The sequence below is a fragment of the Solanum dulcamara genome, chromosome 8 (genome assembly GCF_947179165.1).
Source record: "Solanum dulcamara chromosome 8, daSolDulc1.2, whole genome shotgun sequence".
NCBI classification, from domain to species: Eukaryota; Viridiplantae; Streptophyta; class Magnoliopsida; order Solanales; family Solanaceae; genus Solanum; species Solanum dulcamara.
The window spans coordinates 65,213,984-65,346,643 of NC_077244.1; the positions used below are offsets into that span (position 1 = coordinate 65,213,984).

Sequence of the window (132,660 nt, forward strand, 5' to 3'; positions counted from 1 at the left end):
ACTAGCTTATATACAGTCCTACATAATTAATGTATGTATAAGTTATGACATAATCTATGTATATGTTATGAGTAAATTTATGTATTATTTTATACATGATAGAAAATGAAATAATATAATAAATAAATAAATAAATCCAGTATAACTAAACACACACACACACATATATATATATATATATATATATATATATATATATATATATATATATATATACTATAATACCCACAAAATTAATCTCTTTCGTATTAATACCCGCATAACTCTAACCATCAATCAAACATTGATTGACAAATGCACGTGATAATAAACTACTTCCTTTGTTTCAATTTATTTTTCTGGTTTTGACTTAATACGGAGTTTAACAAAGTAAGGAAGATTTTTGAATCTTCTCATGTACGTAGAATGTATAAAAATATCTTTTAATTTTTTATAGTCTCAAAAATGTGTAGATTTCTGAGAATTAGAAGAAGATGAAGCAAGAAATCATAGAAGAGAAGAAGAGAAGAGTTTAGAGAAGAAGTAGTTGAATCTTGTTATTCACTTCATATCTTATTTACAATGTGTGGGTCCTATATACATAGTTCAGATAACTAACATACAGGACTTACTATTAGTTCTGACTACTAACTTAAAACTGGAAAGACAATTACATAACTATTGCATAACTATAACTGTCATTAGGAACACGTAGTTAGACCTATTTCATGACTCTAACTCTGTATTGCTCTTATCATTCTCAACACTTCCCCTCAAGCTCTCAACACTCCCCCCTCAAGCTAGGAAGTGAAAAGATATTGAGAACTCCTAGCTTGGAACTGAGATGCTGAAGCTGATCTTGTGTAGGAAGGTACTTTGTAGTCACTAGGCTTTGTGTGATCTTTTATCTTATAAAGTTGCAATCAATCTCAATATGCTTGGTTCTCTCATGATAAATTGGATTGGTTGCAAGCTGTATTGTAACTTTGCTATCAGTATGAATGTTGATAGGTAGTGAAATTTCAACGCTAAGCTCCTTCATCAGACCTTGTAGCCATATAATTTATGTTAAAGTGGTTGCAAAACTTCTGTACTTAGCTTCAGCTAAGCTTCTAGAAACAGTTTTCTGTTTCTATGAGTTTCATGAAACCAATGACCCTCCATATTGCAAAAAGTAGCCAGTTATTGATCTTCTTGTTAGGGGACAAGAGGCTCAATCTGCATCACAATATGCAGTGATGGTATTCTTTGAGCAGTTAGATAGTAGAACACCTTGTTCTAGTTGATTCTTCACATATCTCACTATTCTTAAGGTTGCTGTCATGTGAGATTTCTTAGGCTTTTGTGGGAACTGACTGAATGTTTGAACTCCATAGGAAATGTCAAGTCTTTTCATGGTTAAGTAGAGTAGCTTGCCTACTATTCTTTGATAGGCTCCCTGATCTATTAATGGATCATCTTCTGTCATTTGCGCCCCTATTGACTTGTAGATCTCCTCATCATATTGCTTGGTAGTTAATTTGATATTAGTATCAATAGGAGTTTCAACTGGTTTGGCTGCACTTAAACCAGTTTCAGAAATTAACTCTAGTGCCATTAGAATACCTTGTTTTGATCTAGCAAATTCTATTCCTAAGAAAACCTTAGCTCTCCCAAGTCTTTCATCTTGAAGGTTTGTTTCAACTGAACTTTTGTTTCTTCAATCAACTACAGGCTGCTTCCCGTAATTAACATATCATCCACATAATTGAGAACAAGTACAGTACCTGTTGTTGTCTTTTTGATGAACAAAGAGTGATCATATTCACTTTGTTTAAACTCAAACTTCAGTAATGCCTGAGACAACTTTGCGTTCCATTGTCTTGGTGCTTGTTTTAGACCATAGAGGGATATAATGAGTCTACACACTTTATTCTCCCCTTGACTTTTATATCCCTGAGAAAGATCCATGCATAACTCATCAGGTAAGTCCCCTAGTAGAAAAGCTTTAAACACATCCATTTGATGGATATGTCATTTCCTTTGTGCAGCAATGGTCAAGACAATTCTTACAGTTTTCATCATTACTACTGCACTGAATGTCTCCTAATAATCAATGCCCTCTTTTTGTCTATAACCTTTAGCTACTAACCTTGCCTTATACCTTTCTATTCCACCTGCGTTTTTATACTTGATCATATATATCCATTTGCAGCCTATAGGCACTTTACCCTTTGAAAGAGTGCCTACCTCCCATATCTGATTAGTTTGTAGTGCATCAACCTCAGATTGCATTGCCTCAACCCATTTGAGATCAGTAACAGCTTGCTTGTAGCTTTTTGGTTCTGTACAAGCAGGTGCCTTAGACAAGTATGCTTGATAGGAATGAGTCACCTTGTCATATGATAGATATTTATCCAAGGAGTATGGTGTCTGCTAAGCATAGAGGGATACAAAGTCTTTCATCCATAGTGGTGGTCTTTTACCCCTTGTAGATCTTCTATTTTCTTCTTGTAATACTACTGGAGCATTTGCTGGAACCTGTTCCATTCCTTGTGTAGAATTAACAGGTTCTTCGGATATCACTTCAGCTAAATCTGTTTCCTGATCTTGATCAGGCATGTGAATACGCTGTCGTAAGTCAGCAGCGTGAGGTTGTCCATCATTAAAACCAGTGAATCTGAATATAAGTGTGTGTTGTTGTTCTTGTGTCTTAAAAGGAAATATGTATTCTTTGAATATTACATTTCTGTGTACACAAAAAATATTGGATGTTAGATCATATAACAAGTAACCTTTTTGAGTAGCAGCATAGCCCAAATGAACATCTATTCTTGATCTACTCTTCAGTTTATCAGTTTCTTGTATAACTTTGGCAAAACACAAACAACTTATTACTCTTAGGTGTGACAAGTAAAGGGCTTTCCGAATAATTGTGCAAAAGGAGTGTTGTTGTTAATTACAGGACTAGGAAGTCTGTTTATAATATATACAACAGCTTTAACACATAGACCCTAAAATTTAATAGAAATGTGAGCTTGAAATCTAATCGCTCTTGTGAGCTCAATGATATGCCTATGCTTCCTCTCAGCAATGCCATTTTGTTAAGGAGTGTAAGCACAAGTAGTTTGATGTATAATGCATCAGGAGGTAAACAAGTTTGAGCAAACACTATTCAAGAATTCTGTACCATTGTCTGATCTTATACATGTAACAGTTTTATCAAACTGAGTTTTAATATGAAAGAATTGTTGAATAATAATGCAAACATCAGATTTAAGTTTAACCAAAAATATTCAAGTGTATCTAGACATATAAACCACCACAGTAAGAAAGTATTTATATCCATCATAAATAGATGTTTTATAAGGTCCCCATAAATCCATGTGAAGCAAGTCAAAACAAGTAGAACTTTTAGAAGTGCTAACTGGAAAAACGTATCCTAGTTTGCTTAGTACAAGAACAGATAGTGCATTTATCAACTGTTTCAGTTATGCTATTTGAGTCTTAGGACAGTAATTTCTTTAACACACAACTAGATACATGGCCACATCTCTTATGCCACAATTTTATTTTGAGTGTTGAATTTATTTTTAGTAATGGAACAGAACAACTGGCTGCAATATTGATATCGCTTGAATTTGTATTTCTGGACAGTATGTAGAGACATCATCTTCTTTACCAATCATCTTCACCCTCTCATGTGAGAGATCCTGAAATATACAAAAATCGGGAGAAAGTAGCAGAACATTGTAGTTCCCTAGTGAGTTTTGATACTGACAGCAAGTTAAACTTGAACTAAGTATATGAAAGACTCCAGAAATAACATTTTTGTTAGGTAAGACACTTGAACCAATGAACTCCACCAAGGAAACATCTCCATTTGGCAGATACACATTCTTTGGTTTATCTGGTTTGTGGACAGTAGATTTGTCCAACAAATTTAAATCTGCTACCATGTGGTTGGTAGCACCTGTGTCAACTATCCACACAGGAGTGGTATTTGTATTAGTAGTGGATTTTAGACATGTATTCATACCTTACCCATTACCTACTACATTAGCCGAATGAATTGGTTCTAAAGCTCCGTTCAGAAACTGAAACAACTCTTGTATTGCTCCTTTGATAGATGACAAGCTTCCAGTTGATTTGTTTGTTCCTATGATGATGGTTGTCTTGAAGACGCCCATGTTCACATGTATTAACTTGCATAGGAAGATCTAAACCCAAGTTTTTGTGAGGGAACTCCTCTTGAGATCCTGTGTTTTCCAGTACTGCATTATATGCAGTGTTAAGACCCTTTTTTCTTGAACCTGGATTCTTGAGGATACCCCACTAGCTTGTAACAATTTTCTCTAGTATGATTCTTGAGTTTGCAGTAGTCACAATACAGATTCCACCTTTCTTGAACTTCTGATTGCCACCATTTCTTGAATACATAGCTATCTCATAACTAGCACTAGGATTAGGTCCTAAGATCTCTGTTGTTGCCACTATAGATTTTGACTTTCATGATCATAGAGTATGCCTGATTGACAGATGGTAGTGGACTCATCAACAGAATCTGAGACCTTGCTTTTAAGTAAGAATCATTTAGTCCCATCAGAAACTGAAATAACTCGAGTTTTTGTAGATGTACCACATGTTCTCTGGACCTAGCACATTCACAAGCTGGGGAAGACACCATAGCCTCAAATTCTTCCCACAAACCATTCAGTTTTGAGAAGTACACAGACACAGAACCAGTTCCTTGAGTTATAGTAGCAGCTAGGTCCTTATGCAAGTTGAAATTTCTTGCACCATCTTATTATATCTTTCAGGCAGATCTTCCCAAACATGTTGGGCACAAGATGCATATATAATGCCACCAAGAAGTCCTTTTTTCTATAAAATTCATGATCCCATGTTAAATTACGTCTTAGGCCTAATTCATACCCCAAAAGCTAGCTCAAAGGGAGGAGGATTGTCCAAGCCTTATAATGAGTCCACCCATCTCATGAACCACCAATGTGGGACTTTTGTGATTCTTCAACACCCCACCTCACGCCTAATGCATACCATCTGGTGCGTGGGCAATTTTAATTTCGGGGGTCCAATATTGAGTGACACCGGTCCTACTCTGATACCATGTAGATTTCTAAGAATTAGAAGAAGATGAAGCAAGAAATCATAGAAGAGAAGAAGAAGAATAAGAAGAGGAGGAGGAGTTTAGAGAAGTAGTAGAATCTTGTTATTCACTTCATATCTTATTTACAATGTGTGAGTCTTATATATATAGTTGAGATAACTAACATACAGGATTGATCCTAACCGACCTACTATTAGTTCTAACTGATAACTGAAAACTGGAAAGACAGTTATTACATAACTATAACTGTCATTAGGAACACTGTAATTAGGAATACATAGTTAGAATTGTTTCATGACTCTAACTATGTACTGCTCTTATCATTCTCAACAAAATGTCAGATGGAAAGTTGAAAAGAGCTTCAATTTAAAAAAAAAGAGGCATTCTATTAAAACAGACTTAAAAAAAGGTAAGACAATCAAATTGAAATGAAGAAACTGCAACGTGACTAGTCAATTTCTTAAAATTAAGAGGACATTTAAATTGACTTAATTTAATAATAAAGACCATTTGCTTACACGATTCTTTCAACGGAAAAAAAAAGCAACGTGACTAGTTCGATTTCTTAATTATGTCATAAATATGGCATATAACAGTAAATGTATTTAATTTTTTAATGTAAAGTCAATCAACTTTAATTGGCAAATATATTTTTAATTATTTTAACTTCAAATCCTAGTTTGTTTTAAATCTCAATCAACTTATGTTCAAACTCAACATGCATTGGAAAGCTGTGATTATTGATTCATTGCTTGTGAATTGTGATCACTCATCAGTTAAGATAAGTATGTTTTTTTTTCTTTTTTATTTTAAAGAATCCCAAATGCGTGGCGATGCTTATATTTGAAGAAATTTGGTGTAACTTAATTTTTACTTCATCCGTTTTTAGATAAGTGGTATTTTAGCTTTTTTACTGTGTTACTAAATAAGTGATGTTTTAGATAATAAAAAAAATATTAATGATATTCTTCCAATTAAACCTTTTTTTAAAAATAATTAAAGAGAGATAAAGAAATTATTAAAAGAATTAAATTTTATAGTTTGGGGGTAATTAAGAGTGAGAGAGTGATGGAGATGAGGTCTATGGTGGGGTTAGAAATTGGATGTGTTGGAAGGTAACGAGGATAAAGGAGACAATGGACCTTACTTTTGTACACGTATGAAATTTCTACGATATCAAATAATTTTAATTATATTTAACCAAAATAACTTACTTTAATAAAACAATTATAATTATAAAAAAAGAATATCAACCATTTACTAAAAACAGAAGAAGAATATCAACGAGTTGAGTCCTACTTGGATTCTAACTAAATTATTTTCATAACTAAATTATTTTTTTCCAAAGTTAATTACAATTATGAGGTCTAGCGTAGGTTTTCCTCCAAGATCATCGCTCAAGCTAAGTCTTCAAAGCATCAATCCTTGTGACTAGGGCTGAACACGAAAAATCAAAAAATCGAACCAAACCGATAACCAAATCAAACCGGAAAAAAAAACCGACATTTATTTGGTTTGATTTGGTTTGGTTTTTAAATTTAAAAACCGACTATATTTGGTTTGGTTTTGGTTTCAAGTCTAAAAAAAACCGAAAAAACCGAACCAAACCGACTTTATATATACATATTTTAAAAATTAAATTTGTATATATATGTGTGTGTTTAAATTTTTTTATGAAAAAAATACAATTTATATTGAGTTTTTATATTTTTGATCTTGGGCCATTCTTTTGAATTATACTAAATAAAGTAAAAATAAATAAAATATAGACTTCATACGCAGAAAAGCTACTCACAATTACAAATAGTAAAACTTTAGGTGAGTCATTCTCTATTATTAAACATGTATGCGTCAATCTTGGCTAGTAGCTACTAGCTACAATGAAATTTATAATAAGAAAATACTTTTGAAATTTATTTTTTGTTTATTCAAATAGTGACTACAAGGTATTTTAAAAACCGACAAAAACCGATAAAAACCGACAAAAACCGAATAGTAAAAACCGATATAGTTTGGTTTGGTTTGATTTGACAATTTAAAAAACCGACTCAATTGATTTGATTATTTTTTAAATAAAAACCGATCCAAATCGAACCGTGAACACCCCTACTTGTGACCCTGGTAAGAAATAACTTTGAAAGCTTCAAACATTCTGTACTTCTTTTCTTGGCGTATTCTTTTCTTGTTTACAAGCATAAAAAAGCTCCTTTTGGACACATCTTCATTAGGAAAAAATAATAATTTAATGTATTAAAATAGGCGAATATAATGTTCGAGAGAGGTGAATATTATACTTTAAAGGAGTAATTTCCCCAAACAGTCACTTCACTCATCTTTTCATATTTTCCCCAAATATACTTGACACAATAATAATAATTTTCTCACTCCTAATGGATGCCATAAACTTTATTCATTTTTTATTAATAATAATTTCTTTTACTTTTTAAAACAACCCACCAGTAAAGCAAAATTTTGTATCCTAGTTCTGGGTGATTTGTAGGCAATATGAACTCCTCCGATTCTTCAAGAAAATATATGGGCTCCTCTAGTTCTTCAAGGAATAAATTGACAAATTCGCAGAAGGAATTGTCTTCCGAGCAGATGTATACCTTTGATGTCGACCAAAGAAATAGCCACAAGGTAAAATTCAAGTTTTCTTCTGGTTCTTTTATCTTTCAAGTGTAAACTATGAAATAATTTGAAAACTTAACATGGTATTGGAGTAATTTTGAGTTCTTAAATTTTAGGGGTTTTCTGCTTGCTTGTTTTTGAATTGAATGTTTCTGTTGTTTGATTTGAACATAGGTTTATAGTTTGTGTAAAAATCAAATTTTTATAATAAACAAGAAATCCTTGAATAGAATATAGGTAAATAAAAATTAGAGTACTAATTGAAAAACTAACAATAAAGCAAGCTAGCACGATACATATTACATAACTTCATCATCTATTAACTTCCTTTCCAAGTTGTAGTTCATGTCTGACTTAGTGTTGTTCTAAATGAGAACACTTAGTGTTGTTTCTAAATGAACACTGTACTTTCAATCATCTGGACACAAGGAAATATTTTTCTTCTCATCATCATTTGCTTATTGTAGGAGTATCCAGATGCAACAACATTGCAATTTGAATCTTTTTTGAGCCTTATTAATAGTAAAGATGTAAATGTGAATATTGGAGAAGAGATTGATAATGTTGAGGATACTATAGATGAGGAAGATTTTCATGATTCAGAATATAACCTTTCTGACAAAGATGATGACTTTCAGGAGGTTATAGTTGTAAACAAAAAGGTGAAAGGGAGGGGACAACCAAAAATTGCAACAGGCTCTATCGATGTACCATCTAGTTCTGCGATTATAGTACTACCACTGGTTGTTGATGTTGAATCTGATTACGTAGATTCGGATGAATTGTTGGAGGTTGGTTCTGAAAAAGAAGAAGATAAGCTTCAGGAAAAAGTTGCCTATGTAGAGTATAATGAAGAGAAACACAAAGACCAGCCAATATTAGAACTAGGGATGACGTTTGGAAGTTTTGAAGAATTTAAACAAGCTTGTATGGAGTGGGGTATTAAAAATAGACGACATTAAAGTTTTATCCCAATGATATGGAGAGAATGGTATATATTTGCAAGCGAGATGACTGTTCATTTACGATTTATGCTAGTAAGTTAAGTCAAGATGATCCTACTGTGCAGATTAAATCTATCAATTTGACTCATAAGGGCGGCATGGTGTTTGACAATCCCCACATGACACCAAAATATATTGCTAGAAGGTATTTTGAAATTTTTAATGCTGATCCAAATTGGAGTATAAATGGAATCATAGATACTGTTAGAAAGGAATTAAATTATACAATATCATATATGAAGGCATGGAGAGCCAAAGATCAAGCACTAAAATGGGTGGTTGGAGATGAGAGCCTTCAGTATGGTAAGCTATTATCATATAGAGTAGACTTCTAATCCTGGATCTACTGTTGTGGTATGGAGAGTTGAAGAAAAGTTTTAGGAATTTTATGTGTGTCAGGTGTCACGATCCCAATCCGCTGTGAATGACACCCACAATACTTATTCCATTGGGAGAACCATTTCTATGGCTAGCTTATCAAACTCTAGGAGATAATAGTTAAAAAACTTGCGGAAGCAGGAATAAACCAGAAATAATGCTGAGTTCCCATAAACTCAGCCAACCTGGTTAATATCAATGAAGTACGGAAGTAAACACATCCTAGAAACTGAAAGTCATCGTATCAAAACTCTAACTAACAAGTCTAAAACAGGAGTACAACTCCAAATAGAAATAAATAAATAAACAGAAACATTGTCCGAACATTTGAGTCCTGAAAGAAGGACTGAGATTGATAGAAAGTCCACGACAGCATGACAAAATAGCTCACCGTTGGACTTTGAACAACTTGCTAATCTTCCAACCTAGGCCTCTTTGCAACCGGCTGAATATGCCTTGTACTCAACAAAAAGGCAGAGCAAGAGTAGTATCAGTACACAAAACAATGATGTACTGGTAGGATCACGTGGTTAGCCAGTAAACGGATCATAGACAAGTAAATTTGAACACAATAGGCATATACATATACAGAACAAGTCAACCACATCTCAATATCACAGCTCATGTCTTTCACATGCTATAATTTCACACAAGGGTCCTCTAAAGGGACCTATAAACAATCAACTTTGTGTCGGAACGTAACACCCGATCCAAATACATGTCGGAACGTGACACCTGATTCAAATTATGTATGGAACGTGACACCCAATCCCAAGATATCACAATCACAATAACATTCAATGTTTACAACATTTATACCACCAAGAACATGTTCATCACAATAACATGCCAGCAAGCGATCATTTCACACATAATCTAGCATGTTTCCCTATTCATATACACACATGCATATCACGAAGCAATTTAACCAGTATATGAAATACATACAGGAAACTAGACCGTCACCTATCTCAAATTCAAGCTTTTAGAACCTTACAACGCAATAGCCTTCCCTTTTCGGGTTCGTTCTTCTCGTTTTTGGTCTAGAACATTAAATACATATCAAGGATCAATATAATGACATAACTATCAAGAAATATAACACAATTTCATTCCCTCGGCAAAAACCCATGATCCTAACCTTACTCTAGGGCTATTTTCTACCTTAGATTTTTAGTCCAAACCCTTCCCAATGATTATCACCCATATTTCTAGTTACTAAGAATCAAAGTATGAATCTAGGGAATAAAAACCTTACCTTAAGCATGAAAATCCGTGGAAAATCAATTGAAATCGCCCTAGGTCGCCTCTTGGAGTTTTAGAAACTGAATGTTGCAGAAAAGACCGTTTCTGGTCTTTTTCACGACTTAATCGCGACTGTCCCGCTTTGGCGGGAATAATCCCGTTTTGGCGGGATATGCGGGAACAGTGAGTTCGGAGTTTGTGCTCCAAGCTCCCCTTTCACAACACACCCCCTTTCAAAGACGTATTAAAATATATCCCCACGCAAACTTCGACTCCGAGAGTTTTATTCGCCCGAATGCGATTCCGCGAAGCCGTAAATGCTCCGTATCGCCTTGGCTATCAGCCTGTCCAATAAAATTATAAATTTTATCTCCCATCATTCACGTGATCACCCTAGAGTTCACCTGACTCAGAATTCGTCAAAGTTTGACCTAGGCTCAAATTTGCCGAAGCTACTACCCGAAGTTTTCTGACCCGAAATCCTTCCCCATTGGCCTATCCCTAACGCCGAAAGTAGGTCGTTACATTAGGTGCGCTGAAAGAAGCATTTAAATCAGGGTATAGGTCCTTCATTAGCCTAGATGGATGCTGGCTAAAAGGAAACTTTGGAGGAAATTTATTGTCGGCAGTATCTATAGACCCCAATGATTGTATTTTTCCTGTTGCATATGCTATCATAGCTCAAAATGAAAGTAAAGAAACTTGGAGTTGGTTCTTGGAGATACTTGGAGAGGATCTAGAAATAAGAAACAGTCATCACATAACATTTTTGTCAGATGGACAAAAGGTAAATCATTTTACAGTTAATATTTTATTTAATCTTCTTTATCATTGTCAATTATTTAACTCTTTTAAATAATTATGCGCAGGGCTTAATTGGAGCAGTTAAGGACTTGTTTCCCTTTGCTGAACACAGAAGTTGTGTTAGACATATGTACCAAAACTTGAGAGAAAAACACAAAGGCAAAGCTTGGAAAGATTTGGTATAGAATGCAGCAATTGCCAGTAATGAAATAATATTCAAAAACTGTATGGAAAAAATTGAGCAAGAAGATAGAGAGGCAAGAAAATGGTTCGATCATCCAGATAGACCATTTCAAAGTTGACTAGAGCCTTGTTCAAAACAAATACTAGATGTGATATGTTGCTCAACAATTTGTGTGAAAGCTTCAACAAGTAAGTTAAAAGAGTATTATTTTTCTATCAATAGTTATTTATATAATACTAATGTATATATTTTTTAGGTATATACTTGATTCCAGGAATAAACCAATCATTACAATGCTAAAAATGACAAAGAATAAGTTAATGAAGAGGTCGCACGACAAGAAAATCTGGATTGACAAATATCAAGACATGATTTGTCCTAAAATTGTCAAAAAAACTTAACAAAATTAGTAATGAGGCTATTATGTTTAAACCTGACTATTCAGGGGGACCAAAGGTGTTGGTTAATGGGCCTGGTGGGCCATATATATGGTGGATATGATGGCTAAGAGTTGTACTTGTAGGAGATTTGAGCTAATTGGGTTACCATGTCCTCATGCCTACATTAGTATTATTGATAACAGTGAAAAAATGGAAGATTGTGTGAATCCATTCTATGATATTGACACCTTTAAGAATGTGTATTCGCATTACGTCAACCCAACAAATCATGAAGATCATTGGCCAAAAGTTGTAAATGGTGGACAAGTTCTTCCTCCTAATGTTGTGAAGTAGAAGAGGGGGAGGAAGCCCAAAAATAGGAGGAAAGAACCTGAAGAATTAGAGAAGCAAAAAGTTGCTGAAGATGCTAAAAAAAGAGCTCGAAAGAAGCCTGAGAATATGAAACCTCAGAAGCTTTCTAAAAAAGGCTTGGTAAAAGGAAGGTGTTCAATTTTCAAGGAGGAGGATCATAATGCAAGAGGTCATTATAATGTGCTCAAAAAGATTGTTGACACATCTTTCAATCAATCTCTAGATTAGTCCTTAGAGCAAGCTGAAAATGAGAACTTCTGGGATTATTCTAAATTTTATCATCCAGAAATGTGGGTAAATTCTCAAATGAATTTGAACTTAACAAAGCAGTCAACTACAACTCAGGTAATGAGTTCTTGGTTTTTTTTTTTCCATTAGTTTCATTGCTTAGTTGTAGTTTGTTTCCCATTAATTTATTGCTTAGTTGTAGGTTTTTTACCCATAAGTTTATTGCTTAGTTGTAATTTGTTTTTCTATGTTGGCTCAGGTACATCTTGAATCAGTTGATTGACTTTCTATTGCAAAGAGAAGAAGCCATTTTAAAAGTGAAGAAATGAATAATTATGTAGTTGTTTTGCAGAAGAAGAGGAACTCTAGCAAATAATAGGGATTATGTTTAGTGTCTTATATTAGTTAGAGAAACTCCACTTCTTTAGACACATTATGTGTCTTCTTTTGCTAAAACCTTTTGTCACAACCCAACCCACCGGACCGTGCGGGCACCTACTCTAACACCTAGATAGGAGAATCCTTACAGATTTAACATGCGAAAATTTAACAAAATACCAATAATAGCCTTAAGAGTCAGAAATACATCATAATTGAATTATCAAAATTCTAGAGTTTATTACAAAAAACTTTAACACCCCCAAGAATACTAGTTGAAACAGTTATAAGAACTTCTAAAGATACAGAGTATAAATAAAAATAAGACACAGTTTCCACCATAAGGGATGAAGACTAGAAGTAGTTGGAGACTCATCTTCGTCTTCACCTATGAAATATCACTGACCCTACAATCAAATTATGCCAAGTGGCATAGCAAGAGTAGTATCCGAATAAATAAAACGTACTGGTAGGCATCATCGGTCAAGACGATACCCACTGCATAATATAAAGAAATCGACAAGAAGAAAACATGTTCTTAAGGAAATACACTGCCAAATATTTATGCCCAAACTCTTATCATTCCCATTAACCTCATTAAAGTCGTTCAAGCATAACTTTCATCCCTTCTAGTTGGTCCGTTGCCAACTCTAATCCAGATCAAGGCCTAGACAGTTAACACATAGATGAGTTTCTGAACTACTGGGCTCATTAACTTTGTCTAACTAGTCTACTATCTTTAGCTTTCACACCAACACCTGGCCCTAGAATAATTAACATCTCACTCGAAAGAGGGAAACATTTAAGTGGGCTAAGGCTCATATTCTAACCATACTGTCCCGGTGTGGCGGGACCTATTCCACTCTGGCGGTCTCTTCACATCGGGATTCCTCCCGCCAGAGCGCCTATTCGGAGGTAGAAGCTCCGAATTCTCTTCATATCCCTCATTTAACACATATGCCCACTGTACATCAGCGATAATTTCACTTAACAATGCATCAATTACTCTCCACTTGTTTACCCACGACCTCATGACTACGATGCGGACAAGTCTAGCAACTATAACATAATCCAAACGGGCATATACATGAACACATTATCAATTTACCATTTTAGAGCAATATACTATTTCACATTGTAAATCTCAGATATAATAGTCAACGTGGTACACTTGGACCTTTGGTTCTTTCAAATCAATTATTACACAAGATGGTTATGCTGAATTATAATCGAGTCAGTTTCTCTATTATCACAGATATAGTCAAGATCAATTCATAAGTGATAGCCACACAATGGTTCTCTCATGAAACCCATACCTAAACTATATATGTATCAGAACGTGACACCCAATCCAATATATGTGTCGGAACGTGACACTCGATCCTATATATATGTCAAAATGTGACACCCGATTCAATATATATGTAAAAATGTGACACCCGATCTAATTTCACAATCACAACTACAATCACAGTCCATAACGAATAGTTCACGTACTTGCACAATCAAGTAATAGGTTCATTGCATGCAATTGTTCACAAATAGTCATTTCATTGGTTTCATTCTATCTTTCCCTTCATTAATAATATTTCATTAAGCCTTCTTTATTCAAGGTATCACTTTTAGTAGAGTAAGTTCAAGATTATGGATTTCACGGTCGTAGAATTGTAGACCAATCACTACAACACATCAATCACCCAACCACAATAGTAAACGCATAGAAAACTTCACAACATTACTACATCATTATAAAAGTCCCTCTATGATATAGACTAAACCATAATCTACAACAGTAGGTAATTATATAGGTTCGTGGCATGAGATTTATCAACCCTAAGGTGTTCATATTCACCTTTTATTTTATTACTCAAGTAATTCACAGAGAATAACCAGAATGAACACACACAATTATTTGTATAATTACATTCCTCTCTATATATCAAATTTCCATAACCCGCAGGTCTCAAGATCTTTTAACGATCCAACAATAATCTACATTTAATCCCACAAGGATCATTGGCCTTTTAAACAGCTTTCACCAAGGTTAACATTCAAATATTGGATCTTTACCACTAGTCACATAATAAACATGATCCACAGCATACATTCCCACTCTAAATATCAAATGAAAATCATTTAACCATCCAAACTCCGTGTTCGAAGGCCTATGCATAAAATCTTTCGTCAATCTACATTATATTAAGCAATGAGAATGAATTTATAACTACCCAATTGAGAAAATCTAGCCTACCTGGGCGCCAAGCAATTGTAAGGATTATAGCACGATCCTTGACTTTTGAAAGGAGAATCTATGCAGACGGGCCTGAAATCTATGGGTTGTAGCCTTCCTCGCATGAGAATTCCCTTTTTTCTTTCTCTCTAAGCCTAGAGAAGCCTTTTGGAGGGTTTATAGGGTAACCCTCATCTATTTTTGCACTTAAGGGAAGAAGGAGATAATAAAAATACGCCACTTTTAAGTTCAGGCCCGTCGGAACCCGCTACAGTGGCCTCAATCCCACTCTGGCAGCCTAGTATGGATAGTGTCCAGTAAAATGGGCATAACATTTTACTCCTAACTCTGAATGAAAAAAATTCAGTAGCGTTGGAAAGAAGACCCATAGACCTTTAATTTGATAGGTCATGGACTAAATTCATTATAAACTGAGAGATACGGTTATTTGAAGTTGATTTAGTTTGAAATCAAGTCCAAAACTAACTTGGAAAGACACTTTCAACTCAACTTTGAGAAGTACGACCTTAATTCATAGCTAATGCACTCGCCTATCAAGGAGTTGATGCTAGTCTTATGTCGAAAGAGATTCTATACCTTTACCATAGATATTTTTAGTAATGACGGGTTAGATCATTAAAATAGATACCAATTTACCTCTCGTTTGTTTTCGAACGACAAGATGTTGGAGAGGGCATGAGCCTATCTAAGAGTTTTTCAAAAGAAATTATAAATCACTATTACAACTTAGGGAAAAATCACATTTCGAACTAAACCCTTTAAGTCAATTGCTATATGAAAAGTTCTACTAACCCGAAATCCATTCCAAAAGTTTCTATGGGATACTATGTCCCTCACATTTCATGATACCACCTTAAATTTTTCTCAAATATTACACCTCTAGACTGTCAAGTAGCTCTAAACCACCCAATTCATAAGGTTCATTGGATTCTATGCTAACTGAAACCTTGTCAACTTTCATATTAAGGAAAATTTTACCCGGGTACTTACACCCTAACCAATGCTATAAGTAGCACATCATCCCAACTCAAAGAGCAGTAACCACAAGGTATCTCACGAATCAAACACAAGAATCAACAAATCACGATTAAGTTTATATGGATGTTCATTCACAATCAATAATCGAGCATCAATCACATTCGTCGGCAATGATCTCGACATCACACTCTCTATCCCATCACATGATTCAAGAACCAATGCAATTCGGCATGTTCACACATTAATGAAGAACGATAAATTCAAACAATTCCCTATTATAATAGGACTATCAAGGCGTATCATGAGATTCACATCCTTGCCAATATCAGGCATTTTCAATAGAGGGTCATCTCATGGGACCTACAAATACCTATTTGTGTCAGAATGTGACTTCCGGTCCAAGGTTTGTGTCGGAATGTGACTTTCGGTCCAAATATATGTCGGAACGTGACACCCGATCCCAACATACAGACAACCACAATTACATTCAATATTTCAGCATTATATCACCAGGAACATGTTCATCACAAAATAGACCAGCAAGTGATAATTTCACATATATTCTAGTATGTTTCTCTATTCGTATACACATATGTATATCATGAAGCACTTTAACAAGTGCATGAAACACTTACGGAAAACAAAATCATCACCTACGTTGCCAACCCCTAAGGTTTACCACCAATATCTACATATTTTATATCTATGTACATACTACTATGTCCATTACAACTTCACCCATCTGTATGCAACAATACCACAATCAATATCTCCCCAATCATTACTCTACCCTCTTATCCAAGTCACTTCGAATTAAACAACCAAGACAACTGAATCTTTGCCCGTGACCCATGACTCATAGCTTAGTTATACAAATTCTCATTAAATTCTTTTCTATACTATATAATGGGTAAAGATTTAACTACTGAAATAACATAATTAACTATTACTCGTTCTGGAGTAGAAGGGTGGGACTAGGCAAAATATGAGACCTCTTTCTAAGGTTTTTGTCTCGTAAAATCCTGCTCTAGCAGGATAACTCCTGCTCTGGCGGTCCCACTCTAGCGATCCCGCCTGGCGGTATATTCCCGCTGGTGTGGAAATCGCCGAGACAGTAGCCTTAGTAACTTTCCCTGGTACACTTTCCTCCATCATATCCCCTTTAGGACTTCTAAAGTTAAACTTAACCCATTTAACTCTTTTTTACGAGAATTTTAACATGAACTATCCTAGAGTCGAATCTAACACTGCACATAAATGATTACCGCTCCCAATTACCTTAGCATAACAACTATGCACACTACAAGGAGTCATTCATTACCCCCCATTAGACCAATAACCTCATGATAATTAGGAGCACAATTTAGAAACAACTAAAGCATTGAGTTCTTATAAACTCAATCCAATAGTTCAAAATTATCACAGATAAAAATACAATCTAGTAACAACTAAAGTACTGAGTCCCCATAAACTCAATCCACTAGCTAAAACAACCATGATCACAAGTATGACATAACCCGAACTTCCAGACTCAAGTCTTAACTTTAGTAAACACATGAATCGTATCAAGGCTTTTAACATAATTCCAAGATCAACTCAAGCAATGCGTAAAACAAAATTCAGCATCATATTATTTCACAACAATAAATTCCGCTATTATACAACAATAGCCCTTTTCTCACATGGTTCCCAACTAATCCTGACTGTCCAGAAATCAGAGTTTCTCTACAGTCATAATTCATTCTTTTCCCTTACCATATTTATCAATGGTAAGTCCACGCACAATTCAAAATTGTATTTTTCTCATATAAGTATATTATTTAACACGTCAGCAACTTGTTCATCAATCACGTTACAATTTATCACTAGATCATTGCACATAACTAAGTTATAGCTCTTTTTCTAACAACAAGTTAACAAAAACCTAAGCAATTGGGTCTCACATAATTTTAGCCATTCAAGCAAGTATACTTCACACATTGTAGGTACTTTAGGCAACACTATACACATAATCACATCATATCAGGGAAGTACACTTCACACCTTGGCAGTTATTCAGGCAATACTTTGCACATAATCACAATTCAAGTCTACATCACACAAGCAAGTCAATTTATTTAATTAGTTCACTTCGTGGATGACATTTAACTTATCATCCATGCACTTACACAACCTGTAAGGCGAGATGCCAATTGGAACCTTCTCGGTTCCAATTCCTCTTGCTTGTATCCCTTCAGCCACTACAACGACATCAAGTTTACTTCGTTGAGATACCAATTAAAATCCAGAGATATCAATTTGATTTAACCCATACCATAAGAGACAAATCGCACGAAAGGAGAGAAGAAAATGGAACTACTTCCTAAAATGCTTTAACACCTCTAAACGGATATAAGAGCTTCTAAAGATACATAGTATAAATAAAAATAAGACACAACTTCCACCATAAGGAATGAAGAGTAGAAGTTGTCAGAGACTCATCTTCGTCTTCACCTATAAACCATCACTGACCCTGCAACCAAACTATTCCAAGTGGCATAGAAAAAGTAGTATAAGTACAAATAACACGTACTGGTAGGCATCATCGGCCAATCTGATACCCACTGCATAATATAAATAAATCTACAAGAAGAAAATATGCTCATGAGGAAATACACTGCCAAACCTTTATGAACAAACCCTTATCATTTGCATTAACATTATTAAAGTCATTCAAGCCTAACTCGAATCCCTTTTAGTTGGTCAACTACCGACTCTAATCTAGATCAAGGCCTAGCTATTTAACACATAGATGAGTTTCTGAACTACGGGGCTCATTACCTTTGTCTAACTAGTCTACTACCTTTAGTTTTCACACCAACACCTCGCCCTATAATAATTAACATATCACTTGAAAGAGGGAAACATTTAAGTGGGCTAAGGCTCATATTCTAACCGCATTGGCCCGCTGTGGCGGAACCTATTCCGCTCTAACGGCCTCGCCATAACAGGATTCCTCCTGCAAGAGCGACCTATTCGGAGGCAGATGCTCTAAATTCTCTTCATATCCCCCATTTAACACATATACCCACATGACATCAGTAATATTTGACTTTAAGTCACTAATTTCACTCAATAATGCATCGATTACTATCCACTTATTTACCCAAGACCTCATGCCTACGATGCGGACAAGTCTGACAACCATAGCATAATCCGAACGGGCATATACATGAACACATTATCAATTTACCATTTTAGAGCAATATACTATTTCACATTGTAAATCTCATATATAATAGTCAACATGGTAACACTTGGACCTTTGGTCCTTTCATATCAATTATTACACAAGATGGTGATACTCAATTATAATCGAACCAGTTTCTCTATCAGACACATATAGTTAAGATCAATTCAAAAATAATAGCCACACAATGGTTCTCTCATGAAATTCATACCCAAACTATATATGTATCAGAACGTGACACCCGATCCAATATGTGTCGAAACGTGACACTCGATCCTATATATATGTTAAAACGTGACACCTGATCCAATATATGTGTTAGAACGTGACACCCGATCTAATATATGTGTCAAAATATGATACCCGATCTAATATCACAATCACAACCACAATCACAGTCCATAACGAATAGTTCACGTACTTGCACAATCAAGTAACAAGTTCATTGCATAACAATATTTCATCAAGCCTTCTTTATCCAATGCATCACTTTTAGTAGAGTAAATTCAAGATTATGGATTTCACGGTCTTGAAATTGTAGACCAATCATTACAACAATCAATCACCCAACCATAATAGTAAATGCATAGAAAACTTCACAACATTACTACATCACTATAAAAGTCCCTCTATGATATAGACTAAACCATAATCTACAGCTATAGGTAATTACATAGGTTCATGGCATGGGATTTATCAACTCTAAGTTATTCATATTCACCTTTTATTTTATGATCACATCACTCAAGTAATTCACAAGGAATAACTAGCACGAACACGCACAATTGTCTATATAATTCCATTCCTCTATATACACCAAATTTCCATAACCCACAGGTCTCACGATCTCGTAACAATCCAACAATAGTCTACATTTAATCCCACAAGGATCATTGGCCTTCTAAATAGTTTTCACCAAGGTTAACATTCAAAGATTGGACCTTTATCACTAGTCACATAATAAACATGATCCACAATGTACATTCCCACTTTAAATATCAAATGACAATCATTTAACCAACCAGACTCCGTGCCCGAAGGTCTAGGCATGAAATCTCTCATCAATCTACATTATATTAAGTAATGGAAATGAATTTATAACTACCCAATTGAGAAAATTTAGCCTACCTGGGTGTCAAGCAATTGTAGAGGATTATAGCATGATCCTTACTTTTTGGAAGGAGAATCTATGGAGACAGGCCTAAAATCCTTGGATTGTAGCCTTCCTCGCGTTAGAATTTCCTTTCTCCTTTCTCTCCAAGCCTAGAGCAGTATTTTAGGGGTTTATAGGGTAACCTTCATCTATTTTATCACTTAAGGGAAGAATGAGATAATAAAAGTACGCCATTTTTAAGTTCTGGAACGTCGGATCCCACTACAGCGGCCTCAATCCCACTTTGACGGCCTAGTCCGGATAGTGTCCAGTATAATGGGCATAATGTTTTACTCCGAACTCCGAATGAGTCAAATTAGGTGGCATTGGAAAGAAGACTCATAGACCTTTAATTTTATAGGTCAAGGGACACTAATTCATTATAGGTGGAGAGATATGATTTTTTAAAGTTGACCCTAGTTTGAAATCAAGTCCAAAACTAAATTGGAAAGACACTTTCAACTCAATTTTGAGATAGGAGCATAGTACGACCTTAATTCACAACTAATGCACTCGCATATCAAGGAATTGATTCTAGTCTTATGAGAAAGAGATTCATATACCTTTACCATAAATATTTTTAGTAACGATGGGCTAGATCGTTACACCTTTGTGGTTATATTATGCTACAGTGTGATGTTGCCACTTGCCTGTAAAATATTATTTAGTTGTAAACTATAGCAAATTATGACACGCTTTTTTTAAGTATTGAAGCTAAATATTGTTATTTTGAAGAGCAATATGTTTGTGCATATATCTTGGTAAGGCAACTTTTATTTAAAAAAGTAAAAGAAATTAATATTAATAAAAAATAAATAAAGTGACATGGCATCCATTAGGAGAGAGAATATTACTATTATTGTGTCAAGTATATTTGGCGAAAAATATGAAAATATGGGTAATATTATGGTCCTAAAACAAAGAAAAGTGATATTACTAGGTAATTTTCCGGATGAATGTTTGGGGAAATTAACTCTACTTTAAAGTGTTGTCATATCGTCCCCAATTCTTTCGCTCTGCTCTTCAAGTTGTTGGGAAGGAATTTTATTGATTGAACATTCACTACTATTGAATATATTTTACAATGAAAGTATTGAATAAATATGGACAGATTCATAATTGTAAGCTATCTAACATTCGTAATTGTATTTTGCAGGATTATGGAAAACTCCAACTTACATGAGCAAAATATATGACTTCATGTTCCATTAGAAGAAATTCATACGGAAGGAACTGAACAAATTGTTTCTGATATAGGTGTTGGAAATTCGAGAGACCCTTACATCGGTAAGGAGTTTTAAAAATAATGAGCATCTTCGGATGACTTGGTTCACAAACAATGGGAAAGAAAAGATTATCTTAGCGTGCATACAGATTTAGGAAGGCTATAACTTTATTGATCTTCCTATTCCTGTTAGTTTTGTCCAAGAAGAAGACATGAATGATCTAGCTCGTTTGGCTGATGAGTATGGTTCAGGAGAGCTCCGGCTGATTGTGGGACAGAATAATATTATTCCCAATATTGAGAACTGAAGAGGTTCAGATGTAAGTATCTCTGCAAGGCTATTCGAGAAGCTTATTAGTGTGCTGAAACAATTGGGGATGATGGAAAAATATGCTCCACGAGCTTCTGTAAAACATGTTCCATAAGATGCCAAACAATCAAAAAGTAAAACTCAAAAGACTGATTCTGTGACAATCTACAAAGAAGTAGAATCAGTAACTCATTCATAACAATAAAAATAATTCAGAATATGATCAATCTGCCCAAAAAGAATTTAGGTGAATTATGTCTCTTATAATTGGAAGTACAACAGATAAATAGGGAGTCCGGAGCCAAAACTGTCATTTTTTCCCTCCAAAATGTATAAAGGGCCACTCGATTTTTAGTTTAACAAAAAAGGGCCACTTCGCTACACCGTCAGCGAAATGTAATTTTCATTGTTTTTTCCTGCAAAAATGCTTCTCTGTCAGTGATTTTGTAAAAAAATAAACACTTCTCTTAGTGATTTTTAAGCATTGATAAGCTAATGCAACTACCTTCTTGGCTCCTTGTGCCAATTACTGACCTTCAAGTTTGGGTCCATTATTCTGTCAAGCTTGTATGGACCCCTTAGCATTGATCTTGCCCAATCTACCAGGATTCGCTCTTGACGGGACGTTTCTTGTCCATGGCTAGTCGTCCTGTTATTAGTTCTAACAAAACTACTCCGAAGCTGTACACATCTCTTTTACTTGTCAAACAATCTATTTAAAAAAAAATGAAAGTTAAGTATTTGTAAAAAGTGGGACTAATAAGAAGTAACGCAATAAATGAGACACATAACATGTTAAAGTACACTAATAATGTAAAAATTTACCAATTATGTACTCCGGAGCAACGTGGCCATGAGTGCCCACGACACGAGTTGAGACATGTGTATCATCACCTTCTGGTCCATCCTTTGCAAGCCCAAAATCAAATAACATGGCCCTGTAATCCGGATAATTCATATTATCAGTTTCTAGCTTTTACTTTGTTGTGAAAAAAGAGTTGAACTTATCAATATCAAAACAATACTTCATAGATAACTTACTAAGAGGATGTTAGAAGCCTTGAAATCACGGTAGGTTACTGATTTTTCTTCTTTGTGAAGAAAAGACAGTCTCTTTACAGCACCTACCATAATTTTTATTCTGGTCAATCATGACAAACAACTCGAATATGCTGTTTTGGTACCTCACATGAAAAAACATAAAGAGAAGGGCGGGTTGGCAAAAGTTTTGTTCATTTTAGAATTGACAAAGGTGATCATATGAAGAAATATCTGTAAACTAAGCATTTCGAGTGAAAAAAATATTATTCGTCGGGATTGTTCACACATAAGAATATCAATGCTTACTCGAAAATTGTTGATCCCTCTAGGTTGCCCCTTGCCATATACGAGGACACAAGAAGTCTCTACTCCTCCTCCCGACAATATCCAATCAATTTCACTAAATGGAGATGTCACAATTGTCTCAAAAACACCACTTCAGTCTGAAAATTCAACAATTCTAAAACTATTACTACTATTAAAAGCAGTTGCTAAGATAGAAGCAATTTTCAGCATTAAAAAAATTATAAAACCACTGTAAATGCAATTATTTCTTTCTCGGTTCACAAGGCGTGATGCTTTGAAGAGTTATGGCTTGAGCAATGATCTTGGGAGAAAATCTATGCTAGACCTCATTGTGGGATCCAATACCTATTTTTCAAAAGTCATAAAAGGTTGGTGTCCATTTCTTTCTTAGTCAAAAATTATTGCCTGCTTTTTAGCAATTTGCAATTGTAAATTGCAAATGTTGATCAAAGAAAGTGGGCAAGTTTGGTGGTAAATCACGGAAGAAGAGTTCTTTCACCCCTATAAATAAGAGCTCTCGACTCATTTGTTATACATCAATTCACAGAGAGAAAAATTATTTACGGAGCTATGAGGATTCCATAGATTATAAAAAAAATAGTCCGTGTAGAAAAAATAGAGTGTGAGCGATATTTTAGTAAGGTGTTAAATCAAAAGAGTGTTATTTTTTTTGAGTGTGTGGTGGTCACTTTTGAGTATTGTACTCAGTACTACTCAGTGTAAAATTTCTTATTATAGTGATATCAGTTATTCTTCTTGGACCGTGTTTTTTCCCTTATTTAAAAGGGTTTTCACGTAAAATTAATGGTGTCATTATTTTTATTTTTTATTTTGCTATTTGGATAATATATATTTTTATGTTAATTTGCGTTTTCCCAACAAACTGTATCAGAGTAAGGTTTTATCTGAGTATGTTTTGTGGTTGCAACACAGTCTACTTTCACATCAGAAAAGATTTATTTTGATTTGTAATAGTTATAATTTTGGGGAAAAAGCGATGGAAGCCAACACTAGTAGAATTGTTACTTTGAATGGTGTTAATTATGCCATTTGAAAGGAGAAAATAGAAGATTTATTTTATGTCAAGAATTTTTATCAACTAATCTTTACCACTATAAAGCCTGATAATAAAACAGATAAAGAGTGGAATCTGTTGCACAGGCAGGTGTGTAGATTTATTAGGCAATGGGTTAGCGATAATATGTTAAACCATATTTCTAGGAGACACATGCTCGTACCCTATAGAAGCATCTTGAAAGTTTGTATGTTCAGAAGACTGTAACAACAAAATATCTTTAATAAAACAAATGTTAAGTTTAAAATATTATGATGATTCTCGGATGACATATCACCTGAATAATTTCCAAGGAATCATGAACTAGTTATCTGCTATGGGCATTAAATTTGACGAACAAAATTCAAGGCTCTTTTCTGTTTGGTTCCCTACTAGATTCTTGGAAAAAATTTAGAACTTCATTGCCAAATTCTACTTCGAATGGTGTGATCTCTATGGATTCGGCCAAGAGTAGTGTCTTGAACAAAGAAATGAGAAGAAAATCTCAAGGTTCTTCTTCGTCGAATATCCTGATAACTGACTCTTGGGGGGAGAAATAAAAATCGCGGTTCTCAAAATAGAGAACATAGCAGGAGCAAATTCAGAGGCACACTTAAGAATATCGAGTGCTATCATTGTGGCATGAAAGGGCAAAAATAATTTCTTTCGAAAATTGAAGAAGGAAAATAAAGACAGGGAGGATAATAAAGAAGATGACAATAAAAATTGATTAGCCACCGTCTCCATCGAAGATCTTGTTACAGTCCTTGATGCAAATCTGATAAAGATTGCTTATGATGAGTAAAGATGGGTTGTGGACATTGATGCCACGTCTCATATGACATTAAGAAAGGTTTTTTTTTCTTCCTATACTCCTAGTGACTTTAGAACCTTGAGTATGGGTAATGAGACTGTATCTAAGATGGTTGTTGTTGGTATAATTTGTTTAGAAACTAGTATTACCTAAACTAGTTTTGAACAATGTAAAACATGTACCAGATGTTCGTCTGCACCTAATTTTTACTGGTGTTCTAGATGATGAAGGATATGTTAGTACCAATGGCGGTTGAAAGTGGAAACTCATTACAGGTTCCTTGGTTGTGGCTCGCGGTAACAAACATTGTGGTCTATAATGAACTATGGCTTCTACTTGTACCAATATAGTGAATGCAGTTGAGAGCGATAACTCTTCAACGTTATGGCACAAGAGGCTTAGCTATATCAGTAAAAAAAGGACTTAATGTTTTGTCCAAGAAAAAATTGTTGTCTGATTTTAAAAGTGCTAAATTAGAAAAGTGTAAGCACTGCTTGACTGGAAAACAAAATAGAGTCTCTTTTAAGTCTAACCCTCCTTCAAGAAAAATAGAGTTACTTGAGTTGGTGCATTTTGATTTATGTAGTCCAATAAAGACAAGGACTCTGGGTGGTGCACTCTATTTTGTCACTTTTATTGGCAACTGCTTAAGAAAAACCTTTGGGTCTATGTCTTGAAGACTAAAGACTAAGTGTTATGTGTCTTTAAGCAGTTTCAAGCTTCAGTTGAAAGAGAAACTAGAAGAAAACTGAAATATATTCATACTGATAATAATGTAGAATATTATGAACCATTTGACGAATACTTCAAGCATCAAGGTATTAGACACCAGAAAACTCCTCCTAAGACTCCTCAACTTAATGGGTTAGCTGAGAGGATAAGCAGAACCTTGATGAAAAGAGCTAGATGTTTGCTTTCTGAAGCAAAGTTGTCGGACTCCTTTTGGGGTGAAGCCTTGTTGACCGCTGCATATGTTATTAACTTATCTCCTGTTATTGCTTTGTAAAGTGATGTTCCAAATAGAGTTTGGTATGGCAAAGATGTTTCTTATGACCATTTGAGAGTATTTGATTGCAGAGATTTTGTACATGTGCCGAAAGATGAGAGGTCAAAGTTAGATGCTAAGACAAGGCAGTGCATTTTTGTTGGATATGGCCTTGATGAATTTGGTTACAGGCTATATGATCCGATCGAAAAGAAGCTTGTAAGAAGCCATGCTATCATCTTCACAGAGAATCAAACCATTGAAGATATTAGAAAAACGGAAAATCTAGAACCTTCAAGTTCAGATGGCGTAGTCCATCTTGATCAAGTTTATCATACAAGTGTGCAGATGTTGATGAGCCTGATGATCATAGTGATACTCAGAATCAAGTCTCAGATCAACATGTTGATATTGATAATAACAATGATGTGGTTATTGATGATGATCCTACTTATGAAATTGTGGATGAATCAAACATTCCTCTTAGTAGGTCCACAAGACAACGTAATTCTTCCTCTCGTTATTCACCTAATGAGTATGTGCTACTCACTGGCGGGGGTGAACTTGAGTGTTATGACTAGGCCATGGAAGATTAGCATAAAATTCAATGAATTGAAGCCATGCAAGATGCGATGAAATCTTTGCATGAGAAATACACTTATTAGTTGGTGAAATTGCCTAAGGGTATGAGAGCTTTGAAGAAAAAGTGAGCGTTCAAAGTTGAAGTTGAAGAACACAGCTTGAAGCCCAAATATAAAGCTAGATTAATTCTTAAGAGATTTAGTCAAAGAAAGGATATTGACTTTGATAAAATATTTTTTTCTGTCGTGAAAATGTCATCCATTTGTACAATTCTTGGTTTGGCTGCTAGCCTAAACTTAGAGATTGAGCAAATGGATGTAAAGACAGCTTTTCTTCACGGTAACCTAGAAAAGGAGATTTATATGAAATAACCTGAGGGTTTCAAAGTAAATGATAACGTGTGCAAACTTAAAAAGAGTCTCTACGGGCTAAAGCAAGCTCCTAGATAGTGGTTCAAGAAGTTTGAATCTGTTATGGAGGAGCAAGTCTATAAGAAGACTTCCTCAGATCACTGTATATTTGTACAAAAATTTTCTGACAATGATTTTATCATTTTTTTACTATATATGGATGATATGTTAATTGTGAGCAAAAATATTTCCAAGATTGATGAGTTAAAGAAAGAGTTGTGTAAGTCTTTTGCCATGAAAGACTTGGATCATGTCAATCAAATTTTGGGCACGAGGATTACTCCTCTCAGAGATGAAAGAAAGATTTACTTGTCACAAGAGAAGTACACTGAACGCGTACTGGAGCGCTTCAATATAAAGAATATTAAGTTTGTTAGCACACCTCTTGCTGGTCATATGAAGTTGAGCAAGAAAATATGTCCTACAACTAGGGAGGAAAAAGTGAGCATGACCAAAATTCCATATTTCTACATCATCGTTAGTTTAATGTGTGCAATGGTATACACTAGACTTGATATTGCTCACGCAGTTGGTGTTGTCAGTAAATTTATCGACAATCCAAGAAAACAACATTGGAAAGCTGTAAAGTGGATACTCAAGTATCTGAGAGGAAGCTCAGATAAATGTTTGTGTTTTGGAGGATCAAATCCAATCTTCAAGGGCTTTACAGATGCTGATATGGCAGGTGACCTTGATAACAGAAAATCCACTGCTGGATATTTATTTACTTTTTCAGAGAGAGCTAGATCATGGCAGTCGAAGTTATAAAAGTGTTTTGCATTGTCTACAATTGAAGCTGAGTATATTGCGGCTACTGAAGCTGGCAAAGAGATGATGTCGTCTTCAAGAGCTTGGCTTGCATCAGAAAAAGTATGTCGTCTATTGTGACAGTCAAAGTGAAATAGACTTGAGCAAGAACTCCATGTGCCATTCAAGGATGAAACACATAGACGTGAGATATCACTGGATTCAAAAAAAAATAAAAGATGAATCTATGCAGGTTGAAAAGATCTCTACAAATGAGAATCCTGCAGATATGCTGACCAAAGTGGTAACAAGGGACAAATTCGAATTGTGCAAAAACTTGTTGGCATGAACTCTCTCTGAGAAGATGAAGATACCTCCTTCTAGTGAATGGGACTGGAGGGTGAGATTTATGGGGTCCAGTCCTTATCTTTCAAAAGTCATAAGAGGTTGATGCCCATTTCTTTCTTAGTCGAAAATTGTTGCCTACTTTTCAGCAATTTGCAATTGCAAATTGCAAATGTTTGTCAAAGAAATTAGGCAAGATTGGTGGTAAATCACAGAAGAAGAGTTCTTTCACCCCTATAAATAAGAGCTCTCAGCTCATTTGTTACACACCAATTCTGAGAATTTCATAGATTATAAGAAAATAGTCTGTTAAAAAAAATAGAGTGTGAACGATATTTTAATAAGATGATAAATTAAAAAAGTGTTATTTCTTTTGAGTGTGTAATAATCATTTTTGAATATTTACTCGATACTACCAAGTGTAAAATTTCTTACTATAGTTGTTATGCCCTATTTTTAACCGAGGTTAGATAAAGCACAACATATAGACTCTAAAAGAATTAATTATTGTATAGAGTCGCCACCTAATTTATTAAGGAAAATAAGGAAACCCTATTTGATGCATGACATGTACGATTCACGTTTCTATCTACGAAAAACCAGTTTAGATTCTAATTAAGAATTTACATTATTCCAAAGGAAAGGTGTTAGGTATCCTTCGAAATCCACAAAATGTGGTACCCGGCTAGACTTAATTTATCAAAAAGAGAGGAGATAAAATTATTATTTGCAAGTATAACTCACATATATATAAAAAAAAATATGCACTAAAATTGTATAAGAATATAGGTATAAAAGAGTATGTACTAAGTAAAGTATATTATCGTCAACTATGTGAATAAAAATATGAGAAAAATATAAAAATGCATATAAAAAGGTAGATTTTATGATATATTAAAAAGAATAACACTTTATTAATATGAACAAATAACTCTTTTATCATATGAAAGAAAAAAAAATTGAATATCATTTGTAGAAAATATCTCTGAATATCTGTACAAACACTGGGTAAAATATTAAAAATGAATAAATTATTATCAAAATAATTTTAAAATATATGTGTCTGTATATATACTACAAAAATAAAATTCTATTATATAGTGAGCTCAAAGGCATAACTGTAATAAGTGTTATATACCTATTAGAACGTCGTGGTGATTCATAAAAAATCAATTCAACTGTTCAAAAGAGATTTTAAAAGAAAATAGTTTAATTTAAGAAGTCACCATAATTTTGGAATAATTAGAAACCAATTAATTATTTAAAAATATCTACGAAGCCAATGGATCCTAAGTAAAGGGTTCAAGTTATTCCGAAAGAAAGATATTAACATCCTTTAGAATCCACAACTGCGGGTCCCAGCTAAACTCATTTTTTAAATTGAGGAGATGATAATATTGCACAAATATATAATGAAATATAATAAAGAGTAAATTAAAGCAATAATATAAGAAACGGCCTAAGGTTTGCCTAACGTCAATAATATACACAATAATAAATTAAATATATTATTCAAACTTAATTCGAATAGGTTCCTCGGAAAGCAATTCTGAGTACCTGTAAAAGACTTAATAGAAGTGTTAGTAAGGAATAAGTATGATGATAATAATAATAATAATAACTAAAAATAAAATTCGTCTTATAAACATGAAAAGCCTTGAAAATCGACGGTAATTTCTTCATCGACCATTTTAACTTACAACTCATCCAACAAGTAGTATGAAACCAAAATTCCAAAACAAAGAAAAATAACTTGGAATGAATAGTGATAATCCAGAACCAAATAAAATAATGTAAAATCAATAACATAATAATTGTTGGGATTAACTATCTAAAAAAAAAACCTCTAACATAATAATAATATAAAACAAGGCATTCTAGAGAAAACATGAAAGTGGAATAGTATTCAAATAGCAAGTAATCAATTTTGTCAATAATGAAAAGCGTAAACATAAAGTAAAAAGTTAAAGGTGTAAAAAGAAGAATCAGAAAAATGTTAGAACAGAATATAAAATTCAACACACATAGTGAACACAATTAAATAAAATTAATCAACTTCTTAATAAAACCCGTCTTTTGAAATGAAAAGGTCTCGATTTTTTTTGGTCATTTTTTAATTTGTATTTCTCAAACACAGAACCATATGAAATCAGTCAAAATAATATAAAATGAAATGAAGCAACTAACAATAGGTAGTCAAATGCATGAAATTAATCTAGATAAATTAAGAGTAGCAAGATGTTGCAGCGAACAAAATAGAGTAGTGATCAAAACTAATATAACATTTAAACAGATTCAAAGACAACAATTCCATAAAATTAAAATTAAAAGGTAACAAGAATTACTTCTTGGTCAAACTCACAATAAATAAATAAAATAATAAACAATAAAAAGTAACAATAAAATAAAGAGGAATAGACTAGCATTTAATGATCATAAGAAAGACAAGCGGTGTCATAAAACTGTAACAATGAATAAAGAAATGCCTAAGAAAATAATATAAAATTATGCTAATGGAGCAACATGTGTAGTAGTAATAACCAAATAGCAATACCCAAATTCAACAAAAATATACAAGTCCCGCGTGAGCATAACAGTAACAACGAAGTTCCCACACACACACAAAAATAGAGCAACCAAATGAATAAATAAAACCAATCAAAAAATAAAATTTTAAATTTTTAATGTATATAAATTTAAAGTAAATTTCCGTCTTTTAAAATGAAGAAGCCTCAAAAATTGATGGAGAGATTTTTTTTTCATGGCCATTTTTTATAATAATTCACTCAAATTATTTAAATTATCTCAAAAAGTAAAGCAACAAAATATGGCTGCTTAAAATAGTCCAAATCCACAACTACTAAATAGTGAGGAACGAAATTTTAAGAACAAACAAAGCAAAATGTAAATCAACTAAAGCTGTCAATCATTAAAGTAAGAGCATCTTTTTTTAAAATATAAAACAAATGCAAAAGATAGAATATTTTATTTAAAGAGAAGAAAAAAATGAATAAAGTAAATAAAGTTATCAACTTTTCCATATTCACAAAAGACTTTTCCATATTCACAAAAGAAGACAATTTAAAAGCAAATTTTCCTTCTTTTGGTTTCATCTTTTCCGTTTTTTCATGCTTTGCTCGTCCCTTGTGCATAGTTCAAATAAATAATATAATAATAATTTAACAGAGAGGGTACTATGACAAAACATATAGCATAGCAAAGATCAATTATTTTAACACAAAAAATTAGTCAACAATCACAAAAATAGTAGCACAAAAATGGAGCAAATACATGTTGTTGGAGTTTGACCACAAACAAATTCCAACAATATCAATGACTAGGTAAAACATAAAAAGCAAAAAAGGGAGTTTTGAGAAGACTGTACAGTGGTGTCATTGATTTTCTACCAGATCTGGTTGGTTGGTGGTCCGGGAGTGGGAGCTTCGAACTCGCCGGCTCGCTAATGGAACCGTGGTGTGGCTCGTCGTGGTTGTTGGTTGGAACAGAAGCTTCAAACGGAGTTCATGGCTGCAGCTTATTGTTGTTACTCCGGTGGGTTCGTGGTGTTGTAGAGGTGTCGTTGGAGAGATGTGTTTTGGTGTGGAGGAGATGGAGGAGAGGATGATCATGAGATGGAACTAGAATTAGTTAACTTGTGCTACTTCCCTTCTTCAAAAAAAAAGTTAAGAAAGAGGGCCATGCCTTTTGATATTGATAGCAGTGATATAGTATGATAGTTTATTTATATATTGTCTTAAAGTCCATTAAGGACAACATTATGATATTAAGAGTTGTAATACATTAAATAAAGTCCTAGTGGAAGAATAAATTTAAGAAAAAATGCTATTCACTACTGGCGGCTAACTGATTGGCCAAGGTATATTTCAAAGGTTATTGTAATTTCTGTACTTTCCGCTCTATCCTAAAAATGATTATTGCATTATTATATTATAAAGTGTAGCCGCCATGAGAGAGAAATATGCACCAGATTTTTTATTTTTTATTTTTAAAAAATTAATTAATAATTTGTTGGTTTAAATGTATTATGTGCTACGAAATAAAACCATGATTTGTTGGTTTAAATGTATTATGTGCTACGAAATAAAACCAAAACAGGAACTATACTATTAAATGATATATTAGTAAGTGGGAATGAACTTGACAACTTCATCACCACACACTAGGCCAAATAATAATGGAGCAATTATAATAATAAAATAATAATACCTATTAAAATATCTTTTAAGACAAAATATCTTATGAGTGTTAGTTGACACTTTTTCATTAGAAAATTATATTATTTATTTTTTTAGATTTTGATACACCTCAATAAATTAAGCTTTTGACTTCATCACTAATCACCTGCCATAAAGATTCTCAAAAAATTGATTGAGAAAGCACCGAGAAATTACAAATATGCTAAGTAAGTGTACAGTTTGAATAAAACAATTCTCTATCATTAATTAAAATCTTTAATAATATTAATATAAAATATTGATTATAAATATTCATATTTATTATTATCGTTAAATACTTACCACAAAATCCTTTATTTATTAATATCATTACATAACATGCAACTAGTAACTAAATCTCTCACTACAACCCTTCTAAAAAATAAAGAAATATCTTAAGGTACTGCACAGTTAAAATTGTGGAAAACTCAGTCCACATACCAATAAACTTACTTATCAAATAAATGAATCATCTAATCATAAAATCACCCAAAATATATTTACACAATCAAAATATTTGACAAAGATAAATAGAAAAGAAGAAGGAAAAAACAAAAGAAAGAAATAAAAAAGACAAAACCCAACAGAAAGTCAATATACTATATAGTATTATTAATTAAAAAAGAAGACAAAACCCCAAAAGGGTCATAATACTATATATTGTTCTACTAAATTCCTAAAGGGAAATAACTAAAACTCTTTTATTTTCTTTTTCCTTATTGTTTTCTTTTTTGGGTAAACTGCTTTAGGTGAACTTGGGAGTATAGAGTGATAGTGAAAGCAAAAAGGAGAAAGTGCCTAACTATGGGTTGAAAGAACTTAGTATTGTGTAAGCCACTTGTAATACTCTCCAGCTATTTTTTAATTTTCGAGATTCAAACAATATAAATTTTGATTAATATTTTAAAATATATTTTTTTATCACACTAGCATAACAAAAGTTGCAAGTATTCATACTTTTTGTATAGTTTTTTAAAAATCAAATTTAATTTTAATATATTAAATCAATCTAATTTAGACATTTAATTTTTAAAAATAATCAAATTACTCTCAAGAATGAAATGCGTAAATTAAAACGAAAGAAAATACTATTTTAATTATTGTCTAGGTCCAAAATCTGTGATGCCCATGGTATTTAACATGATATTATAATTGATAGAAACTGGAGGCAAGCTCTATTGTAAAGGTGATCATCATTTGAACTTATCTCCCCCCTCCCCCCCCCCCCCCCTTTTTTTTTTGAATAAATCAGTTAAACTTGGTACGTGACATAACTTAGTTAAAGACAAGTTGTAAAATAGTTAAGGAAGACATATGGGAGAGAAACACCTATAAATTCATTGTCTATCATGAACAAAATTATTGTACTGCAATAACACATAATTCTCTTATATTATCTTTTTTCATATAATTAGTAGTATAATATCACTAAAGTATTATTACAAATGGCTCGCAGTTATGCTTTCCATTTCATTGTTGCGCTAATGGTGATAGCTGGTAAATAACCTTTTTCAATAGTTCATTATTTTTTTTAGTTTCATATCTAGATGTAGGTTTGTAAAATAAATTACAAAATATCTCTTATTTTTGGGACAGGTTTATAATAGGTCCTTAAATAAACTTTTAAGCACTTTTGCTCGTTTAAAGTTTAAAATGAACACTATCCGACTTTTTGTCTGTTAGATTAGACAAGAGCTGTGGGGGGAAAAAAGAGAGAAGAATTTAACAGAATTCATATTTTGAGGTGTTTTTTCTGCAATTTCTGCTATTTTTAGTCTATTTTTAGAGTTTGATGTAGCCATTTTACATGTAACTTGTGTTATTTTTGGTGTTTATTATAATTTTTTGTATTATGATTAGTAATGCTTTCTTAATATTTCTGGTTAAAAATAAAATCATATTCCTCTCAAATCAACAAGCAAAGATGTGTTACTGTTTGATATTTAAGGGACTACCTTTGAACCTATCCCAAACATAAGAAAGCCCTCACAATCACATGGTCTTTTTGTCTAGGCTTACATAGATTAGAGAAGAAGTCTCTGACTTCCCTCTGTCTAAACTTTTAAGCACATATTGATTTTAATACTTGATTGTTTGATAATGGATCTTAGTGTATATGGCTCAATCTCCAAAAGTGAAAATAGCCGCTGCGAGAGACGTGTCGATGATCAATGAAATATTAACTGGTCATAACTTGATGGGTGGTTGCGGTGGATATTGCCGACGAAGCACTGACTGCTATTCTAGGGCGTGCCCCTATTGTTACTACGATGTTATTAAACATACCTACGGCTGCCATGCTTGAAAGATCCATCATTCATGGCCAACACAATCTCAACTCTCTTGCTTATGTAATATATATGTTTTTGTGGTTTAGTTTGATTGTCTTTGATTTTGTGTTTTCCTTTTCCAATTTTACTATTTAATTATGTGGAAAAAATAAAACGACCAAGTGATCTACTTCTACCTAGATCATGATAATGTCCCATGTAACATAAAGATGGGTGCGTGTTGGCCTATATTTGTACTTTTAATTCTGAATGAATAAAACTGTGTGATCCGTTTGCTTATCAAAATCTTGGTTTCCTTTTTACTACTCACTTTAAATTCTCAAAACATATGTGTGAAAACTTTACTGGAACGGCTGTTATCACACATATATTGGTATACATGAGAATATAACTATATAGGCAGTGGCGGAATCAGGAATTTTACGAAGGGGGTTCAAAATAAATTAAATACGCAAATCGCCTAATCATATTCATAAATAAACGGGTCGGGTCAAATATACCTGTTTTGCAAGAAGCGGGGTTTTTCTCCATTTTTTTCAGTTTCTTTTGAATTATCTTTAGCTCCTGAAAGTGCAAATGGAGAGCTAACATAAACTTTTACATTTAAAAAGACTTAAAATAAATACCATCTCAAAATAAAAGCACTCTTCCTCCACAAAAAAATGACATAAAATGGCTTCAAAATAATACAAAAACACCCTGAACAATATAAATTATTATATCTTGATATGTATTACAAAACATAGTGATAATTACACCACCTTGAGGGGGATTAAGAAACTGTCACGACCCAAAAATTGAGGTCATGATGGCACACATCTCAAAACCCAATCTGATGTGTAACCCTAAAAATAAAATTCATACAAGTCTCCCAAAGGGGAAAGTGATTCCACGATTTAAATAATAATAAAAAAAAACAATGAAGAAATTATCCCAAAACCTGGTGTCATAAGTATAAAGAGCATCTAATACAAGGTTCGAATCTGAAGATACAACATAAGTCTCTGAATGATACAAAAGACTGAAAAATAAAGATAGACTAGTGACGATCCGAATTCTGGGACCTCACCACTAATCTGAGAATTACACAATCCGCTAGAATATTAACTGCCACGTGGGGTTCCCCGACTAGTATCTGCATCAAAAAGGGACACAGAAGTAGGGGTGAGTACAATTCACATGTACTCAGTAGATTTTAGCTGACTGAGTATAAGGAATTAATCAAACCTATGAAATAAACTAAGGAACGCTTCCACCTGCATATAGAAAAGTCTCACTTCGGCATCGGTGCCGCCAGTTTATATATATAGTGGTACGAATAAAGTATAATAACAACTCATAATCACAATTAATCAAATAATTCAAGCAGCACAAATGTCAATGCAATGCAATGCAATATGATGATGCAATGATGTGGTGGTACGGTGGAATCAAGACTGTCGCACAGCCTGTCGTATACACCTGCCGAGTTGTGCTACCAAGCAGGACCCATGGGGGTCTCGCAGACCATATACCTCAATCTCATTATCCTTGCCACCTCCTCGTGGTCAAGGGATCACAATGCATCCACTACCCTGCCGGAAAACTGCCTCGGTCAGGGACTCAAGATACAAAGGTTAGGATCACAATGCATCCACTATCCTGCCGGAAAACTGCCTCGGTCAGGGACTCAAGATACAAAGGTTGGGATCACAATGCATCCACTACCCTGCCGGAAAACTGCCTCGGTCAGGGACTCAAGATACAAAGGTTTAAAGGTGTTTCATTTTCTTTCTCAAAAAGAATTTCCATATTTCTCAACTTCCCATGTTTCATGATATGATGAATGAGGATGAATGCATCAAAACACATATGCATGGAAGTAATAATCAACTCACATGTGGTATAAGGTTCAAAGTTCTCAAAACTTAACCTACACATGATATTCACCCTCAATAAATAGTAACGGGAAGAACACACTTTCATTTAAATATTCACCACTTTCTCAACAATATTTCAATACCCAAGTATGCTCAAAAACCCCAACTCAATCTCTCAGGCGGCATCACAAGTCAAATAATATACTCAAGCCTCTCTCTTAGGCAAATCATAATTCACATGCTCTCAAAGCAAATAAGATAACAAATAAGGCCCCCACACGGGCTATGTAATACAAATAAACCCCGTCACGGCAACACATTAATAAATAAGCCTCCACACGGACATCACAATATATATAACATTCTCAACTCATACTACAACCCCATCCCAAAGTCTATAACATATGAATGACTAATTACCCCATCTCAATCTCAAAGAAAGATAGCCAAACCTACCTCAATTGCCGAAACCGCACTCAAATACCTCCACCGGACAAGCAAATCTCGAATTCAGCGCCCGGAATGACAATCCACTATCAACAATGAAACATACACGTCACAAGGAGTCCAATGACACCCATATTGATAGGTTTCGGAACCGGGGGTAAAATGGTCCAAAAATTAACTATTTTCGAAAAGGGTCAAATCTGTAAATTTATTGAACAATCCCATTCTATTGGTAATAAGGAACTCATGGTTGAAAAACCCATAAAAATAGAGCTCAAAACGAGTTGGAAATCACAATTTTCCTTAAATTCGGATTAGGGAAGAAACAAGGATTTTTGGGGTTTGAAACTAAAATTTAAGAGTTAAAATCGTCAAAAACTTAATGAAAAAGGAAGGTTTTAGGTCAAAAATCACTTACCCAACACTTTGCCTCGAAAATCTCTTCTCAAATCACCTCTAGGAGTTCAAGAACTCAAACAAATGTTGAAAAAATATTGAAATGGGAAGAAAGGGGCATTTTCTGCCCAAAAAGTTACTGTTCACGCGTGTTACTGTTCACGCGTGTTACTGTTCACGCGTGTTACTGTTCACGCGTGTTTTGTACAAATTTACGAAAATCACCCTCAAGGTCATTACAGAAACCAAACATACGAATAAGCCTATCAAAATATTGTTTTGCAATTAAAATTCAACCACATACACTATTACAATTGTATTCTACGAGGTTTCATATCTTGAAATGTCTTAATAATAGCATCATTAGAAATACTATCAAATACATCTTTTTCTAAATAAGGCACCAAACAACCACTAAAAAAATCATCACTCATTTGGCTCCGCAAGTCATTCTTAATAAACTTCATTGCCGAAAAAGCTCTTTCAACGGAGGCAGTGGCAACTGGTAGAAGTAGAGCAAGTTTCACTAAACGGAATACCAAAGGATAAGTAAAATGTTTCTTTGTCTGAACTAATCTTTTGGAAAGATCACAAAGCCCATTTATATCGGAGAACCTTTCATCAACATCACGAACATCAACAATATAACTTGCAAGTTGATTCCTAAGAGCATTCATATTAGATTCATCAAAGTCATCTGGATATAATTCCGCCATTCTCATTACTTTTTTGATGTCAAAACTTGAAAATGAGTTAATTGGATTCAAGCAAGCAATTCCATGGAGCAAATCGGTAATCACCTCATCAAAACGATTATTAAGTTCTTGAAGTTGCCAATCAATAATATTGCAAAACACTTCAACACGATAATGATGTGAGATTGTATAGTTAGCAAGCTTTCGTCGTGATCTTAAAGAGATAATATATGGCTCATCAAAGTTAGGTATCAAAACATCATGTTGGATACAAAATGTAGATACCTTAGCAATAAGAGAGTCCCATTCATCATCCCTTAAAACTTGCAACCTTCTCTTTGCTACTTCAACAAGTAGCATGGCACTTGCAATATCTTGCTCCTTTTTTTGTAAGCATTTATTAAGCTCATTTGTAATTCCTAAAACATCTCTCATCAAATGCAACATGAAAGCAACCTCATATGTTCGACAAGCTTCGAGATGTTCCATTGCCTTAGCTCTTTCATCCAAATTTCGTGCATCAAGAGCAAGTGATTCAAGAACATCAAGAATAGAGCCAAACATAATAATAAAATTATTAAAGGATTTATAATGAGATCCCCAACGAGTGTCATAAGCTCTTGAAAGACCAAGTTGTTGAGAATCACGTAATTCATCCATACATTTAAAAGATGATCCCAATACATTTAAAATATTTGAGACCAATACTACAAGTTTTCCCACTTCAACACACTTTTTAGAGACCCCAACAAGAGTTAGTTGAAGTTGATGAGCAAAACAATGGATGGAATGAGCCGATCTACTTTCTTGCCTAATCAACATTTTAAGGCCATTGATCTCACCTTGCATATTGCTTGCCCCATCATAACATTGTCCACGCACACTTGATGGACTCAAAGAATGTTGAGCAAGTAAATTAACAATTGCCTCCTTTAGAGATGGAGCACTAGTATCTTGAACATGAACAATGTCAATAAGTCGCTCCATCACAAATCCCTTTCTATCAATATATCGAAATATAATAGCTATTTGCTCCTTGCGTGACACATCAAAGGATTCATCAATGAGCAAGGCAAAGTAATCACCATTTAATTCATCAAGAATAACTTTAACGGTCTCTATTTTACATGCACTCACAATTTCTTTTTGAATCTTTAGAGAAGTCATTTGATCATTTTGAGGAGCATGTTTGTGACACCCCGAAAAATTTTTCGCAAAGAATCAAACACTTCTTCACGTGTGGGTAGACTCGGGCCAGAGGACTTGTAATTCTACATGTGAGTTAGGATTAATTCCTAAGTATTTGAAGTGTGTTAGATGTGTTTAGGGGTCATAAGAGATCTCTAACACCAAGTCGAGTCCAAAGAACTCCAATCGATTAAGTTTTCAGACGAGTTAGTATAAGGGTCAACTTCAAACGACCATATCTCATAGTATATAAAGAACTGGGTGGACCACGACCTACCAAATTAAAGGTCTTTGAGTCTTGTTTCCAACGCCACCAAGATTGTAATTTTTGGAGTTCGGAGTCAAATGTTATGGCCATTTTACTACGAACTAGCACTGCAGGAATATTCAGGCCTGGGCGAAATATAGGCTTGGCGCCCCAGTGGCGCGACGCGCCACTATAGCGCCATAAAACAGCCTCAGTAGTTTGGGGCTTGGCGCGACGCGCCACTATTAGATGTGCAGGTTTTTAAGCCTATTTTGGCTTGGCGCTGCAGTGGCGCGACGCGCCACTATAGCGCCAACAAGATTTTTGCCCATTTTTCAGATTTTTGAAGAGGGACAAATTGGATTTTTTCCCTAATTACATATACCCTATCCTTGAACGTTTTGGGACCATTTTTCAGCCCTCAATCTCTCTCTAAAAGCCCTAGGAGCTTCTCTGTCTCTCTCTTCTTCTTCTTCCCCAAATCCATCTCCAACAAAGGGTGCCTTCAAGAGTTTCAAGGATTCAAGTCTTCCATTGAAGACCTAACATCAAGTTCCTTCAAAGTCTTCAAACAAGGTATGTAAGGCTAACCTAAAATATGGATTTCGTTCTTCCATATGCCCATATATGTGTGGATAGAAGTTGGAAGGAGTTGAACCTTCTAAGAAGGTTTTCTTAAAAGTTTTCCTAAACTAGAGAATGTTTTAAGTACTATTAGTTGATTGATGTTTTTAATGACTTGAGTTACTAAATAGTATTTTCCATAATATTAACTACAAATGTATCCTTGTAAATAGATTTATAGGTATTGACGATATTCTTGAGTTGAAGTTTTGTTGAGAGTATGGGTTCATGTTTCATTCACATGTACCCAAGATGAGATTTCTTTGGTCATAATTTGTCTTGAGTTGAGGTGGATAGTTGTGTGTATATATATGTATTGATTGGAATGAAAAGAATGAATTGATTTGTTAAGAATGTCCTTTTGCTTCTATAAAATGAACATAGGACAAAAATAAGGATTTTGGAGTAAATGTTTGATGATAATATATGATGATGATGTTTTGGTGACGATGTGAGTGATGATGTGAATGGTGCTTATTTAATATATGTAGAATGGTTGACGAAGAGGTATATTGATGAGGATGTTATGTGATGAAGTGGATTGGAGTCTAATGTGAGTTTGTGGTATGTGATGTGCATAATTTGAGTTGATTGGAGTCTTAGGAATGTTTTGAAAATAAATAATCTTTTGAGGAGGAGTTTTAAATAAATTATTTGTGAACCTTTTTGCATGAACTATTTATACACTATTTTGAGTCTAAAGAATTAGTAGTTTTATCTTTGATTTAGAAAAGAGTTTAAGTATGAGTTGAGTATGAGGAGCCTTTAAACGAGTTGAGTATTTTTACATTAAAGTATCTATTTTGAGTTTGAGTTGAGGAGTTGAAATTATATTTTAATGTACATGATATTTTCTACATTCATTGAGTCGAGATTGTATAAATTTTTAAAGAGAAGAATTTGATGATTTGAGATGAGTCGATTTGAAAGAAGGTCCAATGAGACTTGTCATTATGAGTTAATTGAGTTGAAATGAGAACAGAGTTGATGAGGTGGCAATGTTCCACATAAAACTAGCCGTGAGGGCTTGTTTGAGATGATTGAAGGAGTTTTATGAGCATGGAGTCATGGGAGGAGTATCGAGCACCGAATTGAGCAAGAGTACAGTCCATACTCGAACCCAATACCTGTGTTGCCAAACGTAGGGGGGATTGAACCGTTAAGTCGGATGCTTCCCCGAGAGCTTTTGTCCTGACATTATAGGACCTGGTTGGATTGGATCCATGAGGTTCGTCGTTCATGCCCTGGCAAGGTATGAACGGGCGTGGCAACGACGTCGTTTCGTTGTACCTTCACTGGCTCATAAGTGTTGGTTGTCGGTTAAGAGAAACTCCCATTTAGGTCTTGATAGCACTCTGAGTCAGTTGAGTTGAGTGAGTTGCTATATGCTTATGAGTTAGTCCGGTCTACACTATTTCTTATTAGACTTAGGACACTTGAGTGAGTTGTTACATATTTATTAAGTTGAGTCTTTTGAGTTGAATTATAAAGTGTTGCATAATTTAATTTGCATATTTACTGAGTTGAGTCCTTTGAGCTGATTGTTGAGTTGAATGCTGAGTAGATTGTATATGGTCGAATTGCACATGATTGAAAGGGATCGAATTGTAAATGAGTTGGTTAAATGGTATTATGTATGATTGGATTGGACTGTATGGTATATGATTGATCTTTGTCTAAAAATGTATTATTACTTTAGACTTATGACGCCTTGTTGAGTCTCTCTTATCTTTTCAATTTGAGATATTTGGACCGCTGCTATTCTTCCTTGAGGTATGTTTCATTCTACCATTTTACATACCAGTACATTCGACGTACTGACGCCATTTGGCCTGCATCGTTTCATGATGCAGAGACAGGTTTGAGAGATCGTCAATAGGAGCATTATTGGGGATCTATTCGCACTCAGCGTGTTGGTGAGTCCTCCCCTACATTCGGAGGACACCGTCTGTGTATTCTTGCATCGAGTTAGCCCTTTTCATTTTGATTTGAGGTAGCCATGAACATGTCATTGGCACCAATTAGATAGTAGTGATAGAGGCTTCATAGACTAGATAGTGATGAGCCGATTGAGTTATTCTTGTCAAACTATTTATAATGACAAATATTAGAGTTGAATTTGTTGGCCCATGGCCTTTATTCTTTGAGTTAGACTGAGGTTTGAGTTGCCCACTGAATATTCTATTTATTCTTTTATCTTTCGCTGATCGAATGAATGAACGGATGTGTGATCAGGCTATGTGGTTCGCTTGCGAGCCAGAAATGGTTTCTGAGTGCCGGTTACGTCTAGGGTACCCTCCCGGGGCGTGACAAACATGGTATCAGAGCACAGAGTTCAAGTGTCCTAGGGAGTCTATGAAGCCGTGTCTAGTAGAGTCTTGCTTATGGGTGTGTTGTGCACCACACTTATAATCAGGAGGCTATAAGACATTAAGAATTGTTTCCCTTCTTTCATATTCTAGATTCGTGCGATAGAGTTTAACTCCATGAATGTTCCCTTCCAATCTGTGCGTTGCTCAAATCCATTCGACTACCCCTCATACTAAAGGTAGTCGAAACAGTAAGTATGAGATTCTTGTTGATGAGTTAAGATAAAGTCTTGAGGAAGTGAAGAGACTGCATAAGGCTTGAGGGGAGCCGATTGTTGTGCTTAACTCTATTGATCCGAAAAGATGTATTCTCATTCATAATTGATCGTGCGTTGAGCCAGAGCGAGATGTATCCTAGAATCTTATCTCTACATCTTGATTTGAATGTCACCTTCGAGGGGGAAGTTATGTATCTAAGTGATAAGTGTCACCATCCGATGGAGTGTAATCCGAGGCATGGAGAGCTATGGTTGATAGGATTATTGTAGAGTTAGAAAGAGGGAGTTAGAGGAGTAGAACTGAAATAGTGAGAATGATGGTTGATTGAGGCCTACAACTAGAGTGGAGTATCTATGGGGTGAGTAATGAGGTGTAATAAATGATTGTGATAGTTCTAGTTTTAAGATTTTATTTAGTAGGCTTGACATAACGTATGCGAGAGATTAAGCTATTAACTTGCGAGGAGAGTGTGTTATGAATGGAGGGGTTATGTGACCCTCAGATGTAAATAGTGAATTGAGTCTAAGTCATATGGTAAGAAAAGGCTTTAGAGGTATATATGCAATAGTATAGAGTTATATGAGGTTCTAAATTGTGAGTTGCTCTAAGTGACTAGTTAGTATTCTTTAGTTGATGCCTTTAAGCTAAGAGGGAGATGATAGGGTAATGAGCCAAAGTAAGTCTTGAGCTTTCGATAGTGATGAGTTAGCCAAGATGATAGTAGATGGAGTTGAGTAAGAGTAGATGAGGGAGAGTGAGTGCTTCCCAATTGTGATAGTTGTATTGTACTTGTCTAGTTGAGGATAGATGTGTGGAGGAGGAGTGAGATGAGACCTTGTGATGAGTAATAGATAGGTAAGAGTATGTTAGTGTGTCTCCGGGAAAGAGCTCATACAATGATGAGGGTATAAGTGTTAAAGCGAGCTCGAGAACTCTTAGATATGAGTGAGGTAGTTAGAGTGATAAGCTTGAGTGTATGGTTGTCACTGTGAGAGTGATGGTAGTCGACTAACGATTGCATTTGGGCAAAAGATTGGAGGTTCATGAAGGGTGTTATGAGACTTGTAAAGGAGGGGAAGTTGGACACCGATATATTGACCTTATGAAATGGTGAAAAGGATTGGAAATGTCACTCGTGAATTGGAATTCGACGGTTGAGGATGTAAATATTTGAATGATTCGGTTGATGGATGTTTCAATGTTCTATTCGTGCCAAATGATGAGAATGATGGAGGTGATGTCCCTATTCTTGAGTTGAAATGATTTGTCTATTCTTGAGTTTGAATAGCCAATTATCTAAATTGCTCGATTGGTTGATTCGATTGAGTATCGATTTTTATTCGTGCCTCGAGTCCACTATTAGTTTACTCATCATTCGAGGACGAATGATCCCAAGGGGGAGATAATGTGACACCCCGGAAAATTTTTCGCAAAGAATCAAACACTTCTTCACGTGTGGGTAGACTCGGGCCAGAGGACTTGTAATTCTACATGTGAGTTAGGATTAATTCCTAAGTATTTGAAGTGTGTTAGATGTGTTTAGGGGTCATAAGGGATCTCTAACACCAAGTCGAGTCCAAAGAACTCCAATCGATTAAGTTTTCGGACGAGTTAGTATAAGGGTCAACTTCAAACGACCATATCTCATAGTATATAAAGAACTGGGTGGACCACGACCTACCAAATTAAAGGTCTTTGAGTCTTGTTTCCAACGCCACCAAGATTGTAATTTTGGAGTTCGGAGTCAAATGTTATGGCCATTTTACTACGAACTAGCACTGCAGGAATATTCAGGTCTGGGCGAAATATAGGCTTGGCGCCCCAGTGGCGCGACGCGCCACTATAGCGCCATAAAACAGCCTCAGTAGTTTGGGGCTTGGCGCGACGCGCCACTATTAGATGTGCAGGTTTTTAAGCCTATTTTGGCTTGGCGCTGCAGTGGCGCGACGCGCCACTATAGCGCCAACAAGATTTTTGCCCATTTTTCAGATTTTTGAAGAGGGACAAATTGGATTTTTTCCCTAATTACATATACCCTATCCTTGAACGTTTTGGGACCATTTTTCAGCCCTCACTCTCTCTCTAAAAGCCCTAGGAGCTTCTCTGTCTCTCTCTTCTTCTTCTTCCCCAAATCCATCTCCAACAAAGGGTGCCTTCAAGAGTTTCAAGGATTCAAGTCTTCCATTGAAGACCTAACATCAAGTTCCTTCAAAGTCTTCAAACAAGGTATGTAAGGCTAACCTAAAATATGGATTTCGTTCTTCCATATGCCCATATATGTGTGGATAGAAGTTGGAAGGAGTTGAACCTTCTAAGAAGGTTTTCTTAAAAGTTTTCCTAAACTAGAGAATGTTTTAAGTACTATTAGTTGATTGATGTTTTTAATGACTTGAGTTACTAAATAGTATTTTCCATAATATTAACTACAAATGTATCCTTGTAAATAGATTTATAGGTATTGACGATATTCTTGAGTTGAAGTTTTGCTGAGAGTATGGGTTCATATTTCATTCACATGTACCCAAGATGAGATTTCTTTGGTCATAATTTGTCTTGAGTTGAGGTGGATAGTTGTGTGTATATATATGTATTGATTGGAATGAAAAGAATGAATTGATTTGTTAAGAATGTCCTTTTGCTTCTATAAAATGAACATAGGACAAAAATAAGGATTTTGGAGTAAATGTTTGATGATAATATATGATGATGATGTTTTGGTGACGATGTGAGTGATGATGTGAATGGTGCTTATTTAATATATGTAGAATGGTTGACGAAGAGGTATATTGATGAGGATGTTATGTGATGAAGTGGATTGGAGTCTAATGTGAGTTTGTGGTATGTGATGTGCATAATTTGAGTTGATTGGAGTCTTAGGAATGTTTTGAAAATAAATAATCTTTTGAGGAGGAGTTTTAAATAAATTATTTGTGAACCTTTTTGCATGAACTATTTATACACTATTTTGAGTCTAAAGAATTAGTAGTTTTATCTTTGATTTAGAAAAGAGTTTAAGTATGAGTTGAGTATGAGGAGCCTTTAAACGAGTTGAGTATTTTTACATTAAAGTATCTATTTTGAGTTTGAGTTGAGGAGTTGAAATTATATTTTAATGTACATGATATTTTCTACATTCATTGAGTCGAGATTGTATAAATTTTTAAAGAGAAGAATTTGATGATTTGAGATGAGTCGATTTGAAAGAAGGTCCAATGAGACTTGTCATTATGAGTTAATTGAGTTGAAATGAGAACAGAGTTGATGAGGTGGCAATGTTCCACATGAAACTAGCCGTGAGGGCTTGTTTGAGATGATTGAAGGAGTTTTATGAGCATGGAGTCATGGGAGGAGTATCGAGCACCGAATTGAGCAAGAGTACAGTCCATACTCGAACCCAATACCTGTGTTGCCAAACGTAGGGGGGATTGAACCGTTAAGTCGGATGCTTCCCCGAGAGCTTTTGTCCTGACATTATAGGACCTGGTTGGATTGGATCCATGAGGTTCATCGTTCATGCCCTGGCAAGGTATGAACGGGCGTGACAACGACGTCGTTTCGTTGTACCTTCACTGGCTCATAAGTGTTGGTTGTCGGTTAAGAGAAACTCCCATTTAGGTCTTGATAGCACTCTGAGTCAGTTGAGTTGAGTGAGTTGCTATATGCTTATGAGTTAGTCCGGTCTACACTATTTCTTATTAGACTTAGGACACTTGAGTGAGTTGTTACATATTTATTAAGTTGAGTCCTTTGAGTTGAATTATAAAGTGTTGCATAATTTAATTTGCATATTTACTGAGTTGAGTCCTTTGAGCTGATTGTTGAGTTGAATGCTGAGTAGATTGTATATGGTCGAATTGCACATGATTGAAAGGAATCGAATTGTAAATGAGTTGGTTAAACGGTATTGTGTATGATTGGATTGGACTGTATGGTATATGATTGATCTTTGTTTAAAAATGTATTATTACTTTAGACTTATGACGCCTTGTTGAGTCTCTCTTATCTTTTCAATTTGAGATATTTGGACCGCTGCTATTCTTCCTTGAGGTATGTTTCATTCTACCGGTTACGTCTAGGGTACCCTCCCGGGCGTGACAATGTTCTAGTACATAATCACAAATTTTATCACATTTGTTTGCATACCATGAGAGAATTTCAAGAAAGTTACCCCTACTAAGTGATGATTTAGATTCATCATGACCTCGAAATGCAAATCCCTGAGTTATGAGAAGTCTTACTACATCAACCTAAGCACTTAAGCGAATCCAATATCCATACTTGAGTTGATTAGATTGCCTCTCAAATGAAAATTGAATAGATTGCCGTTGTCGTAATAAATCTTGACATTTCTTTTTTGATTGATTATGTATGCTATTTGGTTGACCAATATGTTTGTCAAGACTACTCTTTTTATTCCAACTCTTAAACCCAACACTTGAAAATACTTCACCTCCTCCTTGATGAATGTTATGGTCTTTAAATAGATAATAATACAAACAATAGACTGCATCTTTACTAACACTATACTCCAACCAATCATGATATACATCATCAAACCATTCATGATTAAAACGACGTATTGATCCAGAAATATTTGTTTGAGGATACTTATGCACCACTAAACGAGGTTGGCAAGGACCATTTAAAAGGTATGCTCTTCTAATAATATCACGATGATTTGGATGATGGTTCAATATTGAGATTCTTTCACCGGGATCAAACTTTAAAGAACCCAAATCAAATTCTTGAGAAGAATGTAATGATACTTCCGAATGATTAGCATTTTCTTCTTGGTTAGATTGACTATGACTTTGAGAGGCTAAACTTGATTTTGAAATTTTGGTGAAATACTTCTTCATTGAATCTTGAAACTGAATCGTAAAGACTAAGAGCACATAAATAAGACAATAAATATCATTATACCAAAGCCAAAGCCATATAGATTTCTGGAAAAAAATTCTAAAAATTTTAAGAACAAATAAAATGAAGAAGAATTAAGAACTTACTCTTACAGGCAGTGGACGGCGGACTGGCGGAGAATGGACAGCAGGGCAGCCGGCAGCACACAGCACACAGCAGCAGCACACAGCAGTAGTAGGCACTCAATTTGAAAGAGAAGAGAAGAGTTGGGAGAGAAAGTGAAAAAATGAAATCCCTAGAAAATAAAAAAGAGGGGTTTTTAATGTCTTGACTTTTCAATTAAAGAGTGAATTTTTTTAAAAAAATAATATGTTAAGAAGTCATTTTTTAATTTAAAAAAGGATAAAAACTAAGCCTAAAACGTAACTAAAATCGGAAAAAAAATGTGTTTGTCTGGATTCGAACACGCGATCTGTGACATCTAAGGAGAAATATTGAACCTCCTTTGCCACTGAGCTAGTCCTTTGGCTTATGCTCAGGGGGTTCAATGTTAAATATATACACATAAATTAAAAAATTTATCTTATATACACAGTGTAATTTTTTAACGAAGGAGGTTCGGATGAACCCCCTGAACACCACGTGGGTCCGCCCCTGTATATAGGTATTCAATTTTTATTTTATTATTATATATCTCAAAGTCAATACAAAAAAAATCTTGCTATTCATGTATAAAGTTAAATTATAGTATAGACGCAAGATCACGACGTTTAAGGTTGACTTTAAGGTCGTTCTTCATGGATAAAGTGAAGAAGAGTTTTGGCACAACTTGATGACCAAGAACTGGAGATAATTTGTAACGAAGTAATATAGCTGAGGCTGCAGATTTCATTTCAAAAAAAGATAAGTATTTGCCTATGCATGTTCTTGTTCCCCCGTTAAATGCTGCAAACATATATCCATCTTCAGGCCTTTCAATTCTTGTTTCATCAGTAGAGAGCCATCTTTCTGGTTTGAATTCTAAGCAATCTTCTCCCTACACGGACTTCATCCTTCCCACAGAATATAGAGATAAGATGATGTCTGAGCCAGCTGATACGTCAGTTCCATCTAGAAGGATATCATCAGATATCGCGTACCTTATGATTCTCGGGAAAGAAGGATATAAACGTTACCAGGAATGGATAGATGTTATGCAAGCTGAAGTTGATGCATTGGAACAAAATCACACATGGACAATATTTGATTTACTTCCTGGTAAACATCCCATTGGTTTCAAATGGGTTTTTAAGGTAAAACACAAGGCTAGTGGTGAAGTAGAGAAATATAAAGCTAGGTTGGTAGCCAAAGGTTATAACCAACAAGAGGGACTTGTCTACCATGAAACTTTCTCACCAGTAGCAAAGATAGTTATTGTGAGAACTGTCATTGGAGTAGCAGCATCTCATAATTGGCTTTTTTTCCAAATGGATGTCCACAATGCTTTTCTTCAAAGAGATCTTCTTAAGGAAGTCTACATGGAATTGCCTCAGAGATTTCAGAGGCAGGGGGTGCATAAGGTTTGCAAACTTCTCAAGTCATTATATGGGTTGAAACAGGCCTCTAGATAGTGGAATCTCAAGCTAACTGAGGCACTGAATACAACTGGATATCACCAAATTCCATATGATCACTCACTTTTTACAAAGAAACTGGACGATGATATTACTGTTATGTTAATCTATGTAGATGACCTACTTATAACAGGGAACAGTAACACCTAATTCAAGATTTGAAAGCCACACTGTATGACAACTTTAAAATGAAAGACCTTGGTGAACTGAAGTATTTTCTTGGAATTGAAGTGTTGAGATCCAAAAATGGCATTGCACTTAAACAGAGAAAGTATGCATTGGAGTTGATTTCTGACTGTGGTCTTGGAGGTTCTAAACTAGTAAGTACACCACTTGAGGCAAATGTAAAACTAACCACTATTGACTATGATGAGGTTACAGGGAAAACAGATGATCCTATACTCACAGATATCACTATATATCAGAGACTCATTGGTAGGTTATTATATTTGACAACTACTAGACCAGATATAAGCTCTACAATACAAGTGTTATCTCAGTTTATTCAAAGACCCAAGGTATCTCATTGGAAAGCTGCATTGAGATTGGTAAAATGTATCAAAGGATGCCCTGGACAAGGATTATTGCTGAGCAGTGATAATAGCAATCAGGCGATGTTACTTACCAAATAAAAGGCCTGCTAGGTGATCGAAATCGCTCAGGTCAGTGAGGACACCGGCCTGAAACATATATAAATCATGAATTCTTCAGAGAGGCTTACTGTGATTCAGATTGGGCTTCATGTCCAAATACTAGAAGGTCTGTGACTAGGTATGTGGTCAAGTTAGAAAGCTCATTTTTATCTTAGAAGTCCAAAAAGCAGCATACAATTAGTAAAAGCTCAGGTGAAGTTGAGTATAGAAGCATGGCAGCAGCTGTCTCAGAGGTCATATGGTTGCTTGGTGTGCTGAAAGAGTTGAATGTGAATGTGACAACTCCTGTGAGATTGCATTGCGATAGCGAAGCTGCTATCCAGATTAGTGCTAATCCTATCTTCCATGAGAGGACCAAGCACATCAAAATTGATTGCCACTTTGTGAGGGAAAGGATCAGTAGTGGATTGATAAAGACAGAATATGTGAACACAAAAGAGCAACTGACAGATCTTCTAACCAAAGGTTTGGGAACATCTCAACATCAAATATTGTTGAACAAGCTTGGAGTTTTCAATGTCTACACAAACTCCAGCTTGAGAGGGAGTATTGAAATGTAGTCAAGAATGTAATTGCAATTATAAAGAGTGGCAGTTAAAAGAGTTTGTTAAGAATTTGTTAGAAAAGGTGCAGGTTAGTTAGTTAGTTACAGCTGTCAAGTTAGTTGGTTAGCATGTGAAGATCACAAATGTGAAGTGTGTGGTCTCTATAAATAGGGACTATGTAAAGATGATGATCAATATAGAAAACTACTTCTCTTCTTCCTCATTTCCTTCTGTTGCTCCCTTCTTCAGTGAGCTTCTCATAAAAATGGAGGTTTACTCCATTAGCTTATAAACTTGATAAATAACTATTAGTTGAATTACCCAACTCGATTATGAATGTATGAAGAAGTTAATTAATGTGTCAATTACCTTGATTCCCCGTAAGGTGGTCGCCAAAGCTGTTTTTTCAAGTTGGGCCTTTAGGATAATTATGAAACCTTATTCGAAGAATATGTTCGAAAGCTTTTGGATGACATGTAACTGTGGAAAAAGTTCGTCTCCAATTCTGCAAAAAAGGGATGTAAATACCACATGTCTGATATGTGCCTAAAGTTTCACTTGCAAAGAGTTGATCTGTGGTCCATTCATGAATTCTTCCTTTGTTAAATAAAACTTCTGGAATACTACCCACTAATGGCTGTCTTTGGACCTTTCAATTTCCCTACTAATAACCAAAATCAAACAAAATAAAATATAGCTACCATAGTGAATAACACGATCAAAAAAACTTCCATTATGATTTCTCTTCTCTACTAATATTAATTTTTTTTCTCTAAAGAAAGAATACGGGACATTGGGTTTTATACACAATGTACGGTATTTTGTCAACTTGAGTCACCTCACTTTGGGATAAAATAACTTCACAAGTGTCAAAGAAACTTAGTGATTATATTATATTTATGGTTTTTTTTTATATAAAGAGCAGTAAGAAATTAATGACTCAATTTATTACTCCATAGAACTAGTGGAGAGAGCTGCTTTAATTTAATGTGCTGATTATTTTTTTCCTGCAATGACTTCCGACTCTTCTTGATCCACCAGTTGATAATTTTTTGTTTGATAGAGGCAGTGTTATTAATTAGTGATAAATTTGGGATGAAATTATTAATTAGTGATATAAAATGTAATTATTTTACACTATTGTGAGAATAAAATGGAAGCAAGCGAGATTGTTTTATGTATCCCCGATACATGTGAATAACATTAGATACACACGAGATACATGTATTTGGGATACCAGATACGCGAGCGAGATTTGTCTATGTATCTCAGATATATATGTGAATTCACTTAGATATAGTGTATCTAGCTAGAACAAATTACACTTAAATTTGACTTCATGTATCCAAGATACATGTATTTGGACATATCTGGATGCACCAAAATCTGGTAAGATTCATAATATTACAAAATAGCGTGTATCTAAGTAATTAGCTCCTAAACTAGTAGAATTTTTGTAAGCTACCTATTAAAATATTTAAATGTAAAAATAGTAGATGATGATCTTATGTAACTAATTCAAAGGAAGTGTAAGAAGTATTCCCCTTGTCTTATTCTTTAAACATAATTAGCTTATATACAAGATTACAAGCCTAAAGTTAGACTAAGGATCCAAACTGATTAGCTCTAATTAAAGGCTAATTATATCGCTAAATATATACCTACCAAATATAATAACTATACAAAATAGAATATATTATCATATATTCTAACACACCCCCACAGTCGTAGCAGGAGGCTCCCGAACACTAAGACTGTCCCGAAAATCTTCAAATAGAATCAAAGGAAGACCCTTGGTAAAGATATCAGCAATCTGATAACGAGATGGTACATGTAAAATACGAACTTGGCCTCGAGCAACCTTTTCACGAACAAAGTGAATATCCATCTCGATATGTTTAATGCGTTGATGTTGAACAGGATTACCAGCAAGATATATAGCACTAACATTATCACAATACACCAATGTAGCCTTCTTAATGGGACAATGAAGTTCCAAAAGAAGATTACGTAACCAACACGACTCAGAAACTACATTAGCAACCCTTCGATATTCCGCCTCGGCACTAGATCGGGACAAAGTAGGTTGTCGTTTAGCGGATCACGAGATCAAGTTATCACCTAGAAACACCCAATATCCTGATGTCGATCTGCGGGTATCCGGACATCCACCCCAATCCGCATCTGTATAGAAAATGAGAGTGGATGTAGAGGATGGATATAAATGAAGACCATAATCCAGGGTACCCTAAATATAGCGCACAATGCGTTTGAGAGCAAGCATGTGTTCTTCTTTCGGGTCATGCATGAATAAATATACTTGTTGCACCGCATATGTGATGTCGGGCCGTGTGAAGGTGAGATATTGAAGAGCCCCTGCAAGGCTCCGATAGAGAGTAGGATCTGCATAAGATGTGCGAGAAGTAGCACTCAGCTTCGGTTTAGTATCAACCGGAGAAGGAGATGGCCTACAAGAAGACATGCCAGCTCTGTCAATGATTTCTGATGCATACTTCTTTTGTGATAAGAATAGGCCACCTGCATGAGGAGTGACTGCAATACCCAAGAAATAACTCACGGCTTGAGCAGCCAAAATATTGATACTGGGAGATTGGGGATCGGCTGAAACACTCGAAGATGCACATTTGGGGATTCGACAGGGCCCAAGTCCTTCATAGCAAATTCCGAGCTAAGAAGGGCAATTATGGACTTTCAAAGATCATCAGAAGAAGCAGCTAAAATAATGTCATCCATATATAATAATATATAAGCCATGTGAGTACCTTGTCGATAAATGAAGAGAGAGTGATCAGAAATACTACGAGAAAACCCAAGAGTGGAGACATAGTCAGCAAACCTCTTATACCACGCTCGCAGAGCTTGTTTGAGGCCATATAGAGATTTCTTTAGTAAGCACATGTAACACCCCTCAAAATTTCTTCCTAAGATTCGGGCTTTCTTTGTACACGTGTGGGGCCCATCGTATTTATTTCGAAGTATGTGCTCGAGTTAATATGAGTCCCTGAGGAATTTAAGAGCGTTGGAGGTGATGTGGGGTCATTGAGGACCCCTAGGACCGAGCTAAGTCCAAAAGATCCGTCGTGGCTAAGTTTAGGATGAGTTCATGTAAGGGTCGACTTTTAACGACCCTATCTTTTGAAGGACGTCAATCTGGGTGGCCCACGACCTATCAAATTAAAGGTCGTCGAGTCTTCTTTCCAACGCCACCAAGAACGTAAATTTTGGAGTTCGGAGTCAAAAGATATGACGATCCGAAGACGAACTAGCACGACAGGAATTTCATTTTTGGCCTGGGTTGCAACTGCTGGGGATATGGCTTTGGCGCTGTAAGGGCGCGACGCGCCACTATCGCGCCAGAAACATGCCTCAGTAGTTTGGTCCTTGGCGCGACGCGCCACTAAAAGTTGTGCAGGGTTTTTCAGGCCAAAGTCCCAGAATTTAGAATAATAGGCTTGGCGCTGTAAGGGCGCGACGCGCCACTATCGCGCCAGAAACATGCCTCAGTAGTTTGGTCCCTGGCGCGACGCGCCACTAAAAGTTGTGCAGGTTTTGGGCGTAATTGGCCTTGGCGCTGTAAGGGCGCGACGCGCCACTATCGCGCCAAGGGCGTTTTTGCCTGATTTTTCAGAAATTGGAGGAAGGGCAATTTGGGAAATTTTCCAAATTATATATACACAAGCCTTGTGTATTTTGGGGGCATTTATTCAGCCCCCACTCTCTCTCTAAAGAAAAGCCCTAGCTCCTCTCCCTTCTCTCTTCTCTTCTTCTCCATTTCCAACCAAAAAGGAGTCCAAGAACTTCAAGATTTGAGTCCTCCATTGAAGACCCAACTACAAGGTTTTCTTCAAGTCTTCACTAAGGTATGTAAGGCTATCCAAAACATGGGTCGAGTCCATCCATGTGCCCTATTCTTGTTTTGAGGTTAGATATTCATGAAAATGGAGTTTCTTGGTATGGTACATATTTGAATGAGCTTTGTCTCCATTTTATTTAATTATTTATGTGCCAATGTTGTTGAGCTAAGAGGTTCCTAAAATGAGCCCTTATGTGAGCATGAGATGATGAAGGAATGAGTTGCTAAATATGTTTTATTGATCTTCTTAATTATGTAGATTTGATAAAGTATATTATTTTCTTAAAAAATGTTGCCTATTATAAAAATGTCGATTTGAAGTCTTGAAGATGTGGTGAGTCATGAGGATTTTCTCAAATGGATGGAGGTAATGATTGATTATATCTAGATGATGTTATACATGTGCATTTAAATTTTCTTTGAAGATATGATTGAGATTGAGCAATTAGTATGCTTGGAAGAGATTTGATTGTGATAGAGTTGATGAGTTGACAAGGTTGTAATGAGACTTGTTGATATGAGTTGATTGAGTTGATTGGATGGAGTTTTATGAGCATTGAGTCTTGGGAGGAGTATCGAGCACCGAATTGGGCAAAAGTATAGTCCATACTCGAACCCAATACCTGTGTTGCCAAACGTAGGGGGGATTGAACCGTTAAAGTCGGATGCTTCCCCGAGAGCTTTTGTCCTGACATTATAGGACCTGGTTGGATTGGATCCATGAGTGTTCGTCATTCATGCCCTGGCAAGGTATGAACGGGCGTGGCAACGACGTCGTTTCGTTGTACCTTCACTGGCTCGTAAGTGTTGGTTATCGGTTAAGAGAAACTCCCAAATAGGTGTTGATAGTACTCTGAGTCAGATTGAGTTGAATTGTATATGATTGGTCGAGTCTAAATCATATCCTTGTTTAGACTTAGGACATTTGATTGAGTTTTCATCCCTTTTGAGTTGAGCTCCCGAGTTGATTTATTCTTCCTTGATGTTCGTTGTATTCGGCCATTTTACATACTCGTACATTCCATGTACTGACGCCGTTTGGCCTGCATCGTTTCATGATGCAGAGACAGGTACTAGAGATCATCAACCGGCGCTCCGTTGAAGATCCACATACACTTCCAGCCAGTCGGTGAGTCCTCCTAGTTCCCGGAGGATATTGGGCCTTCTTGTACAGTTTTGTTGTTCTTCCTTTTATTTAGATTGTTGGTAGCCATGGGCTTGTCATTGGCACCTTTTTGACATGAGTAGAGGCTTCATAGACTGGAGTGTGGGAGGTCGAGCGGTCATCTTGAGGAGTCCTATTTTTATTGTCTTCTTTTGATTGTAAATGTTTGGCCTTCGGCCCTTATATTATGAAAAGTATTTCTTTAAATTGAGTTCCTGCTAAGAGAATGTGCTTGAATGAAGGAGTGACTGGACCAGGTGGTTCGCTCGGAGGTCAGAAATGGCCTTCGGGTGCCGGTCACGTCTAGGGTACCCGCCCGGGGCGTGACAGCACACATGAGTAGGATGATCAGGATCCCGGAACCCCATAGGTTGATGCATGTAAACGGTCTCTTTAAGTGCACCATGTAGGAATGCATTTTTGACATCAAGTTGGTGAATAGGCCATGATTTGAAGAGAGCCAAGCTGAGGATTGTACGAATAGTAGCCGGTTTGACTACTGGGCTAAATGTCTCACCACAATCAATGTCCACCTGTTGCATTTTGCCATCACCTACAAGACGGGCTTTATGCCTCTCAAAAGAACCATCAGGATTTTCTTTATGAGCAAAAATCCACATAGACCGAATAATATTAACATCGGGTGGATGGGGTACCAATACCCACGTCTTATTTTTAATAAGAGCATCAAATTCATCAGTCATAGCCATTTTCCAATTGGGGTCACAAAGAGCAGACACGGAGTTACGGGGCAGCGGGAATTTTGACACTGAAGTATGGAGATTGTGATGTTTCTTTGGTTTAAAAATACCATGCATGCTATGAGTAACAGGTCTACGACGTGGGCTTGGAAGAAGGCTATGATGATTAGGAAATGATGGTGGAGAAGGCGTTGCACCTGAAGCACAAGGCCCAGTGGCTTGTGGCGAGTTGGTTCCGTCTATGTGGCTATCTGAGCTAGCAAGGTTGGGCTGTGTAGGGCCAGTAGTAGTGGGTGTAGTATCATGAGCAAGAGGAGTACTGTTTGGGCTAGAAGAGGAAAGGAAATGATGGACCAAGTAAGGTGTAAGGCCATCATCTAAGAAGCTGTAGGAGTCTCTCTATGGAGTGAGTAATTTTGTAAATGAAAACTGTGTCTCATCAAAGATAACATGACGACTAATGATGACTTTTGAGAAAAGATCAAAACACTTGTACCCACGGTGATTAGACGGGTAACCCAAAAAAATACATGGTGTAGAACGGGGTTGAAGTTTGTGTATGGTAGTAGAAGGGAATAGAGGAAAACATAAACACCCAAAAACGTGAAGATGAGAATAAGACGGGTCCTTTTGATACAGAAGCTGAAGGAAAGATTGATAATTCAATTGCTTATGAGGAAGAATATTGAGAAGGTAAGTTGTCATTTGTAATACATGGTGCCAAAAAGAGGAAGGTAAAGAAGTATGGGCAAGTAAAGTACGAACAACATTGTTAATCATACGAATTTTCCTTTCGGCCTTTCCATTTTGAGGAGAAGTATGAGGACAAGACAACCGGAAAGAAATACCATGCTTTTTACAAAAATCCCAAAAAGGTCCATTATCAAATTTTCGACCAATATCACATTGTATGGTCTTAATTTCTCGTTCAAATTGAGTTCGGATGAATGTTCTAAAATTTAATATGGTGGAATAAGTATCGGATTTTTTAGATAATGGAAAGGTCCATAAAAATTTAGAAAAATCATCCAACAATAATATATAATACCGATGACTAGTAGAACTCAAAACAGGTGATGTCCAAAGATCAGTATGAACAATATCAAATGGCATAATAGTAGTAGAATTTGAAGTAACAAACGGCAATTTAATATGTTTCCCAAGAGGACCTGAATGACAAACACTAGAATTTCCAGATTTATTACATTCAATAAAATTATTTTTCCTAAGAGAACTCAAAATATGCGCTCCCGGGTGGCCCAAACGGTCATGCCATAAGGAGGGAGCTAAAGCAGCAACGGTAGAATGGGAAGAGACATGTGGCTTGGTGATGGGATAAAGCTCGCCCCAACTCTCACATCTCATTAGACGCATCCCCGTCTGTAAATCCTTCACAGAAAACCCAAATGGATCAAAGTCAATTGAAACAGAATTATCAGTTGTGAATTTCCTAATTGACACGAGATTTTTGATAAGATGGGGGGCATGAAGGACATTTTTAAGAGACAAGGGAGGATGGGGAGACTCTAATTTAGTATGACCATACCCACGAATTGGAATAGATTGACCATTACCAACAGTTATACCACGATTATTGCTCAAATTAAAATAAGACGTGAGATTACCTTGTTCGGATGTCATATAAGAAGTGGCGCCGGTGTCCATGTACCAGTTTGCATCCGGAGGAGTAATACCGAGGGTGTGCATTGCAACCTCAATATCAGTTGGAGGAGGAGTTGTAGCCGAGTAAGCCTGCTGAGGACGGGGCCCAAGAATACCGGGATGTGGCTGTTGGTGCTGCTGTCGGAAATTCATGTTGGGCCTGGCCCATTGTCCAGTAGGAAGTGGACATGGGGGTACAGCCCACTGCATCCATGGCCACTGCATCCACTGCTGCCCAGAGGTCCACTGATTAGGGGGGGTTGCTACTGGCCACCATTGCGGTTGTTGTTGCCACCGCCCTTTCCCCCACTATCTGAGCTACCGCCAAAATTGCCTTTCCCTCTGCCCCCACTGGAATTTCTATTCTTACCAGAATGTCCACGACTTTGAGGCCGTTTACCACTTGATTATGGCATCGTGAGGGTAATTGATCAACAGAGTCATGAGAATTGTCTGAATCATGAGCAACCATAGCAGAAGATGTGTTTTGAGACGTCTTCTTGAGACCAGCCTCTTCAAGAACAAGCATCGAGCGAGCTTGATAAAATTGGGGCAAAGGATCGCTTTGATGGATGAGTGTTGCCACACTATTATATGGCTCGGTAAGGCCGGACACCAATTGGAGAACCAGTCGGTCATTTACCATCGAAGAGCCGACATTCTTGAGTTGATCCGACAAGGACTTGAGATGTTGACAGTACGCGGACACATTGGGAAATTGCTCCATTTCAGTGTGAGTGAAATCGTACTCAAGTGTGACGGCACGAGAGTGTTTGTTATCTTGAAATATATCACGCAGCCTATTCCAAGCCTCCATCGTCGTGGTGTCGGGTTCAAGAATTGTATGTAGCAAATCTTGAGAGATAGTGGCATAGATCCATTGGAGTACCGTGGCATCAAGGGTAACCCACAGTTCCATCTCCTCCTCTGTCTTAGGAGGCTTCTCCTTGCCTTTTGCCGGAGGAATAATATGGTCTATGACTTTGCGAGATCATGCGTGAATTTTGAAGAGTTCCGCCCACGTTGCATATTGAACATTCTCCATCTCAAGGGTGATGGGAACAAGATTCTTGATGTTAGAAACAGCAAGAGCAGGGTGAAAGGATAATTTGGACTCAGCCATGGAGAAGAGAAAAGAGAAGAAAAAAAATGCAACCGGAAGAAGGCGAAGGGAGGTTGCGGAAGAGTGAGGATTAAAACTTAGAGCTTTGATACCATGTAAGAAGTATTCCCCTTGTCTTATTCTTTAAACATAATTAGCTTATATACAAGATTACAAGCCTAAAGTTAGACTAAGGATCCAAACTGATTAGCTCTAATTAAGGGCTAATTATATCGCTAAATATACACCTACCAAATATAACAACTATACAAAATCAGAATATATTATCATATATTCTAACAGGAAGAAATATTTCGCTATATTAGTTTTAAATTTTTCTTAAAAGGAGATATTGAGTAGGATAAAATGGATTCATTCATTCATTGGACAAATTATTTATCTTTTAGCAATCTTTTAAAAATAGCACTGCAATCAAATAGAAATTGATTCTGATCTGCAAAAATATGCTATAAATTAACAAGAAATCGAAAATAAGAAAATGAAATACTTCGACTTCAAGAGTCATATCAGAAGGCCAATAAAGTTTATCAACTTGCTTAATCTGAATGTAAGGGTCATTGCTACTCAACTACTTCCAATCAACATATATTAGCACAAATTAATTTTGACAAGAAATTATTTTCCGCGTTATCTCGATGGCCCTAAAAATTATCGAGGCAAAATTTGTTGCAGTACTCACTATATCTCACCTCATAATCCCCTGTAAGTGCACTTGTCACTAATAAAACGTCAATTCCTAGCAATAAGGCAAAAATCTCATGATAACACCATCCTTTTGTCTCCAAGGTTTTTTACAAGCCTAAAGTTAGACTAAGGATCCAAATTGATTAGCTCTAATTAAGGACTAATTATATCGCTAAATATACACCTACCAAATATAACAATTATACAAAATCAGAATATATTATCATATATTCTAACAGCGTTGTCTAACAATGATAATAGATAGCACTCTCTATTAGAAAAGAGGCATTTTTGATCCAAAAGTAATAATATCCCTTTTCCTAATAAGCACATTTTTCTAATCGTATTGGTTCAGGTAAAAAAAATCTATTTAGAGTACAATATCAAAAACACATCTAAACTATCTTTTTTTTAGTTTCATACCTGAACTATTGAGAATGTAAATTTCATACCTAAACTATCAGTCATTAATTTGAGAAACACGCTTATTCGCAGATGCGGATATTTCGGGTGGTTGAAATATATGTGTCTTTTTAAAATTAGCAAGGCTGAACCGCTATAAAAAGTTAAAATAATAACATAGAAAAGCAAAAGAAAGAAAATAAATAAGAAAAAATCAAAATATGAGAAATTATATGGAATAGCGCATGAAGTAAAAATGGAAAATGAGAAAGAAATAAAAGACAAATAATGTAAAAAGACACATATATTTGAAAAATAAGGAGAAAAATACAATAGGTAAAGCTAAAAATAATTTAATAGAAAAGAAATTAAAAAAATAAACAGAGTAGAAACTAAAAGTAAAATAAAGAGGAAAGAAATTCAAAAACAAATGACTTGTAACTACCGATAATTGTCAACCCTTTACGAATATAATTACTCCCATCAATTACACTCAATATTAATTGATGAAACAAATCTATCGAAATTGTGTAATAATACACATTTACACCCCAAGGTAAATAAAAAAGGCTTAAATAGGTCATGAATGACTTAAAAATTGAAGGAAATCTCTCTTAAATAGCTAAAAGGAACAAGTAAGATGAAAACTTCATTTTTAATATACTAGACTAGTAAAATCAAATGAAGGGAATATTACCTAATGTTACAAATCATATATGTTCTTAACTTATTATAATCCGTCCAAATTTAATTAATACAACTCATCCTCAGTTGAACTATAGTCAGAGGTGTCCCAAACCATAGATAAGGTGTGCCAAACCCTAACATAACTCTTTAATAATGTAATTATATTTATTCCCCTTTCACTTACCTAACATCATTATTACTGTATTAATAGGTAAGACATGTAAATAAGGGTTCTTTCCCATTTCTCAAGTTTCTGCTTGAATGTTAGACACACGCCCTTAATAGTAAGTGTTATCATATCTTAAATATCGTACGGAAAAAAATAATATAAAATAGTTATTAAACAATATGTCGATATCCTAACATGTGTGCAAAAAAAATAAAAAAAAGGATCTCAACAAAGTAGGAAAAAGGAAAACATAATAATATATAGTTATGCATGCAAATAATGTTTTAGCTAGAGTAGTGGAATATATCTTTTCCTTTTTCTTACATAAAATTGAGGTACAAATATAGCTTAGTTAGAGACTAAATTAGATAGGGAGAAATATGGGGGAGAAAGGCCTATAAATTGCTAAAGGACTAAGGTAAGGTGACCCTATGTCCCCTTTCTTGTTTGTAATTGCTATGGAGTAGCTGAGTAGATTGTTGCACAATCTCAAAGAAAATAGGAAGTTTAAGTATCACCCCAGGTGTGGTAAGTTGGGAATAACCCACTTATGCTTTGCAGATGATCGTCTCTTATTTTCAAGAGGGGACTTAGCATCTGTCGCTCTGATGCAGCACTACTTCAGTGATTTTTCTAAGGCATCTAAGCTGAAGGCTAATTAAGGCAAGAGTTCTGTTTAATTTGGAGGTGTCCCACAAGCTGATCAAGTAGAAGTATTATATAGATTGGGATTCACCATTGGTGAGTTCCCATTCAAATACCTTGGTATCCCTCTCAGTTCTCAGAAAATCTCACTAATTCAATGACAACCTCTCATCACAAAGATTACTAATAGAATATCTTCATGGACTGCTAAAAAGCTTTCTTATGTTGGAAGAACTCAACTCATCCAGTCAGTTCTCTTTGGCATACAAGCTTATTGGGCACAACTGTTTATGATACCAGCAAAGATGATAAAAATGATTGAATTATATTGTAGAAGCTATCTTTGGTCAAGTAGTAACACTATCACTAAGAGGGCTTTAGTTGATTGGGAAACACTATGCTCTCCTAAGTGTTGAGACTTTGGAACAGTAGATCTGGACAAAAGGTATCCCTTTTAAAGTGACATTCACAATGTGAAGATTATGAAAATTCAAATACTTGTAGATGACGGAGTGAGAAGATGGGGACTGAAAGGTTCATCTAGGTGTTGGTGTTGTGAAAGACCTACTTAGGAGACACTTGATCATGTGTTCCTGAGATCTTTTTTAGCTAATAGGACTTGGTCTTATTTTTCTTCCTTTGCAGGTTTTAACATTGAAGGACTGCACCTGAGGAAAGTGAAAATGCTATGGTGGGAGAGAGATGTTAAAAAAGCAATGAGACCATACTATCGAGCTATCCCTAGTTTTATAATATGGGAACTTTGGAGAAGGAGGAATAGAATGAAGCATGATGGAAAGAAGACATCAATTCAGAGAGACATTCATAATATTACTAGAAATATTTTCATGATGCTACAAATGAGGAAGCCTAATATGAAATGTCCTAATAATTAGGCAGATATGATTAAAGAATTGGAAGTTTACAGTCCCAAGATGAAGGCAACAAGAGTATTGTGGGATTTTCCACCAGTAGGTTGGCTAAAATACAATACAGATGGGGCTTCGAGAGGAAATCCAGGTATAAGCTCCTATGCCTTTTGTTTGAGGAATGAAAGAGGGGATTTACTGTATGCAGAGGGAGCTACTATTGAAAACACCATTAACTTTGTAGCAGAGGCGAAAGCGATTCTAGAAGCATGTAAACATAGCAGGCAGGAGCAGCACAATAATATAATCATTCAAACAGATTCTATGCTATTGTACAAGATTTTAGAAGAAAAATGGTCATGCCCCTGAATAATCACAGAGATGGTGACAGAAATCAAAACATGCTTACAGGACAAACAACATACATTCCAGCACATTCTCAGGGAAGAAAATCAACTAGCAGACTATTTGGCAAATATTGCAATTGATAGAGGAGGGGGCAACTACCAAGATTTCAGCAATTTGGAAGTAGCAGGAAGAAAGATCATTAACAGTGATAAACTAAAATGTCCCTATTTATGAGTAACTCCAGTAAAGGGATAAAGTGGACAAGGAGGTTCAAAGTGTTAGGTATTTTGTTTTTGGTTAGTTTATTTCTTTCCTAGTCGTTTGGGCCATGTAAGGAATGGGCTTTGCCCGAGGTGGTGTAAGGTGATGTTTTATACTCATTACTTCATTAATAAAATACCAAAAATTAACTAGAAAAAAAATATTATAGCAAAGAACTACTGGGATGTGGAGCATAAAGTAGACAACCATGGATTAGACAGATTCACACATACTGCATAAAAGAGGAGCAAAATGATAGCAGCAATATACCACAGCAGACCAGTTGGATGATCAGGAAAATATTGGAAGCCAGAATGCTGATTTCTCAAATCCCCTTCACCAATCATTCTAAGAGTCTGATCAGACAAATATATAACCATATGATACATGACAAGCCTAGAAGGCCTTGGAAAAGCCTCATGTTTGGGAATGCTACTCGACCAAAATCTAAATTCACTATTTGGTTGCAACTGCATGGAAAAATGATGACGACTGATAGACTGAGCAAATGGGGGATTGAAGCAGAGAAAACATGTAGTTCATGCCACCAACAGGAAGAATCAAGAGAGCAACTTTCTGTACAATGTGTATATGTGAGAAATCTGTGGGACAGATTATTGCTTTGGATGCACAATCCAATCTATACTGCCAATACATGGGATCAGCATATATAGTGGGCAGTCACCTATGCAAAAGGAAAATCACAAAAAGCTCAGGTATTCAAGATGTTGGATGCAGAGATCACTAACGAGATATGTAAAAAAAGAAATCAGAGGATATTTGAGAAACAAAATCAGTCTTGGGAAGCTATTGCTAGAAAAATTACATATGTTAGTTGTGTCCAAACCCCTCCTAGAATTAGTTCGTTAGTTCAAAGTTTTAGATTCTACGATAGCTCCTATGAAAGTGTTTCCTTTGTTTTTTTATTTGAGATAGCAATGTTGAGTTATAGCTTGCTATGGAATATAAAGATCATTTTTGGTGATTATTGAAAAGCTAGTTTCCAAAAAAAAAAAAAGACCTATAAATTCACGGCCTTTCATGAAGCAAACAATTAAACTGCATTAACAACATATAATTCTCTTATCTTTAATCCTTCGTCTTAATAATTCTATTGTCGGGGCTCACAATTATGCATTCTATTTTACTATTGCGGTTATGGTGATGTCTGGTAAATAACATTTTCCTCTCTTTTTATTACATATGTCATATTTTACACGTTCGAACCATGATATAACATATTCATGATTTTGACACTGACTCTTTTTTTTTGTTAAATGGATTATATAGTTTATTTGGCTGAGTCTCCAAGAGTGGAAATAGGTGCTATGAGAGACGTATCGTGGACTACAACAGAACTTGCTTTTGTTGTTTTCCTTCTCTCATTTCAGTTTTTTTGGTGTGTGTTTGAAAAATAAAACAAAACGACTAAGTTCTATTTCTACCAATAATAATAAATCAGGACAATGTCGGATGTATTATATATCAACATGGTTGTGTTGGCCTACCTACTCTTGCAGTATTTGTACTTTTAATATATATCAAGATGAGTTGTGTTGGACTTTATTAGGGGTCATATGATTTAGAAGTAAGTTATACGTGAATTAATTAAGCAAGGATTAACAAAGCAAAGATCAATAATGTAGGAATCTCTATTAAAGTATGAACTCTAATGCATTAATTATAATAGTAGGATTTTAATATATGGATTATTTATTACCGAACGTTTAATTTATTATAATAAAAATTATTGACCCTTAACTCTTCATGTATTATGCCTAAAAAAAGAGTGGGAATGAGATGGAGAGAAATGGATTTGTGTATATTTTAGAAGAAGAGAAAGGGATCCAAGTATATTTTAATAGACGTAAAATCATGTTCCAAACTCTTCAAAATAATAAAAAGAATTTTGACCCTACCTTTTTTCACCTTTCTTACTTTAATATAAGTTTTGAATTTCCACATTATTGTCGTATTTCATTATTTGAATACTAATATAAATTGAGTTTCTATTCGTTGGTTCGCTTACCTAAAAGTTAAGTATAAGTGTCATTCATGGCCCATTTTGAATTGTGACATTTATAAAATATTTTTATTAATTCATGAGTCATTTTGTTAGTTATAGGACACAATTAAAATGTGATTTATAATTGTACGTATTTGATTTTGACATTAGACTTTTTGTATTAAAAATATGAGTTGAACTTTAAGTTTGAAATACTAGTGGTTTTGACAAATTTTTCAATTAAATCTCTCCTCTAGTTACAAAATTTCTAACTTTTTTTCAATTTAAATACATGTCCAAACATTACTTTAACATTTAAATATCCTTTTCAGATACTTTTTTTTAATATTGTATTTTTATGTTCAAACACCTACATAATTTTAATATTTTTTTAAAAGTGAAATGCATGTTTAAATATAACTTAACTTCTTAATACCTTTTTTAAAACTTAACTTTAAATGCTGATTTTAAAAATAAATAAATAAATATAACTCAGTTCATATCCAAACGGAACAAGCCCCAACCTTGTTCTTTAAATGTTGATTCGTATTTAGGCTTATTCCTTTTTCTCATATTGTTTGTATTTTTTCTGCTCAATCGGCCTATGATGTCTACTGAATACATGTTGTCTTGGTACTCATACTACACTCTGCATCTACTTTCGTGATGTAGGACCGAGCATCAGCTATCGCTGTGGATAGATCGAGCCTGTTGCAGTCAGCTTCGGAGACTAGGGTGAGCACTTGATTTTTGGATCATTTCTGTCTCCTTCAGTATGGATGGCCCATTTTTTACCTTTTGAGACTAGCCAGTTGTTGTATATATTTTCAATTCACTTTCGGGACTTGTACTCGTCTTTTATTTCGTAGCAGCTCTGTACTTGTGATTTTCAGGTTCTGGGAGAGATCTTTAGTTGTTTATATCATGTTTTGATTTGTTTCCGCTTATTCTTTCCGCGTATCTTTATAATTCACCACTCTTGTTTAGTTTCTGCCCTCAAACCTATTACTTGAAGTTCCAAATTAACGGGTTGGCTTACCTACTGATGGATGGGTTATAATAGATGCTATCATGACCAGAGGAATCAGATCGTGACATGCCTAGCCAGCCTACTCTTTCGTCAACCAAAGAAATACACATGCATAATTAACTCTTATCTTTGAAATATTTTCGAGAAGGATATGTGTATCACATAATAAGAGATTGTTAATTAGAGGATAAACGGACACGCGCAAAACATTCAAGGTCCATTGGGAAGAAATGAAGTTCAACGTGGGACTTTTCGAGTAAAATTCAAACCTAATTGAACTTCAAATATAGATATCGGACACCGATAAAAAAATTCAAAAAATTTTAAAAAATAAGACATTGCTAGGTCCAATAGAGAAGAAAGAAGAGATTGCTAATTAGAGGATAAAGGGGACACGTGTAAAGCATTCAAGGTCCAACAAGAAAATATCTTGAAGAGATTGTTTACTAAAGGATAAGAGAAGACGTGTAAAGAAGAGATTGGTAACCGGAGATTTGCCTGCTCCAATTAAGAGAGGCAACAACTTAAAACATGGAAAAATATTTATAACGAGTGAGGCCTGTCATGGCATAATTGTGTGAGAGATTTTTTAATTGATAAAAATATATCTTATGGTCCCATGCCTTATAACTTCTCTTTTTCTTTTCTTACTCTTCCGTACTTCCGCTCCCACTTTCCATTTACTCCTTCCTCTATATGTATTTTTTTAATTTATTTAAATATATTTCATCACATAAATTTAAATAACACAATAACAAGATCAAGGCACAATGAAGAATAATAATATGTATTTAAAAAGAATTAAATTAAGACGCTGCTCTTAAACTCATAACAAAAATCAATTGTATGTTTTTAGGATAAACATGAATAGTGATTTAAAATTATTTTTATTTTACTCTAATAATTAATTCAAGTATTTGTAAAGTTGCAAAAAAACTTCTTAAGGAGTAAATTAGTAAATTATCATTTTTATTTATAATTTTTTAAAAGATGTGTAAAAAGAAAAGTGGACAACACCTACATATATACATATACTCTTTGTTTATTTATACAATAAAGTTTTGTTCGCGAAATTGAAGCTATAAAATATATTTTTTTAATTATGTTATATGAGAAGTTGCCATTTATAGTATTTTTGGTTGAATTGTAACTTAGTGAGAAAGTTTATGTATGAAAAAAATATGATAAGCTGCAATTCTTCTTGATGTAATAAAAAAATACGTTTTAAAATATTGATTAAATTTCACATAGCTTAGCTTGATTTTCAAGAATAATATTTTTTTCGTATAAATTAATGGAGAGAGAGAGAGTGAGTGTATATATATATATATATATAGGTGTTTATGAATGTTTTTCGATTTTGGATTTCATGAAAACAATTTCAAAACTTTATGTAATTATTTGTCAAGATTACTGATGCTCTTTCTGTTATATTTTCTTGTTGGACAACTTTTTGATGGATTTAAGTGTTTATGAAATTGTTGAGAGAGGAACAAAAGAAAAAATTAATTTTATATTCTTTTTATTTTTTATATTAGTTGTCCTTTCTTTTATACGTACTTAAGAAATTATAAATAAAAATGATATAATTTTATTGATTTACTCCTTTAAAAAAAATTGTAACTCTACAAATCTTGTTTACACTTTCAAAAAGAAATAATTGTTAGGATAAAATAGAAAAAAATTAATTAATTATATTTTGATTTTGTTAATTAACAAAAATAATGTTAAATAACTATTTTAGTAATTTAAATAACTAATATGGAATAGAAAAAATAATATCAAAATGTTAAAAATAAGATGAATTAGGCAAGAAATATTAAATTTCATACTTTTCATGAATAAAAATATTAAGGTAAAAAAAGTAGCAAACTTTGAAAGGGAAAAAACATAAATTATCCACTGAAGTTGTACCGAAAAAACAGTTACACACTTCAACTACTGGAGCTACCTATTACAAACTTATATTATTCAAAAGTGTATTTATTCATCCCTTTCTACACCCAACCTCAAGCGTTTTTAAGTCATCATTTCTTAGAGCATCAATTCGTTTAATAAACTCGATTTTTTATATTTTTCTAATTAAAATGGTCCTCCCATAGTAATTTCTTGGAAATCAATGTTATAACCCATCCACCCGATTCTAATTTTCATCCAAAAAAATTGAAAAACCTCAAATATGTTCTTCAAAGCATAAATTTGAAGGCCCAAATTGAAGTTTAAGCTCATCAGTTTGAAATGCTTATTCACTACATAATATCTAAGGTTTAGTGTAGAAAAGGGTAAATAAATACACTTTAAAATAATATAAATGTATAATAAATTGTCCTATTAATTAAAGTGTGTAACCGACTTTTCGATATAATTGAGGAAAAAATTTATGCTTTTTCCCAACTTTGAAATGTGCACAAAGAAAACAAAATTGAACAAAAGGAAAATAAAAAGTCAAAAAAGAAAAAGAGAGGAGGAACTTTGGGCCTTTTCTGAAAATGGGACCAAATAATCCACTCGGCAAAGTATGAGAGGAGCCTCATACAAATTTTATCTACCACATCATCATAATATAAAAAAATCGTGTATTCCACATTGAAATGGCTGCCAAAAGAAATCAAAATAAGGTGGGGTCCACTTGAAATAACCAGACAATAAAATGGTAATTTCATTTATTATACAATTGAAGTGGTTTCTTTTTATGTATGTGTAGTTACAACTAACAACTACATTCTTAAAAAAGAGGCATGCAAAACACGCAAGACCTCTGGCTTTGTGGTCACTAAAATAGACAGTCGTCTTCCCCTTTTCTGGTTGTAAATTATATAGGGAGAAATATGGGGGGCAGAGGGTGTTGGAGAGGCCTATAAATTCATTTTATTTCATTGAGCAAAAACATCGCACTACAGTAACACACAATTTCTTATCTTTCTCTGCAGTCTTAGAAATATTATATTGTCATGGCTCGCAATTATGCTTTTTATTTCATTGTTGCGCTTTTGGTGATGTCAGGTAAATGAACATTTTTCTGCATGCACCTCCCTCTTATTTTATTTGATATGTGATCTCTATGTTGGTTTTATCACATCAATGGTATAACATATAATTGATTTTAACACTTGATGTTTTTTCTCTAATGGATTATATAGTTTATTTAGCTGAGTCTCCAAGAGTGAAGATAGCTGCTGCGAGAGACGTGCCGCTGATTATCAAGGAACTCGAATCAATACTAACTGATAATAGCCAGCTTATAATTAGGTGCGGTCATATATGTGGCCGTAACCCCGATGCTTGTGAAGCGAGGTGTCCCCGTTGTGTCTTCAATGTTATGCATGGTTTAAGCTATTGCAGAGCGCCCAGAGCCAATATGAAAGATTCTGTTGATTTCTAACTTCTAAATATGAGATGATGTTTGTGTGGTTTGTCTTTGCTTTTCTGTTTTCCTTCATGGAAAATAAATAGAACGACTAAGTTCTACTTCTACCTATAAATCAGGATAATGTTGGATGTAATATCAAATATGGCTTATGTTGGTCTATGTATTGTTCCTGCAGTATTTGTATTTTGAATTTTAAATCAAACTCTATGTTACTTCGTGATCTAGCTTTACTTACTTAAAGTTACTTTTACAAAACAATTTAATTAGTGACTTGGTTCTAACTGTTTGGTGACTACTAATTATAAATTTAACAAAACATTCCATGCTATTAAGATTAGTAACTAATATAGTATGAAAAATTGAATTAAGAACAAATGAAGGCTAATTCACTGGCAAGGCGTGAGCCTTTAAGGACTGAAATCGGACAAAAATATACTCTATGGGGCATTCCCCCAAATTCCAAAATGACAAAATGTCTGCTAAAATAATGTATGATGAAAAAAGAAATACTATTTACTGTCCTAAAGAATCAACAAAGCTTATACGTGACTGACTCTAGCCACAATCCTCATAACACATGAACACGACTTACCATATTCAAACGGCCTAAGTGCCTTTCTGAGGGTGTGAATGAACCTGTTAAGTGGGCCGGACCGGGTCAGACCGGTCCACTTTTTTTTGCCCCACCGGATACTGGGCTGGGCAGGGACAGACTATACCCTTGTTGGACTGGACCGGGCCGGGCCCAACACTGAATTTTTTTTAACAGTCCAGCCCATGACACATTAAGGGTATAGTATCCGGGCCTAATGGGTCGGGCCGGGTTGGTCCCATTGTCTTGAATTTTTTTGCGACGTTTATGTATTCAAAAATTTGAGTTAATGATCGATATAGTGTATCGTTATCTATTTAATTTAGAAGTAATTATAACAATTTATATACTCCCAATATACTATTTATTATAGTGATATATACTTAATTATATATTATATATATACTTACAATCTATATCTAATATACTCACAATATACTATCTATTAGTATGTATATACTTATATTATAATATATATACTTACAATGTATATCTAATATATTCACAATATACTATATTATAATATATATACTTACAATGTATATCTAATATATTCACAATATACTATTTATTAGAATGTATATATATATATATATATATATATATATATACTTACAATGTATATCTAATATACTCACAATATACTATATATTATAGTGATATACACACAATATACCATCTATTATATAATATACTTATATCATATTATATATACTTACAATGTATATCTAATATACTCACAATATATTATCTATTATAATAATATACTTACATTATATTATATTCAAACATACTCATAATATACTATCTATTATAATAATATTTTTTCAAGTATTGAAATCTTATAGTGACTATAAATTTAATTTTCCTTAGATGATTATGTAAAGTAAAAATAATTATTTAATTGAATCATACAAAATTACTGTCATGTGATCAGGAGGTCATGTGTTCAAGCCTTGGAAACAGTCTCTGGCAGAAATGCAAGGTAAGGCTGCGTACAATAGACCCTTGAAGTCGGACCCTTCCCTGGATCTTGTGCATAGCGGAAGCTTTAATGCACCGGGCTGCCCTTTTTTTAATCATACAAAATTTATAGGGAAAAAAAATTAAGAAATGCAAAGACTCAATGAGTCTTTGACATTATTAATATATTGATAAAATTCAAAACATACAAGTTACAAACTTACACTTAGTTGTATATAATAAATTGTAACTTCTACATATTTCGAATTATTTTCTCCAATTCATCTGTATTAAAATTAACAGGAATTACCTCATAATTTTCAAAATCAACTAATCCATAATTTGGACTAGCTTGTGACGAAGGATCTCCAATTGACATTATTTCTTCAAGTTGTTCGTCTTCTTCCGTATCTTCTACTCTTCCTTCATTCCTATGCTCTGATCTAATCCAATCTCTGAGGCAAACTAAAACATTCATGGCATTACTTCTCAAAGAGTGTCGATTGTCTCCGATTTGCTGCCTTCCCAGACTAAATGCGCTCTCTGATGCAATAGTTGACATTGGAACATTTAACACATCCCTAGTCTTGGTTGATAATACTGAATATTGTTTTCTGATTGTTCTTCCACCATTCTAGTGTAGTAACACTATTTTCATCATAGGTCTTGTTGACACCCAATTTTGACCCTCCACAACGCAAATTAGCTATCGAGTTTCTTTAAATTTCGAACAATTTTGAAACAATTAGTTTTTATTAAAATAAAGATATTTTCATGTTATTCTTAACTATTTTTATCTTTTTATAAATTTTAGTATAATATACATATTTCTTTGATTACTATTTATGTGGTCATTCGAAAATCATCTCAAAAAGATTTTATTTTTAACTAAATACAGTGTTAGTTAGATTAGTTTAATTATAGTTTGTATTTTTAAAATTTTTAGTTTTTTTCTAAAAAAATATCTCATTCTCCCACATCAAAAATTCATGAGAATTTGAGATTTTTGGAGCCTATATAAAGGCTCATATTCTCATTAAGAAGAGGGAAGAAGTGAAGGTTTTTAAGCTACCCCAAAATTAGAAATTTTCTTAACTTGGCTAGGATTTTGGACTCTTGTCCCCAACCTAAAAGTTGTAAAAAATTTTAGCTTTCAAACTATATTTTTCTTCGAGAAAAATAGGAGCTTGAAGTCGAAATTTAGGCTAAGAAAGGAGTTCTTATAACGTCGAAGCCCACGAAGGTTCAAGTCTAAATTTTCAGTTTTTCTTTTCGTGGATTGGAGCTCCGTTAAGCTCCTGGGTGGTGGTGAAGTCGTCTTCAGTCTCGCTGCCAGAAAAGAGGTAAAATATTTTCTCAACTTTATTTTATTTAATTATTTTATATTTTATATTTAGTTGATTTGTAGATTTTTTTTAGCATATATTAAGAATAGTTAGATTAATGATATAAATTTCTTGTAGTTAGCATGTGTTAGGATTATTTCATGAAAGCACTTAGTTTTGTTCATTATTTTTTCAAGTAATTTTCTTTCACAATATAGATTTTCATGTTTTCAATTTCTTCTTTTAACATGATTTAGATAATAAAAATATGTTTAAAATTGTTATTTAATTAGAACTTTCATGGCCTAATTGATTTAATTCTTTCTTTAAAATTGAACTAGTTAGCATGTTGTTAGTCACTTCTAGGATGACCATCAATTTGATAACTTAAAATATCATGATATATTCCTTGATTTAGCTTAAAATGAGTAAATGCTTATGTAATTTTATTTATTAGACAACGAGAATATATGTGAATCACTATTATAACGACCTATATATAAATTTTAAATTATAAAGTTGAAGAATATATTTGATTCTTTTCCCTTTGTTTATATTGTTGTCCTTCTAAATGCATGTGATACATATCATGTTTTCAGTATCATTGCAAGCTAGGTTTGGCTATCAAACATTATTGTGTTATATATCATTGAAGTCTTAGTATGATATTGTATTACTCTCTTAGTTCGCTCTTATTTATTCATAATAATACTCTTTATATTTTCTTAACACAATAAATAAAGGGCATAAGATTTTCTTAACATAATGAGACTAAATTAACAATTTAATACTGAAAGAGAGAGTAAATAGGAGAACTGAAGAAGAAGCAAAGCACAGAATATTTTGTTTTTTTTCTTTACGACTATCAATTACCAATTCATGGTAATGTATATATAGGTGTTAATTTAGTGGGATGCCCACTTTTAGTGGGCCCCACTTTAATATAAAAATGTGGTGGGCATTCCACTTATATGTGGACACTCCACTTAACACTCCCCCTTGGATGTCCACGTGTAATGTGTTTACATAAAAACACTTTACAAGAAATAATATACTAAGTTATTCTGATGTTGTGTCTACATATCTGATAATACGCCTTGATTGCTGCCTCATTAAAAACCTTACCAGGAAAACCCAATGGGACAAAACCTTGGTGAAGGAAAAAAGAGTGCAGCGCGTATTTACTCCCCCTGATGAAAGCTTCATTTGATATTTTGGAGACGGCGCATTCCAACCTTATGCCTTAGCTTCTCAAAAGTTGATATTGGTAATGCCTTTGTGAATAAATCTGCAAGATTATCACTTGAACGAACTTGTTGTACATCAATTTCACCATTCTTCTGAAGATCATGTGTGAAGAATAATTTTGGTGAAATGTGTTTCGTTCTGTCTCCTTTTATGAAGCCATCTTTCAATTGAGCTATACACGCGGCATTGTCTTCGAATATAATTGTGGGTACTTTAACATTATTTTCCAGACCACATCTTTCTTTGATGAACTGTATCATCGACCTCAACCACACACATTCTCTACTTGCTTCATAAATTGCTATTATTTCAGCATGATTTGAAGAAGTAGCAACAATGGACTGTTTTGTAGATCGCCATGATATAGCAGTCCCTCCGTGTGTAAACAGATAACCTGTCTGAGATCGAGCTTTATGTGGGTCTGATAAATAACCTGCATCTGCATAACCAATAAGGTCTGCGTAACCTTTGTTAGTATAAAACAAACCCATATCAATCGTACCCTTCAGGTATCGCAAAATGTGTTTGATACCGTTCCAATGCCTTCGCGTTGGGGAAGAACTATACCTTGCTAGCAAATTAACAGAAAATGTTATATCAGGCCTAGTTGCGTTAGCAAGATACATAAGTGCACCAATAGCACTGAGATATGGTACTTCAGGACCAAGAATTTCTTCATCCTCTTCTGGAGGTCGAAATTGATCTTTTTCTACTTCAAGTGATCGAACAACCATTGGAGTACTTAATGGATGTGCTTTGTCCATGTAAAATCTTTTTAAGATTTTCTCAGTGTAGGCAGATTGATGGACAAAAACTCCGTCTGCTAAATGTTCAATTTGTAGACCTAGACAAAGTTTTGTCTTTCCAAGGTCTTTCATTTCAAATTCTTTCTTTAGATATTCAATTGCCTTTTGGACCTCTTCAGGGGTTCCAATGAGATTTATGTCATCAACATAAACGGCGAGTATAACAAACTCTGATTCCGTTTTCTTAATAAAAACACATGGACAAATAACATCATTAATATAACCTTCATTTATTAAGTACTCACTTAGGCGATTATACCACATACGCCCTGATTGTTTCAGACCATATAATGATCTTTCGAGTTTTATTGAGTATACTTCCCGAGACTTTTTACATGCTTCAGGCAATTTTAATCCTTCTGGGATTTTCATGTAAATTTCATTATCAAGTGAACCATAAAGGTAAGCTGTAACCACATCCATTAGGTGTATTTCAAGATTTTTATGTACAGCTAAACTGATGAGATATCGAAATGTTATCTCATCCATAACCGGTGAATATGTTTCTTCATAGTTGACTCCGGGTCTTTGAGAGAATCCTTGTGCAACAAGGCGTGCCTTATATCTTACAATTTCATTTCTCTCATTTCGTTTTCTAACAAAAACCCATTTATAACCAACTGGTTTTACACCTTCAGGGGTTTGGACTACAGGTCCAAAAACCTCACGTTTAGCAAGTGAGTCTAATTCTGATTGAATTGCCTTTTGCCATTCTGGCCAATCACATCTACGTCGACAATCTTCGACGGATTTAGGTTCAAGACTTTCACTATCTTGCATGAGGTTAATTGCAACATTATACGCAAAAACATTATCCACCGTAATTTTTGATCGATCTAAATTTATCTCATCACCGGTAGAACTTATTGAAAGTTCTTCATTCACTTGAGTATCGGGTTCACTGATTTCTTCAGGAATATCAGGATTACTCAAACCTTGACCTTCTTCAGGAAGTTCCTGTGTAGTATCATCTTTATTATTTCTTACGCTTCTTTTTCTAGGATTTTTATCCTTTGAGCCCAACGGTCTACCACGCTTCTGGCGTGTTTGAGATTCAGAAGCTATGATACTTGTAGATGATCCTTTTGGGACATCAATTCGGATAGGTACATTCACTGCAGGGATATGTGACTTAGTTATCCGTTTCAAATCAGTAAATGCATCTGGCATTTGATTTGCTATTTTCTGTAAGTGGATGATCTTCTGGACCTCCTGCTCACATGTGCGGGTGCGTGGATCAAAATGTGATAGTGATGAAACTTTCCACGCAATTTCTTTTTCTTTTTCGGGTTCCTTTTTCTCTCCCCCTAATGGCGGGAAAATTGTTTCATCAAACCGACAATCTGCAAATCGAGCAGTGAATAAATCTCCAGTCAACGGTTCAAGGTATCGAATTATGGAGGGTGAGTCAAACCCAACATATATGCCCAACCTTCGTTGAGGGCCCATTTTTGTACGTTGTGGTGGTGCTACAGGCACGTATACCGCACAACCAAAAATTCTTAAATGAGCTATATTTGGTTCATTACCAAATACTAATTGTGACGGGGAGTATTTATTATAATGAGTCGGTCTGAGACGTACAAGTGCTGCTGCATGTAAGATAGCATGACCCCAAACAGTAATTGGCAATTTTGTTTTCATTAGTAGAGGTCTTGCTATTAATTGTAGGCGCTTAATAAATGACTCTGCAAGGCCATTTTGAGTATGAACATGAGCAACAGGATGTTCAATTTTTATCCCAATTGATAAACAATAATCATTAAATGCTTGGGATGTAAATTCTCCAGCATTATCAAGGCGAATGGCCTTAATTGAATAATCTGGGAATTGCGCTCTCAATCTTATTATTTGTGCTAACAATTTCGCAAACGCCAGGTTGCGAGATGATAATAAGCACACATGAGACCATCTAGATGATGCATCTATTAGGACCATAAAATATCTAAACAATCCACTAGGTGGATGAATAGGTCCACATATATCTCCATGTATACGCTCTAAAAAGCCAGGAGATTCGATGCCAACCTTCAGGGTCGATGGTCTGGCAATTAATTTGCCTTGATAACAAGCAGCACATGAAAATTCATCATTTGTAAGAATCTTCTGGTTCTTTAACGGATGTCCAGTTGAATTTTCAAGAATTCGTCTCATCATTATTGATCCAGGATGACCTATTCGATCATGCCATAGCACAAATATATTTGGATCAGTAAACTTCTGGTTTACGATCATATTTGCTTCAATTGCACTAATTTTTGCATAATATAGGCCAGATGACAGAGTTGGTAATTTTTCCAAAATATATTTCTGGCCTGAGACACTCTTGGTTATACCAAGATATTCAATATTCATTTCATTTAGTGTCTCAACATGATATCCATTTCTGCGGATATCTTTAAAACTTAACAAGTTTCGTGAGGATTTAGAAGAAAATAGTGCATCTTCTATAACAATTTTTGTTCCCTTAGGCAGAATTATAGTAGCTCTTCCGGAGCCTTCTATCATTTTTGAATTACCAGAAATTGTAGTAACATTAGCTTTTCTTCTAAGTAAATTGGAAAAATATTTCTCGTCTTTAAATATAGCATGGGTTGTTCCACTATCAATTACACAAATATCCTCGTGATTTATCATTGATCCAAACAAGATTTGACGCATTTCCATATTTTCTTCACAAAGAAAGAAAGTAAATATTATAATTAATACATAATTTATTATACAAAATTTTATTTTATTACATGGATCTAGAAAAATACAAACATAATATTTAATAAATACAACAACAAAGATAATTGTTTAAATATTATCTGGCTTATCAACATTCATATTTACTTCTGGAAAATTAAAGAAATCAGCTACATCCAGATGCATGGGCTCAATATTGTCCTCAGAGATAAAATTTGTCTCTGGATTATTTTCTGCCCTCTTTAACGATGCCTGATATAGCTGAACCAAGCGTTTTGATGACCGGCAAATCCGCGACCAGTGCCCCACACCTCCACATCTATGACATATTGTTTCTGAATTATTCTTCGGTAAAGCTTCTGGCTTTTTACCCTGCCTTTTATATTGCTGGTTATTTCTCGGTGCCAGCCGAGCATCATGATTAAAATTTCTTCTTTGATTACGACCACGACCACGACCACGACTGGGGCCATGGCCTCTTTCTCGTTGGTTAGAATTTGCCTGATTCACTTCAGGGAGTGGCAAAGAACCAACTGGCCGACTATCATGATTTTTCATTAATAGTTCATTATGTCTTTCAGCAATAAGAAGGTGAGAAAGTAATTCAGAATATTTTTTAAAGCCTTTTTCGCGATATTGCTGCTGCAGGAGCATATTCGCGGGTGGAAATGTGGAGTACGTTTTTTCAAGTTTATCTTGTTCCGTGATTTCATCTCCGCATAAAGTTAACTGAGCTATAATTCTAAATAAAGCAGAATTATATTCAGTTATATTTTTAAAGTCCATCAGTCTCAGATTTAACCAGTCATAACGTGCTTGTGGAAGCATGACCAACTTCAGGTGGTCATACCTTTCTTTTAAATTTTTCCACAATTTCAAGGGATCTTTTAATGTAAGATATTGTAATTTAAGACCCTCGTCAAGATGGTGGCGGAGGAAAATCATAGCTTTTGCACGGTCTTGACTAGATGCCGTGTTATCATCTTTGATGGTGTCTGCCAGACCCATCGATTCAAGATGAATTTCGGCATCTAGTGCCCATGAAGAGTAATCTTTTCCAGAGATATCCAAAGCAACAAATTCAATTTTTGAAATATTTGCCATTTTATGAAAATAAATTTAAATAAACTTCTTACCATTTTTTGTTACCTTGAAAAATTAGTCGGAGCCTCGTGCTGATAACGTGTTGTAAAATGAGACTAAATTAACAATTTAATACTGAAAGAGAGAGTAAATAGGAGAACTGAAGAAGAAGCAAAGCACAGAATATTTTGTTTTTTTTCTTTACGACTATCAATTACCAATTCATGGTAATGTATATATAGGTGTTAATTTAGTGGGATGCCCACTTTTAGTGGGCCCCACTTTAATATAAAAATGTGGTGGGCATTCCACTTATATGTGGACACTCCACTTAACAGAAGAATATATTTGATTCTTTTCCCTTTGTTTATATTGTTGTCCTTCTAAATGCATGTGATACATATCATGTTTTCAGTATCATTGCAAGCTAGGTTTGGCTATCAAACATTATTGTGTTATATATCATTGAAGTCTTAGTATGATATTGTATTACTCTCTTAGTTCGCTCTTATTTATTCATAATAATACTCTTTATATTTTCTTAACACAATAAATAAAGGGCATAAGATTTTGTATGCTCTTGTAAGGACTTTGGTTTACGCGCTGGCAACATTTTTATCAATGTCACGCCACCAAAATGGGTGGGACGTGATTAGTACAGACTCACTCCATTCTATATTAGTTGTCAACTTGTCATGTATATTAATTATTTTTTTTTAATTTTAATCTTAATATTAATTATTTTAGAATTACGAGACACATAAATACATAAAGATTAAAGAATTAATAAATAATATATTAGTCAAATAACACTCTTAATTAATATTTTTATAAAAATTGTACTAAACTTTATCATGACAACTAAAAAGGGACCACGGGTGTAACATTCAATGTTGTTAAGATTTGTAATTAATATAGTATGAAAAATTTGAAAAACATTTCACTGGCAAGTCATGAGCTTGTAAGGACTCAAATTGAAAATATACTCAAATTAAACTGAGCTAAGTGTCTCTAGAGGCTACCCATAAATTTCGTCGATAATTTCCTAAGTGGAGGAATAGAACTTTTCTAGCTGATGAAATTGCGTTAAAGAAATATTAGAAAGTAAATATTAAAAATTAATATTAAAAAGGGAAACTTACATAAATATGTTATATTAAGAAAATATTTACCATTTACAACAATAATATTTTCTTTCGCTGAACACTTATAATAAATTTATCATACAGTTTTAATACATATTATAGAGAAAAAATTATAAAACACATATAATACAAGTTTTATTAATGGATAATACATTTATCACACACTTATAATACATTGTGTCTATTTCTATCCATACAAACATGATATATTTTAAATCACTTATAATACATTTATTTTGCATGCATAATTCACTTTTAATACATAACAAATTTATCATAGTATTGATATATATTGCTATAGATGGTACTCCCTCTGTTCCTATTTACTTGTCAAATATTTCCTAATTTGATTTCTCTTTTTACTTGTCAATTTTGACAAATCAAGAAAGGACAATTTTTTTCTTCCTATTATACCCTCAATTTATTAACATAGAGTTAATGTCTTTGAAAAATATAGTGACTAAATATATTTAAAACTCTATCAATTAGTAAGGGTAAAATGATAAACTCACTATACCAATCATTGTTTTCTTAATAGGTGTGCCAAGTCAAAATTTGACAAGTAAAAAGGAACGGAGGGAGTGATTATAAATATAAAGCATCACTAAAACCACCAATCTATATATATAATAAAGGAGAGTAGTTTGCAATGTGGATAAGCCAAGTGGATGTAACGATCCGAACCGTCGTTAATTGCGATTAAAAAGAAATCACAAGAATTTGGTTTGACTGGATCCCACCACTCTGCCAGAGAGGGATGACCCCGCCGGGGCGGCGCCGCAAGAGCGGGAATAAGGCTGCCAGAGCAGAAAGTCGTGGGATAGAACTTAAGTCGCGAATTTTCTTATTTCCCCGATTCTCCCAAGTGGAGGTCAGAGTCGAGGGTTTCTGTAAAACCCTCCAAAAAGGCTTCTCTTGAATGAAGAAGATGAGGGGAGGGAATCTGAGTTTTTGGAAGGCTTCAACCCGCTGAATTCAATCTGTTTTTTCCCGTAGAACATTTGGAACCAATGATTTCAGCAGTGTTATCTCTTCACGTATGCTTGGGGCCCAAGTAGGCTAGACTCCTCTTTTCTGAGTAGTAAACCTATACCTACTGTGTAATATAGAAGGAAAATTAATGAGAATTCATATACTAAGCTGTGGGTCATGGGTTACGGGCAGAGATTCGATTGTGATAGGGTCAAATTCGAATGTGACCTGAGTAGAAAGGTGCTGCAGTGAATTGAGAAGATATTGATTATGATGTTTGTTTGCAGCTGGTTAATTTATATCGGGCATAGAATCTCATACAGAAAAGTAAAACTAGTAGATTTTGAGGTTAGGCCGTAAGGTTTGGTAGTGTGGATGCTGATTGTTCCCAGAATTTTCTTAAATGTGTAATTGAGTTATTTATGATATGCCTAAACGTGTACAGATAAAGGTGACAGGTTAGTCCTTATATAATTGAGCTCTCTTGGCCTAATTTTGTGATGAACCTGTTTTGGTGATATAAATGATATAAATACTGAATGTAATTGTGAATGTGGTATGACTGGATTGAGTGTCACGTTCTGACACATATATGGATTAGATGTAACGTTTTGACATGTATTTGGATCGGGTGTCACATTCCGACATATTATTGGATCGGATATCACATTCCGACACCAATATGACTGAATTGGATCCCCTGAGAAGGCCAAGTATGTATGTGTGGATGGTCCCATGAGAGGATTGTTGACACTCAATTTTGATCCTCTACAACGCAAATTAGCTATCGAGTTTCTTTAAATTTCGAATATTTTTGAAATAATTAGCTTTTATAAAAACAAAGATATTTTTATCTTATTCTTAACTATTTTTATCTTTTTATAAATTTTAATATAATATACATATTTCTATATAACTATATCTTTGATTACTATTTATGTGATTATTCGAAAATCATCTCAAAAGATTTTATTTTTTACTAAATACAATGTTAGTTAGGTTAGTTTAATTATAATTTGTATTTTTGAAAATTTCAGTTTTTTCTAAAAAAATAAAATTATTCTCTCACATTGAAAATTGATGAAGAATTTGGGGTTTTTTAAGCCTATATAAAGACAAATGTTCTCATTATGAAGAAAGAAGAAGTGGAAGGTTTTTTTAGCCACCCAAAGTTAGAAATTTTCTTAACTTGGCTAGGATTTTGGACTCTTATCCCAACCTAAAAGTTGTGAAAATTTCTAGCTTTCAATCTATGTTAAAAATAGGAGATTGAAGTGGAAATTTAGGCTACGAACAGTGTTCTTATAACATCGAACCCACAAAGGTTCGACTTTAAATTTTCATTTTTTCTTTTTGTAGATTGGAGTTCCATCAAGCTCTTGGGTGGTGGTGAAGTTGTCTTCCGCTCGTCGTCTTCAGTCTCACTGTCCAAAAAGAGGTAAAATCTTTTCCCAGCTTTATTTTATTTAATTATTTCATGTTTTATATTTAGTTGATTCATACTCTTGTTTTTTTTAGTTAGCATGTATTAAGAATAATTAGATTAATGATAGAAATTTCTTATAGTTAACATGTGTTAGGATAATTAGCTATCATGTGTTAGGATTATTTCATGAAAGCTCTTAGTTTTGTTCATTATTTTTTTCAAGTAATTTTCTTTGACAATATAGATTTTTTATGTTTTCAATTTCTTTTTTAACATGATTTAGATAACAAAAATATGTTTAAAATTGTTATTTAATTAGAACTTTCATGGCCTAATTGATTTAATTCTTTCTTTAAAATTGAACTAGTTAGCATGTTGTTAGTCACTTCTAGGATGACCATCAATTTGATAACTTAAAATATCATGATATATTCCTTGATTTAGCTTAAAATGAGTAAATGCTTATGTAATTTTATTTTGGTGCATGTGATATCAATTCGAGTCCATCTTTGAATTCCATCCTTGCATATCATTTAGTTTTGAGTTTTCCATCATCTTGCTCGAATTGCTGGAAAGTTGATACATGAAAATGAAGTTAATATACATGATTTGAATATTGATATTGGGTTGTATACACGGAAATGAAGTTAATATACATTGATATACAATAGATACATGTAACACCATAAGCCCTCCGATCGAGTAGTAAAGACAAAGGGAAAGGTTGAAAGAAATAATATTGTATACATGTATACAGTGTATATATAATTTGATATACAACGTATATACATCTGCGATATACAGTGAAATTGGGCTTAAGACCCAAAACACAGATGACCCAACAGCTTAGTCCAGGGGTACAGAAACTAAGTGTCGGGTCATATTTTCATGTGTTATTTATTATTTATTTATATTGATTCGGATTGTAATAATTTATTTACTTATGTTATTTATGCTTGCTTAAATATTAATTTTAATTTGCTTTAACTTAATTAAATTCCCCTAAAGATAAACCAATTCATGTTAATTTACTCTTTAAATGATTTTCTACCTTTACTTAGTCATTTGATAAACTTTTACTTTTTTTATATATGCATGTATATTATTTTCAATGTTTAAGTTTCATTATTTTTTTCTAATTTTTTTTAAAGTCTTCGTTTTTTTTAAATTAATATTTTCAAAAGTTAGTCAAATAATTTTTCAAATCGTCGGATAACTGCGCGTTAGCGGCTACTTTGAATGCTTAACACCTTCTCAAAGTGAAAATAAGAACCTCGTACCTTTTTCTCTGAATTTTTAAGAATTAAATCTATTGGGGTCTTTTAAATTAAATTTTCTTAATTTCTTTAAAAAATTAAGTGGCGACTCTTCTTTTCTAAAATTGATTTTTTCTCTCAAAAAAATGAAATTAATTTTAAACCATCTTTTTTCAACATAACAAAACTTGATGAATTATGTATTTCCATTAATATTAAGGTTAGTGGTAGATGGGCCATGGACTGAGAACTATAAATGAATTCTTGAGTTGAGGTGTGCTATATATAGTGGATTATGATAATCAATACACTTATTGGCAGGTAAAAGGATGGGCGCTGTTAGTTCTAGATGTGATCTATATGGTATAATCATATTTTGTATTTATACACTTAGAAGTTGAGGTTTCTAGCTACCAGAGAGTGTTACCACTGTGATCTCCATGAATAACTGAGGTGGGAGAGTGTGGTAGTGAGACAGATATGCTTTATGTTGTGAGATAATTAGACCAACTAGTGAGGGTTGGGCGAAATCATTCAAATGTTAAGGCTGTTAAGTGGGGACTATGGGGGTGATAGAATAATAGTAAGGTGGGTCCTTAACCCACAAGTTTAAGTTGTGACTTGGATGGTAGTGGAACCATGTTGTTTAGGGTGGCGAATACCCTAAGGGTGAGAATAAAAAGTGCACTTATTGGGATGGGGTGACTAAGTTGAGGAAGCTTTAAGTATTATGATATTTCTTACTTTTCTGTTCATATGTTATGCGGTGGGTATCATATTGAACGATGATGTCTACCAGTACATGTAGTTTGTACTGATACTACTCTTGCTATGCCACTTGACATAGTCTGATTGCAGGGTCAGTTATGTCTCATAGGTGAAGACGAAGGCGATCCTCAAACAGCTTCTATTTTTCCCTTATCTTTGTGGAAGCTGGGTCATTGGTCTTTTATTTTTATTTCTACTCTTAGTAGCTCTTGTACCTGTTTAGACAAGTATTCTTGGGGGATTTTGTATAATTGTATAAGCTGGTCTTAATATAGTTTTCTTTTGAATTTTGGTTTAATTATTCGAGTTTGTTTTAAATTCCAAAAGTGTTTTTATATATAAGGGTTCTCCTACTTAGGGTGTATAGTGGGTGTCCGCACGGCCCGGTGGGTTGGATTGTGACAGTGACAAGTTAATGATGAGCCACTTGGCAATTTAAAGACAAAGTTAATAAATATTGTAATAAAAAAAATTAATTGAAAGATTGAAAGTATTCGAATTTGAAAATACACTAGATTTTTTTAAAAAACAAGATTTTTTGTCATTAGCTTAGAAATAGAAATCCATAGATAGAAGAGTTCTAAATGAACTTTTACTATTTCATAAACTTATCATTTTTAAATATTGTAAATAAATTTAAATACATTTAATTTAAATATTAAATTAAAATATAAAAATATAGAACTAAAAATAATAAAAACAATTAGTAATAGTAATAGTAGCACGAGTAATATCAATAATAATAATTTATATATAAATTGTAGTAGTAATAGCTATAATAAAATAAAAAATAACAAACAAAAGAAGGAAAAACAAGATAGAAGATAAATAAGAAAAAAAAGAAACGTAGTGTGTGTGTGTAGAGGGGGGTATCTTATTTTCACTAGCTTAAAAATTATAACGATCCGAATCGTCGTTAGTTAAGATTAGAAGAAAACGCAAGAAAAATTTGCTCAGCTGGGTCCCAACATCTCGCCAAAGCGGGGTGGTCCCGCCTTAGCGGCGCCGCCAGAGCAGGAATGTGTCTGCCAGTGTGGGAGAACGTGGGACAGAACTTAAGTTGCAATTTTCTTATTTCCCTCACTTCTTCCAAGGATAGATTAGAGGTGAGGGTTACTGTAAAAACCATCCAAAAGGCTGCTCTTGACTTGAGAAGAAGAGGGAAAGGAATCTCAACACTGGAAGGCTTTTAATCGGTAGAATTTAGTCCTGTCTTGTCCGTAGGATATCTGGAACCAATGGTTTCAGCAGCATTATCTCTCCACAGTTGATTGGCGCCCAGGTAGGCTAAGCTTCTCTTATCTGAGTAGTTAAATCTATATCCATTGTGTAGTATAGAAGAGAATTTAGTGAGAACTCATACAATTAAGTTATGGGTCATGGGTCAGGGGCAGAAATTCAGTTGTCGTAGTTGTTTAATTTGACGTGACCCCGATAAGAAGGTGTTGTAATGATTTGGGGAGTTATTGATTATGATATTATTGCATACAAACGGGTGAAGTTGTAATGGACATAGTAGTATGTAAAGAGATATAAAATACGTAGATATTACGAATAAATCTTAGGATTTGGTAGTGTAGGTGATGGTTTTTTTCAAGGTGTGTTCCATGTACTTGTTGAATTATTTCATGATATGTATATGTGTACATGAATATGGCAATATTCTAGACCTTACGCAATATGATCATTTTCTGTCTTGTTTTGTAATGAACCCATTCTTGTGATATAATGTGGTCTATTGTTAATAGCTTGTGATTGATTTACATAATTGGATCAGGTGTCACGTTCCGACACATAATTGGATCGGGTATCACATTCTGACACGTTCTTGAATCAAGTGTCACATTTTGACATATATATGGTTGGTTTGAATCCCCTGAGAGGGCCAAGTATGTGTGTGTGGATGGTCCCATGAGAGGACTCGATGATATCTGTATTTTTGTGTAATAGTAAGGTTAATTGTAAATGAGCCATGAAAAAAGGACTTATAAAGGAACCCGTGAGTTGAGGCATGTTAGTTATAAAGAACTGTGAGCCTGTATGGTGGACTGTGTTAGACCTTGATGTGACATATGTGATATATGAGTTATTCTATGTTTATAGGTTTAGAGGTGGAGGTTGCTTGTTGACAGAGAGTTATTCTCATTGAAGTTTCCACGAGTAACTATGGTAGTAGTAGTTGTTACCTAAAAATCGAGGTTAGTTATGAGGTATGGTTATGAGATAGTTAGGTCCCTATGTTGTGAGACAACTGGATCAAGATTAGTGATAGTTGGATGGAATCATTGAGTGGCTAAGGTTGTTGGGTGGTAATTGTTAGAGTGAAGTGAGCAGTAGTATGGTGGGCCTATAACCCATATGTTTCAGGTTTGTAATTAGAGTGGGTAGTGAAACTCTGGTCAGTAAAGTGGTGAAGACTATCAGAGTGAGAGTAATGAGTTTACTTATTTGTTTGGGTGAACAGGCTTGTAAAGTTTAATTATTATGATCTCTCTTATTTTTCTATTCATGTACTATTCGGTGGGTATCAGATTGATCGATGATGCCTATCAGTACGTGTTGTTTGTACTAATACTACTCTTGCTATGCCACTTGGCATAGTCTGGTTGCAGGGTCAATTTGTTTCTTAGGTGAAGACGAAGGCGATCCTCCAGCAGCTTCTATTTTTCCTTCCTTATGGTGGGGGTTGTGTCATTATTCATTTACTATGTTACCACTCTTATAAGCTCTTGTACCCATTTTAGACTAGTATCCTTGGAAATTTTTGTATAAATTGTATAAACTGGATTACTACAGATTACTAGAAACTTCTTGCTTATATACTCAAGTTTTGATATAAATTCCGTAATATTTTTCATGTAGGGGTTAAGGGTTCTCCTACTTAGGCTATAGAGTTTTTTCCGCACGACCTGATGGGTTGGATCGTGACAAAAATAAAAATTCATAGGCAGAAGAGTTCTGAATGAACTCTTATTATTTCCTAAACTTATCATTTTAGGAAGTAGTAGTAGTAGTAGTAATAGGTAGTAGTAGTAGTAATTTTATTAATTTCAAAATTTTCTTTTAATTTAAATATATATCATATAAAAAATTATTGTATTTATAAAATCAAGGATAAGGAAGAGTAACAAAATAATCATCAATTAAGAAAATTGATGAATTCAAATTTAAATGTAATTTGAATTCTAATAGAGTTCTACTTCTTAGATTCTCTTATATATACTCATGATAAATTGATTTATAATGTCAAAATAATCATCATTTAAGAAAATTGATGAATTCAAATTTAAATGTAATTTGAATTCTAATAGAGTTCTACTTCTTAGATTCTCTTATATATACTCATGATAAATTGATTTATAATGTCAAAATAATCATCATTTAAGAAAATTGATGAATTCAAATTTAAATGTAATTTGAATTCTAATAGAGTTCTACTTCTTAGACTATCTTATATATACTCATGATAAATTGATTTATAATGTTAAGTTTACTTCTCTTTTTTTTTTATTAATCATTAACTTTATTGGTGAATTTATTTACCGCGTTCTTCATTTTCTATAAACCTTTTTTATTCAATATTTTTATTTGTTTATATGCAGGTGAGTAATGGTCGTAATGCATGCTAATGTTTTTGATACTATATGCAAGCTTCAATTAGAGTAAGTACTATTTTTCATTATAATTTTGTTCATTTACTTTTTGATAAAAATAAATACATTCGAGAGTAGATTTGTGAATGTGAATATATTTATAAATGTGTATATAGATAAATATTATTATTACATCACATTCATATTTTAATTCTTTTTTAGAAGGATTATAAAATAGATTTTCAAGTATTTAAATACTCAGTTGTTTTATTCTTTTCTTCATTTTACTTGAAAATCTACATTTATTTATAAGATTTTTTTTTGTATTGATTATGCGCAATTGCGCATCCTCAATCTTATACCAACAAGTGGTATTTTTGCAATCCTTCTTGAGTAGTTCCATGGAAAGAAATAAAATAAAAAAATTAAAAGACTACGTAAAATAGCTTTAAGAGTATATATGTGAGTAAGCCACAATGATAAATGTTACATCACAACCTAAAAGATAAATTTATAATATTGTAACTTAGAGTACAATTAAACATGATGTACACAAGTTACATAATTGTTTTTATCAACAAACGAATTTATTATTTTACGTTTTTCTTTAAAATTTATAGTCAAGAATTTTTTGTGCATTATGATTTTTTAAAAAAATCTTCCTACAATTTTTTTTAAATTTGAGGAATTTGAATAAAAAATAAAATTTTAAAAGTGAATATGAGATAAAATTATATTCGATAGAGGTGAAAGTGTTTAATTTAAATTTCCTATAATCACGTCTAGCAGATTAGATTATATTGGAGTCTTCTTCTAATATGTATATTTCATTTTATCATTTCTGTTATACATGATAAAACTTATCAATTTTAAAGTGTATGTAGATAAATAGCCAATCAATATATCTATTATATTTTGCTTAATGTAATATTATAATTTTAAATCAATTATCAATCAATAACTCTATTTTTATTTTGTAATAATGCAAATTTATAATTTAAAATAAAATATGATGGATAAATATAACTAATGGAAAAATGGAGTAATAGAATAAAAGTTCAAAAATAAATTTAATTTCAGGAAAATATATTTTAATTTAAATAAATAATAAGTAAGGATATAAGTAAAGTGACAAGAATTTAAAAAAATGCATAGTAATGTAAGGATACTAATTAATTAATAATTCAATAACTATTAAGTCAGAAAAAAAATCAAGAAACAGGTTATAACTTATACTGTAAAAAAATTGAAGGGAACGACTTATGAAGTGTAATATAAAAAAAAGATTATTTAAAATTAGACTAGCAAAGAGTAATCAAAATGCACTAGAAAAAAAGAAAAAAGAAGGGAAAAGGGGAAAGTAGGTGGGGGAGAATATTTTGATATATATATATATATATACACACACGTGTGTGTATTATTTTCCATAAAATTTAAATTGAAGAGATGTAAATAATAAAATAAAAACTCTAAAATTAATAACTTATGAGTAAACAAAATAAATATATCTATTTAATATTAAGGAGAAGAGCTTTTGACAATTATATTAAGCTAAGTGATAAACAAATAAAAATCAATATTAACAATCTAATAATTTTAAATAGTGGACAATATAATAAAAAAATGAATCATAAAAATTATTTGATAATCACATGATTCATTGTCTCTATTCATTATTCACATATAGAATTGATTATGGGGAGGTGAGGGAGAGGAGAAGAGGGAGGGGAATACATTTCATTGAGGAATAATATGATAGTTGAACTTTTATAAAATAATATGATTTAACATGTTTGGGTAAGATATCACAATCTAAAACTATTAGAAATAATAGTTAATATTATACGTATAAGCCAAGTATTTTTTTTAATATAAAAATAGAGGCAAAAGTGTTTTTTTTTTTGGCCTTTTTAGTTTTTATTAGCTGGTGCTCCGTGTATTAGTAACACTACAAGGCCTTTATAAAAAAATATTACTCGTACTATTCTTTGTTATGGTCCTTGGCTTTTAAAGCTTTCCATACCCCATAGGATAAGTGGTAGATCTAAGTTTATATATGTATTTACAAGTTCAAAAATTATTTTTCGTCCACAAAATGATATTTCCAACTTATTAGTACGAGATGGTTGAGTTCGAAAAAAAATGTACTACTAACAAATTTGTGTCAATATATGCTATATTAAACTAAGAGTGTGTTATATTGGGGTTAAATCGAAAAACTAGTATGGGATGTATTAATCTAGGAGTGTCCAGTATTAGGATTGATTTTTTTTAAAAAAAAACAAAAATATAACAGAAAATTTCAACTTTTGATCTTTTGAATTGATTCAGGGTGAAGAATTTAATATCTTGTTTTTCATTCGGTTTATCATTGATAGAATTATTGCTAGGATCGAAATATTTAGGTGTCACAAACCTCAAAAGATTATGAGTAAGAAGATAAACGAGAAATATACTCAAAGAGATACAAATATTTAACGTGGTTCAGTCAATCGACCTACATCCACAAAAATGGATGAGCAATGCATTATATAAAAGGGAGTAGACAATATCGAGAAAAATAACCTTATCAAATTCACTCAGAATAAAAAGAGGTTCATATAAGTATTAACGTAATATATTGTTTCTCCTCCTACACAAAACTATCAAATCCCGTAAAACTACATTATGAATGCTACGAAGTTAGAAAGAATGAACTTCTATTTATAAAGTCATAAACCCATTTCTTTATCTATGAACTTCTATTTATAAAACCATAAATCCGTTTCGTACAATATAAAAGGACTAGTCAAATATAAAGATTTTGTATTTTCCTTTTAGTATATTAGGAAAATCAGGAATACCCAACAAATACTCCATTCTCACTAACACTGACTCTAAGTTCATGAATGAGGAAGAAGCAAGTCACATTCAGCTAAGAAGAAAAAGAGTAAGGTACAGAAAGAGACAGCCAACAGAGTTACAGAAAAGAAAATGGAGCCTTCTTTCATTTTTGGTCTGTCGGCAAAATTTAATTAATTTCAGGCGCTAATTTAAATATACATAATCTATTTATTAGCTGGATATTGTGTAAATTAAATCAGGCAAAGTAGAGTTGTTCAAAATCGAATCGAAATTGTAAATCGAATCGAAAAAAAGTTATTAATTTATCGATAATAGATTATTAATTTAGCAATCTCGGTAATAATTTTAATTTTCTATATTATTGGATTATCGGTTCTTAAAGGTTTAAGATTTTTTTAATGGATTAATCGATAACCCGATAGTAACTTATTAATTTATATTTATTAATAACTTAGGTTTTAGTTTTCATACTTTTATTTCTTGTTATTTCAAATTCTTGGTTATTCTACAATGTTTTCCATTTGATTTTGAGCAAGACACAATTTATCAACTCATGCATATGGTAAGTATTTGGTTTGTCACCTTATTTTTAAGTGATTTTTAATAATTTTTTATTGTGTCAAATTTTAACGTCTAAATTGATAACTGAATCGATAGTGATTAATAACTGATAAATCGATAAGCCAATATTTTAATTGTGCTATAACAATTTTGTATATCTATAAATCAATAACCAATAAATCAATTTGATAAATTTTAAAGTCGAACTTAATCGACCAATCCGAAACCGTAAGACAAACGAATTGGACTGCAATCATCCTGATACATTGTACTACATCAGCTTCATTCTCTATTTACAAAAGTGACCCCTCAGTTATGTAATATAACGACTCTTTAATATCATTTATTAACAAATATGTTCGTATAACAAGTTGTAAATTAGATAAAGGCAGAATGTAAGGGAAACTAAGCCCATGCCTCATAAAAGTAAAATAATTATAAAAAAATATTTTTTTACAATTCATATCCTTAAGGCATGAGATTCGCAAGCAAGATACCGTCACAGTATCAATATACTGACATGGTATCATTGAGGCTACTTTAGTCCTTAATGATACCACCACAATATATCTATATACTGTCATGATATCGTTGAAGTCTACTTCAATCCTTCAACTACATCTCCATGAAAACCATCATATACATACTGGCATGATATCATTAAGGATCATTTCATATAATCATTAAGGATCGTTTCATACAAATGTTGAATGATACCATCATAATATATATACTGTGATGGTATCATAAAGATTTTCCTAAGTTATTTGATATTATATGAATAATACTACCACAGTATATTCGTATATTATAATGATATTGAAAATCTTTAATGAGACACTTTTAAATTCCTCAATGATACCATAACAATATTGTAACACCTCAAAAATTTCTACGCTAAGATTCGGACCATTCTTCGTATGCGTATAGTCTTGAACTCGAAGACTTCAAATTGTATATATGAGTTAGGATCAATTCCTAAGTATTTAAAGTGTATTAAATGTGATTTAGGGTCATAAGGGGATCCCTAAAATCAAGCCAAGTCCAAAGAATTCCTTTCGGCTAAGTTTCTGGATGAGTCCGTATAAGACTCAACTTCAAACGATCATATCTACTAGAATATAATGAATTGGGTGGCCCATGATCTATCAAATTAAAGGTCTTTGAGTTTTCTTTCCAACTCCACCAATATTGTATTTTTTGGAGTTCGGAGTCAAAAGTTATGACCATTTTACTATAGACTATCACTGCTAGGGGTGTTCATGGTTCGGTTTGGGTCGGTTATTGATTAAAATCATAACCAAACCAATTTAATCGGTTATTAAATGTCTAAAATCATAACCAAACCAAGTAAAATAATAACCACGGGTTTGGTTATTGTCGGTTTGGTTCGGTTTGATTCGGTTATTCGGTTTATGACTAGCCGAGATAATTCAAATATTCTCTCTCTACATTCTTCAAATTCTTATGAACCTCTTTTTTGCTCACGACCCACAGAGGTTCAAAACAGAAAAGGAAACAACTTAAACATTCGGAAAAAAAAGAAAACAACTTAAAATCAATTTAAAATTTGAAAAACTTCCTACAAACCTTCTCAAAATTTGACAATCTTATACTTGGGGTTGAGGAGTTGAGGTTGCTCTTGAGCCTTCTCTGTTAGTCTATGACTGTGAGTCTGTGACTTTGTGAGAAACCAACGTGAGAGGAACAAAAATGTAAAAGGAAAACAGATACTAGGGTTTTAAAGTTTTAACTTTTACTTTATGTTGCTGCCTGCTGCTCAAGTGCTTAGTGCTTATTAGAAATTTAGGATTTAGAATTGGGCTTGAGAGTTGGGCTAATGGGCTTGGATTGTTGGACTTGGACCGCTGTTTAGTGTTTATTAGAATTTATAATTGGGCTTGAGAGTTGGGTTTGGACTGTTGGGCCTTAAAAATAAGTATATTAATATTAAATTAATAATTAAAAGGTATAAAATATTTTTAATTATTTATGAAGAACTAATATTATACATATAAATAATTATAAATTTTAAGTATATAATTATCGGTTTGGTTCGGTTATTTATTCGGTTATTTTTTTCTATAACCATAACCAAACCAAATATTATCGGTTATTCAAATTTAAAACCAAACCAAACCAAACTGAATGTCGGTTTTTTTATTCGATTTGGTTAAATTTTCGATTTGGTTTTGGTTTTAACCAAAACTGTGAACAGCCCTAATCACTGCAGGAATTTCAGGCCTGGAACTGCAGTGGCGCTACGCGCCACTATAGCATCCGAAACTAGTCTTTGAAGTTTTCCCATTGGCGCGACGTGCCACTATCACGCCTACATGGTTTTTAGCCCATTTTTTTAGATTTTTTTGATGAAGGGCAACTTGGACATTTTTCCCAAATATTTATACACGAACTTGGAACATTTTTTGGGTCAAATTCTGCACATTTTCACCTCTAAAGAACCCTAACCTTCACCCTCTTCTCTCTCAATTTATCTCCAACAAGATTTGCCCTAAAAAATTCAAGGATTCAAGCTTCCCATTGAAGACCTAACATCAAGGTTTCTTTCAAAACTACACTAAGATATGTAAGGCTACTCAAAACATGGGTTGAATCCACCCATGTGCCCTACATCTTCTTTGAGATTGAATGTTCATAAGAAAGGTGTTTCTTGATAGATTTATGTCCTAATGAGTTTATTTTTCATCTATTAACTCAATTTTTGTTATGTTGATATTGATAAATCGAGAAATTGATAAATGCTTCATGTTGATATGAGTTGATTGACATGAGTTGTTATACATATTTTGTTATGTCTAAGAGGTGGTTGATATGAGTTGTTAAATATATTTTTGTTAAAAACTTAAATATTTAGAGTATCTTAAATTGTTGATTTAGAGTCTTGGAGTCTTGATGAGTCCCCAAAGGATTGGTGAAATGAACGAAGGAATGATTGGATAGGATTAAATATTGTCATAAATGCATATCTAAACTACTCTTGAAAGATGTGATTGGGATTGATTGGATAGTATGATTGATTGAGATGTTGATTGTGATAGAATTGATGAATTGACAAGGATCCAAATGAGACTTGTCGATATGATTAGATTGAGTTGACTGGATAGAGTTTTATGAGCATTGAGTCTTGGAAGGAGTATCGAGCACCGAATTGGGTAAGAGTAAGTAATAACTCGAATCCAATAACTACGTTGCCAAACATAGGAGGGGATTAGACCATTAAAGTCGGATATTTTCCAAATTATTGTCCCGACATGATAGGACTTGATTGGTTATGAATCCATGATTGGTTCATTCGTTCATACCCTAAAAAGGTATGAATGGACGTGGCAACAACGTTGGCTTGTTGTACTATCATTGGCTCATAAGTAATAGTTGTTGGATAAGAGAAACTCCCATATAGGTCTTGATAGTACTCTAAGTCAGATTGAGATGGATTGGGATTGAATTGTATGTGATTGGTCTTGTCTAAATCATATATTCTTGTTTAGACCCAGGACATCTTGATTGAGTTTTTCTTTCTTCTGAGTTGAGATTCCGAGTTGATTTGATTCTACCTTGATGTTTGTTTCATTCGGCCATTTTACATACTCGTACATTTCACATACTGACGCCATTTGGCCTGCATCATTTCATGATACAGAGAAATGTACTAGAGATCATCAACCGGCGCACCATTGAAGATATATTCACTTTCAGCTAGTTTGTGAGTCCTCCCTGTTTTTTTAGGATACCGCAGTTATCTTTTCAACTTTGAGTTTGTTTTTCTTTATTTTGATTTGTGGTAGCCATGAACCTGTCATTGACACCTCTTGAATTGTTGATAGAGGCTTCATAGACTAGAGTGTGGATGATGTTGAATTGTTCATTTTGACTAGTTTTATTCTTACTAGTTGTTGATTGGATATGTGGTTGGACTTTGACCTTCATTATGAATAATATTCTTGTGAGTTGAGTCTTTGCTAATAGAATGTGACTGAATGGAAGTGTAATTGGACCAAGTGGTTTGCTTGAAGGCCAGCAATGGTTTTCGAGTGCCGGCCATGTCTAGGGTACCCTCTCGGGGCGTGAAAAATATATTGATACTTTATCAGTATTATATAGGATTGAACTCTTTTTTAAAAAAATAAAAATAAAATAATTAAGAGAAAATTATTAAAATCACAATCTTATTTATTAAACTAATTAGTAAATATATTCTTTGTGATACTCCGTCGGTATGTTGATACCATATCGGTATCATATAAAACTGATCTTAATTCTTTGTGAAACTCTATTGGTATATGATACCCTATCGGTATCTTGTAGGGTAGTCAACGTTCGAATTTAAAAATAATAAAAGGGGAGACAAGAATAATTAATTTGGCTGAAGGGGTATATAAAGAAATTATTTAAAATAGGGTATAAAACGATAAATAATTTGTTTAAAGAGTCATTTTGTGTAGTTTTTCCAAAAATATGGGAAAGAGGGGTTGGCCTATAAAATCGTGGCCCTTCATGAAGCAAAATATTGCACTCCATAATACATAATTCTCATATGCGTATTTCTTTTTGTTTTCTTATTAACAGCAATACTGTTGTCATGTTTCGCAATTGCGTTTTTCATTCGACTGTTGCACTTTTGATGATGTCTGGTAAATGATATTTTTCTGTTCCTCATTATCTTTTTATTATTGCTTGTTCTCATTCCAATAATAACTTGGGTAACTGTCACGGCCTTGATCCGCCATGATTGACATCCATTCAAATTCTCCGGTGGGAGAATCATTATTATAATCCAACTAAATAATATTGGTAAGAGACAAAATTTAAAGATGTGGAAACAAGTTTAAATAGTAGTTTTAAAAAGTTGAGTTCTCAAAAACTCAGTAAGTTAACAAAACCAAACATAAATAATACGAAAATTCAACACTTAGGACTTGAAAGTCATTGTACCAAAACTTCTACTAACAAGTCTAAGAATGGGGATGCAACCCCGAAATCAACATAAAAGATAATCAGAGTCTAAAGGTCTAAGTCCTAAAGGAAGGACCAAGACTTAGGAGAATTCACGGTAGCCTGAAAAAGCTGACTCACTATTGAATTCAGTAATCCGCGGTCTCCTAACTGAGGCCTCTCAACAGTCGCTTGAAGATACTCTGTACTTAACAAATAAAGAACAAATGCAGTATCAGTACACAAAATAACAGTGTACTGATAGGATCACACGGCTATTCTAGTAAGTGAGATATGAACAAGTAACTACAACACCAGTAAACATACATATATAGAATACCTTACCACTTATAATCTCATAAACAGTACATATACATATACACAGGTTGACAGTCTCAATTTCAATACACAGTCAAGAATGGTTCTCTCATGGAACCTACACTTCACCTATTAATGTGTAGGAATGTGACATCCGATCCAAATACGTATTAGAACGGGACACCCGATCCAATTATGTGTCGGAATGTGATACCCACTCAATCAAACATAGCACAATCACAACACAACGAATAGTTTCAAATAGTTACAAATACCCAGAATAGGCTCATTGTAAACAATTAACATTAAAAAGTCATTTCATATGGTTCATTTCATCATTCCCTATTCACATACATATATGCATACCAATGAAGCAGTTAACAAGCACATATGACACATATGATAAGACAAAACTATCACCCACCTCAAAACCAAGCTTTGAAAACTCTAAAGAGCTGAAGTTTTCCCTTTTCGAAGCCTCTCGGCTTGTTCTTGATCTAAAAACTACTACAACTACAAGGAATCAACAAATAATGGCCTACAACACCTGAATTATATCAAAATCCTAAATTTAGCCACTTCCATGATCCTATCACCCATCTAGGGTTAATTTCCACTATTAAATTCAAGTCAAGAACTCTTCCCTAAGTTATCACTCATGGATTCTAGGTTCTAACAATCAAAATACAAGTTAGGGGAGCGATTAATCCTTAAGCACAAAATTTAGTGAAAAACTGCAAGAAATCCCCCTAGGTTGCTTATGGTCTCTTAAAAATGAAGTAAGATGATTAAAAATAATTTTGAGACTTTTCTCAATTTTAATTCGAGACTATCCCACCACAGCGGGGACATCCCGCTACAACAGCCCCGCACTGGCAGGAATAATCCCACTCTGGCGGGATGCATAGAGACAGAAAGTCAGTTTTTGAGTCTCAAGCTCCCATTTTATAATACACACTCAACTCATGATGTTCTTGTCACGATCCAATATAAGACCGTGACCAGCGCTAAAGAGGAGAGTCCCAAAGAAAGCTTTACCAGAATTCTACAGAAAATTGGTAGAGTTCCCTCTGTTTTTGGGGCTATCCAAAAAATTTCCTGTCTCAAAATCAATAATACAACTAACAGAAAGTCTAAAACAAGACACCATAGCCATCAATAAACCAATCGTCATGCAATAATACCAATTCATCCCCAACTATGAAAATAAGTCTAAACTGACCACAAGTCTAGGATAATGAAAGAAACTCATGACTAATATAAATGAATGACTATGGAGAAACTCTAAGAATTCAAAGAAAGGTCAAACAAATAAATAACTTGATGCCACGCGAACAAGTGCATGCTCACCATGGATTGCCAACTCGTTAGCTCTAGCTAATGAAATCCTCGCCAATGTTACTTGTGTTCTCTGTAAAATACATTTAGCAGGTAGTGAGATGTTAGCTCAGTGAGTAATAACACTTCACCGTAAACGTTTTAATGAGGGACAAGTCAGAAAATATGACAATATGATAATCAAAATCATAAAATAAATGTCCTTTCAGAGAAAATGATAACAATACACAATCTTATTTAAAATTGTAAGCAAAATTAATGTAAACATATAATAATAAACTCAGCAAAACACTTCCATATTAAATCTTATATTTGAGAGGTTTCCAAGAATGAATCATGTAATCGATGTGCCCCCTCATAAAGGAGTTTAATATTCATATCAGAAGATCCCTTTTTCGAGGGATATCGATAACAGTATGCTAGTTCTACCTTCCTAATAGCGAGGGCTATATGGGTAGTCTGTAAATACAAGGTGCATGAGGTCTAACGAACCAGCCTTTGACTACGGGATCCATCAAGGAGTAGTATACTTTTATTTATAACAATAATAAATGCTTATAGGAAGGCATTTTTAAAATCAAATAGAGCATTTAAGTCTTATCACATCATATTTTGTCAAACTTTAACGAAAACACATGTCAAAATGTTATTTCATAAGTAAGTGTCAAAAACCCTTTCAATAGTGGCAAACATATTTCAATTATTAATAAACTTGTCATATAAAGGTGAGATCATCTCAAATAGCCATTTCGGTATTATATCAAGTAAAAGACCTGTCCTACATGCAAATTCAAAATATTTTATAATACATTCACTTTATAAACCATGTATAAATCATGAAGGTTATAAAACATAAATTTTGGTAAGATTACTACTCATAGTACTCGTGTCGAAGTGTCAAACTTGTCACAACAAGCAATTTCGTATGGCTCCCTTCAACAACAACAACAACAACAACAACCCAGTGAAATCCCACAACATGGGGTCTGGGGAGGGTAGAATGTACGCAGACCTTACTCCTACCAAGATAGGATGACTGTTTCCTACCAAGCACTAGATGATCAATCTATAATCATATCATATTGATCTCGTGTTAATTTTCTTCATTTATTGCTAATTCATACTAATGTTAGAATATCCAACTAGTGCTTAAGACTAAGAACACCATCACTGCCTACTATTTTTCTTAGGGCATCAAATTAGCTTGCACCTAATAGAAGACATAAGCATGACCATTTAACATATTTCCTCTATATCTTTAACCCTTATTTTCTTAAACTCACAAACCCAATTCTATAACCAAATCTACAAATTTGAATCTTTAAACTAAGTTCAGAAAAATTTACCTCCTTTTCCACTTTTTCTCTAAAATATTGGCAAAGCTTTGATATTATTTTTTTCTTCGCTTCTACACTAAAAGAGTTTTTTTTTGTTGATACACAGAGTCCCAATCCCTAAATCCTCACTGTTTTTTTTCTTAGAGAGCGGCGTTGCTGCCTATTCTGTTTAGGCTTAAGCCCACTTTTTTTTAGAATCTAAATGACATATGTGCCCTTAATATTATTATGAGTATTACATTCTCCCCATCTTAAAAAAATTGATCCCCGAATTTAAATAACTGTGTACTTGAGGGATGAAGGAAGTGAGGACACTTGAGTCGCATGTCATCCTCTGTCTCCCAAGTAGCTTCTTTAACGATGTGATTTCTCCATAAGACTTTTACAGACATAATTTCTTTTGATCGTAACTTTCTCACTTGTTTGTCAATAATAGCCACTGATTTCTCTTCATACGTTAAATTTTCATCAATCTTTATAGTCGGTGCTTCAAGAACAGAGAGGATTCTGATAAATATTTTCTTAACATAAAGACATAGAACACTGGATGAATGAAAGACATATTAGGAAGAAGTGCCAAAGGATATGCTACTCCTATTATCCGATCAAGTATTTCATATGGTCCAATATACCGCAGGCTCAATTTACCTTTTTTGGTGAAATGCATCACCCCTTTCATAGGACAGACTCGTAGAAAAACCTTGTCCCCAACTGGGAACACTAGATCTCTTCTCCTCTTATCCGCATAAGACTTTTGTCTGCTTTGAGTTGTGAGCAATCTCTGTCTTATCAACTGGACTTTGTCCATAGCTTCTTGTACCAAGTCTGGTCCCAACACATTAGCCTTTTTAACTTCAAACCACCCTATAGGAGAATGATATTGCCTACCATACAAGGCTTCATATGATGTCATTTGAATGCTAGATTGAAAGCTATTGTTATAGGCAAATTCAGCTAAAGGAAAGTAAGTATCCTAACTTCCTCTAAAATCAAGAATGCAACTTGCAACATATCCTCTAAGATTTGTATGGTGCGTTCAGACTGTCCATCTGTCTGTGGATAAAAAGCGATGCTAAGCTCAACTCGCACACCTAATACCTCTTTGAAGGATCTCCAAAAGTGTGAAGTGAACTGTGACCCTCTATCAGAGATGATGGATATTGAAACTCTGTGAAGTCGAATAATTTCATTCATAAAGATCAGGGCATATCTCACTTCACTAAAAGTAGTCTTTACGGGTAAAAAGTGTGCTGATTTTGTTAGTCAGTCTACAATCACCCCTACAGATTCATAACCTTTAAGGGTTCATGGTAGACCAACCACAAAATCCATAGTAACTCTTTCCTATTTTCACTCTGGAATTTGGATCTCCTATAGTAATTCTGTGGGTCGTTGATGCTCTACTTCAACCTGTTGATAAGTCAAACAGTTAGAAACAAAGTTAGCAACATCTTTCTTTATACCTTTCTACCAATACAATTATTTCAGGTCATGATACATTTTAGTGGAACTAGGGTGTATAGTATATCTAGAGTTGTGAGCTTCCTCGAGAATAATTTGTCTTAACCCACCTATGTCTGGTACACATAATCGACTACCTAGGTAAAGCATATCATCAAAGTCAATAGTTATTTTCTTACTTTTACCATTTATGACCTTATCTCGATATCTGCAAAGCTGTCCATCCTCATATTGAGTAGCCTTATTGCGCTCTACTATTGAAGAATTTGCTTGTAAATAAGCTAGTAATGTCTCTGAATTTGCCAAACTAAATCTAACACTTGAGCCTTTGAGTTTTTACATATCCATCGCCAATTATCTCTTTTCAGGAGCTATATTCGTCAAAATGCCCATAGATTTTCTTCTTAATGCATCAACCACAACATTAGCTTTTTCAGAATAATATAAAATAACACAATCATAATCTTTAAGTAGCTCCAACCATCGACACTGTCAAAGTTTTAGATCTCTCTGCTAAAGATGTACTTTAAGCTTTTATGGTCGGTATATATAAGTATAGGCAATAACACGACTATTTTGCATAAGAACACATCCTAATCCTACTCTCAAAGCATTACAATATATAGTGAATCCTCTAGAATTCGATAGTAAGGCTAATATCGGTGTTGTTGTCAAGCATATTTTTGAGTTTTTTGAAGCTCTGATCACATTCTTCTATCCACTAAAACTTTACCTTTTTTTGTATTAGCCTGGTCAATGGGGCTGTTATTTTGAAAAAATCCTTCCCAAAATGCCTACAGTAGCTTGTCAAGCCCAAAAAGTTGCGAATCTCTATAGGTGAAGTAGGTATGGGCCATTTTGCACAACTTCTGTCTTTTTAGAATCAACCATGATTCCCTCTTTGGATACAACATGCCCCAGATGCCCTAGAAATGCTACTGAGTCTAGCTAAAATTCACACTTTGAGAATTTAGCATAAAGCTTATGTTCTCGCAAGGTCTGTAACATAGTCTTCAGATAATTCTCGTGTTCTTTCTAACTACGGGATTATATCAGGATAATATCAATAAAGACTATCCCAAACCTGTCTAGAAACAATCCAAGTACCCTATTCATTAGGTCCATGAATGCATTAGGAGCATTGGTTAATCGTGAACAGCATCACAACGAACTCATAGTACCCATATCGAGTTCTGAATGTCTTCGTGTAAATATCTTCCTCTTTAATTCTAAAGCTGATGATAGTCAGATCGAAGATCAATCTTTGAAAAGTGGACAACTCTCTGCAATTGATCAAACAAGTCCTCTATACGAGGTAATGGCTACTTATTACGTATTGTTACCTTGTTTAGTTGCGTGTAGTTGATACATATTCTTAGATACCCATCTTTCTTTTTTACGAATAATATTAGTGCGCAACTGCTGTAAGTCCTGCAACTGCTATTCAAGTTCCTTCAGCTCTGCTAGTGCCATATGATATGGAGGTATGTATATTGGCAATGTGTCAAGAGCTAAATCGATACCAAAGTCTATCTCCCGTACCAGAGGTAACCCTGGCAAATCCTCAATAAATACATCAAAAAATTCATTCACCAGTAGTATCTTCTCCAAGCTAAGTGTTTCCTCTTTGGTGTCCCTTACCATAGCTAAGAGAACCATGCAACCTTTATTTAGTAATCTATGAGCCTTCATAAGAGATATAATTTTACTAACCTCTGGGACTTGACCCATTTTAAATACAAAAATAGGCTTATTGGGTATCTCAAACCTTACTATCTTTACATGACAATTGACTGTAACATAGCAAGGAGATAACCAATCCATGCCCATCAATACATCAAAGTCAATCATATCAAGCATAATTAGGTTAGCTACAGTATCCCTACCCTCAACTCTAATTTGATAATAACGATACACATATTCAACTAATAGAGAATCCCCTACAGTAGTAGAAGTAAGAAAAGGATAATTCAACATCTCCGACTGTCTAGCAAACTTCAAAGCAAATTATGAGGACACATAGGAGTGGGTAGATCCTGGATCAATCAAAGCATGTGCATTAAATGAACAAACTAAAAGAATACCTGTAACCACTACGTTTGAAGACTGAACATCCTGTCTAGTGAGTGCAAAAACTCTTGCTTGACCTCTACCACTATTTTCCTGTCCTGGAATTATAGTAGCATGATCTCTAACACCTCGACCCCTATTTCCTGTGCTAGAAGAGCCTGAAACATTACGAGTAGTATGAGTAGGTGCAGCTATCTGAGCAGGAGTCTAGATGGAATCTTCGAAGGTAGAGGACAATTCCTAAGGTGATGCCCCAACTGACCACATCAAAACCACCATTCGGTCAAAACACGGAATTGGCATGCATGTAATCTGCTGCAGTCTGACAAAATGGAGCAGTAGCATACATTTTCCCAGAATTATGATGTCCATGCGATGATGGCGGTTCCTGAGTATCCTGTTTATGATTTTGCCAGTATGTAGACTGTGAGGCTGTATCCATTTTTGCCTAGGACCCTGTTGTTGTCTTCCTTGATTTCTTGTTTTGTGACTTGTACTACGATCACCGCTGAAAGTACCCCCTATCTTGGCCTTCTTACGCGCATCAAAGGCTTCTCTCTCTTCACGACCCTTTTTTCAATCTTTCTAACAAGGTCAACAATACAACTAAAAACAACTCTAAAACAAGACACCATATCCATCAATAAATCAATCATCACGCAATAATGCCAATTCATCTTCAACTACGAAAATAAGTCTAAACTGACCACAAGTCTATGATAATGAAAGAAAATCATGACTCATATAAATGAATGACTACAGAGCAACTCTAAGAATTTAAAAAAAGGTCAAACAAATAAATAACTTGATGCCACGTGAACAAGTGCATGCTCACTATGGATTGACAACTTGTTAGCTCTAGCTAATGAAATCCTCGCCAACGTCACCTGTGTTCTCTATAAAAAAATATAGAGGGGAGTGAGACGCTAGCTTAGTGAGTAATAACACTTCACCACAACCATTTTAATGAGGGAGAAGTCAAAAAATATTCTAGTATGATAATTAAAATCATGAAATAAATGCCCTTTCAGAGAAAATGATAACAATACACAATCTTATTTATCTCTTGTAAGCAAAATCAATGTAAACATATAGTAATAAACTCATCAAAACACTTCCATAATAAATCTTATATTTGGGAGGTTTCCAAAAATAAATTATGTAATCGGCGTGGCCCCTCATAAAAGAGTTCAATATTCATATTAGAAGATTCATTTTCGAGGGATATCGATAATGGTATGCTAGTTTTATAGCGAAGACTATATTGGTAATCTATAAATACAAGGTAATCCCACTTATACTCTTCTTTATATCAATAAAGACTTGTAGGAAAGCATTTTGAAAATCAAATAGACCATTTAAGTCTTATCACATTGTATTATGTCAAACTTTAATGAAAACACATGTCAAAATGTTATTTCACAAGTAAGTGTCAAACCCTTTCAATAGTGGAAATCATATTTCAATTATCAATAAACTTGTTATATAAAGGTGAGATCATCTCAAATAACTATTTCGGTATCATATCAAATAAAAGACTTGGCCCACGTGCAAATTCAAAACATTTGGTAAACATTCACTTTATAAACCATGTGTAAATCATGAAGGTTATAAAATACAAATTGTGGTAAGATTACTACTCACAATACTTCTGTCGAAATACCAAACTTGTACCTCAAGCAATTCTGTATAACTCCCTTCAATCTATAATCACATCATTTGATCTCGAATTAGAGCATTAGTAGCTGGAATATGAGATTTAGTAGCTCTTGATAGGTCAGTGAATGCATCTGGCTATTGATTTGCAATATTTTGCAAATGAATTATCTTTTGAACTTCCAGTTCATATTTATTTGTACGAGGATCTAAATGAGGTAGTGATAATGCATTACAGTCTATTTTTCTTTTCAACTGCTTATTTTCTCCCCCTAATACTGGGTATACTGATTCATCAAAATGACAATCAACAAATCTTGCAGTGAATAAATCTCTAGTCATAGCTTCCAAATATTTTATGATAGAAGGAGATTCATACCCAACATATATCTCCAATCTTCTTTGGGGTCCCATTTTTGTGAATTATGGTGGAGCAATTGGAACATATATTCTAAGATGGGAAATGTTCGGCTCCTGACCAAAAACCAATTGTAATGGGGAGACTTTATGATAGCTTGTGGGTCTGATCCGCACAAGACTTGTTGCATGCAAAATAGCATAATCCCATAATGAAATGAAAGTTTTGTTCTCATAAGCATTGGTCTAGCAATTAATTGGAGATATTTAATCAATGATTCTGCTAGACCATTTTGAGTATAAACATGAGCAACCGGATGCTCAATTGTTATTTCAGTGGACAAACACTAATCATTAAATGCCCAAAATGTGAACTCACTAACATTATCAAGACGAATTGTCTTTATTGCATAATCTGGAAATTATGCTCTTAACTTGATTATTTGAGCAAGTAATCTCGCAAATGTCATATTACGAGTTGATAATAAGCACACATGTGACCATCTTGTAGATGCATCTATTAAAATCATATAATATTTGAATGGTCCACATGATGGGTGAATGAGCCCACATATATCACCCTATATATATTTGAGAAATGCTGGGGATTTAATGCCCACTTTGATTATTGATGATCTAGTAATCAATTTGCCTTGAGAACATACAGCACAAGAGAATTCTTTAAATTAAAGAATCTTTTGGTTCTTCAAAGAGTGTCCATGTGAACTCTCAATTATTTTGCACATCATATTAGAACCATGAGGCCCAACCGGTCATGCCAAATAATAAAATCATTTGAGTTAGTATGACATGTGTTTCAACCATGCTAATACTTGTGAAGTATAAGCCAGATGAAAGAGCGGATAACTTTTCAAGTATAAACTTTTCGCCCGACATCATTGTAGTAATGTAAAGTTATTCATTCTTTTCATCATTTGTAGTCTCAATATAATAACCATTATGACGAATGTCTTTGAAACTTAATAAGTTTCTTTGAGACTTACTACAATATAATGCTTCATTAATTTTTAAATTTGTTCCTCCGACAAGTACAACTTTAGCTTTTCTGAATCCTTCAATTAATCTTGTACTATCAGATATTGTATTAACATTAGCTTCTTTCATAATCAAATAAGAAAAATATCTCTTATCTCTTAAAATAGTGTGTATTGTGACACTATCAATAAGACACATATTATCATAATTGATGTTGGATCCAACTGATGACTGAGGAATTTCCATATTCTTCATAAACAAAAAGATACATTATAAGAACGTAAAAAACTAACAACATAAGAAACTTTTAAGAAATTGCACTGCCTTAAGAAACATTTTACGAAGGACAACATAATATCAAACATAATTAAAAAAAACAATAACTATTTTTATCCCAGTTAGATGATCAATTCTTTAGTCAATATTCATAAAATCTTCAGTTTCCAAATGAGTAATATTTGGTAGATCTTCGAAAGCATCATCTGTATAAGCAAAATTCGCCTCAATATCTTCATATTTATTTGAAGGAGTTGTTTCATTATTATCATTACGAAAATTCAAGTGTGCCTCTACATTATGATCTCTTCTTTTGAGAAAGGCTTGATAAAATTTTACAAAATGATCGGGCGTACGACATTCACTTGTCCAATGACCCTTCATACCACACCGGTGGCAAACATTGAATTTACCTCTAGAAAGATTATTTTGAGGAACTTTTTTGTTCTCATGTTTATTTTCAACATGATGACGATAATTATTTCATCCTCTACCACGTCCTTGCCCACGTCCACTACCATGGCCATGACCGCAATAATTATTTTGTCTCGGTTTAGACTGATTATGTGCTGCTACAACATTCGCTTCAGGGAATAGAGCAGACCCAGTGGAACGGGCTTCATGATTTTTCATCAGTAAAGTATTATTCTGCTCGGCCACAAGTAGACATGTAATTAATTCAAAATACTTCTTAAATCCTTTTTCACGATATTGTTGTTGTAGCAACACATTTGAAACGTGAAAAGTGAAAAGAGTTTTCTTAAGTAAGTCATCATCAGTGATAGAATGTCCACATAATTTTAACATCGAACTTACCTTGTGGATAGCAGAATTATACTCTGTCATAGTTTTAAAATCTTAAAATCGAAGGTGTATCCAGTCATATCGGGCTTTTGATAACACCATAAGTTTTAGGTGGTGATATCGATCCTTCAAATTAGTCCATAATTCAAGAGGGTCTTTCACAGTTAAATATTCAGTTTTTAATCCTTCATGAATATGATGACGGAGAAAAATCATGGCATTTGTTTTATCTTGGCTTGATGCTTTATTATCTTGTTTAATAGTATCACCAAGACCTTTAGCGTCAAGGTGAATTTCAACATCAAGGATCCATGATAAATAATTTTTTTTCAGAAATGTCAAGTGCCACAAACTCAAGTTTTGATAAATTTGACATGATAAAACTGAGATAGAAATTAATTTAGAAAGAATAAAGACAACTAAAAATAAAAAATTTCAGTAGATATACCTGATATATGAGTTAATATATCTGGAGAAAATTAGAACTTCGTGCTGATAACGTGTTATAAAATAAATTAACTTGAAAATTTAAGAAGGAAAGAAAGTAACAGAAAATAGAGAGAGTAAAAGAGGATTTCCGCGCAAGTATTTTCTTCTCAATGTATCTTTTTCTTTGCACCAATCTTACATATATATAAGCACAAGAAGAAGAGCAAATACCAAATTGGCAAGTTACCCACTTAAAAGTGGGGCCCACTTAAAAAATTACATTCAATACACAACATGATGTGGAAAATTACATCCAATACACAACAAACACTTCATTTTCTTTTTCCTTATTTTGTTTCTTTTTTGGGTAAACTGTTTTAGGTGAAATGAACTTGTGAGTTTAGGGTGATAGTGAAAGCATAAAGGACAAAGTGCCTAACTATGGGCTGCAAGAACTTTGTATTGTGTAAACCACTTGTAATACTATCCATGTCTCTATTTAGGTGGCTATTTTTTAATTTTCGAGATTCAAACGATATAAACTTTAACATAAAACAAAAGGTGCAAGTATTAGTACTTACTGTATAGGTTTTTTAAAAAATAATTTAATTTTAATATTAAATCAATCTGATTTATATATTGAACTTTAAAAATTAATCAAATTAATCTTAACAATGAAATGTGTCATGGAAGAACAATACTATTTTAATTATTGTCTAGGTCCAAATCTGTGATGCCCATGATATTTGACATGATATTATAATTGATCGAAACTGGAAGCAAGCTCTATTGTGAAGGTGATCATCTTTTGAACTTATCCCCTCCCCCCTCCTTTTTTTTTTTTGAATAAATCAGTTAAACTTGGTGCGTGACATAACTTATTTAAAGACAAGTTGTAAAATAGTTAAGGCAGGCATGGGAGGGAGAGGCCTATAAATTCATTGTCTATCATGAACAAAAGTGTTGCACTGCAATAACACATAATTCTCTTATATTATCTTTTTTCATATTAGTAGTATACTATCGCTGAATATTATTATAAATGGCTCGCAGTTATGCCTTCTATTTTATTGTTGCGCTCATGGTGATGTCTGGTAAATAACCTTTTTCTATACTTCATTATTTTTTTTAATTTCATATATCGATGTAGATTTGCAGAATAAATTACAAAATATCCCTTATTTTTGGGACAGGTTCATAATAGGTACTTAAATAAACTTTTAAGCATTTTTGCTCGTTTAAAGTTTAACATAAGATTGGTATAACATATTGATTTTAATACTTGATTATTTCATAATGGATCATAGTGTATATGGCTCAATCTCCAAAAGTAAAAAATAGCCGCTGCGAGAGACATGTCGATTATGAATGGAATATTAACTGGTGATTCCTTGACTGCTTGTGGTGGATATTGCCGAGTAAACAGAGACTGCTCTAGGTCGTGCCCCTATTGTTACTACGATGTTATTCAACATACCTACGGCTGCCATATTTGAAGGATCGATCATTCATGGCCAACACAATCTCTTTGTGGTTTAATTTGATGGTCTTTGATTTTGTGTTTTCCTTTTCCAATTTCAGTATTTATGTGAAAAAAATAAAACGACCAAGTGATCTACTTCTACCTAGATCATGATAATGTCCCATGTAACATAAAGATGGGTTGTGTTTGCTTATATATGTACTTTTAATTTTGAATGAATAAAACTGTGTGATCCGTTTGCTTATCAAAATCTTGGTTTCCTTTTTACTATCAGGATTTTATAAAGTAGATCAGTTTTCAAATCCATTCAGCCAACACATAAGTTATATAACTAGCTAGCACGTCACTTTAAATTCTCAAACATATCTAAAGAAAACTTTGGTGGACCGGCTATTATTACAAATTGGCATGCATGAGACAATATAACTATGCAAAAGGTCAAAAATCATTTAACTTTTCGAAATAGAGCATATATATCCACTACTAAAAGAATATAAAAAAACAACGCAAAAAAGCGATGGACTTTTTTGGTCAAACTCGACGGAAAAGCGACGTAGTCACTTCCGTTGCTTTTTTGCTCGACGCTTTTAAAAGAGCGACGGACTGAGTCGCTCCTAAATTTTTTAATTAAAAAATATATATATAAAAAACAACGGACTCCTTCTTTTTATTCTTTTTTAAAAAGTAATTATTTAATAAAAAGTGACGGACTATTAGTCTCCATCCGTCGCTTTGTTTATATTGGCTTCTTAAAAATTTGCAGAAAAGCGACGGACTTTGAGTCTCTGTCCGTCGCTTTTCTAGAAAATATAAAAAAAAATTCAAAAAAACGACGGACTAAAGGACCCTGTCCGTCGCTTGTCTGCAATATTTTTGACAACAGAAACCTGCAGTTTCTGCTGCCCACCTGCAATCAAAATTCAATTCAATTGTATGCAATTCAACCCATTCAAACACAAATAACAACAAACAAAATACGCATAATTAAAGTTCAAGTTCAAGTTATGATTAATTTATAATTAATTAATTCATATAATTAAAGTTCAAGTTCAAGTTATGATTAATTCAATTTATAATTAATTAATTCATATAATAATTAAGTTCAACTTATAATTTAAGTTCATGACTTTGAATATCGTCTAACTCTAATTAGCTTAATTAGTTCATAAGTACTACAATTCAATAAGATTTCTAAAGTCAACAAAATTTCAAGTTCAAAGTTCTAAGTTTAAGTTCAAAGGTCAAGTTCTATATTATATTCAAGTATCTAAGTTCTAATTAGTTCCAAAGTCTAAAGTTCACAATTTATACAAACCAAAAACAATATTCTAAGTTCAAAAATCCTAAAATCCAAGTTCATAACTTGAATATCTTCCAAACATCAAAAATCATTCAACCCATGTTTTTCTAACTTGAATATCTTCCAAACATAAAAAATCCTAAATTCTAATTTTCAATTACTTCATGTTCTAACCGTAATTTTATCTTCAAAAACACTTCAAGTTAAACTAACACAATACCCAATTCACAATCTAATTAAAAAAAACAACAATTCAAACTAAAGCCCTAAAATTTTCATTCACATTCTAACTTCAAGAACTAACCAACTTAACATAACATTTGAACATCAACAACACTTTAATTCCAACTCCAAAAAATATTCAATTCACAATTTAATTCAAAAAAAAAAACCAACTCAAAGAAAAGACCTAAAATCTAATTTCTAACATTCACCAATTCAAAATCACATATACAAATTAATTATGTTAATAACATACATTAAACAAATTAAATGAAATAATTAACTAAAAAATCAATAAAAAAAAATTCAAAATTAAAACCCTAAAACTAACTAACCTTATTAACAATACAGAGAGAGAGGATGACAGTGGAGAGTGGCGGCGGCAACAACGGCTAAGGGGGAGGGCGTGGCGGCAGCGAATAACGGCGAAAGGCGGCGAAGGGGGAGGGCGTGGCAATGGGGTAGGGCGTGGCGGCAGCGAACAACGGCGAAAGGCGGCGAAGGGGGTGGGGGTTGAAATTTTTAGAGAGAAGGGGGAGGGTTTAGAGAGAGAGAGAACGCAGAAAATAAGAAAAAGTCGGGATTGGTTTCAAATATTTCAGAAAGAGCGACGGACAGCGTCTCCCTGTTTGTCGCTTTTTTTAAGTAGTTGACCGCTATTTTGACCAAAAAAGCGACAGACTAGGAGACGCTGTCCGTCGCTTTTTTAAAAAAAATGATAAATAAAATATAATAAAAAACGACGGATGGAGACGCAATTTTTAAATAATATTTAATTATTTTCAATTAAAAGCGACGGACTTTGTCATTATTTTTATTTTATAATTAATTTTTAAATATATTTATATATGGCGCAAAAATCTGCCAAAAAAAGCGACGGACATATAGTCCTTATCCGTCGCTTTTTATTAAAAAAATTAAAAAAAATTAAAAACGTCATTGTTTTTTCCTTCATTTTTTGAACTGTTTTTAGTAGTGACCCTTAAACTATATTCTGGCTCAAAAATACCTTTCAGGTCATACTATTGGCTCAAAAATACCATTCACGTCATACTATTGGTTCACTTCTACCCCTCTGTTTGACAGAATGAAATGTGACATCTCATGTGTATTAATTTCATCTAGTAGACATAACTAACAAAGGGTGGGGTGCTTATGTGGAGATCTAACGTGGCGTAAATTAATACACATGGGATGTCACATTTCATTTCGTCAAATGGAGGGGTAAAAGTGAGTTAATAGTATGACGTGAAGGGTATTTTTTAGCCAATAGTATGAAGAAAAGGATATTTTTGAGCCAGAATATAATTTAAGGATATATGTGCTCTATTTCAAATAATTGAAGAGTAATTTTGGTCCTTTTCCGTATATTATATCAAAGTCACTAATTTTTTTCTCGCCATTATGCATAAAGAAGTAAAATTTGTTGTGAACCTATATAACTAAAATCCTAGGAACAGAAACCTTGGGAAATTTTGTAAGAAACAATAAGGTTTAAAGAGTATTTTCAAAATCAAAAAACTCAAAACCAGTAAATAGAAAACAATATGAAAATATTTTTTCTGAAAGAAGAAATTCGAGTCTACTGAATACACAGTGTTTCCTTAAGAAAATTATTCTCCTCAAATATCCGAGGTTAATAAATATATCCTTCCAAGATAGAATAATCTTACTTACCGGTGGATCGGTATCTAAAACCATGATATCAGCGAACCATGCAATAGCAGTAAAGTACACTAGAATTTGTTTGTGTAGATGAAGAAGTCTAGAGAATTTATTGTATAAAAAGGAGAAGAAACCCACTATTTATAAATAACAAAGGATAATGTGAACAAGTGCTTATTGTGCCTTATCAGAAAGGTCACAACCTTTTCAAAAAGTTACCACCTTTCGAAAAAGTCACAAGTCTTTATTTTCAATTCACATCTTTTAAACCCCAATACAATACACAATTATAGTATAGCAGCAAGATCACGACGTTTGAGGCTGACTTTAAGGCCGTTCTTCATGGATATAGTGAAGAAGAGTTTTGGCACAACTTGATGACCAAGAACTGGAGATAATTTGTAACGAAGTAATATAGCTGAAGCTACAGATTTCATTTCAAGAAAAGATAAGTATTTGCCTATGCATGTTCTTGATCCCCCATTAAATGCTGCAAACATATATCCATCTTCAGGCCTTTCAATTCTTGTTTCATCAGCAGAGAGCCATCTTTCTGGTTGAATTCTAAGAAATCTTCTCCCCACACGGACTTCATCCTTCCCACAGAGTAGTGGTCCCAGTAGCTGGAAGGAGCAATGGTAGAGGACGTCCATAGGTTGGGCGAGGAGGCAATTCGAGGGGCCATGAGGGCAAAGTTAATGGTAGTGCAGGTCGAGGAGTAGTCCATCCAGGCAGGGAGGTAGCTCATCAGGATGATCGGGCTCAGTTTTATATATTTTCGGGTAAGACCGGGGCAGAGAAGTCTGACTCAGTTATCACTGGTACTATTCTTGTCTGTGATCGAATGACTACTATTTTATTTGATCCGGGTTCCACTTATTCTTATGTGTCTATGAAATATGTCTTGGGTTTTGATGCACACTGTAATATATTGGATGCCCCTGTTCATGTTTCTACCCTTGTTGGAGAGTCAGTCATAGTCACACATGTGTATCGTGCTTGTTCTATTGTGTTTATGAGATACCAGACTTGGGTTGACTTAGTGATCCTAGACATGACGGATTTTGATGTGACCTTAGGCATAAATTGGTTGTCCCTCTACTTTGCTGTACTTAATTGTAATGCAAAAATTATGGCTCTAGAGATCTCGAGAAGGGAAAGGTTAGAGCGGGAAGGGGTGAACAAGCCTAAGCCAGCAAAGGTCATATCCTTTCTCTGTATCTTGTGAAATGGGTGATCGTGTGAATGATGGAAGATCAAATCTCTAATTTGATTGTATAATCTGTAGCTAAGATGATATGAAGTAGTTACGACTTCACGGAATTGCATTCGGGCGAGTAAAACTTCCGGAATTGAATTTGGCGTGCATGGTATATTTTAATACTTTTTTAGAAGGGGGTGTGTTCTGAAATAGGAGTTTGGAGTACAAACTCCGAGCTCACTATTTTTGCATATCCTACCAGAGTGGGATTATTCCCGCCAGAGAAGGATGGATCCCGCCAAAGTGCGACAATCGTGACTTAAGTCGTGGAAAAACCCCAAAAACTGTAGTTTCTGCAAAATTAGTTTCTAAAACTTCAAGAGGCGACCTAGGGAGAATTTCATCAATTTTCCATGAATTTAAAGGCTTAAGGTAAGGATTCTACTCCCTAAATTCATACTTTGATTTCTAGAACCTAGAAAGTATGGTGGGTAATCATTGGGGGAGGGTTTAAGCTGAAAATCTGTGGTGGAAAATAGCCCTAGGATGGGGTTAGGATCATGGGTTTGGCCTAGGGTGTAAATTGTGTTATATTTCATGATAGTTAGGCCATTGTGTTGATCCTTTATATTTATTTATTATTTTCTAGACCAAGAACGAGAAGAACGAACCCGAAAAGGGAAGGCTCTTGCATTGTAAGGTTGTTGAAGCTTGAAATTGAGGTAGGTGATGGTCTAGTTTCCCTCATGTGTTTCATATACTTGTTAAATTGCTTCATGATATGCATATGTGTATATGAATAGGGAAACATGCTAGATTATATTTGAAATGATCACTTGTTGGTCTGTTTTGTGATGAACTTGTTCTTAGTGCTATAAATACTGTAAATACTGAATGTATTTATGATTGTGGTTTGCTTTGATCGGATGTCATGTTCCGACATATATTTGCATCGGGTGTCATGTTTTGATACATATTTGGATCGGATGTCACGTTCTGACATATATTTGAATCGAGTGTCACATTCCGACATAGAGTTGATTACTTGCAGGTCCCTTGAGAGGACCCTTATATGAAGTTATAGCATTTGAAAGATATTGAGTTGTGATATTGATGAATATGGCTGAACTTGAGATTAGTTGACTTATTCGATATATGTATTTGCCTAATATATTGAATTTCTTGTCTATGATCTGCTTACTGCTAACTGCGTGATCCTACCAGTACACCATTATTTTTGTGTACTGATACTACTTTTGCTCTGCCATTTTTTGAGTACAGGGCATATTCAGCCGGCTGCAGAGAGACCATGGTTAGAAGATTGAGCTTGTTCAAGTTCAAGGATGAGTTGTTTGTTTCAAGCTGTCATGGACTCTTCTATGTTCTAGTCCCTTTTCTAGGACTAAAATTTCAGACACAATTTTAAAATTATGACTTCTTTTGGAAGTGTTTTCCTTTTCTTATTCAGATATTTGTTAGAGTTTTGGTATGGACGACTTTCAGTTCGTAGGATGTTTCCGGACTTCTTGATATTTAAAAATGCGTGCTGAGTTTATGGAAACTCAGTCTTATTCTAATTTTATTCCTTCTTCCGAATCTTAAAGACTGTGCATATTTATGATTGCTGTTGTTGGGCTAATTAGAATGGTTCTCCCACCGAAGAGTTAGAGTAGGTGTCAATCACGGCGGGTCAGGGTCATGACATCTTGCTTGAACGTTAGACACACACCCTTAATAGTAAGTGTTATCATATCTTAAATATCCTCTAGGAAAAAAATATAAAATAGTTATTCAATAATATGCAGATATCCGAACATGTGTGAAAATAAAAAAAGAATCTCAACAAAGTAGGAAAACGGAAAATAATAATAATATATAGTTATGCATGCAAATAATGTTTTAGATAGAGTTGTGGAATATATCTTTCCCTTTTTCTAACACAAAATTGAGGTACAAATATAGCTTAGTTAGAGACAATTATATAGGGAGAAATATGGGGGAGAGAGGCCTATAAATTCACGGCCTTTCATGAAGCAAACAATTAAACTGCATTAATAACACATAATTCTCTTATCTTTAATCCTCCGTCTTAATAATTCTATTGTCATGGCTCACAATTATGCTTTCTATTTCATTATTGCGCTTATGGTGATGTCTGATAAATAACATTTTCCTCTCTTTTTATTACATATGTCATATTTTACACGTTCAAACTATGATATAACATATTCATGATTTTGACACGACTTTTTTTTGTTTAATGGATTATATAGTTTATATGGCTGAGTCTCCAAGAGTGAAAATAGGTGCTATGAGAGACGTATCGCGGACTATAACAGAACTCAAATCAAAACTAAATGGTTTATAAGTTGATGAGTGGTTGCGGTGGATACTGTCACTGATAGGAGGTGTTCCCGTTGTCTCTACGATACTCTTAAATATACCTACGGATGCTGCCAGTATGTTCTAAGTGTAATATGATGTTTGTGTGGATTATTGTCTTTGCTTTTGTTGTTTTCCTTCTCTCATTTCAGTTTTTTTTTTGTGTGTAAAAAAATAAAATAAAACGACTAAGTTCTACTTCTACCAATAATAATAAATCAGGACAATGTCGGATATAATGTATATCAAGATGGGTTGTGTTGGACTTAATTAGGGGTCATATGGTTTAGAAGTAAGTCATACGGGAATTAATTAAGCAAGGATTAACAAAGCAAAGATCAATAATTTAGGAATCGCTATTAAAGTATGAACTCTAATGCATTAATTATAATATTAGGATTTTAATGTATGAATTATTTATTAGTGAACGTTTAATTTATTATAATAAAAATTATTGACCTTTAACTCTTTATGTATTATGCCTAAAAAAAAAGAGTGGGAGTGAGGTGGAGAGAAATGGATTTGTGTATATTTTAGAAGAAGAGAAAGGGATCCAAGTATATTTTAATAGACGTAAAATCATGTTTCAAACTCTTCAAAATAATAAAAAGAATTCCGACCCTACCCTTTTTCACATTTCTACTTTAATAAGTTTTGAGTTTCCGCATTATTATTGTATTTCATTATTTGAACAAGTAATATAAGTTGGAGTTTCTATTCATTGGTTCGCTCACCTAAAAGTAAAGTATGAGTGTCATTCATGGCCCGTTTTAGATCGTGAACCTATAAAATATTTTTATTAATTCATGAGTCATTTTGTTAGTAAATAGAACACAATTAAAATGTCATTTATAATTGTACGTATTTGATTTTGAAAATAGACTTTTTTAAAAGGAAAATGAGTTAAACTTTAAGTTTGAACTTTGAAGTACTAGTAGTTTTGACAAATTTTCAATTAAATCATTTTTCTAGTTACAAATTTGCTAACTTTTTTTCAGTTTAAATACATGTTAAAATATTACTTTAATATTTAAATATCCTTTTCAAATACTTTTTTATACCATATTTGTCACGATCCGAATCCGGGTGTGATGGCACTCATCTCAATCCATCGAGATAAGCCAGCCTAATACCCAACGAAAAGTAGATGCGGAAGAAAAAGAAAAGAATCAAAATTTAACTTAAGCGAAAACACGTAAAAAAAACTCAACATCCCCCAAGATTGGTTGTCACGTGTACAAGCCACTAATTTATTATCGAAGTACGAAAAGAAATACAGTCACAATGTCTTTGTCTCTAGAATAGGACTAAAACATAAGAAAAGAGCAAGAGGTGTCCGCTAGATAGATGTAACAGCTACCTCGACACTCGGAATGATAGCCTCGGATGTAGTAGAAAATGCTAGAAGATCAAGCAGGTCCGGGCTCACAACCTACACAAGTGTGGAAGCAAGGGGTGAGTACCAAACAACACGGTACTCAGCAAGTGGATAACTAAAACTAAGCAAAGCTTAATAGATACAAGTACTCCTATCCTCCCAACCGAACCTCCTTAACTACAACCTGCATAAAATCAGCCCAACTCTACACTTGTACATTAACAACAGTAATACAGTCCACAAATACTCATCAATAGTCTCATCAATGAATCATACCAAATCCAGTTCAGCACACACAAAGCAATATAGGGGTAAACACAAATTCACAAATATTAGAAAGGTGCAATGCAATGCAATGAAATGATGAATGTCTGTCCTATCGGTACACATCCGCTGAATCACAGTCCGGAACCAATGGGGGACATTTCTGTCCATATAACCTGCCACGGAACGTGTGGCCCGTCCCCTCAACATATATATCTTTCCACGGAGCGTGTGGCCCGACCCCTTTTATTTCATAATACTTGCCACGGAGCGTGTGGCCCGACCCCTTTTTGTTTCATATCATTTCAGTCTCAACACGATATGTCAGAACCAATGCAATCAATTCATGTTCATATAATTTACGATAATAAAATGACAACAACAATGATTCTTCCTATCTCACACCGACATAGTCATTTCATATGTCCAAAATAAACTCATAATTACAACATATCAATTCCACCAATACATATCATTAGATCACCATTTTATACCCCTCATCTCCATTTTTAAGGTCAATCATACAGTCAATAACTCAGTTCAATTCTCATTACTCTCTAGTATACATGACACGAAAATACAAGCATCTATAAGCTTAAACTGAGGTTTAGAAATTCACTTGCCTTAATTAATCAAGTAATCACTTCGGGACTTGAGCCTTCCCTTTTCGTTGGGCTTCCAAATAAGTATAATCTAATCAAATAAATAACCACAATAAGATTTCAAAACTAACAACACACATATTATTATATGTCTAGCTTAGACCAAAAATTAACTCACCCAAATTCTATAGTCAAGTCCTAAATACCAAATTTAGGGTTAGGTCTCAATTTTTATTTTTCAAATATCATAAATCTAGTGGAATTCATATAAGATAATACACCTAATATTTAATTACCTATCTCATTATATCAAAACTTGAATAATATATAATAGCTAACAAATTAAAACAACCCAGCTAATTAACTGAACCAATGACAACACTTGCAAAAGCGATTTGGAAAACCTGATCGACTTGCCATTGTTATACCATTATTTTTCCATCATCATCAAACAATTATCCAATCAATATCTCATTTGGTTGCACTATGAAATCCTTAGCAGCAGTAGCCAATAACAATTACATAATGTTTATCACTATCGCCAATGTTGAAATCATCATTACTCCCAATTTATAACCTAAAATATGTTTCCCAATTTTCTAGAAAAGAATTACTACAACAACATATCCTCTTAACCTCACTATTTCACATTATATCCTAGGAATTACAGCCTAACACCAAAAATATAAAAACTTACTGATAACCCTCACCTGCAATTTGTCTCGTCGGCTCCCACGTCTCCACAAGGTAAGTCGTTGCTCTACTTTTCTAATTTAATTAAGTATTAAAAATGACAAACTCCCACTAACTTATTTTAATATATAGGCTAAGTCATAATGATATTTAAATAAATTAACAGTTTAGCCCATCAATTAAATTAATTATCAAAAATTACCCATCAATTAATTAATTGTAGTTACCAAAAAGTCCAAATTTCTAATTTAAATTTATGGAGAGAGTATTTTATGGAGAGAGATAACTCATTCTCAAAATGACCAATCGGGTCATTACATTATCCACCACTAAAAATCATGTTCGTCCCCGAACATAAAGTAAATGAATATACCTGAGGATTCAAAAAGATGGGGATATCTGGCACGCATATCAGCCTCCTTCTCCCAAGTCGCCTCTCCGACTGAACGGTGCTTCCATTGTACCTTTATTGAAGCTATCTCCTTGGTTCTAAGCTTACAAACTTGCCTATCTAGAATGGCTATAGGCTCCTCCTCAAATGTCAGGTCTGGACCTAACTCCACTGAATCGAGTGATAACACATGAGACTCATCCGGAACATACTTCCGGAGCATGGAAATATGAAACACGTTATGCACTGTCGATAAGCTAGGTGGTAAGGCCAATCTATAAGCCACCTCTCCAACTCGCGCCAAAATCTCAAATGGGCCAATGAATCGAGGGCTGAGCTTGTCCTTTCTCCCAAACCGCATCACACCCTTCATGGGCGACACTCGAAGCCAAACGTGATCACCCACCATGAACTCCAATGGTCGAACTCTCCGATCTGCATAACTCTTCTGCCTACTCTGGGCTGTCAAGAGTCTACCCTGAATCCTACGAACCTGCTCCATAGCATCTCTAAGCAAGTCTGTGTCTAAGGAGTCCATCTCAGCTAAGTCAAACCATCCAATAGGGGATCGACACCGCCTACCATACAAAGCCTCAAATGGAGCCATCTGGATACTGGAATGATAGCTATTATTGTAGGCAAACTCCGCTAGGGGCAAGTGTTGATCCCCTCTAGCACCAAAATCAATAACACAAGCTCGAAATATGTCCTCCAACACCTGGATCGTCCGCTCAGACTGACCATCGGTTTGTGGGTGGAAAGCTGTACTTATATCAAGTCTAGTGCCCAAACCATGTTGTAATGCCTGCCAAAAGTGTGAAGTAAATACTGAACCTCGATCCGAAACAATGGATACTAGGACACCATGAAGCCGAACGATATTGCTAATATACAACTGGGCTAACTTATCCGCTGTGTACCTCACCTTAACCGAAATAAAATGGGCAGACTTTGTCAGTCTGTCAACAACCACCCATATAGAATCATAACCACCCACGGTGGGAGGTAAACCCACAATGAAGTCCATGGTGATCATTTCCCACTTCCAAGTGGGAATAGGCATCCTTTGACTCACACCCCCAGGCCGCTGGTGCTCACACTTTACCTGCTGGCAAGTCAAACACTTGGACACGAACTCTGCGATATCCTTCTTCATCCCACACCACCAATAGTGTTAGCCCAGATCATGATACATCTTGGCTGCTCCCGGATGGATGGAATACCTTGAACAATGGGCCTCTTCCAAAATAAGTCTAGTCAGGTCACCCACCTTAGGCACACAAATTCTGCCGTCAATCCTCAATACGCCTTCCGAATCAAGTATCGCCTCCTTAGCTTCACCTCTTAATAACTTGTCTCGAATGATACATAACTTCTCATCCTCAAACTGTCTCTCCCGAATCTGGTCAACCAAGGAAGAACGTGCCTCCATAAAGGCAAGAACACCACCATCCTCTGAAATCTATAACCGGACAAGGGTATTAGCTAGCCTCTGAACATCTCTAGCTAATGGTCGCTCCTCAACTCGGATCGCGGCAAGACTCCTCATACTAGAGGACTTCCTACTCAAGGCATCCGCCACCATATTGGCTTTTCCTTGGTGATACAAAATAGTCATGTCGTAGTCCTTCAGCAACTCGAGCCATCTACGTTGCCTCAAGTTCAGATCCCTCTGACTGAATATATACTGGAGACTCCTATGATCGGTGAAGACCTCGTATTGCACACCGTATAGGTAATGACGCCATAACTTAAGCACGAAAACCACAACTGCTAACTCTAAATCATGAGTAGGATAGTTTTTCTCATGGGCCTTCAACTGTTTTGAGGCATAGGCAACCACTTTCCCCTTCTGCATCAACACACCACCTAAACCAACACTAGAAGCATCAAAGTATACAGTAAACCCTACACCTTTCTCGGGTAGCGTCAAAATAGGAGCCGAAGTCAATAAGGTCTTGAGCTTTTGGAAGCTCGCCTCACATTCGTTGGACCAATGAAAATCCACGGCCTTCTGAGTCAATCTAGTTAGTGGAGCTGCAATAGTGGAGAAGCCCTGCACGAACCGTCTATAATAACCGGCTAACCCCATAAAACTATGAATCTCAGTAGGAGAAGTAGGCCTTGTCCAACCTCTAACTTCCTCAATCTTAGCTGGATCCACTCTAATCCCCTCTCTGGACACCACGTGTCCTAAGAATATAACAGAATCAAGCCAAAATTCACACTTGGAGAACTTTGCATACAACTTTTCTTCCCTCAACTTCTGAAGTACCAACCTCAAATGGCGGACATGATCTGCCTCAGTCTTGGAATACACCAAGATGTCATCAATGAATACTATCACAAAAGAATCTAAGTATGGGCGAAACACTCCATTCATCAACTCCATGAATGCTGCGGGGGCATTCGTCAACCCAAATGACATCACCAAAAATTCGTAGTGACCATAACGAGTCCGAAAAGCTGTCTTAGGGATATCTGACACCCTAATCTTCAACTGATGATAACCGGACCTCAAGTCTATTTTGGAAAACAATCCCGCTCCCTGTAGCTGATCAAATAAATCATCAATACGGGGAAGAGGATACTTATTTTTAACAGTTACCTTGTTCAATTATCTATAATCGATACACATCCTCATAGTTCCATCTTTCTTCTTTACAAGCAGAACCGGTTCACCCCAAGGAGACATACTAGGGCGAATAAACCTCTTACTCAACAAGTCTTGCAACTGATCCTTCAACTTCTTCAATTCAACTGGAGACATGCGATATAGAGGAATAGAAATGGGTTTAGTGCCATGCTCTAAGTCAATAGCAAAATCAATATCCCTATCCGGAGGAATACCAGGAAGATCAGTAGGAAATACATCAGAAAACTCCTTAACCACTGGAACAGTATCTATAGGAGGTGACTCAATACTGGTATCCCGAATAAAGGCCAAATAAGACATACACCCTCTATCAATCAACCTCTGAGCACGAATATATGAGATAACCTTACTGGGATAGGAGCCACTAGTACCCTTCCACTCAATCCGCGGGGCACCAGGTATCGCTAAGGTAACAGTTTTAGCATAACAATCGAGAATAGCACGATGGGGAGAAAGCCAATCCATACCCAATATCACATCAAAATCTACCATCCCCAGAATAATCATATCCACCCAAGTATCATACCCGGCCAAGGAAACAAGACAGGATCGATATACTCGATCCACCACTAAGGGTTCACCCACGGGTGTAGAAACATGAACGGGCACGGACATACGATCACATGTCAAATCAAAGTCAGATGCAAAATATGCAGACACATAGGAAAATGTAGATCCTGGATCAAATAATACAAATGCAGGTCGATGACAGACTGGGACAATACCTGTGATAACTGCGTCGGAAGCCTCAGCCTCGGGTCTCCCTAGAAAAGCATAACACTGAGCTCCTCTACCACCTCCGACCTGCCCAACACCTCTACCTCCTCCCTGAGGTACTATAGTACCACTAGCACCCCTACCAGGATTGCGACCACCCCTACTAGTCTGGGCTCTACCTTGACCTCTGACTGGCGGCGCTGGCCCTCTTAGTAAAACTGAAGAACTAGGTTGGGTTCCTCCTCGACCCTGAGATGGACACTGCCATGAAAGATGATCCGGATCACCATAAGTATAACATGCTCTCCCATGTGAAAACCTCTGCGAGGAACCTGAAGAACTTGTATAACCATCCCGGCTAACCGACCTCTGTTGTGACCCCTGGTAACTCTGACCTGTACTGTAGGACCCACGAGGTGTCTGACAATCCTCGAAAGCAGGCATAGATGCATAAACTGCTCCTCTATGCTGGAAGGAACCACCTCCTCTATAGGACCCTCTACCTCCAGATGAGGTACCCGAAAACTAACCAGAAGCACGGGCCCTCTTGGGGTCCCTAAACTCCTCTCTCTCCATCAACTCCGCCTCCTTGGCAGCACCCACAATGGACTGGAAAAAAGCGCCCTCAGGGGCGGGTCGAAAAACTGCTGTACGAATGGTATAGTTCAATCCTCGCACAAATCTGTGAATTCGCTCTGTCTCATCAAGAAGGACAGCCACGGCATGTCTGGACAACTGGTAGAAATGAGTCTCATACTCAGCAACTGTAAGACTCTCCTGCCTCAAATTCTCGAACCGCAATCGGCTCTCTTCCTTCACACTTAAGGGGATGAAACGGTCATAAAAGGCACTAGCAAACTCATCCCAAGTCATATGGGGTGACCCAACTGGCCTGGAACTCGTATACACTCTCCACCACTCTCTGGCTGGTCCACGTAACTGGAGTGTAGTATAACGAACTCCGTGAGTCTCAGCTAACCCTACTGCCTCCAATAACTCTCGGCACATGGTCAAGAACTCGTGTGCATCCTCAGTCTTCCCACCCTGAAACTATGGGGGGTCCATTTTTCGGAACCTCTCATATCGGCGTTGCTCGTCGTCAGTCAACATGACTACAGGTGCACCCTGAGTTCCCCCTACCTGTATACCACCCTCATCAGCTGTAGGGCCCACAGGTGGCTGGCCCACCGGATCCTGAACAGTTGAAATCTGATACTGCCTTGGGGTCTGAGCCCCACCTCTAGTCTGAGAACCCTCAGGTGTACCATTCGCCCTCACATTCTGATTAAATCCTTCGAGCGCATCCAATACTCGCATCAAAGTGGTCTGAAGCAATGGTGCAGTAGCAGACTCTTGAGGGACCCGTTCTTCTCTAGCATCAATCTGTGGATCAAGAGAAGCCTCTCTAGCACGACCTCTAGCCGGCGCCGCTCCTCGAGCACGACCTCTGCCTGCCGCCACACCCCGACCATGGCCTCTAGTTCGGCCTCTATCTCTACCCCTAGTTGGGGTCCCAACATCAACCTCGGGAAGTGTCTCCCTTCCTCTACCTCTAGCCGTAGTTCTGGTCCTGGCCATCTGTCAGAAAGGACATACAAAAATTCAGTACCATCACAACACGCACGATACAAAGTGAAAGAACAAAAGGAAAATTTCCTAAAAGTCCTCATAGCCTCTCGAAGATAAGTACAGACGTCTCCATACCGATCTGCAAGACTCTACTTAAACTTGGCTTGTATACACGTGAGACCTATGAACCTGGGGCTCTGATACCATCTTTGTCACGATCCGAATCCGGGTGTGATGGCACTCATCTCAATCCATCGAGATAAGCCAGCCTAATACCCAACGAAAAGTAGATGCGGAAGAAAAAGAAAAGAATCAAAATTTAACTTAAGCGAAAACACGTAAAAAAAACTCAACATCCCCCAAGATTGGTTGTCACGTGTACAAGCCACTAATTTATTATCGAAGTACGAAAAGAAATACAGTCACAATGTCTTTGTCTCTAGAATAGGACTAAAACATAAGAAAAGAGCAAGAGGTGTCCGCTAGATAGATGTAACAGCTACCTCGACATTCGGAATGATAGCCTCGGATGTAGTAGAAAATGCTAGAAGATCAAGCAGGTCCGGGCTCACAACCTACACAAGTGTGGAAGCAAGGGGTGAGTACCAAACAACACGGTACTCAGCAAGTGGATAACTAAAACTAAGCAAAGCTTAATAGATACAAGTACTCCTATCCTCCCAACCGAACCTCCTTAACTACAACCTGCATAAAATCAGCCCAACTCTACACTTGTACATTAACAACAGTAATACAGTCCACAAATACTCATCAATAGTCTCATCAATGAATCATACCAAATCCAGTTCAGCACACACAAAGCAATATAGGGGTAAACACAAATTCACAAATATTAGAAAGGTGCAATGCAATGCAATGAAATGATGAATGTCTGTCCTATCGGTACACATCCGCTGAATCACAGTCCGGAACCCATGGGGGACATTTCTGTCCATATAACCTGCCACGGAACGTGTGTCCCATCCCTTCAACATATATATCTTTCCACGAAGCGTGTGGCCCGGCCCCTTTTATTTCATAATACTTGCCACGGAGCGTGTGGCCCGACCCCTTTTTGTTTCATATCATTTCCAGTCTCAACACGATATGTCAGAACCAATGCAATCAATTCATGTTCATATAATTTACGATAATAAAATGACAACAACAATGATTCTTCCTATCCCACACCGACATAGTCATTTCATGTCCAAAATAAACTCATAATCACAACATATCAATTCCACCAATACATGTCATTAGATCACCATTTTATACCCCTCATCTCCATTTTTAAGGTCAATCATACAGTCAATAACTCAGTTCAATTCTCATTACTCTCTAGTATACATGACACGAAAATACAAGCATCTATAAGCTTAAACTGAGGTTTAGAAATTCACTTGCCTTAATTAATCAAGTAATCACTTCGGGACTTGAGCCTTCCCTTTTCGTTGGGCTTCCAAATAAGTATAATCTAATCAAATAAATAACCACAATAAGATTTCAAAACTAACAACACACATATTATTATATGTCTAGCTTAGACCAAAAATTAACTCACCCAAATTCTATAGTCAAGTCCTAAATACCAAATTTAGGGTTAGGTCTCAATTTTTATTTTTCAAATATCATAAATCTAGTGGAATTCATATAAGATAATACACCTAATATTTAATTACCTATCTCATTATATCAAAACTTGAATAATATATAATAGCTAACAAATTAAAACAACCCAGCTAATTAACTGAACCGATGACAACACTTGCAAAAGCGATTTGGAAAACCTGATCGACTTGCCATTGTTATACCATTATTTTTCCATCATCATCAAACAATTATCCAATCAATATCTCATTTGGTTGCACTATGAAATCCTTAGCAGCAGTAGCCAATAACAATTACATAATGTTTATCACTATCGCCAATGTTGAAATCATCATTACTCCCAATTTATAACCTAAAATATGTTTCCCAATTTTCTAGAAAAGAATTACTACAACAACATATCCTCTTAACCTCACTATTTCACATTATATCCTAGGAATTACAGCCTAACACCAAAAATATAAAAACTTACTGATAACCCTCACCTGCAATTTGTCTCGTTGGCTCCCACGTCTCCACAAGGTAAGTCGTTGCTCTACTTTTCTAATTTAATTAAGTATTAAAAATGACAAACTCCCACTAACTTATTTTAATATATAGGCTAAGTCATAATGATATTTAAATAAATTAACAGTTTAGCCCATCAATTAAATTAATTATCTAAAATTACCCATCAATTAATTAATTGTAGTTACCAAAAAGTCCAAATTTCTAATTTAAATTTATGGAGAGAGTATTTTAAGGAAGAGAGATAACTCATTCTCAAAATGACCAATCGGATCATTACAATATTTTTATGTCTAAACACCTACGTAATTTCAATATTTTTAAAAAAATGAAATGCACGTATAAATATAACTTTAATGTAACTTCTTATTACCTTTTCTTAAACTTAACTTTAAATGCTGATTTTTAATAAATTTTAACTCACTTCATGTCCAAACGGACCAAACCCCTGCCTAGCCTCCTCTTTCGTAAATACACATGCATAATTAATTTTCATCTTTGAAATATTTTCAAGAAAGATATGTGTATCACAATAAGAGATTGTTAGTTAGAGGATAAACAGACACGTGCAAAACATTCAAGGTCCAATGGGAAGAAATGAAGTTTGAGTCCCTTGATACGAAATTGCCTTTGTTAAAAAATATTTTACTTCATTTTCAATATAAAAATTTTTAACACAAATTTAAATTTAATCAAAATTCAAATATAATACCAGACATCATTGGTTGAAAACTCAAAAAATAAAAAAATAAAATATTGCTAGATCCAAAAGAAAGAAGAGATTGCTAATTAGAATTAAGAGGATGAGGGGACACGTGTAAGGCATTCAAGGTCCAACAAGAAAATATCATGAAGAGATTGCTAACTAAAGGATAAGAGAACACGTTTAAAGAAGAGATAGGTAATTGGAGATTTGCCACTCCAATTAAGAGAGGGGACAAATTGAAAAATGTAAACATGGAAAAAAAATTATGATGGATAAGGCATATCATGTCATAATCGTCTGAGGGATTTTTTAATAGATAAAAATATAATGTGAAATGGAAAATAAAATGGAGAAAGAGCCAAAGACACTTTAATATTAAATGTATTATTATATTTGTAGTTATTATACATATCTGGTTAAAATCCAAATCTATGACTATGACCACTAGCATATGTCCCTTTGAGAGAGAAATTAAAAGTTGAGGGAGGCTCTACTAAAATAAAGGTGCTCAATATTCGGACTTATCCTCCCATTTTTTTTTTAAAATAACAGTCCTATCTTGATAGAAGTAAAGTCTGTGTATATTTTATCCTTCCCAAACTCCACGTTGTGGGATTTTACTGGGTTGTTGTTGAATCCTCTCCTTTTTATTGCATATAATTGATTCAATTTTTATACCTAATTATATAACTTAGTTAAAGACAAGTTGTAGATTAGATAGGCAGACATATGAGGGTATGATGCCTATAAATTCATTGCCTTTCATGAAGCAAAAAAATTGCACTACAATAACATTACATAAGATATACATCTCTCTTAGTAATACTATATTGTCATGGCTCGCAATTACGCTTTCTATTTCACTGTTGCGCTTATGGTGATGTTTGGTAATAATCTTTTTCCATGCCCTTCTCTCTCTTTTTATTTATTACATATACGTCAATATATATGTGTAATCTTTCAACGTTCGAGCAACTTAATGGTATAACATACTGTGTTTTTGTTGTTATGGAATATAGTTTATTTGGCTGAATCTCCAAGTGTGAAAGTGCTTGCTGGGAGAGAGTTGTCAGAGACTGTGACAGATGTGAAAGCAAAACTAAATGGTTATAAGTTGATGGGTGGATGTGGTGGATACTGTCGACAGAGCAGGGATTGCTCTGTTAGGAGTTGTTCCCGTTGTCTCTATGATGTTCTTGAACACACCTACGGCTGTCACGCTTAAAAGAGAGATCATTCATGGTCAACACAATATGAATTATGTTACTACTAAGTTCTAAATATCAGTAACTGTTTGTGGTTTATTCATTATTGTCTTTGCTTTTGTGTTTTTCTTTTCTCATTTCAGTTTTTTTTTTATTTTTGTATGGAAAAAAATAAAATGATTAAGTTCTACTTCTACCTAGCTATAATAGAGGCAGGACAATGTCGGATGTAATATATATATATATATCAAGATGGATTGTGTTGAACTTGTACTTTTAATTTTGAATGAAACTCTATGATCATTTTGCTTATGCAAAACTTGTTTTCTCTTTACTAAAGATACTAATTGATATCTAGCTTAGAGCTGTTTGAATGAGCTTAAAAAAAGTAACTTTTATGTATGAAGTGCTTTTAGAACTTTGAAGTGCTAAAAGTTATTTTTATAAATAAGCAGTTGACTGTTTGGATAAAAGTGCTTAAATGAGAAAAATGATGTGAATTTTAGGGTTAAAAAAAAGGGTAGTTTGAGAATTTAGTTAAAATATAAGGGATATAAAAGTAATTTTCATGGTCAAAGAAAATGACTTTAAGCACTTAGAAAAAAAAAGTTAGGATCCTAACTTTTCATTTTTGACTGATTTTAAGAACTTTATGGCTTAAAGTTAGCATTAGGCAAACACGTCCAAAAGCTAAAAAGGGGCTTTAAGTTTCAAATTGGCTCTTAGTTGGGTGGGGGAGGATAAAATGAGGACCATATATATCCCAAATATATATGTTTGGACAAATATTGAAAGCAAACAGATGGAGTATATTAATATCAATCTTCGGAGGTCGGCTTTTATGATGGTTAAATAAGATTTGTTGGTGGATATATGTAAAATGTAGTGTTTCACTTATTGTTGTAGATTGAAGTTTCTGTGAAGGAGCTCTGAAGCTTTTGTATATTAGTTAGCATATGTTATTACTTTGTGGTTTAGAACTCCTGGGCTAACGACTTGGCGGAAGGATCAATTATGTAACTGTTATTATTATAATCCATCCATATTTAACACAACTCATCCATATTGCAAGCGTACAAATATCTATTTTGGGGGCTGTCATTATTTGATTTTAAGTCTGAAGTAGAAAAAAATACCAGTTTACAACCAAACTTAGCTTCTAATATTTTTATCTGAAATTATATATGACTTCAACACATATCTATCGTCTCAACAATTTCCTAAGGATGCAAAGGGAAATTTCCTCATGAATAAGAGACAGATCTCAAATATTAGATCGAAATTTGACAAAGAAAATTTTTATGTTAGCTATGCTAATTGATTGAAAGTAGGAAATTGAGGAATAAGCTTTTTGCTAATAGCTCAAGTTCTTGCAGGATAGACTATATCCTGTATTGTACTCTGAATCTTTTATGGAATGAAATACAAAACTCCCAGAAATACTGGGGAATTTTATAAAAAAAATATGACTTCGACAAGATCAAACTTGCAATTCTAGAAGCCAAGGCTTGAGGTGCACCTAATGTTCACATGGAAATAACGATATCAACAATCACTAATTAACTTCTCATTGATTCCATTGAAACTAAACTCGGTCGTATATGATTGAAGCGTATGTAAAGTTTGATTAAACTTCAGTCACGTGTGGCTAAAATGCAGTTGAATATTTTTTGTTGGAATTAAAAATTTGTTTGTATCTCAATTTTAAATATTTTTTGATTTGATGATGTGATCCTTGTAAAGCCTAACTTCAGATACTGTTTACTGAAGTTATAATCTTGAATAGATCAAACTTAAAAACATTTTCGCGTATATATTTGGCTAAAGTTTAGATTTTTTTTTAATGAAGTTCAAGTGAATAAGTTTTCGAATTTCAACAACCAAACACATTATTCAACATTCAAATCTACTAAATATGTGTACTCTTTTTAGTAATATTTTTAATGAGATAGCTATCAATGCGTATTACTAAATGTGTGTACTTTTTATCCTTCATTAGAATTTTTTTTGTTGAATTTTTTTCTTGTAAGATTTTAATGAGGCATAATATCTATTAGTAATAAACATACAAGAGAGTATTTTAAATACCCTCCGTTGTGAATGGCCATTTAAATACATAGTTTTCTAGATAAGTTTGAAATCAAGAAAGCAACTTATAAATAGTTCAAAGAGGCAGCTAGCAAACAGCTTTCTGAAAAGCCTCCTCAAGCTTGCAATCTAGCAGATAGTTTACAAATAGCTCAAGCAGCTTCTAAAAAGTCTTGCAATTGTTTTCTAAAAACCCTTGCACTAAATTCTTTTTCTATAAATAGAAAGCTAAATCAATTTATTTGTACAAACTCCAAAGAAAAATAAAATCTCGCTCTTTCAATTTTTTTAACTATATCTTTTGTTATCTTTGATATTTTATTATAATTTCATAACATTTCTGGTTTTTTTTTGGTAAGCCATGTGTATACTAAAGGTATTATATTCGTCGTTATTATATATATCTAGGTAAAATCTAAATTTGTGACGATGCCCTACTAGAAAGGTGCTCAATATATATCCAAACTTATCCCCTCCCCTTTTTCTTGCATAAAATTGATTCAACAATTGACACCTAATTATACTTCTTAGTTAAAGACAGTTTTAAACTAGCTAGATAGACATAAATATGAGGGAAAGAGGCCTATAAATCTGTGAGTGCGATAACAATACATATTTCTCTTATATATCTTTCTTCACCTTAGCAATATTATTTTCATGGCTTGCAGTTACGCTTTCTATTTCATTGTTGCGCTTATGGTGATGTCTTCTAAATGACATTTTCCTACACCTCCCTCTTTTTTTTATTTGATATATTCTGTGTTGGTTTATTACTCATGTCAATATGTGCGTCATATTTTACACATTAGAACAACAACAGCTATATACCATATCGATTTTGACAATTGACTGTTTTAGTGGATTATAGTTTATTTGAATAAATCGTTCGTTGTTATTGAGAAGCTAATATGGTGGCTGATTACTTTGCCAAGATGTGTTAGAAATTGAAAGCAGTATAGGAAATTTTCTCTAATGTATTTACTGTGTAAAGAATCTTGTATTTATATAAGTGTGGGATAATAAAATAAATCTAAATCCTATACACTATTTGTCAAATTACTATTGGCTATGTAAATAACAGAATTATATTCCTATTATCTATGTAAATAACAAAATTATTCCTTCACTGTATATGTTTTATATGGGCCTAAAGTTGGTGCCTTTCATCTTCAAAAGAGAACCTGAACCCAACCGTGTCTTCTAATGTATCTTCTAATGTAACTCAATATTACTCTTGGCCCATTTACTTATCTCAGAACAAGACACCATCAGACATCTTCGATACTTTCAATGTGTCTTTGTCAAAATTGCCAATAGTCTTCTTCACTTTCGTGAAATTAGAACATGCCATCAATGGTGAAGAAGAAGGTTGAATTCCAACATCCCCCTCAAGGTGAAGGGTAGCGGAGTGAGACCCAACTTGCATAGAACATCATGATGTTGCGGTTTATGTTGACACCCAATTTTGGCTCTCTGTGCTCAAAATTAACGTCTTCAAACTTCTTGATCGTTAAAGAACACAAATTATTATTTTTACATATTTTTCAATTTTTTTTTGAATTATTAATAAGTATCCTTATTTTAGGATTTTCATTAATTTATTCTCATCTTTTCCCTTTTTATAATTTATGGATGTACTTTTCTTAGTTTCAAAAATAATAGGATTCTTATCAATTTATTGTCATTGTAAATTTTAATAGTCACACTATTTTTGCAGTCATCAACAAACGTACACAACATTCTGTAATTTATTCTTTACAACATAGTATACAACAACAACAACCCAGTAAAATCCCACAACGTGGGGTCTGAGAGGGTAAAGTGTACGCAGACCTTACTCCTACCAAGGTAGGACAACTGTTTTCGAAAGACCCTCGGGCTTTACAACATAGTATATCTTCCAAAATATCGATTACATTTTATATTTTTTTTTACTTTTTTGTGTTATATATCGATACATATTATTTTTATATTAATTATATTTTTAGCACAGTCCACAGATATAGAAAGTTGGAACAGTTGACACCAAATTTTAGCCTGATATTTTCAAAGTTCATACTTTTAAGTATTTTATTTATTACATAGTTCAAAAGTTCATTTTTACAATTTTAAATCAATTTTATCTATAATTATTCTTAGTTTAAGATTTTTATCAGTTTATTTTATTTAGTTTCAATTATAACTATTTTTTATAACAGTTCGTTAATTTGCATTTTTAAATGTCATTTGTTATATTTGTTCATATTCATTTTAGTAATTTTAGCACAGTCTAGAAATACATTAAAATACAGATAAATATTAAATTTTTCTCATAATTATACCTACCCCACTAATCATTCAAATTTTCCACAATTATACCTACCCCACTAATCACACAAATTTTCAACACAATTTTACCTACCCCACTAATCACACTAATTTTTTTCACAATTTTACCTATCCCATTAATCACAAAATTTTTTTTACACAAATCACAATTTTCAAACTCTCTCTCCTCTCTTATTCTTCCTAAAAAAGCACCACTCATCAACAACTACAAAAGTCCTACACCTATACACTACAATTTTTTACACCTATACACTATAATTTTCTACACCTATATAACTATTTTCAAACTTTCTCTTTCTCCTTTCTTATTCTTTCTAAAAAAAAAATACACCCATCAACAGCTACAACAAAAGTCAAACACATATACACTATAATTTTCTACACCTATACAATCATTTTCAAACTCTTTCTCTCTCATATCTAATTCTTCCTAAAAAAAATATTCATAATATTTATTCTTCTTCTCCACTCTTTTCCTCACCCTCACTATAAATAATACTAATTTTAACTCTTCTTCACCACTTTATCCCGCTCGTTCACATTTCTCCATTAAAATCAACCAACAACCACCAAACCCACCAAAATCTTCTTCTTTTCCAGTCAAACACACTTCATTTTTTGTGAGGTTTGAGCTTTTGCTCCCAAATCTAACTAGACATAAATGTTGCTTCACTTTATTTTATGATTTTGTTGTTCTTATTGCTATGTTTTGTTGCATTTCCACGTATATTTTATTCCATTTCAGATTTGAACGGAGGAGTTCAAACTCCGGCAATTATTTTCTGTGTTTTTATATTCTCCGATCATTATTAATGATTTTCTGTTAAGTTTTGTTTACTATTTTTATTTGGATCATTTTGTTCGACAGTTTTAGTTAATTTGGATGTTAGTAATGTTATTCTTTTACCTCAATTCTGTTTGTTTCCTTTTTAAAGTGTTTACAGGTCCCATGACCAATGAAAAAAATCTCTCTGTCTGTTTTCGAGGCCTCTCCATTTTAAAAGACGAAAATTTTAATTTAAGTTTACATTATATATTTTATATTACAAGTTGAAATTGGTTGATGAAGAA

The 132,660-nt window shown here is 34.2% G+C and overlaps 2 protein-coding genes, 3 long non-coding RNA genes, 1 other non-coding gene and 1 pseudogene across 8 annotated transcripts; 3 read left to right on the forward strand and 4 right to left on the reverse strand.

The window, feature by feature from the left end:
• The first annotated feature begins 7,542 nt into the window (after positions 1-7,542).
• On the forward strand, positions 7,543-22,095 carry LOC129898715 (uncharacterized). 2 transcript variants are annotated; one of them, XR_008769434.1, is made up of 5 exons: positions 7,543-7,726; positions 8,185-11,131; positions 11,214-11,520; positions 11,589-12,429; positions 21,458-22,095. It is a non-coding gene; the product is annotated as an uncharacterized LOC129898715 (long non-coding RNA). The 2 variants fall into 2 exon arrangements; XR_008769433.1 differs by lacking the exon at positions 21,458-22,095 and adding an exon at positions 12,572-12,741.
• Positions 22,096-28,258: 6,163 nt separating this feature from the next.
• LOC129901765 (small nucleolar RNA SNORD34) lies at positions 28,259-28,341 on the reverse strand. The gene has a single exon (XR_008769940.1). It is a non-coding gene; the product is annotated as a small nucleolar RNA SNORD34 (small nucleolar RNA).
• A 5,374-nt stretch (positions 28,342-33,715) lies between these two features.
• Positions 33,716-34,931, forward strand: LOC129900600 (uncharacterized). The gene is made up of 2 exons (XR_008769652.1): positions 33,716-33,852; positions 34,467-34,931. It is a non-coding gene; the product is annotated as an uncharacterized LOC129900600 (long non-coding RNA).
• A 2,725-nt stretch (positions 34,932-37,656) lies between these two features.
• On the reverse strand, positions 37,657-39,210 carry LOC129900074 (uncharacterized). Its single transcript, XM_055975042.1, has one exon. The coding sequence runs from the start codon at positions 39,208-39,210 to the stop codon at positions 37,657-37,659; it is 1,554 nt and encodes a 517-aa protein (XP_055831017.1).
• Positions 39,211-57,044: 17,834 nt separating this feature from the next.
• On the reverse strand, positions 57,045-58,153 carry LOC129900381 (uncharacterized). Of its 2 annotated transcripts, none has more exons than XM_055975339.1 (2): positions 57,676-58,153; positions 57,045-57,490 (listed from the first exon to the last, which is right to left on the reverse strand). In XM_055975339.1, exons 1-2 carry the CDS (start codon positions 57,986-57,988, stop codon positions 57,456-57,458), a joined length of 348 nt encoding a protein of 115 aa, XP_055831314.1. In that variant the 5' UTR covers positions 57,989-58,153; the 3' UTR covers positions 57,045-57,455. The 2 variants fall into 2 exon arrangements, with proteins under 2 accessions (XP_055831314.1, XP_055831315.1); XM_055975340.1 differs by having other exon boundaries at positions 57,771-58,151.
• LOC129900075 (uncharacterized) lies at positions 58,014-58,876 on the reverse strand (annotated as a pseudogene).
• Positions 58,877-107,522: 48,646 nt separating this feature from the next.
• LOC129900586 (uncharacterized) lies at positions 107,523-108,354 on the forward strand. The gene is made up of 2 exons (XR_008769649.1): positions 107,523-107,715; positions 107,929-108,354. It is a non-coding gene; the product is annotated as an uncharacterized LOC129900586 (long non-coding RNA).
• Positions 108,355-132,660: the final 24,306 nt, after the last annotated feature.

Coding starts and splice junctions, on each gene's coding strand:
- LOC129900074 (XM_055975042.1), bottom strand. CDS start 39,210: ATGACTTCTCTAAAGATTCAAAAAGAAATTGTGAGTGCATGTAAAATA.
- LOC129900381 (XM_055975339.1), bottom strand. CDS start 57,988: ATGCAGTGGCCATGGATGCAGTGGGCTGTACCCCCATGTCCACTTCCT. Junction 57,491..57,675: donor TAATCGTGGTATAACTGTTG/GTAATGGTCAAT, acceptor TTTTCTGTGAAG/GATTTACAGACGGGGATGCG.